Source organism: Tympanuchus pallidicinctus, unplaced genomic scaffold (genome assembly GCF_026119805.1).
Source record: "Tympanuchus pallidicinctus isolate F22 unplaced genomic scaffold, pur_lepc_1.0 scaffold31, whole genome shotgun sequence".
Lineage (NCBI taxonomy): Eukaryota > Metazoa > Chordata > Aves > Galliformes > Phasianidae > Tympanuchus > Tympanuchus pallidicinctus.
This window is the reverse complement of record NW_026294749.1, coordinates 8,967,066-9,111,244: the sequence shown is the minus strand read 5'-3', so window position 1 is coordinate 9,111,244 and position 144,179 is coordinate 8,967,066. Positions and strand designations below refer to the sequence as shown.

At 41.8% G+C, this 144,179-nt stretch overlaps 3 protein-coding genes across 5 annotated transcripts in view; 1 reads left to right on the top strand and 2 right to left on the bottom strand.

Moving 5' to 3' along the window:
- The window catches only part of MCUR1 (mitochondrial calcium uniporter regulator 1), a 14,825-nt gene extending 8,655 nt beyond the window's left edge, over positions 1-6,170 (bottom strand). Inside the window, exons 1-4 of the mRNA XM_052697836.1 lie at positions 5,979-6,170; positions 5,541-5,654; positions 4,146-4,249; positions 1,139-1,240 (exon numbers count right to left, since the gene is read on the bottom strand). Of these exons, the coding sequence (XP_052553796.1) occupies positions 1,139-1,240; positions 4,146-4,249; positions 5,541-5,654; positions 5,979-6,129 (471 nt within the window). The 5' untranslated portion in view covers positions 6,130-6,170. The remainder of the gene's footprint in view (positions 1-1,138; positions 1,241-4,145; positions 4,250-5,540; positions 5,655-5,978) is intronic.
- Positions 6,171-31,484: 25,314 nt separating this feature from the next.
- Positions 31,485-59,804, bottom strand: RNF182 (ring finger protein 182). Of its 3 annotated transcripts, none has more exons than XM_052697840.1 (3): positions 58,856-59,804; positions 38,101-38,181; positions 31,485-35,603 (listed from the first exon to the last, which is right to left on the bottom strand). In XM_052697840.1, exon 3 carries the CDS (start codon positions 35,404-35,406, stop codon positions 34,669-34,671), a length of 738 nt encoding a protein of 245 aa, XP_052553800.1. In that variant the 5' UTR covers positions 35,407-35,603; positions 38,101-38,181; positions 58,856-59,804; the 3' UTR covers positions 31,485-34,668. The 3 variants fall into 3 exon arrangements, 2 of the variants coding, with proteins under 2 accessions (XP_052553800.1, XP_052553801.1); XR_008210034.1 differs by lacking the exons at positions 38,101-38,181; positions 58,856-59,804 and adding exons at positions 36,551-36,674; positions 37,661-38,094 and having other exon boundaries at positions 35,574-35,603; XM_052697841.1 differs by lacking the exons at positions 38,101-38,181; positions 58,856-59,804 and adding an exon at positions 37,661-38,088.
- Positions 59,805-83,296: 23,492 nt separating this feature from the next.
- CD83 (CD83 molecule) lies at positions 83,297-94,973 on the top strand. The gene is made up of 5 exons (XM_052697851.1): positions 83,297-83,437; positions 83,622-83,752; positions 91,396-91,609; positions 91,702-91,805; positions 93,328-94,973. Exons 1-5 carry the CDS (start codon positions 83,395-83,397, stop codon positions 93,481-93,483), a joined length of 648 nt encoding a protein of 215 aa, XP_052553811.1. The 5' UTR covers positions 83,297-83,394; the 3' UTR covers positions 93,484-94,973.
- Positions 94,974-144,179: the final 49,206 nt, after the last annotated feature.

Genomic DNA, 144,179 nt, shown 5'->3' with positions numbered 1-144,179 from the left:
TAGCTGGTCATCAGTCAGGGGGTGGTGAGCAATTCCTTGTGCATCACTTGTTATATCTGTTATACAGACATAACTATTTTCCTTTTCCCTATTTTGGTAAATAGTTTTATCTCAACCCATAGGTTCTATTTTATTATCATTTTTTAATTCTCTCCCACATCCCACTGGGAAGGGATGGTGGAATGAGTGGATGACAGTGCAATGCTCAGCCACCTGCAGGTTAAACCACAACAGAAGGCAGAATGAATGTGGTTTAACTTCATTTATATCCTGAGTATGTTTGTAGACAGACCCACCTGTACATGTGTGTACTCAATCAGTACTGCATATTTCCAAACAACAGCACAAGACAGAAGCTAGCACTGTCCCACAGCACTACAGGTGGCCAAATGCACAGGATGGTATTAGCAAGAGTAAACACAGCCAAAAGTAACTGATTACTCCCTCATGCTTAGCATTTGTGAGCTTACATCAGAACAGTTGTGTCCAGCTTTAGGCTCCTTGGTACAAGACAAATGTTGGCATACTGGAACAAGCTCAATGGAGAGCCACCAAGATGATGGGAGACTGCAGCAAGTGGCATAGGAGTGGAGAGTGAAAAGAGAAAGAACGTGCGAGACAGCAAGCAATGTGCTTGTGTAGCCTTAAAAAGAAATTGCTAAATGGTAATCAAAACACAGCCAGCAACTCCCTTAATGGTTTCTGGCAGTCCCTTCCAAGCTAAATGATTCTCTCACTATTTCTTTCAAAAGACGTATGAAATAAGAATAGCTGTAGCACTTTCTATTAATTCTAATGTATGAAAATTATCGGAACAAAGAAGAGCAACAGCTGCATCAACAATTTATGCCCTACAGCTCAGCAGTTTCTTCCCTCCTCATTGTCTTATTTTTTACCTCGTGTGTGATGAGGATGTTTTCAGTTTTTGCCAAACTTCACAAGATTCCTAACAGCCTATTTTCCCAGCTTCCATCTGGATGGAGGGACATCAACAGTCTTTGGATCAGCAACTCCTCCCAGCTTTGTATCATCTGCAAACTTGCTGAGGGTGCATTCTGCCCCTCTGTGAGATTATTAAGTTGGTGTTAACCCATATTAGCACCCAAGTCAACCCCTTGGATACAAAACACTTTTTTACCTCGTTTTCTGACCGAAGTGCTGAAAACTCACTTTTTTCCAATATAATCATGTCCTTTTTCAATCCACCAATATGGGACATAATTTGTTGAAGAGCAATCTCCTAGAAAAAATAGAAGACAAGCCTCAGAACATATAACCATAATGTTTTTTCTCATCTGTGCATACAGATACAACAGGCTAAACCCTTAAATCTTTAATCTGGCAATTTAAGATTGACTACCTTAGTCTCAAAGAAGGTGAGATAAATTAAGAGAAAGTGACAAAACAAGCAAGTTGTGCTGAAGTGTTAGTAATGTTTGGGGGAAAAAAAATCAGCAATGCTAACACAGATCAGAATAATTCAAGTAATAGCCCAGGATCTGGTTTCTTCTAAGTCTTCAAATTCTTAACCCAGCAAAGGCACTGGGGAGAAAAGATGCCCCTGTGCTAAATGAGGAAAGCCAGCTTTCACACCAAGACTCCCCAGTGCTACCCTACTCTTGTAATTTCTTCCTTTTCCACCTTCCTGTGGAAGAGAGCTCACTCTGCTTTTCTATAAGCAGAAGAGTGCACTACACTTACACTTTTAACCACTACTCTCAGTCTGACAGAAGTGAGCTACCAGAAGACAGACAAGCACCCCCCTCCATTTTGGAGGATGGAAAGGTCTGTACATGCTGCTTCAGATGCTACTCTATCCACATGCAAACAGGGATTCCCCTCTTTCTCCTAAACGCCTCCCACTAATAAGCAGATCCTTGCTTTTGATTCTGGCTTAACACCATTACAAATCTGACACTGCAACTTGGCTTTTGTCAAGTAATGATATTCTAATTTACAGCACTACGTGGCATCTGGAAATGCCATGTTAGGCTACCTGACTGTAAAAAAAAAAAAAAGCAATGGGTCAATGTGCTGGAAATATCACAGAAGATCTACAAAAAGATTCTGCCATGGATATCTCCTTTCTTATTCCCTATGTGTTCAGCTTATTTTTATTCTCTCTCCACTGAACTCATCAAAACAATTTCTTCCATTTTCCATCTCTTTCTCATTTCCATACATATACAACACGTACATGCATTTTTCAAGGCTTTTATTTATCTCTTACCTATCCAATTATGGCCTAATGGCAATAACTACGTTTACAGTTTTCCAAATTCTCTTTCAGTTCTTCGTTCTCTTTTAGTACTCTTTTAGCCCTTGACCACACAAAGACTATAACAAAGCACACATTTACCATGTCACCCAGAGTTCAGGTCAATACACACCTCCTGAGCATGCCATATAAACTTGTACAGACAGAAAAATCACCTGAGGGTCATATTTAGCACAGTCACAGAAAAAGGGGAAAAAAATGTATCTACTTTCATTTCAAAAATCTGGGAATACGAGGAGGTACAGATGCCAACAACTGCTTATTGTTACACACATTGGGGAGAAAGGGCTCTTAAACAATGCATTCTCTGATATAGTGCAGAATAAATTCAGCACAGGAGGAGTGCTCTTGCATCTGCCTTTCCTGGAATCTAAGAGTTAGAAAAGATGGACTGAAGCTTCCCCATAAAGAAGGTGGTGCAAAATCCACTACTTAACGAGCAGCCCCACTGTTCTTTACACAGACAGTGGTGAGGTGCTGGAACAGCTGCCCAGAGAGGCTGTGGATGCCCCGACCCTGGAGGTGTTCAAGGCCAGGTTGGATGGGGCCCTGGGCAGCCTGGGCTGGTATTAAATGGGGAGGTTGGTGGCCCTGCATGAGGCAGGGAGGGGTGGAGATTCATGATGCTTGAGGTCCTTTCCAACCCTGGCCATTCTGTGATTCTGTCAAGACTATCATAAGCCAGCAGCTACAGCTCTCTCACATTAAGATGACAGATTCTCACATTAAGATGGCAACTTAGCTACCACAAAATTATTTGAATCCTTTGTTTGGAAAATGTCTTGGGGCTTGTGAATCCCAGCCTCACAAAGCAGTCTAAAGTACTTCATTTACTGCTTCCCACTAGGATGGCCTATTTGACACACTTATGTGTCTGGCAATTCCAACATACTAGATATTGTGAATCACATTCAAAAGATGCTTAAGTTTCATATAGAGCAAGTTGTGTCTCACTCTGAATTTCAATTTCATTTCTGGAGTCAGATGTGCCTAAAATATTCAATACTTTCACGTCCACTTGCTTAGATAGATCTGCCTGTGTACAACCTGACAAAGGGCTCCTTCCCAAAAACAAAACAGCCATTCTCTCACAAATTCAGTTCAAGTCCACCTAATTTTCTGGTAACCAGGATGGATCTCCAGCTGTTCAGAATTATCAGCCCATTTTCAAGCAAGTTTTCTTCAGTTCCTCTCACTGATTTACATATATTTTACATATATGTGTGCGTGTGTGCGAGTGGACTTAAGAGTATACCTTGAACAACATACGCATCAAAGGAAACAGACAACTCACTATATCAGTATCCAAAACATACCATTCCTGTGCATTATCAGTATATACAACTACACTAACCACACACTAAAAGCAATGCAAAGAAGTGTTGCTCAATTCTAATACAGTATGAATGTCACTATGACAGAAAGATAAATTTAGAAACAGTCTACATAACAGAATGGTAAATTACAGGAGGAAATCTTCTACGTTGTTGCTGTAAAACTAGAGAAGAGAGTAATATAGGGGCTGTTACTAGTTAATCCCATGCCTAGAGTATCTCCTATGACTGGTAAGAGCCTTTTCAGGAATTCTATTCAGGTTACAATAAAGCTAGGAAGAAACAAAGAAACAAACAATTACCTATTAATGAACACTGTACCAGATCATAGTTCCTAAGTGTCAAGATCCATCTCAATGCTTTGGTAAGTGACATTCAAGACAAAACTCAATAGCCAGTAGATACACATGGATAGCTATTCATTTTCAAATTTTTAAACATTGTCTACCAGTAAATAATACAGCAATGTGCACTTCATTAGCAGGCACACTAGATCTCTTTTGTCTTTAACCTTTCCACCTTTTTGAGCTAACCTGCTGCACTTTGGTCACCATGTCCTTGTAAATCATATCCAGGTTGGTGTTCACGATTTTCACGAATGCAGACACAATCACCTCCGACTGCTGAGTAGTGAATCCTAAGCACAACAAAATACAACAATATTCAATGAATCACAGAATCGCTCAGGTTGGAAAAGACCTTCAAGCTCATCCAGTCCAACCACAACCTAACCATCCCACCCTACTGTAACAACCCTCTGCTAAATCAGGTCCCCAAACACCGCATCCAAATGGTTTTTAAACACATCCAGGGATGGTGACTAAACAACCTCCCTGGGCAGCCTATCGCAGTGCTTAACAACCCTTGCTGTAAAGTTTTTCTTGATATCTAACCTAAATTTACCCTAGTGCAACTTGAGGCCATTTCCCATTCAAAGACTTACTGCAGGACAGCTGATGAACAATTTCTAATATTAATAACAAAGCTTTTTTAAAAAGCAGTCAGTAACGAAAGGTAATAAAACATACTCCTTTCTATCTAGCACTAGCAGAGCACAACAGGCTATACAACCAAATTCCTCCAATCCAAAATCATGCCTGTAATATACATAGCTGTGTCTGCAGTACAGCACTATTACAACATCAGCAAGATAAATGTTGAAAGTTTTTTCTAAAAGCACTACGGAATGCCATCTCTCATGTGGTTATTTTTATGAGTAAGAACCCTAACATTCAAGAACAGATATCTACTTTTAGTACACTGCAAGTAGTACCACAGGAGACAGGCAAATCTCAGCAATTCCCAACAGAGAAGAGCTCTGATTTTAGGCCTATAAGCACCTGAGTCCCTATAAAAATACACTTTGAACTCTGTACGTGGTGAACTATCATAAAACATAGTTTCAAATACGTAGCAGGTTAGTGTTAAAAAGCAGATTTAGGGCCTGAGAGTGAGTCACTTTCAACAGCAGAGCTGATTGAACCATTTGCCATCACCAAAAGGTACCCTTCCTCCTGCTGCTATGTATGTCCTAGTGCTCACACAACTGCTCTGTGAGCTCATTAAACTAATGTCTCAGAATGCTAATCAAGCCAAAGGAACTGTAGGTTCCTAAGAATTAGGTTGGCACACACACGAAGTCTGAAACTACACAGGAGGAGAAAGTGACTGGGATCTCTGCTTTCCAGTAGCAATTTGGCTGCATGTTCCTTCCTCTTAGTGTTACTGAGGTAGCGAAGGCACATCATGAACCCAGAAGGATCTCTTCCCTGATGTTTTAGGGTAAGAGATGGAATATTTTAGACTGCATTCTACGCTCCATCCCAAGAGCTGCATTTTACATAGCAGCCCGCGTTCAATCGCATTACAAAACAAACAAGCTAAGAACCCACCCACGATCCAACCCAAGGGACTGCGTAGCAAATTACCATGTCCTTCCAGGAGGCACACCAGGGCGTGAGTGTCAAAAAAAAGCTTCCTACTTCCCAGCAAGGAAACGCTGTCCTTGCTTCGTAAAAATGAAGGCACGGCGTTGCTCACACCTGAGAAAGACAAGCAGAAGTTTGGACATATTTTTACGAAATAACAAGAAATCGACACGCGAGCTCTCCAGGAGCTTCCGACTGGCCGCCATAACGAAGCAACGCGCACCTTCACCGCAGCAGCCTGCAGCAACGTGCACCGACTGCCTCGAAAACCCCAAGGGATCTGACTGCTAACTTCTACGAGCACGAAAACCGACGGCAGCGCCGCCGCAGCTCCGAAACACCTCCCAGGTCCCCCACATCCCAGAAGGACCCCACCGAGGTGCACAAGCGTCCCGCTTATCAACGCTCCAAAGCACGCTTTCCGCTCCCCGCTCTCACCGCTCTCCCCGCAGCGCCGCACCCACCCCGCGCCGCCGCTAATGGCGGCCACCGCGCGCGGACGGGCGGGCGTGAGGCGGTGACGTGAGGCGGAAGCGGGCGGGAGGGCGCCGTGGGACCGCAGCGCTAACAGCGCCCGCCTCGCGGCCATGCCGCCCGCTCCCAGCGGCAAGCGAAGAGAGAGAATCCACCGGCGCTACCGGAAAGCCATGGCTGGGCACCTCCCTTCCGCCGCGGCCCTCGATCTGCTTCCGTCTCCGGAGTGGAGCTTGGCGTTGCGGATGGAGCCGTGCTGCTCGTCCGGCGTCACGCCTCCCGGAGTGCTTGGGGCCGGACGCGGGCACAGTGTTTACTATCACAGAATCACAGAGTGCCAAGGGTTGGAAAGGACCTCAAGCATCATGAATCTCAACCCCCCCCCCCGCCACATGCAGGGCCACCAACCTCCCCATTTAATACCAGCCCAGGCTGCCCAGGGCCCCATCCAACCTGGCCTTGAACACCTCCAGGGTCAGGGCATCCACAACCTCTCTGGGCAGCTGTTCCAGCACCTCACCGCTCTCATAGTAAAGAACTTCCCCTGACATCCCATTCAGAAACATGTGCAGCACGTGGCGGAAGAGATGTGGCTACATGTGGGTCAAGTGCTACCAGGAGGGATTTCAGGGTCTTGGGATGACAGCTAAAGGAATTGAATGCACGGCTCATCTTTTCTTCTTTGCCTCCTATATTGGGTAACTGCACAGAAACAAGGCAAAGGATCACTTCTTTAAATACCTGGCTTTGGGGCTGATGCCATTGCCACAACTTTGGGTTTTTTGACAGACAACTCACCCCCATGGTTCTGGGTTTGTGAGCACCAGATGGGGTTTGCCTTTCTCAAAGAGGGAGAAGGGTCCTTGGATAAAGCTAGCTGGACTCACTGGGAGGGCTTTAAACTAGGTGTGATGAGGGAGCAGGGGGATAGCAAGCCTGATAGGGTGTGCAAAGGCATAACTAGTCTAGAGGGACAGGGTGCTGGAAGGGGCCTTGAAGGACCCACTGCTTTGAGAGGTGCCAAAAACACTGCAGTGCATACAAAACTCTGTGATGATGAAACAGAGACTGCCTGGGCAACGGGAGGAGGCAGTGGGGAAATTCAAGGGAGATACCTAGACAGAACTAGGGAGTTATCCTTTCAGGGAGTGACAAGACCAGCTGCCCAGCTGAAGTGCCTCTACACCAATGCACACTGCTTGGGAAACAAACAGGAAGAGCTGGAAGCTACTGTGTTGCTTGAAAACCACTGTGTTGCTTGTTACAGTTGTTGAGAAGTGGGCCCACGTGAACCCAATGAGGTTCAACAAGGCCAAGTGCAAGGTGTTGCACTTGGGACAGGACAGTCCCACATGTTTATACAGTCTGGGTGAAGAACCACTTGAGAGCAGCCCTCTGGGGAAGGACTTGGGGGTCCTGGTAGACGAGAAGCTGGCCATGAGCCAGCAGTGTGTGCTTGCAGCCCGGAAGGCCAACTGTGTTCTGGGCTGCATTAAAGGAGGAATGGCCAGCAGGGAGAGGGAGGTGATCGTCCCCCTCTGCTCGGCTCTTGTGAGGCCCCATCTGCAGTGCTGCATCCAGGCCTGGGGCCCCCAGCACAGAAAAGATGTGGAGCTGTTGGAGCGGGTCCAGAGGAGGGCCACTAAAGATAGGAATGGAATAGTTGGCAGAGAAAAATAACGCTTCACTTAGAAGTACTTCTCTGGTAAAGGAATATTTGGTATAATGTGGCCATGAATAAGTGTGGATTTCTAATTAATAGGTTTTTACTCAACAGAACAGTCCTTGTAACAAGATGCCTAACAGGAATCAGGAGAGAACAAAAACCAAAGTCAATTTTCAGATGGATTGGTTGGCTTATGAAAGGGAGCTTACAGCATACTTACCTGCAACAGGAAGAGGCTGATTCCCATTGCCTTGCATTAATTTTCTGCTGTGGAGGTTTTTCTCTTTTCCCATAGGCATCTGGAACAAGCCATTGTCACAGAAAGACTAATGAACTGAAAGGAGGACAGGTGCAGTCCAAAATAGAAACAAATAGTCCTGTTACTTTCTCCAAATATTTTAGCACAGTGACTGTGCAGACATGAGGGGCATTAGCAGCTGTCAGGGGTGATGAATGCTCCGGAAATCTCTTAATTCTAAATGGGAAAAGCTAAAAACTCCCAGGCTGAAAAAGGAAGAGAATCACTGATGCTTTCCCATTTTGAAGCGATTGAAAAAAAAAAAAAAAAAAGGCTGTAATGGTATTCAAATTAATATGCAAATGACAAGGAGCGTTTGGAGTAATTTCAGTCTTGTATCAGGGATGCATTTGTCCCAGTGGTTTTAAATCAAATGAAGCACCCAACATACTGAGAAAGGAAAATAAATTGATGACATTGTTGTCCCAGTCTGTGGCAGATAATCCTTTTAAATGTTAACACCTTTTCCCGTCCTTTCCAGGTGGATGTACAGGTGAAGTCCTTGATCACTATTTTGTTTTCTTTTTTTTCGTGGAGAAATCAGTGATGACAGTGTGATTTCTCATGTTACATTTGTTTAGATATGTGAATAGCTGTATTATTTATTACGAAGAATCAGAATCACTTCCTGAGAGGAATGAAGCTAAAACGATCTTACCCATAGATGGCAGTAACTGCTAATAGTGCTGACTGCCAGTACGCAGCAATCCCAGCTCTTTGGACCTGGCGAAGGTTTGAAGCAATTGACCTGAACTCGTATGTTGCTAAACAGCACTTTGGGGGTTTTAGATCAGAGTTGTGCTCTGAGCTCCTTGTGGAAACCCCATGGTGTCACTCCATGGAAGCTCTGGCAATAGTCAGAAGTAGCCCCACCGTGATTTCTCTTTCTTGAAAGACACTGATATAATATTTGTTCAAGTACTATAGTTGCTAGCAGCAAGAAATAGCATTTACATTAGAATATTGAATCTTGCTGTGTTCTCATCAGGCATGCTTTACCTGTAGAATGAACAGATACATGTGATGTGTGTTGAAAGCTAGCACCTTTAGTCAGAGGTCAGTCTGGGCCAGTATCCCCTCTTCCCAATCTCAAATGACTTCATGTACCACATATTGATGCACTGCCCCACCTTTCACTAAGTCAAGACAGAGCAGATGCTCACAAGGCACAGAAAGGGGTTCCAGTTGCAATACACAGGAAGATGGAAGTCTGGGAGGAGGTTCTCCATAAGAGCTGCTGATTTTCCCTTTCTCTTTATGTGCAGGGAGCGACAGAAGTTGCTCATAAGAACTTCATTTCCCCACAAGCCTGATCTCACTTCATACAGGAGTCCTGCAGCAGGACATGTTAAGCAAGACTTTCCTCATGGGTTCTTCATTGCTTGTGGGAGGTCTGGCTTATAATCATGGACCATTTGGAAAATGATAAATTCCAAGGAGCTTGAAAGGGGAGGAGTGGACTAGTGAAAGGGGGACAGAAAGGATGAGTATGAAGGTTTAGAACTGGAGTGGGAGCTGGGGGAGGAAAGGGAGGGATGCTGAAGGGGACTGGAGGCTTAAGAACAAGGTGTGGTGATAGCAGAATCACAGAACAGTGGGCATAGGAAGGAACCTCTGGGAATCATTGAGCCCAACCCCACGACTAAAGCAGGTTCCCTACAGCAGGTCACACAGGAAAGCATCTAGGTGAGCCTTGAGTAATTCCAGAGAAGGAGACTCCACTACCTCTCTGGGCAGCCTGTTATAGTGCTCTGGAGCAAGACTGGGGATAGCAGTGGGCTGAGAGGGTAAAACAGTTATCAAGGCAGCTTTGGGTAATTGCAGGGAATAGAAATGGAGGTTAAAAGTGGATGGCTATTAGTTGCTGTTCATTATCCTGTGAGACAGTTGAGCAGTGAATCAATTATAATATCTAGCAATTGTGCAGATAATGAGTTAAGCAATGAAGCAGTTATAGTGAATCATTTCTGGTATTAAATAAAAATGGTGGGAATCAACAGCAATACGAATCAATTATGCAGAGGACTATTACAGAAGTGAATCAGTTAAGTAGAGAAACAGTTATATAGCAAGTGAATGAATAAATTAATTATGGAGTGGGACTATTATGTAGAGAATTAATTATGCAGAGCCTTCCTTTGTGATAAGGGGCATGTCTGAGGGAGCTTCATGTGCAGGACGAAAAAATCCAAACACAATTATTAAAATAGAGGCCCTGTGTCAGTTCTCAGTCACTTTTGCTATGATCTTCATTTCTCTGGACAAGGCTCAGTTAAATCGTGATGGTGAAAGAAGCAGAGGAGCTCTGCCTTCCTTCAGTGTGTACACACATACAGAAGAGGTGAAGGAATTCAGAGATGGTTTTGAGGCTCTGTCAAGAGGGTTGTGGATGGAAACCGTGGTCTTTGGAGCAATTTAACCTGTGCACGGGTACTCAGGCCCCAGGATTATTTAGGATGGAACATTTTGCCATGCTTTATACCTTAAAGTCCAACAGCGTGATTCACCTCTGCTTTGTATGTCTCTGCAAAATAAGTGTCAGATAAAAAGAAATGTGTGTTTTGTCATCTCTCTCTACTGCTATAGTTGGAGAAAACACAACCAGCCTTTTGGACACTTTCTGGTAGAGTCAAATGTGAGCATCTGATTCAAGAGCCAGCTGCCTTCATTTAAACAGATAGAAATGCAATACAGACCACAAGGTGGTGGAGAACAAATTTCCAAATCTTCACTCTCGCAGTAACAAAATATACTGATATATATAGTGAACACAGTAACCTGTAGCACTTGTTTTGTTTTGTTTTGTGTTTTTCGTGCTGAAAACCAAACCAACGACCACCACCAACAACAAAAAAACAAACAACAACCAAACCCCAGAAGAGGGAAAGGAATATGTAACATCCTTGAGATAATAAGTTTAGGCAGCTAATTTCTCAAACCTTGTGCCAAGACAATGCTTCCATCTAGTTCTGTGATAGATGTGTTTGACTACAGGATTCAATCCACAATCAATGCTGACCTAGATGTCTTTTAAGTATTATCTGTTCTGGACTCTTGTTGGATTCTTGAAATGGCTTGCAAAATCTCCCTCCTAATGCTCCCATTCCCTCACACTTCCAGAAAAGATAAGGTTGCTATTTTCCAGAGCAGTTTTGAAGACCTTACCCAAGGGAAAATATGCAGCCTCCCCTTCGGCTAATGCTGCAGTGCAAGAACAGATTATGTAAGTCTAAAACATTTGTTCCACACAAACGAGTGGAGCTGTAAATTCAGATGTAGAAATTATTGTCTTATCCAACAAGATTTTCATGTTCTTATGTATTAGTTGAAGAGAAAAACATCAATATGGTACAGCATGTTCCAAGATTGGAGTGTTTGGGCTACTTGGAATGAAGTGCAAAGTTAAGATGTAACAACACCATAAACATGGTAATCACTGCTCATCTGTTTTTAGCAAAAGTATTTGTGAAACTAGTAACAGCAATTATTTAGAATGGTACACAATGTTGTTAAAATGCTTAGGACAGGAATATGGAATAGAAAAATGTGAGATAAGAGCAATTTTAAGGGAAGAGGGGATCTTCTGAAGCAAAAGCAGGTTAACGTGGTTGGATACCGTGCCAGTTTATTTCTGCTCAGCTAAATAAAAAGCATTATAAACTTTAATTCTGACATTAGAGAACTTTACCTCCAGTTCTGACTTCTGCTTGTATGCATGGCTTTCTGTCATCATTACAGCGCAGCATGTCAGAATCAAACCTAGCACATGCAATCAGTGTTATCTGCGCCCAATCAATCCATGTCATCACTAAGATGATAGCAAGGGATCTAATAAGGTCCTTGCACTGAAATCAGGGCTGCTGAGTTTAGCATTGCCTCTGTGAGAATCTACACTCATTATGCAGATGAATGATGGAATCATGAAGATAAAGAATGCATATAAGAGTGTAAACATTTCTATATGATAAACATCCAGAAATAGGAGGTCCAACTGCACTAGTCTACAGTTTGAACCATTTTTATCATTCTGGAGAGCTGTGTTGGGGCAAACTACCAATCGTAACTAAACATTCCTGCTTTTTAGTCCCCCAAAGATATGAGATTGAAAACAATATTAGCCAGACATTCACATGAGAATGTCATGCTGATTGTTGCACCTGCATGTATAATTTCCAATATGTTCATCAAGCCTCTAGGCTTTCTTAAAAGTTCCCGCAGCCATTTCAGTCCTGTATCTTTCTTTTCTCATCTAGGTGTCTTCCTGCTAAGGAAGCTGCTGAGCTGGACAAGGCAGGCTTTGAGAAGAGATCTTGGTTGCCCTGTGGCACATTAGTGCCTCAGCCTGCCTAGATGGCCACGCTGAGTATTGGCCTGGGTGAGTCCTGCAGAGGACATAGGCTGGAATCGTCAGGTCTTCTGACCTCCGACCCTGCAGGTCTCCAGGGTCTCCTTCTCCCTGGTCTCCTTCTATCTGAACTCACAGAGTGCGAATTAGGATCACAGATACTCCCTTTTCTATCCTAATAACTAACAAAACTCTAGGCTTTGACACCTGTGTTTTCTTCCTGAGACAGGGAGAAAGATATTTCAGTGCATGCTGATTCCATTGTTATGCACAGCATTTGCATCTCAGTCTCAACCAGAAACTCAGCTCTGGGGAGCAGGGTAAAACTGTGCCATGCTTACAGTAATGTAAACCTTACTGGCATTGTTTATTTGCTTCCTAGCATGGATTTATTGTGAAAATAGCCCAGACTGTTTTACCTTTGCAGTCTTATTTTGTCGGATTTGATCTCATGTTGTTGGTTTAATGCAATATTAATGACAACTCCAGTTTGTTTCTTATCCACACACACCGCCCCCCAGGATTGAAAAAGCTAAAAACTGAAAGTAACACTTCAAGAAAACCTGAAAATACACTTCAGGACAAAGATGCTGGAGCCCCAAATGGCTGCCAGCAGAATCTGAATTGTGGAGAAATCTGACACTGTGGATAGCACTGTTGTTCTCTGGCAATAATCAGTGATAATCAGAGTTCATAGATTTATAAGGTTGTAGTGAGAGGAGGGAACTCCAAGATGAATGAGAAGAAAAACTCAAGTTACAGACTTGTTTACAAAAGTGGACATGAGGGAATACAATTCAATCATATTTCCTCTCTTTTTCCTCCTAGCAGCAACCAATATGTTTGTTAGTAGTTTCAGTTTAGGAAATGGCTTACCTTAACATAGCTCTGAGCAGTCTACTTGCATGCTTTACCAGCTGCAGATGCTTCAGGACATCTAGGCTAGAGGCTGGCTCTGGACCAAAGCTCTGTGTTTGATGGTTAAAGGATTCTTTCAGGATATTATTAAATGTAGCCTCTTGTCTTAACTGAACAATCCATTTTTCTTTTGTGGAATAATGCAAACTCTGTAACCTGAGAGTTAAAGGTTTATAATAACAATCCATAGGTACTGTAAGTTAGCTAAGCTACTTCTGGAGATATTTTCAGCACAACTGCATTGTTTCAATTCAGAAATCTTCAACTTATGTGTAGCTGACTAACACTAAGAGCCATAAAGGCACGGCCAGTTCAATGGCCTTGAGGACATGCAGTCTAACTTCAGATCCTGAAGGCATTATTTGTCTGGGAATAACCAAGGTTCCTCAAACTCTGACAATCCCTCATGAAGTCTGTGGTGTACTCTCTAGAAGCAGTAATTACCTGTGAAGAGATCACACAGACCTAGCAAGGGCTCAGGGAAGACAGTCCTTCAAAGCGGTGTTGCTAAGGCAAAGAGACACAAGCAGAAGCTACTTAAAAAAAAAATGTTATCAGTGTTTTGTTTCTTCTAATAATTCCTTAAATAAAAGACCTGATCATATACTCCCAAGGATGATGATGCAAATGCCAGACATTGACTGAACATGTGGTCTGAGCATGGTTGCTCTACTGAGCACTGTAGCCTGATCTGAAAATAGGGAACTTCCGCTTCTGCAGGGGACATAAAGACTTTTTTTCCTGCTGGATTGCACTGAGAGGAACATGCAGGAGGACAGAGGTGCAGTTAACTTCATAGGCATAAAACCAAAATGCAAACAATGCCCATTTATTTGGAAAATCATTAACGTAAATCACTGGCTCACTGAATCATAGAATCCGTAAGATGATTTGATTGGAAGAGACTTCAAAGATGATCCAATTCCAACCCCTCTTCCATGGGCAGGGGCACCTTTCAGTAGGGCTTGTTGCTCAAAGCCCCGTCGAGTACGTCAACTTCACCTACAGCTTTCCAGAAATAAATGAAGAGAAGCCAAAAGACCTGGAAGAAAGCACCTGTAAATTGTAACAGATAACTTCTGCACTATTTAGAAAGAAAGTGGAAATTCCCAACTGACAGCTAACTTGCATTTCTTTCAATTTCACCAGACAACAATTCGCTTTTCAATAAAATGTACCTTTTCCATCGAACACAACTTTTCTCCCCAGCTCCCAAATTATTAATGAATACTCTGGCTGGAAGAAGAAAGTAACAGGTTTTCTTTTATAAAACATCAGTGGTCTACCTTTAAGCATTCCCTACAATTTCCAGATGGAAGAAAGCAGTCCAATAAAAGTTTTTTGCATCACTGAAGATGTCGTTATCTGCGAATGACACCTCACTTTTGGCAATACATAAAAAAACATTAGAGTTGTTGGTGTCTAGGTGGTTTTTTTTCAAGTACTTCATGCTTGTGTAGAAACCATTCTCTCTCACGCTGTTCTTTAGGTGTCAATTTTTGTTGCATTGAAGAAAACATTATAACAAATGGCAGAAATGCCATTACATGATTTTAGCAGAAAGCTAATTGCTTATGAACAGATAATTCCTTGTCTGGAACCAGCAGTAACCACACACAATATCCATGTTGGTTCTGAAAGGCTCAAGCTCATCGATTGTTACAAATCTGGCAGCAGTCTGTACAGTCACATTAATGTATTTGTTGAAGGTGCTGAAATGAGCACCTCATCAGTGCGAAATGCTGCCAGTGTGCCCAGCTGAAATCACATACAGAATTAGAGAAAATGAAATTGTTTCAGTTGTTACTTGACCGTAAGAGGAAGAAAAATGCCCTGGCTTCTGTAAAAGAGATTTTTATTAGTTTATACACATTGAAGACTTCCGATTTAAGTCTTCCCATAGAAAGTATTGTGTACTCTACATGAGCTGCTAGACATTAGTGAAAGCTATTTGTGGCACCACAGTGAGAAAGGGTAATATTATCATTATTATCCCCATATTACAGAGGTAGTGCTCCTAAATAAGAGTCACTCAGTGAGTGCTTTTTTGATGTATTTTTGTCAATAAGGATGCATCCCTGGGGGTCAGTAAGCCAAGCAGAAGCTCACTATCTGTTGACTTAAGGTGATTGTGTGTGGCTAAAAAAGTTTGAAATTCATTTTCATATACGTGCTTTCCTCCTGAAGGAAATGCAAACCCAGGCTACAAATCTTGTAGGCATCAGTTGATTTTCTTCAATTCTAGGCTACCCTTCTTATCATTTAAATGGGACTTAATGCCACTTCTGAGCGCTGATTTGGTTCCAGAGCAGGTTCTGAATGATGGAATTGTGGGCCTGTGAATTTCTTCCATCTGCTGTTGCAGTACCTCCCATAGCATTGCTGCTGATATCCTCACCTGCTCACTGTGACCTGGAGGGGTTGCAGTGGAATCTCCAGCATCAGCGATGGCTCTGCCTGGGTTGTCGTTCTGAGCATCTCCTCCAAATCCAGGCTGAATTTGTATGTAGCTTATGTAGCTCACAATGTCTGGTGAATCATACCACTAAGAAAGACAGATGTGGATGGTTTAAAAACAAAACAAAACAAAATCATGAGGAAAAACAAGGTCAAAAGGCACTTTAAACTAAAATAAACTTTATTAAGCGCTGCTCCTAAGGAACATCGCTCAGTTTGCAATGCCTGGCAGAATAAGTCATCTCAAATGCCTGAGCCATCACATCTTTTCAGAGCACAATGTTCACAAATAAACATCACCCGAGAAGATGATTTTGAGACTTTCAGCACAACTAGTTCCACAGCATATTTAGATTTTTCTTATAAATAAAATAAATAACAAAACACTTTGAGGTGCAATAGTATCATTTCTCTCCTAGGAGAGACCCTACGCTAGTAATAACCAATAATTTTTCTGCACCTTTACTTTCATCCAGAGCTGTTGATGGGAAAATGGTCTACATATTTTGTATCCAGTTTGAGCGTGGTCCTTTTAGTTTGATATAATTTCAGAGACAGAAATAGCTGAAAGAAAAGATGCAATTTATTGATTGATGGGAACCCAAGTTAGCAGGATACCAAGTCTCACAGACACATCTCTTTGCTATGCCAAGGAAGTCACCTGACATTCCAAATTCTTGCATAGTTTATCATTGGCCTTCAGGTTCTGAAATTTATCAGCTTCTTGCAGTCTAAAAGCATCAATCTCTGTGGTCTTCATGGGTTCTGTGCAAAGCCCCTCGTTTTTCCCTAGGCAGGACTGTGATGGAGCAGAGTCCCACTGGTATAGTAATGTGATTCCAGCTTTTCATTTGCCAAATGTATTTTTAACTACTTATTTTGAGTGGCTGCTCTGCACTTGGGTGGGATGTTATTTTTATAATTTGTAGCTGTGTAAAAGGTGCTGAGATTGCACTTCCCAAACCCTTTTGTACATATGCATAAATAATGAATAAATAACTAAATGCTTCTTTCACATGACCTCATTAAGAGCGAAGCCAAATGCCAGCAAGAGAAAGCCAGCTGAGCAGAATTTTCCAAGTGCCTTTATTACAATGTTATTTCTATTCCCATTCCACCTCAGGGTCCCAGTCACAGACCAGGCCATTACAATGCTAAGTACTACACAAAAATAAAAAGAAAGTCTTCCTTCCAAGGGGCTTTTATAACAGCGGTGCTTAATTGGAGCAATGTATGGCAGTAGGACTCAGGAGCATTCTTCAGAGCACAGCAGTGTGTATCAGCACTTTCTTTTTACACAGGCTCAAGGACAGATGGGATCTATACTTCCTTTTCAGCTACTGTGTGTACATCCATAAATGCTTAAGAACCAAGCTGTACACTTACTGTACTTTGAAGAGGTGAGTTGAAAACCAAATGCCAATCAGCCGACTATGCAGAGATGAAGCAGGGACACTCAGCTTAGGTTCTTCAGTCAGCATTGCTAAGGGATTTTGCTTATGTAAACATTTATAAGCATGTTTTGTATGTCTACAAGCATCTGAAATTTTGCATAGCTGCAAACTGAACATCTGCATAAATCTGCATGAAGGACTTAGAAAACAAGATTATGTAGCAAAACTGAATCTTTGTTGCGGCGTTTTAGAGCACACACACACAAAAGTCAGATATATGATAGTAACAGTTCAAAATTGTGTTTTCAATATAGATATCACCCATCTGGACATAGTCTTATCAGCTGTTGTTACCTGTATCAGCAGGCCTGGGCTGAAGGTGACACACTGATGAGAGCAAGGAAATAATTATCAATTGCTAGGCCAGTACTGAAGGCACTGCATAGTTCCAGTAAAAGACCTATGTGGACACTTATTTGTGAGGGTGAAGAAGGATGTTTCTCTAAAATCTCATCTTGGCAGTGATGCACATCAGCTGTATTGTTGGAGCCCCAAGGTTTCACTAATCCCAGAATGACAGCTCTGCTTTCATTAAGAGGAAAGGATTTAATTCATGGGTGCCTCCCTGTTCCAAGTGCCTCCTTTCAAGGAGGCAGTGCAGGACATTTCAGGGTCCCATAAGCCAAACCTCTGCTGAGGAATCCACACCCTAGACTGAACTTAAAAGTTTTTGCTGTACCCTTCCAGGCTGCAAATGTGCCCTGCCAATCAGTATGCAGGAGGAACATGTAGGACTTGGGTCTGCAAAGGAAAAAAAAAAAACAAGCTCATCAAGCCCATCTCTTCCGTTTTGAGAAGAAAAAAATACATACCACAAGGTGATTTTATGCATTAATTATTCCTGGGCAAAGCACAAATGATGAGATGCTCACACCTACTGTCGGCTCTTACAGATGCACATTCCTGTTGGAAATAACACTCTGTCCTCCCTGCGTCCTGCTTTCCTGACCTCCCTGAGCCTGTGGAAACAAGTTTAACAGGAGAACATTGATGCAGACCCGGTAGCTGGGAGCCTGGGGAGCAGGGATTGAGAAACCTGTTGTTTCTATACTACCAGCAGCTCAAGTCCTGTGTGGTACTGGATTCAGTTTCTAGAAAAGAAAATGGAAATGCTTGTGAACAGACCAGAATCATACCCTTCTTTTGTTATACTGAATCAAAGGATTTCATCCAGCTCAGAAAATATCAGAGTTGTTGATTCTGAAGTTCTGCAACAGCATCTCAGAGGTTTGCGCTTGAGAAGAGCAGAGAAGCTGGTGAAGTAACTGCTGAAAGACAGGACATGTGAGAAGCAGCTGAGGGTACAGGAATTGTTTAGCTTTGAGGAAAGGAGGCTGAGTGAAGATCTCATCACTCTCTACAGCTACTTGAAAAGAAGTTGTAACAAGGCGTGTGTTTATCTCTTCTCAGGTGATAAGTGACAAGACATGGAGCAACAGGCACAGGTTGCACTGTTTAGTTTGGACATCGTGAAGAATTTCTTCATGAAAAAGGTGGTAAGGCATTGGCACAGGGCTGCCCAGGAAAGTGGTGGAGTTCCCATTCCTGGAAGTATTTAAGAGACATGTGGATGTGGCACTTAGGGACACGGTTTAGTGACGGCTGTTGGTAGTGTTAGAAGGTGGCTGGACTTGGCAGTCTTAAGGCTCTTTTCTGACCAAAATGATTCTGTGATTCTACTGACTCTGGGTCAGACTAGATTAAATCCCTGCATTTTACCACTATTTGCCTGTAGATTGCACCAGCCCAGACAATTTCCTCAGCTGGAACATAAGTGGAGAAGGTGAGTTCAGGGGAATGAGGCTCCGAGGCAGAATGGCATTTTGGGTGAACACAGCTTTGTTTGGAGAGTGTTAAATTTTTTAATGAAATGATTAATTGAATCAACTATTAATTAATTATAATATTAAATAGTATAATGGAATCAATCGTTTCATTAATGAAATAATGAAACTGATTGTTTTTAATAGAAGAGATGCAGCTTGGAAGGGTTAAATCTGCAGGGAGAAGCCATGGATGTTTGCAACAATCAAGCAGAGAGTGGGCAAAAAAAAAAACCAACCCATATTCTAAATCCAGGGAAAACAGTAGGCAAATAAATATATTCCAGCTAAAACTAGTGCTGGTGCCCTGCGTATGTGTTCTCCAAGGACATTTGTTTAAAAAGAGATTGCATTTAAAAATATGATCAAAACGAATGAGTCGGGAGGAAATATCAGTAGGCCCCTATTTCAGGGTGTCAGTTAAAGGGTTTCTTTTGTGCTGTCTGGGTGGCTGCCAGTATGCGGTTGGAATCACTGCTGGCCTCGTTGCTTCTTCCTCCATTAGCTTCTATTGTCTTTAACATAAGCCTCAGTAATTCTTCCACTGATTCAAATAAATAATAATTATAGTTAAGTAATCCTTGTTACAGGATAGCCTAATTAGTCTCTCTAGCTGACTGAGGCTTTTTAATCAGGAAGACAGAAATGAATTAAATATAGGATAAACAACAAAAAAAAAATCAACACAAAAAACAGCCACCCATTAAACAGCTTTCCCTCCAACACCACAAAATGTTTCATAGCAAACTATGGGAAAAAATTACTACTAAAATATGTGCTTGACATCTTTTCCCTGAGTGATTGCCAATTCTTAACTTATTGACATTATTCCTCTCTTGGGCCTCGACTGGAAGATGGACCATGTCTTGAAACACAGATAACGTTTTTATCCACAAGTAATTCTTCTCCTAGGAATGATGCTGCATGCATAAAATGTCTGTAATGCAATTGACCAAACTAAGCTCTTGTACAAGTCTGTTAAAATCAGCGGAGTTACACTAAGAATGAATTTGGCCCAATGAAGTGTTTGGGAGAATAATGCAAAGCCTAGCAGATTACATACAGGAAAATAGAATGCCAGTGTTGCACGGCTGGACAGTTTAATCCTATTTCAATTCCAGATCAAATGCTTATAGGTTGCTTGTTTCCATTCTGCATAGGTTTTTGTACTACAGTTGTCTACCACGGTATCTAAGTACCTAGCAATAATGCATCAGATGATGCATGAACATCTGGTACCCACTTGTTTTCTCTTCTTCTCAGATGCTCTGGGAAGCTCTGATAATGAAAAGCTATTTGTCCATTATGACTACTAGAAAATGAAGCAGCAATTTTTACAGAGAGCCAATTACTTAAGGGGAAAGCACTACTCCTTTTCCACAGTTGATATTTAAGTTAAAAACCTTAAAAAGTCCTTTCTGCAGATGTCTCAGAAGAAGCACTTTGCAACATGGATGTAGTCATAAGGCTCTTTTGTACGTAGTATTGCTCTGAGGCAAAATCTTTTGACAAGAAGTGGAGTTCTCAAGCTAGCAGGACTGTAAGTGGCTTTCTGCTCGTGAACAATGTGTGGTCGAGCCAGAGCTGGGCAAGCTGTGAGCAGAAAAGAAGGGGAGGGCTGAAGGCTTGGCCCTGGGCTTCTCAAATGCCATTGGAACAGCCAACGAGAACATGAACGCTGCCACATCTCATCCCAAATAGAACAGAGCTGAGTGCATAAGCTGTTTACATAAAGACTTCTGTATTTAAGAAACATTTGGATGTACTAAGGGACATGGTTTAGTTGGGAAGTATGGTGGTAGGTGGACAGTTGGACTAGATGATCTTAGGCTGGTGATACTATGATTCTGTGAAATCAAGGGGGATGTGGAATTTGAACAATCCCTCTAAAGAATGAATGTGTATTGCTCAAGACCAAAAAAAAGTTTCAGAAGAAAATAAAGAAGAAATGATCAGAAAGAACAGAATGATCACGTTGCGTTAGGTGGCTTAAAGCAGCGTGCGTGTTCAAGCCTCAGACTGAGCTCTTTTGATACATCTACAAGATAAATCATGCAGAACTTTGATTATCTACATTTGGAGATAATGCTTGAAATGTGAAGATTATACTTCCAGTGTAGATGAATCCTAGCAGACACAGGAGTTTTAACTCCCTAATTTGAATTGAGTAACATCTGTGCCATGAAGATAATTGCACAGATTTCTCCTATGGTATTTATAAGAAACATTTCCTCATCTCATGTTGAGAACCATGATTTCCTTAGCTCTGTAGACAACCTGTGTTCAAACTCATGCCCATCCGTAGCATCATTCAGCTTTGGAAGGGTGTTTATGTGAGCATGTGCCACCTTCTTGAGCAGGGCTGTGAGATCCACCAGTGGTTTCTCCAGCGCTCCTTGAGCAAGGGCACTTCTCCTCATGTGAGGAAGGTTCCTTCACCAGGCACCACCACATTCTGTAGTGCTCTGTGCTCCTGGTAGTCACACCACAGTTACTGCAGAAGTTTCTGCTGGTTTGGGTTTCTTGGCCAGATGCTTTATTTCTGTAAGGTTCTTTTTAATAATCCATAGCTTTAACACAAATGAAGGCAGAGATGTGAATGTGAACTACAAGATTAAATTGCCTCCAAGTGAATCCATCCCGTGATAGATCAGTATCTGGGAAACATTCAGACCATGATGGTGAGTTCTCTTCCTGGAAGGTGCAGAGAAACTGACATAACAGCTCCTTTATAGCATCCACGTAGAAATCTTGCAGTTGGTAATTCCCAGTGATGCATGCATGTACTTCAGACAGATCGTGCTTTATCTCAGTACTACCTGTACCTTTGAATCCTGCATTTTGTCATTCAACAAACATCATTTCCCAGAAACATCTGTGGGAACTGCGACAAGCACTGCACTGAGATGGGCTCAGGATCTGCTGCTGTAACATCAGTGTGCTCCTCCTCACTCCGGAGGAGCCACAGATAAGCAGAGAAATGCAGTGGAAACTGCCTTTCTTCTTCACTCCTAGCTTGAGGAGCTCTGTCTGCCTATTTATTATACTCTCGTCCATGTTAGGATGGAAAGTACACTCTTGCTGGAAGAACGATGTTACGTATTTTAGATAGAGTCACTACTGCATCTTGCACTGTTCCTCTTAGTCTGCTTTCGAAAGAACTGAAAAAGAATCTGAAAAAATGCATTGAATTCAGAAGTATTAAGGCAGAGGCAGGAGCATTTCAGGAAATGACTAGAACCCATTTTGAAAAAGCAGAGACTTAGAAATAAAGTGACAGAGGCAGACTAACCTGGCTTTTAGCTCCTGCACAACATTACCTGCTTTTTGATCCGTAGCTCCTTAGAGAGGTAAAAGAATGGTTTATCAAAAATATCCCTATCATTGAAGCACTGTAATAATCTGCAATCCGCAGGCTTTCAGGAGCAGGACAGCTGAGGTGGCTGCCTATTGTTCAGCTCCTGATTCTCTGTCATTTTCATTCTAAAGTGCTTACAGCAGAAATGTTCACAGAAATTTCAGTCACAGGGTTGATTTCTATCTGAGCTGAATTAGGCAACTCTAAGTGCTGTGGGAGTGTCTGCTGCTACCTTAAAATGTCTTCATTCTGAGCAGCAGTGTATCAACCACTTACCCCCATTTCTGTTACCTTCGTCTGCATTAACAAAGGGCTTCAAGATCATCTCCATCTCTTGCCAAAAACATTTTGCTTTTACACGTTTCATACAACATTTGATGATGAATTGTAAAAAGCAAATGAACTGTGGTCAGGTGAATTGATCTGTCTTGCCATACACAATGTTAGGACAGCTTGCTTAAATGCTTTACTCCTTGGATGGTGAAGATTGCATTGTGCTGCTGCAGAAACACAGCAGAAAGCTCCACAGTTGCATGGTGGCAGTGAATACCTGCAGAAGGAAGCAGCATACCTGACTATGCGTTCACATCTGGATTGTTTTTACCAGAAAGAATTGCAGTAAGAATTGAATTTAGAATTCTGTTTACCTAAAGAATGTTGTTGTTGTTGTTTTTAACTCACACAACAATTGGTTTTAATGCTTCAAATGACAATATTAGGCTGCCCAGGCAGGCGGTGGAGTCATCATCCCTGGAGGTTTTCATGAAATGTGCAGATGTGAGGGATGCCGTTTAGTGGGCATGGGAGATGGGTTGGACTAGATGAGCTCAGAGATCTTTTCCAACTTGAACAATTCTGTGATACTATGATTTGAAGGTGAAGATGCTTCATCTTGTTGCTGCAGCATTAAGAGGAAAAAGAGCATGATTTAAAAACACCCATTTAAAAACCCCCAAAGACTCATTAAGAAGCATTCTGTTTGGACATCAGTGTATCATGCTAAATTTATTTGCTAATTTCAGTGTCAGCACTGACTAATACTAATGAGAAGCGTATGCAACTTCAGAGTTTAGAAAATAAAAAAGAAAAAAACCAGTTAGAAGAGCTAGATTATACCAAAACATTTGCTCAGGATTACATGTGACTATAATTAATAGCTCAATGTCACAATCACTGTCAGAGGAAACGTTCACATCGTGTACAAACATCACTGCTAGCAAGGTTTCATTGCTGTGTTTTTGGCCCCCTTGCTGTTTCAATGGCTTAGAAGCATCTGGTGCCAGTGGGAATCTGATCAGGTTACTCACCATGTCCAGAACCAAAAGGGTCAGTCATAACCCACTGCTGAAATTCACCTCTCCATCAGGAGAAGTTTCCCGACTATCTAGTGAACAGGAATGTTATCATGTAAAACATTCTCCAGGATGGATACAATATACAAAAGACAACTCTTGCTCACAGGTAGTCAAGTATCCTATATGGAGATATGAAGCTTCAGGGCTGATTTGGGGTCTATGAGATTGTGAATTTCCTGCCTTTTATGGGCCATTTCATTAATTGTGTTAAAAAAGATGGCCTTCCACACCCGAGGCAATTGTGCTCCCCAGAGCTGGTCCAGGGAGCGTTCCTGCATTCTGGAACCCTGCGGCAACAGGCACCAAAGATTTTTGGCACCCATACCTGCATTTGTGGTACACTGGCTCTGGGTTTTGCTCTCTATGTGCTACTTTGTGGCATTGCCCGAGAGAGTTTGTGCTGTAGGATGGCATTGCTTCTGCATGTGTCTCTGCTGGCTGATCTGGCTTGCAGGCACTGCAGCAGGGCTGACAGCAGGAGCTTCTGGCATGTGGAGCTACTGAAGCTTTTGTCAGCCAGAGGAATTGAAAGGCAGAGACTTGCAGGGAAAGCAGTGGAAGAAAAAATAGTCCTGAAAGTCTCTTAACAAACACACGTACTTATGTTGAAAAGACTGTGTAAAGTTGAAAGAAAAAATGATATGCCTGAAGTATTTCCATTTTACTACTTGCTACATACAGAAGATAAAATGTGAACTCGAGAGGAGTTTGACTCTACTAACAATATTGCTTTGATGAGCTGTTATCTCCATTTTATTTTATTTAATTCCTTCTAGAATTTAATGGTGGAAATAGAGGAGTACTGTGACTTTCTTACAGCTAATGTATCTCTGAATGTTTTTTGCACAATCATTCTGTCTTGCTGCTTGGGATGTCCATGCTGGGGTCAGGAGGAAACAGCAATCTTCCACTGTGAAGACTGAGCTATATTCCCTTTGCAAGAAAATTCATAGACCCACAGATCCAGAAGAGCTTCATTCACGTTAGAAGCTTAAAAGAAGCAAATATATTGACTTACTTATGAAAGTATTTTTTTCAAACTAGACAAACCTGCCCTCAATATGTCCTAAATGTTTGAGACTCAGGAGTGTTGCTTCAAATAACTCTTAAAAGGTACTTTTTACGTTCTTGTTTTGACTGATTTCTTAATACAATAGAAAGCAATAGACAATCCTTCTCTTTCAGATAAAGGCACTAAAGTAAACTAGGTACTAAAGTAAATCCCATGATTTATGCTTGGCAGCAGTTGAAAAAAAACCCTTGTGGATACAATTTCTTTTTTTTTTTTTACTGTTGAAACAATTAGATATTAAATAAATCTTTGATGATTTTTCAGAAGTGTGCAACCCCTGCAGTGTCGTTTTTCTAGTAGATTTTTCCATTTATGCTTTTTCCTTCAACTTGGTGTCCTTCCATGTTCCATACAGAACACTGACGTTTTGAACAATTCAGAGACAAAATGATGTGGGGAGCAGTATGTTCACATTCAGAACAAATTCTGGGGAACCATAGCCTGCCAGTCTGACGGAGTGACAGCATCGGTTGATGGGGGAAAGGTGATGGATATCATCTTCCTGGACTTCTGCAGGGCCTTTGATGCGGTCCCCCACTATATCTTTCCCTCTAAATTGGAGAGGTGTGGATTTGAAGGATGGACTGTTCCATGGGTTAAGAAGTGGCTGGCTGCTCACAGCCAAAGGGTTGTGATCAATGGTTCTGTGTCAGGTGGAGGCTGGTCACAAGCAGTGTCCCTCAAGGGTCGGCCCTGGGACCGGTGCTCTTCAGCATCTTCATCAGTGACAGAGATGATGGCATCGAGTGCACCCTCAGCAAGTTTGCAGGTGACACCAAGCTGAGCGGTGCAGTCGATACACTGGGAGGAAGGGAAGCCATCCAGAGGGACCTGGACAGGCTGGAGAAGTGGGCCCACGTAAACCTAATGAGGTTCAACAAAGCCAAGTACAAGGTACTGCACTTGGGTAGGGGAAATAGCAGTTATTTATACAAAGAGGGAGAAGAACCCCAGGAGAGCAGCCCTTCAGAGAAGGACTTGGGGTCCTGGTGGGTGAGAAGCTGAACATGAGCCAGCAGTGTGTGCTTGCAGCCTGGAAGGCCAACTGTGTTCTGGGCTGCATTAAAGAAGGAATGGCCAGCAGGGAGAGGGAGGTGATCGTCCCCCTCTACTCAGCTCTTGTGAGGCCCCATCTGCAGTGCTGCATCCAAGCCTGGGGCCCCCAGCACAGAAAGGATGTGGAGCTGTTGGAGCGGGTCCAGAAGAGGGCACTGAGATGAGCAGAGGGCTGGAGCACCTCTCCTATGAAGGAAGGCTGAGGGAACTGGGCTTGGTTAGCTTGGAGAAGAAAGGCTTCGGGGAGACCTCATTGTGGCCTTCCAGTGCTTGAAGGGAGCGTATAAACAGTAAGTGAAATGGCTATTTGCAAGGGTGGATTGTGATAGGACAAGGGGGAATGGTTTTAAATTTAGATGGGAGATTTGGGTTAGTCTCTATTTCAGCACTAGAAAGAGAAGACATTATGCCTGCATCTTTGCCCAAGGATGGTTTGTTCTCAGCTAAGAGCTGCCTTAGCCCACAGCTAGAAGGGATAAGAGTAAAGAAAAAGGAAGAAAAGCACAGCAGTTCTTCTTCAAAAAACAAGAAAGTCCCTGCATGAGCACAGTACCGAGCCATCATTGTACTGAAGTCTCATCCATTCAAAATGAAAATTACACCAGGGGCCGTGTTCTGGCTAATACCAATAAATCTCCTTATTGTACACGCCACTAGGACTGCATATCACAGCTGTGTGATACCCTTAATCTATTTTTTAAACTGATCCAGTGAATAGCAGGAATTAAATCTGAAGGATGTCCAAATCAAGGCGTTGAGAAATATGCTTGTCATGACAAATCTTTTCTGAAAAATTATTTTTTTATTGAGTGAAACAATTGCTTTTACATTAGCGCTTCATTATTTTAGATGGCAAGTTATAGCTTTGTCATTTACTACCAAGTTATCCTTTCTGTGTCTGAAAGATTACATTGTAGTTCATTGTTTTACTCCTGAAAATGAACAAAAAGACATCCCTACACTGGCTTCTCTTCATAAAACTAAAAAACACAAGTGCAGAAGGCAGCTTTACAGCAGTCAAAGTCTGCCCATAAAATGCATGTTATGCACTACATTTGATAATCCTCAAGCTGATCAGTGATTTACAACAGTGGGTTTTAGGAGCCAAAGTACATGGTAAAGCAAAGTACTTTAAAATCTTTCCTTTTCTTAGTTTTCGGGAGTTGGATCACAAGTTACACATTGCAGTGTGTTGATCATAGAATGGCCTGGGTTGAAAGGGACCACAGTGCTCATCCAGTTCCAACCTCCTGCTATGTGCAGGTCGCCAACCAGCAGACCAGGCTGCCCAGAGCCACATCCAGCCTGGCCTTGAATGCCTCCAGGGATGGGGCATCCACAGCCTCCTTGGGCAACCTGTTCCAGTGCCTCACCACCCTCTGGGTGAAAAACTTCCTCTGGTGATATTTCACTGGAGTCTGCTAAGTCAGTCCTTTGCAGCCCTTGGAACTGAAGGCACTAACTTTGGCCCTAACTGGCAATAGAAAGGACAGACACTAAGGGCTTACTCTCTAATCAGTATTTTCTTTATTGTTTCCACCTGTCAACATCTCCTCTGAACATAGGAGAACAGGCCAAAAGCCTTTTGGACATAAAGATTAAAAAAAAAAAAGAAGAAGAGGCATTTTTGCAATGGAAAGCTCTAGAAGTTAGCTTGGGATGGCAGCAGCAAAGGAGTGAGGTGGGTGTACATCATAGCAGAGAGGAAAAGGCATCTCACAGTGCTCATCCATCAGCAACCACTCAGTCCAGCAGTATCAAGCCACATGTTTAATTGAGTCAATCTGTACAGTCTATGTCAAGTTTAAATGAAGTGCTATCCTGGAGCCTACCAGCTCCTGCATTCACTGGTGCAAACAGACTGACTAGAACGTGGTACACACGTCTCACACTTTTTCTTGACTTGCTAACAAATGACATTAACTGCCTTTAGAACTTATTTCTGAGGGCTTCTCTCCACCTTGAAACAAAAAAGAAAGCAGTAGAAAAGGTTCAGGCCAATGCAATGGCTGTATCAAGTATGGAAAGACTTTTGTAGGAGAAGAGGTCAAACTGGGTAGCACCTCCAGTTTGGACAAGAGGCAGCGAAGGAGAAGCATAATGGATAAAATCATAACATTCATATTTATAGAGATCAGGTAGTGCAGAGGAAGTGACCAATACAAACACAAGGAAGAACTTCTTTACTCTCATGGTGACGGAGCACTGGAACAGGCTGCACAGAGAAGCTGTGGAGTCTCCTTCTCTGGAGATATTCAAGACCCATCTGGACACCTACCAACCTGCGTGATCTGCTGCAGGGAACCTGCTTTGGCAGAGGGATTGGACTCTATGGTCTCTGGAGGTCCCTTCCAGTCCCTACAGTTCTGTGATTCTGACCAAGATTCACACCTTGGAACTGCTATTCACAACAAGAAAAGTTGAGGATACATCACTGTTATCTTAGAAACATTTGAGACAAAGTAGACCTTTTTGATAAAGTGTGTAATTAAATTATGGAACTTAGTGCTGTAGGATTTTGTGAATGTCAAAATGGAAATCCAAAGGCAAGAATCAAAACCACAGACAGATATAAGCCCCGTCTCAACAGGTCTCCAGGTTGAAGGCTGCCATAAGTGAGGAAATACACTGTAAGCTCACTGTCCGTGTGAGCTGCCCATTTGTTTTTTTGCTTGCATTCACCACCAGTCACTGTCAGAGACCTTTCTTGGATCAGCAGCCCGTCCACCTGATCCAGGATCAGAGCAGCTTTCAAAGCTCAGTACCACTTCTTTTACATCTGCCCACCTTGAGTTTCCTTTGGCCACACTACTCCTTATCATTTCAGATGGGCTGAGGATTATCTAGGATGTTGTAATTCAATTGGCAATGCAATGTTTCTGTTGTCAAGATATGAGTCACATTTTCATGCACAGATCTGATTCCAGAGACACAGTTGCAAAAGCATCTTTTCAAACTGTTCTCCTTAACACCCAATTCAATTTTTCATCTGAGCTAAGCTGTCAGCAAAAACTGCTCTGCAGTGAGTGGCAATCAATACGGTCTTGTCTCTCAATAAGATAAGAGTTTTGACATAGCAGGGCTCTCACACAGAGGTTTCCTTTTGAAAAAAGCTTCTAAGATGCTTTTTAAAAGCAACTGTTTTCATTAAAATCATCTGCTTTTGTACAGAAAATCTCAATCTAAGGAAGCAGGCTGCTTGCCTCAACACCTGAGGAAATGTCAGTAATATTGCCATGGATGCCCCTGGGAAGATGCATTTCTTCAGTTTTGCTTGACATTTTTCACTCCCTATTCTAGAAAGAAGTGTCAGCCAGGAGTTGCCAGGAAATGTGTTTTCTGATACATGGCATGCTGTCCCAGCAAAGCGTCACTGTTCAGCAACTGGTTGCTTGTCTAGAACAACAAGGAATATGAATTGTTCAACTATGGTATGGAAGAGCTTATCACAGAATCAAACATAGAATCATAGAACAGTTTGGGCTGGAAGGGACCTTTAAGATCATCCAGTTCCAACTCCCTGCTTTGTGCATGGACACCTCCCTCTAGACCAGGTTGCTCAAAGCTCCATCCAGCCTGGCCTTCAATGCTTCCAGGGAGGGGGCATCTATACCTTGCCAGGCAACTTGTTCCAAGGTCTCACCACCCTCACAGTAAAGAATTACTTCCTAATATCTAGTCTAAATCTACCCTCTTCCAGTTTAAAACCATTTCCCTTTATCCTGTTGCTACCCACCCTTATAACAAGTCCCTTCCCAGCCCTCCTGCAGGCCCCTTCAGGTACTGGAATGCTGCTCTAGGGTCCGCTCAGAGCCTTCTCTCCTGCAGGCTCAAGAGCCCCAGCTCTCAGTCTGTCTTCATAATGTGATACGATACATTCACAGATTTCATGAAAGCTGAAAACAGTGGGAGCAGAATAAAGGAACTGCATTATGCAGAAGGAAAAAAAAAATCAAGCTCAATACAAAGAAAACATTTCCTAACAAAGATGTCTATTAAATGGCTGAAAAGTCTGAAGAGAAGAGGTGGAGGCCTCATCACCTGAGGCATTTAAACCCAGGGCAGACAAAGCATTCATCTCTACAGGGACAGAGGAAACAGACAGAATGCTTTCTTTGGATTTTTTCCAACCATCTCTGGTTTTTATGATTTAATACATTTTTTTAAATGCAAACCACATTCACGTAACACAAGCAGGAGGCAGAAACACAATAAAATGATTTTAGCTGTAGCATTGCCAAACACAATGAAATTTGATTTAAACTGAAATTTATGCTACCAATTCAAACTGTGAGATGACTTCTCTTTGTTTAAGGTCTAGCACTGAAAGCTTTGTAACTGCCACACACGTCTCTGGAAAGGTAATTTAGCATCCCCACATGGGGGATCTATTTTCTCAACCAGAGCTTCTGAAACTGTGAGGCTCCAACTAGGAGAGCTGATGCAGGAGGCAGAATGATGTACAGAAAACCATTGGAAGGAGGTTTCGTGCCAACGTATAAACTCCCTGAGGACTCTCCTGCACTGAATGTTTACTGGTGTCACTTAAAGGATAACATCTAATCTGCCAGCACGAAAGAAAACGTTGACACTCAGAACAGTCTCTTCCCATCACTTTGTAGGTCTTAAAATGGTTCCATGATTTTCAGTTCTTCTTCTTCCCCCATTTTTTTCCGCTTGAAGGCACTGCTCCATTTAAATAAATTGCACAGTCTTGGTTTTGTTAAAAAAAAAAAAAACCACAAAGAAGTGATACAACAAAATCTGAGGAAACTTAAGGTAGTTACAATGAATTTGTTTGAGAGTGGAATGCTGTGCATCTTCCCTACAGGAAGATGAAATGATGACCCACACCTGCTTTACCAGAAAGCAAGATCCATAGCTGGAGTGAGCAGCCACAGAGGTGACACAGGGCAGTCAGGTCTCGGTGCTCCTCAGGATTGAGGCAGCCCCTCACAGGTTTGGGATGAGCCAGGACAAAGCAGGACGTAGCCATGTGTTTGGCCTGCTTTGACATTAGAACAGTGTTAACAAGATTTCACCTACTTAATTGCATTCCATATTGCCATATGCAGGTTTGCAGGCATACAGTCAATATAGCAGGCATATATAGACAAAGCTCACTGTGCAGCTAAAGCAAATCCAAATGGGACTTAGTCAATCTCATTTACCAGACCAAAGCTTTAAATAGTTTATGTCATAGAGGAACTGTGTCCAAATCTAAGGATCTCTTTTTTTTTTTAAACTATGAAGGCGAATAACTTGGCGTGTAGAAAGTGAGAATACTCAGCTGTAGTAGAATTGCCAGGTGACTTTTAATTACCAAACAAACTTGAAAAATCAGAAGGATCAGTCTGAAAAACTTTACTGGCAGCTCTGCTCCCATCTCTCTTGAACACCACAGCTTTGCTCCAGGAACAGCTCACTTTCTGCTTTGCATGGCTCTGCCTGAAGGTCCAACATTCTGCTCAGTGCCCCTCAATCTCCACAGCTGTCCCTGAGCTCCACAGCTGGCCCCACAGCTCACTGCCCAATACATCATAGCCCTGAAGGCCCATTGCCTCCCTTGGAGCCTGCTCCTCGTGTAACCCATGGGCTCTGGGCTCGGGCCATGCTTGCAGAAATGCTCCATTCTGCATGAGATCCTGCTCAGAGGAAGGTCCAGCTCAGCATCCTTCCAACATCGTGTCCCAAGCTACTGCATGATTCAGCCCTCAGGGAACAGCCCCACGTTGTACTGCAAACTAGCAGCACTGATGAGGATACGCTCTGTACTCACAAGATAAGCAGGAATTAAAAAACAAAAACCATCATTTGGGGTACAATAATCCTGTGGTAATGAATTTATAACACTTTGTACCTTGTTGACTCACACGTTTGGGCAAAGCAGGAACAAAATCTTACCCATAGAATTCTCTTGGTATGAATGTAGTATTTTATGACCACAGGAGATAAAGAAAGAAGCCATAGAAAGGGAGGGAAAAACTGGCAGGAGGGTGTGCAGGACTTGATTCCAGACCCATTTACACAGGCCAGCAGAATTATTCCACTGCAGAGGATGTGAGAGCCATGAGTTTTCAGTTCTCAATCTTAAAGGTTGTGAAGAATAAAAATAATGGCAGAATACTACCTGAAATTCTTCCAGCCTCAGTCACACAGTAAATATCTTCTCCTGTTTCTTCTACAAAAACTGAGATTCAGAACCCCTGGCAATCCTCAGTTGCCACATTTTAAGTCATACAGGAATTTTATGAGAACAAAGCTGTAATGATGTGCTCTGGGTAAGCAGCCTAGCAGCTATACAATCAGTGTTTTTCTGCACTCGTATTTTTGAGTGGATCAGTATTGCAGAGTCTAAAATAACAGTGTGAATTTAACTGTGTGGCACTCTTAAAAAATAGTGAAGTGTAACACAACAAGTGTATTTGTTTGTGCTGTGATATGTAACTGGTACCTTGCAATCCTGCCAAGATGAGGCTCTGTTGTAAAACAGAGTACAAAATACCTGATGCTGGAGCTAAAATGATCATAATGAACTGGGAAATAATAAAATGGAAGAGACAACAGTAGCACTGCAGGCATGTTGTGCAGAAGGAACACAGATATATCACACATTTGCAAAACCTACATCCTGTATTAGCCAGCCCTTTATTAAAGATATCATATTCAGACAAATTGAACATACCCTAAATCACATAAATCCCTAACACACAAATACATCTTCTCCCAAAGTTATGAAGTACCATTAAACCACATAGATTTCTATCTTTCTTGCTTTTTTGACATGATTATTGTTGGAGATTGAAAATTTATGAATTCATAGATGAGTCAAACCTTGCAGTATACGGGGATTGGGGAACACAGCTCTTCTAACTCTATATGCTTTACCACAAACATCAAAACAATTACTTAGGAATAGTCATTTCTAGGAATTCTGAAAATGTTTTAGTTCTAATCGTTATCCAGTGATGACAGAGAAGTTGGAAACATTTCCTTTAATCATTCAATACAAAGCTCTGCAACTCCACACACTTGAAAACTATAATTTTGCTATAGGTTTTCTTCTTACATATGTGTCCATATATACATACACACACATATATGCACTATTATAAACTTGAGTGTCAAGAAAAGCGAGACCTTCACATTTCACATTTCTCCTACGATTTCAAATAGCAATGAAACCATAGGTGTTATCTGTGCCAGCTACAAAAATTGGACTGATTTGACTTCAGACCCTCTTGATAGACACAGCCACCACTTAAGCTCTCCTTTTCCCCCTCAACGTCTTCTACTCTTACCAAAGTCATTTTGTTAAGAACATATTGTTAGGCCATCTAGTCAGCCTTCCTGCAACCAACCCATCTTCCCCTTACTGCGCCTTGAGGTCGCTCCATTTCGTGCCTGATCCGAAAGCTGTGCTTCCACTGATCATCTGCTGCTTCTCATTTTTCACTCTGCTGTGCACAGGAAAACCAGGCTGCAGCTGCGGCGTGGACCAGACTTGGTCATAAACACAAATATTAAACATTTCCTATTTTTGTGCTCTTCCAGTAGTTGAAAATTTAGCCTCAACCACACAGCGTAGAAGCAAACCTCGTAGGGCCTGATTGTATTTATGGAATAGTAAATCGCCACTAATTCCTCTGAATTCAACAGTCAAGTTGCACTAATTGCCACAGCTGGGGTGCCATCAACTCACAACGGTGACAGAGGGAGTTCAGAGTGTTAAATATTTTGAAGGACTATGCACAAAACAGAATCCTTCCCAGAGTAATAGTAACTTATCACAGTGCTTATCCTGTGGAATCGGAAAACAAACAAACAAACAAAAAAGCAAAAAACCACCCAAAAAAGCAGAACCCTCCCCTCACATATTAATCATTCCAGAATTTTTCTGAAACGTGTGTTAGGCAGTGAAAGTCCACGTCCTCACGATCAGGCAAAAAGATCTATGATTACAGCTAAAGTCACATAGGCAAGATTTTCCAGTGTAGCTGCCTAAATGTAGGCGTGCTTTTGTTGCAGGAACTAAAAGGTTGGAAATGCGGTGTGGTGGTGGAAATGCTTGGAGTGAAGGTAAACATTATGGGACACAACCAGAGTAGTTTGCAGATCTCTGAACTCTCAAAGGAAGCTAAGAGTTACACATACTTATTTAGCGCACCTAGATGAGAACAAACGTGGCTAATGGAAGTAATCCATTGCACGAGATGAAGCTGCAACTATTGGACAAGCAAAGTGCATGGGGAAAGTGTTTTGGAGATGTGTTGTTAGCATGAGGAAAAGGTTCATCATGCTGTAGAACACCAAAAATCTGTGACCACTGGGCACCCCACAAATATTTTTGCTGTAACAAGAACTGGAAAGAGCAAACGTTAACTTGTCTTATTCTTATTAACTAAATGATTTCATTTGCTACCAGAAATAACAGATATCCCAGAGCACGAGATTCTCTGCATTAAGAGATGCTACACATTGAACTGGAAGGTGCCTGTTATACTAACTTCTCCTAAGGCAGATCCTGCACCCTCATATTGCACGATCTAGCCAACAAAAAGCAAGGGGCTACTTATTTGAACAGCAGCAGCAGACACCAAGTTTGGCAATTTTCCATTACCCCTTTCTACAACCCAGCCCTTTAAAACATGGAAATTTTATGTCATTACTTAGCTAAAAGGAAAATAAAGAGAAAACAATAAATAATCAAATTGTAAAAAGAACTGCATAACATGGGTCACTGCTTTCACTCAGTGGGATGGTCAATGATAAAAATAAATAAGAATATAAAGACGGGCTAAATCAACTATGCTACACATGTGGCAGTGTACCTTATTTCACTGCATTTGTTGTCAAGAAGACACACAGTCTAGAAATTCATGGCAAACACACTGGCAAAAGCCATAAACCATGAGAATAACAAGGCTCGAGGGAACAAGGCTTACGAAGACAACCCCAAGGGTGACTTTCTTAGATACCAGTAAGTAAATCCCTAAAGGCAAGGAACTGAAGTACAGCAACCCCAGCAACCAAACTAGCACCCGAATTGAGGTCTGGAAGAGCAAAGATGTGCAGTTCCACACTGTCCAGTTGTGGGACACAGTTGCAACAGAGTCAAAACTCGTAGGCCTGTAAAATTCCACCACGGGTGTCGAGTTCAGAGTCTGGGGACTCTCTCTTTGTACTTCCATGATTGTTATAACCAAGCAATTCGAAGAGGTGTGAGAAGGGCTAACCAGAGACGCCAACCTTTTGGGAGTCAGCAGCAGTTCCGTTGGGTTGTCTGGTAGGCACTTCTTTCCCTTTCCCCCACAAGCTAAATTCAGAAGGATGTTATTGTCATCGGGAAGACTACTAACCTCATCGTCTGGCAGGCATGTTTCAAACCTGCAAAATGGGCAAACTATGACTCCTTGAGGAGAATCGCCAAAGTCTATGATCTTGCAGAGGCATTTGGCACATACTCGGTGACAACACTCCAGCACTTTTGGTTTTCTCTGTCGCAGGTTGTAGCGATTGTAGCAGATCTTGCACTCAAGCTCATCTGAGCTCTGGGGCTCTGCAGACTCCTCTTGTAGTGGACTGCTCATTTTGTCTGATGGTTTGCAGATTTGTGAAAAGAGGAGTTAGGGGAAAGAGACGTCGTCACTCAGGCTTAGTTTAGAAATTTTTCCTGATGATCGTATCAGCCATCTCAAACAGGAAAAGAGGAGATGAAATTGTCAAGAAGCATCAGTAGAAGTCATCCATTTTGAGCTACTGCATCTCCTCCAAGCCAGGTGCCCATCTGAAAAAGATAATGTGGAATTTCAGTGGAAAACAAAGAAGGGGAAAAGCTGTTGCAGGTGAAACAAGGAAGTCCGACTTTTTACAGCCTTAGCTTCCTTTGCAAATATGCCTCCATAGTATTTTCTTTTTTCATGTGGCATATGAGACCTCTACAACAGTTATGCTGATAAAACTACTTTGTGAGTCACTGCAATTCCCCCCCACCTATGAAATTCTCAGTAGAAGATGCAAGCTAAGCAGTGACTGACTGATTAACCTGTGAATCCTTGTTTAAAGCTTAGTTTCCTAAGGCAATGAGACCTAACCTGTGGTCCTTCTGTCTTTCTTGGTAACTTCTGAACCTGCTTTCCAATTTCAAACAAATTGAAAGAGGTGCAGCAGTAGTGAAGATAATTGAGTTTCTAAAAAAAGTGTGAAGACTGGCTGTTGGGACAGAGGAGGGGGAGAGAGATTTATAATAACTATCACTCTTGCTGCAGGGCAATGGTCAATCAGCAGGCAGCCAGATCTGCTCTGAACAAGCCACGTGCTGCCTGATGTTCAACCAGAGAGAGCATTACAGGAGGAAGGTGGTGGTACTCTTAGGAAACGAAGAGGAGGGAGGAGGGGACACTGAAGAGGAGTGGGGTTACTGAAAAATGGCAAGTGGGGACATGCAACAAATTTGGAAAATATCAGGATTTCTTAATTGTGCCTGTGGAATTACTCATTTTCCTGTTCCTTCATATAGCTGCTGAGCACAGTGCTGATCAGAGCTTGTGGAAAAGCGGGTTCTTCAGCTTCAACCCTATGTGGGTCACATAGGAAATCAGGTTAATTAAGTAGGATCTGCCTTTCCTGAAGCCATGCTGACTTGACTGGTCACTTGGTTATCCTGTATGTGCTGTGCGATGTGCTCGTGATGGCCTGCTCCATGACTTTCCCTGGCATCGATGTCAGACTAACTTGACCTGCCATTCCACAAGTCCCCCTTCCTGTGCTTCCTGTAGATGAGTGTCACATTTGCCATCCTCCAGTCAACGGAGACCTTCTCAGATAGCCAGAACAGCTGGTAAATCATTGGAAGTAGCTTGGAGAATGGGGAGAAAGTGCCTCACAACTCAGACTGCCACGTATCATCCCATGATTTAAAAGTAGATTTCTGATCAACCAAAAAACTTCCGGAACATTTGCCTGCTTCCCATAGAAAACTATAAATGTCCTCTGAAAACCACCAACTAGAAAACTCTTCAGATTTTAATGTTTATTTTTCTAGTGAATATTCCTTGTTTTCACAAAAAACAACCCACTTCTCAACCAATTACATCCATACACGTATCACTTCAGCCTGAATCAGTTTTCAAACTGAAAGTCTCCTGATTCTAGCGTTTTTAGGTAGCCAAATTCAGCTTTAATAAAAGAACTAACAATTCCATTGCAAGTCCCAGATAGTAAACTGGGAACATTAACTTCATTTCCAGAACATACCCACCATGCTCGATCCTCTTTGCAGTTTAATTCATGAGCTGTTCTACAAACTATATATTTACTATGCTTCTTTTACTGCTTGCACCGTGCAAGATAGAGCTACTTTCAGCATGTTCTTCTCATGGCCTCTTCAAAATATATTAATGTTTTCAAACGTTATTGCTTGGTATCTTTTTTCTTTGGCTAAGTTCAGATGCTGCATTTCTCCTATTTCTCCTTATGTGTTCTGGTGTGATTAGTGCTCACTTCTGCTTTACAGTTAGAAATTCTTTCCTTTGAAAACAAAAAATGTAGTTTCTAATGGAAAATTCAAATTTTTAAATAAAACTTGATTTCAATGAGGAATTCCAATTAGGTATATTAGGTCAAATAATAGTAATTAGAAAACTCATACTTGATACACCAATTACTGAGGGAGGTGAGAATGAAGTCTTCAGCCTTGCAGATAGGGAGGCATGACTGGATACAACCCTCTACAGGCTGCTCTCTCTTGGAACTTGACCCTTCTTTCAGTGAGGGGATTAAGCCTCTGAGATGGCTTCCAATCCAAATTATTCCAGGATTTTGTGTTTGGTATCCATAACTCACCTCATGTGGTCTGTATGAGAAGCTCTGTTTATCAAACACTCCACAGGCAAAGCGTGCTTCCAAGGCTCCAGAAACAATTGGATGTAGACTGAGAGCTCAACGTCAGAGCTCAGTATGCAGGGCAAAGTAGATGGGAAACTTTTCCTTCTCTTCTCCAATGAAAGCTGATCCTCGTCCAGATTATGAAGCCAACATTTATTACTTATCTCTAACGCTTGTTCAGTGAGTGGAATTTTGGGTTGTATGTGAAATACTGGCACATGAATACAGGAGGTCAGTAATTAACTTATTTAAGATATCATCACCCAGTGACCTACCCAGCATGATATTTTCAAAGGCTTTCAAAGAGTTTCTTCTAAATGCAACCCAAGTGCATTTATGGAATAGGAGAAGGAAAAAGAGAAAAGTACAGAGAGAGAAATTAATGCAGAGAAACTTACTTTCCAAGAAAAAGAAGTTCTTGCAAAGATTCACTTGTAGGGAGCACAGGAAATGCCTATTCTCCTCCACACAGGAAACAACTGGTGGAAGGGAGAGAAACAAAATCAGTAGAGCAGCAATTCAGCCAGGAGACCTTACAGCCAATTCTGTTGAAAGAGAAAAAGGAGTCCAACTCCTCTGGTTTGGATGGAAATATTCACATGCTAAGATTTCTGGTTAGAGAAATATATTGGGTAAATCCCATTTATTGAAATAACTTCTGTTAGGTAATGCAGAGATATCTTAACAGATCTGTTGGTGATTTGAAGCCTCTTCCAATGTTACATGCTAAAATGCTCTGAAGCATTATCTCATCTAGCATCCACATATTCACAAATGTTAGCAATTCACTCAGGAAAAAAAAATACAGCAAAGTAGCTAGGGAAAAAAAACGTGCTTTGAAAGTAGGGTTTTAAAAACATATCAAAATACTTTCCTTCCAACTTCTCTTAGAAGTTCTTTGTGGTCATTCTAGCTTTCCCAAACTGCAGCCACTTCTTCAGCATAGACCAGAAAACAACCATTTCCCATGACCACTGCACTGCATTCACATTCCAACAGCTTTGCTGCATTCTGACTCAGCAGGAAATGACCACTGCACTAGATTTGTAGAGCCTGTGCTAAGCACAATGCAAAACAAAACAAACCTCAACCCAAAAACCCATCAAATCGCTTTATTATACTAATCTGACATTTGAATAGAGTGCGTTCAAAGTGCCACCAGCTATCACGCATTCAACCTGCTTCGTGCCACATTTCTGCTAACACTGGATGGCTTTTAACAATGAGCATCTCCCTGTCAACTCTCGTGGATGTGTAACATTGCAAAGAGCTACAGAATGTGGCATATTGAGCCATGCTTGGTTTATGGTCATCTGTATAAAATGCCTTTTCATAAAAACACAGTTTTTGAAGGGATAAGTAATGAGCTAATTTCTAAAGGATCTCCCCTTGAATGCTGTGAATAGAATACACAACATCCACAACAGCTAGCTCTGCATTACTGGCAGCTTCACAAGTAACTAATACTATATATATATATATATTTTTTTTTTTTTTTAATGAGAAGTTATTGTTATAACATTCACAATCCTTGCCCAAGCTCTCTCAATCCACTACCATATTATAATAACACAAAAATACTAAAAAGAAAACAATTCATGGCATCAGAGAGTTCATGGATCTCTGACACATACGCGTCATCTTAAATAATACTGATAATAATAAAATCAACAGTTAAGTTTTGTTTTCCTTCCTCTACCCCCTCTGCCCCCCACTTCTGATAAGTAAGAGAGATTTGCAGCTAACAGAGTTTCCTTTACTCAACAGTGATATTTGCTCCTAGGGCACTTTCTACATCCTTTTCATGTGCACACTCTATGTCACCAGACCCAATTTCCTCTTAACAATGTAAGACACAATACTTTTTTGTTCTTCTAATAACTTGCATTATGTGCCAGATAGTAGTGGAAAATGCTGTGAATAAACAGTGAATGCCCTCCTGAAACCACATTATCCTGAATGACTTTCAGTCTAGCTAGAGACTACTATGGCAATAATATGAATCTTAAAACTGGATATGATGTAGGAAAAAAAATGTTTCATTAGTTAGGCTTGTAGACACAAGACCTCTTCTAATATTTCTTGAGAATGATTTTTTTCTCATATATAATTCACAAGCAATTTATACAGCAATACATCGAATGACTTAACGTGACATACAGCTGCGGGTTGCTTTATGGTTGTTTCAAGAATAAAACTAATAAAGGACAAAGGATCTGCTCTTTTAATAGCTGTCTTAATTAAACAGGCTGCTAATTACACTATATCAATAAGCAGAAAGAACTGTATCTAAAATGGTAACAAGTTTAACTCCTGAAACACACTTGTTGAACAGAGCAACTTCCTTTTAACTGGCTCCCAACCTGCTGGCTTAGGCTGCTCCAGCATTTCTTCTTGTACTGTTTTCTTACTGCCAGTGGTTTTTTCCTTTATGACTCTGAAACCAAGAAACCAACTACTCCAGTAAGAATATATTTCATGACAGGACTCCTGACCTTAAAATCATTAATTTACAGAAGTGTTGGACATTCTCTCATTTGGTAGCAGGAGGCATTTGGAGCAGCCTTCTCAAACAAGGTGAAGTACTGTTTCTTTGCCTTGGCTTTTGTGTTCCTTAGGAGCTCCTCTGAGAATTGAAAAGACTGTAGGACACTGATTCTAGAATACAACTGGAAAAGGTACAAAATGATGAACAAATAAGAAGCTTGCCAGTATTTCTTATTATAAGCATGAATGTTTAATTCTGTGATTGACAGACATGTCTCTAATTTATCTTTAAATTAGGCACTATTAAAAGCCAGTATAATTTTGTATTAGGTTTCAGACTTTCTGAAAGTTTAGCTCCCTGTTTTGCTTGCTAAGATACAGCTGAATGTCAGATACATGCAAAAGACATTTTTTCTCCTTTTTTAAACAAAAAATTACTGTTGTCCCAGAGGATGCTAAGTGAGATGCACAAAACAACAGATCCTCAAAATATGATAGAACTATTTTTCTTTAGACGTATTTTCTATGGTGTGTAATTTGAGAGGGACCAGGTGAGAAAAAATCTCAGAAAATTGCTCTTGATTACATCATTCTGTGAGAAATTCCTCTTCACAAAGCGAAAGCATTTTAACACACCCCGAAAGTTCAAATTAATCTTCAAAATGAGTTTTAAATAGAAAGTGTTGTTGGCTTTGTCCTCATGGAGCTGAAAGTAACTGCAGAGCGGAATAAAGCTGTATTTCCTTCTTTTCCTGTTGCTATTGAGAACAACCTGTTCAGCACGGAGGTGTGTTTATCCAGGTTCATTCTGCTTCAGCCATTTCTGAGGATGACTATAAATAAGCATTTTACAATGCTGTGTATTTTACCTAGATGGGTTATTACCAAGAGAAAATGAAAATGGTGTGGGACTGATGATACAGGACGACACAGACAGAAGTTTACAGATCAGTTGCATATAATTGGTAATATATTCTTCTGCTTCAGTTACTGCTCAGAAATTGAGCACTATACTGTGATGAAAGGAAAACAGTAAGAAACAGTTAAAACAACCACAGTCACAATCAATCACAGAATGTTGGAGAAACACACGTCAAAATAACCCATACCAGTGGAGATTTCCACCTCTCAACAACTTCCCCAGGCTTGGTTTTCCACCAGCATAGCCTTTTTGAAAAGCTGGCAATCAAAATCTAATCTAGCTGACGCTGCAGAGTCCCACTGTGTTGAAAAGAAAAGGGAGAAGTCTCGGGAAACAATATTTTAACTTGCATATACTGAAGTGTAATTTTAGTATTTAACTTAATACAGCAACAGTTGGCACGTACTCCCTTTTCACTTGATGTTATTATAGATACAATCATAGAATGGCTTGGGTTGGAACAGACCCCAAGAATCATCACGTTCCAACTCCCCTGCCACAGGCAAGGCCACCAATCTCCAGATCTGGTACTAGACCAGGGTCCCATCCAACCTGGTCTTGAACATCTCCAGAGACAGAGCATCTACAGCCTCTCTGGGCAGCCTGTTCCAGCATCTCACCACTCTCTCTGTGAAGAACTTCCCACTGACATTCAATCTTCCCTCCTTGAGCTTAAAACAATGCCTCCTTGTCCTATCACTGTCTACCCTTGTAAAAAGTTGATCCCCCTCCTTTTTATAATCCTCTTTTGAATGCTGAAAGGCTGCAATGAAGTCTCTGAGCAGCCTTCTTTTCTCCATGCTGAACAAGCCCAGCTCCCTCATCCTGTCTTTGCAGGGGAGGTGCTCCAGCCCTCTCATCATCTTTATGGCTCTACTATGGACCCTCTCCAACAGCTCCACAATATGACTTGAATCACAGTGATACAACTAAGAAAAAGGCTGTTTTAAAATCTTATTAAGATATTTTTGAGACCAACTACACAAAAAAAGTAATATGCTATTTATGAAAAATAGCATATTAGTAGATCTGATGGACGCATGGTAAAGCTAAGTTGTACGTCTTCATCTACATTTACACGAATGGAATGAACCCAACTGGATGATGTGTCTATTAATGACTTTGACTACAATATGTAAAACCCTCTTACAAAATATCAGCAGGAAAGGGGCCATTTGGTCTGTACAAGGAAAGCAGTATTTTAAGCGTACTAGATTCCTTTTAATCTGCACTGCTTTTTCAAACACTTCATATTATTAACCTGCACCAACCAGCCTTTTTTCCATCTAGTTTTAAGAAATATTTCTCTTTAGTAATGAAAATTCCCTCAAACAATAAAGAGGAAAAATGCTGTTAGACTTTTATACTCACAGTAAGCAAATTACAATCTATGATCCCCATGGTCCTAAGAAACTGCAGAAGAAAATTTACTGTTAGCAGGTTTTGGTGATTGTTTGATGTTGTTATTGTTTATATTGCTGTTGGATTTACATGAGAAAAATAAATCCATGTATTAAAAAAGTTGAATTAATTTGTATCAAATGATAGGCACGTCTTTCACTTTTTTGCTAATAAGAAAATTCCTCCTAAAGAAAGGCAGCTTTAAGAATTAGTCTGAAAACATCTTTGTAATTACTATGGATGATCTGAGACCAACAGAGATCCATAAGTGCAACATGACCAGTTTCAGGATCACTGTGGAGTATTCTGCTGCCAAGATTTGCTTAGCTCAGATTCATGCCATACAAGATTTAAACTTCAGGGAGATTTATGTGCATTGCTCTGCTTTTAACATGTTATTTAGCAGTTAAATATTTTTTATCTTTTTTTTTTTTTTTTTTTTTTAAACCTGTCCTACACCATCAGTGGAAGAGTTTTGGTGTGACAGGATAGAATATTACAAGCAAAAAGCAGAGTCCTCATGGGCTGCAACTCCACATGCTGTAATAAAACACAGACTGAACTCTGTAAGGAACAAGTTTGGCATAACTGCTTTCTCAAGAAGAATCCTCCCATTCGTAGTCTCGATGTCTCCTTGAGCGTTAGCTATGCAGAAGTAGCCTTCTCCAGAACTAAGACTTTGGATCAAGTATTTTCAAATGGGAAAAATTAAAAATGGCCCTACTTACTACCCATACATCAGCCCATCCTACACTGATCTGAAAGTATGAAGGAATTTGCTGAGCATAAGCTGAAATACAGAATCACAGAGTAATAGAATCACGAGGTTGGAAAGGACCTACGAGATCACTTAGTCCAACCATCCCTCCATCAAATACATGATACCCTCTGCATATTTCTGAAGGCACCATGGTTACCAGCAGTTGAGCTGGCTAGCTCAGTGGCAGATATGAAGTTACCTTTGCTTTGAGCAGAATTACAACACTTAGGTATCATTCGTAACCATAACAGATGAAAAGTTCAGCTGTCATTTAATCAAAATGTTTCAACAGTGCCCATTAAGCACTGTTCAAATACAAAATCCAGGAATGAAAAATATTGCTTCAGAAATTTTGGAAGTAATCAAGACATATTCAGAAAGATACCCTGTCTACTAAACCAAATAGAAAGGAAATAAAAGGAGTTCTAAAGGTTTAAAAAGCAAAAATAAGAAAGTCCACAGTCGCTGCATTTGGCTCTTAACCTGGTTTAGGGTAAATTAATGACTAAGACCAGATCTTGGTATTTTCTTAACTGGACACGATGAATGGGATTTTTAGTTTAAGGTAAAACTAGAAAATAGGAGACAAACTCTGGATTTCACTTAACATAATAAAAATCCCATCATCTCATCTGCATCACCAAAGCAACTTTTTAGTCAGCGTTCCCAAGGATGTTGGTTTATGTAGTACTACAGCACAAATGAGCAGCTTGGCTGAAGCTTACGGAATAAAGCAGGATATGAAAAACATTTCTCAGTAGATGGCAAGAAATTTTGGTAGAACAGAAACAGTACCAAGAGCATCTTAAAGCACCAGTTGTCTTAAATTACAATCTTTTGCTAAAGCAATTGTAATAATGAAGCTCTTCTGTTCCTTTTTTTTACATAACCCAGTGAACAAGAGGCTTCCAGATGCTCCATTACAGAAGTCTATTTTCCAAGAAAGGATAACAGAAAGATGAATTAGTAAGTGATCTTATTTACTAGACATTACAGGAAAGAACTAGACATTCTTGCAAAGAACTGAATATTTATTTTAAAAAAAACAAAACAATAACAAAGTATAGTGTCTATTTAGAAGGTAAGAAGCATTGTTTTTTATTTATGCTATTATTTTTTCTATGGAAAGCTTCATATTCAAAGCACCAACATAGCATACTGCTGTTGGTTTTACCTCTAGACCATGGTTCACTAAGGTTGCAAGCTCTGCACTAATAATCACTGTAGGAAGCTGTACAACACTCACTGGGACCCTATGACTTTCTCAAATCTCTGCAAACACGGACCACAATCTGCAGTAAGTTAAAATACCTTTTTCTTTCACCTAGGCTTCTTGACAAAGCACAGTGAAATTGAGTGAAATCCACTTCTAGTCTCTTCCCCAGAGTCAAATGATTACTCCAAAAGAACTTCTGAGCTCCTATTTGTTCTTTGTTTCTGGAGAGCAGAAACAAAGCGTACACTCAGAAAGCATACTCTCAAAGATGCTTCTCATTAACCCTGGTGGATGTATTTTGCAGCAGCATGTACACCAACACTTCAAAAAGCAGCACAGCGTTGACATAACTGAGCCAGATCTGGTACCAGAAGCAACCGAGGTGTAACAACACAATTCTGGACAAACCAAGTTAACTTGGTGCGTTAACATAGGTACCATTACCCAGGTCACTGGCAGATGTTAATATGCAAATGCCTGTGTATCTTGCTTATCTACAATCACTGGGAGATTAAGAAATCTGTAAACCTCTGAAGGTTAGGGAGCTGGGTCTGAAAAGTCATCTGTCATTGCCCATCACAAACAACAAAGATGACGTAGCATCTTCAACAAATACATATTAGTGCCCAGACTGAACTACCCCCAGTTTGCAGGCTTTATCTCATGCTTTCTTGTTGTGAGGAGCTGACTATGAGGCTGGGGCTCCTGTTGATCTCTGCAGTAATGCTGCTGTCTGCAGAGTAAAGGCATAAAGGTTACCCTGAATCATGGGTGTTTCTGTCAGCACAGTTGCAGACCAGGTGTTGTGCTTGTTAGTTTGCATGTTGGCTGAGAAAATACAGTTTCACTACCAGCACTAAAAGACCTGCTGTGAAACCCATCATCCCCTCCTTGCCCTGTCTTTATCCTTAATAGAATTTCCTGAAGGGAAGCAAGCCGTTTGTCATGTTGGTCTGACAACTCAGGGAGTAGATGCTGTAAGTGCACCTCTTCCCTGCATCACTACTCCCCTGGACATTAAGGGACTGAAGACTGAAGTGTTTTGAAAAGTAAGAGGCAACGTCCTAAAAAAACAGTTTTACTTTCCATTCTCCAAACGTCCAAACTTGGACATGTCTCAGTCTGAACTGGGCAACTCACAGGATCCATAACCACAGAAAACAGAAACTTTCATCTGCAATTTCTCAAAACTTTATACAAATGCTGCTGCTCACATTGTGTCGGGGTGTGTTCCTTTATTCAAAGGCCTTCTAAAGCTTTGTCACGATAATTAATGTCTTGAAAATTTGAAGCAACAAGGCTTGCAGTTGGAGGTTTGAGAAATTTTAACTATCATGGTGTTTTTTTTCTCCAAATAGGCACCTATTTCTTCTCAGAATGCTGTTATACAGATGGATGAAAACACTAAAGAGGACTGAAGGAAAAGCAGTTGCTCAGAGAGGGAACGTTATGCTGAGTGGATTCACCAGACCAAAAGTCTGCTGTAAGAAGTCAGTCACACATCACACAGCAATGAGCACAGCTTTATAGATCAGATCAAGACAAATAACCAATCTGTTGTAGTCAGAGCTTCACAGGACTAACTTTCCTTTGACAAGGTTACCTCTAGAGGAGCTCTCCACTGGAAGGGTGGACTGGGCTCCGAGCAGCCTGATCTAGCTGTAGGTGTACCTGCTTATTGCAGGGGAGCTGGAACTAAAAGAGCTTTAAAGGGTCCCTTCCAATTCAAACAGAAGTTTCTAGATCATATGTTAGTTGAGAATGCAAACACAGTTCCATCTCTAAACAACAAAAATCTTCCACATACGCATCTTAACAGATTGATTGCTGAGGAGAGAGCTGCTTTCTTGCTCTAAATGAGGCTCATGTATTCTGAGAGTTCTCTGCATGCAAATATATCTTTTTTAAATTGTTGCATTATTAAATCTTGTAATCAACTGTGGTTTGTCATATCTAAATCCCGGCAGGGAACATCATCAGTAAAGAACTGTGATGTCATCTAGTAATTCATAAAAACCACGGGCCACTGTTCCCTAGATAAACCTCATTTAATACACTGGGGTGTGCAAAAAAAAGAGCAGACAAGATCTCAGTGCTGGTGTTTATGAATACACAAATTGTGGCTGCCCACTGGCAGGATATCAAGTCTGAAGGACTTACTGATCAAACATTATGTAAGTATTTGATATGCTCACAGCAGACATGGTATCATGTCCAAATGAAACATTGCAGTCTCAGATGTATTTGGTATTCTAGCTAGAGGCTACTACAGTAACAGGAACACTGGAACATTACACTGTTGAGAGATCCTACTCACAGCAACAGCAGTCCTCAGCCATTTCCCCTTGTTAAGTTTTAACTCATAAAAGAAAACTCATTTCCATTGAATTACTGACATGGTGCTAGTGTAACACTGCACAAAACAGTTTGCAAGATCAGTATCTCAGATTCTCAGACTCTTTAGAGAAGGGAATGTTAAATCAGAGAAAGGAGACAGTAGTGGCATGATGAATCTGAAAGTTTTATGCATAGAGTGGACAGAGGGAGGTAATGTAATTGAAAATGTACCACAAGAAGTTTCTAAATTGACACACTGAGGAGAAGGAAGCCCACACATAGAAAGGAGGCTTGAACGTAATAAAGTTTGAGTTGATGCACAAGGTGAATTTGTGGGGAGTTTTAAAGATGCAGAATGACAGGGGTTAGTAGGAAGATGGCCAAACAAGATAGAAAGACTGGTTTAGATATGTGGAAGCAGCAAATGTGCCAAGCCAGCTAGTAAAGAGAAGGTTATAGGTTCTGTGCCACCAGTTAAAGAACTGTAAGAAAGAAGATATGAAGTTATAGGCAGCAGAGGTGGGAGATGATGAAAATGTTGTGTTAAACAAACATATAAAAGTAAATGTGTTATATAGAAATAAGTAATAGAAAAATTTGGTACTAACCTGAACGTGAAAACAAATGGAGAAATGATGTGGTTTCCGTTGCCTGCCATGCTGATGAGAATGAATGTCATTAAACATCAACAGAATGAAAGAGCAGGAAAGGATGTAGGAATAAAACTTAGCACTCATGGTAATACAGGAAATATCTCTTAAAAAAAAAAAAAAAAAAAAAAAGCTAATGACATATTACAAAAGCAACCAGAATAAAATTTAGGAGAAAGCTGTTTATACTTTGTTGTGAACCAAATTCTCTCACTACCAAGATCAATCACATAATGGTAGCTATAAAAAATAAAAAAGAACAAACCAAGAGAGATAGAGGAGGAAAGGGAGTAGTGATGCAGGGGAGAGATGCACTTACAGCATCTACTCCCTGAGTTGTCAGACCAACATGACAAACGGCTTGCTTCCCTTCAGGAAATTCTATTAAGGATAAAGACAGGGCAAGGAGGGGATGATGGGTTTCACAGCAGGTCTTTTAGTGCTGGTAGTGAAACTGTATTTTCTCAGCCAACATGCAAACTAACAAGCGCAACACCTGGTCTGCAACTGTGCTGACAGAAACACCCATGATTCAGGGTAACCTTTATGCCTTTACTCTGCAGACAGCAGCATTACTGCAGAGATCAACAGGAGCCCTGGCCTCATAGTCAGCTCCTCACAACAAGAAAGCACGATGAGATAAAGCCTGCAAACTGGGGGTAGTTCAGTCTGGGCACTAATATGTATTTGTTGAAGATGCTACGTCATCTTTGTTGTTTGTGATGGGCAATGACAGATGACTTTTCAGACCCAGCTCCCTAACCTTCAGAGGTTTACAGATCTCTGATCAAAAAGACCCACCAAAGAGAATTTTTTCAAGTCTCCGATTATTATCATAGAATTATAGAATGTCCCAAGTTGGTCTGGATCCATAAGGGTCATCTAGTCCAACTCCTGGCTTCACATAGAACCACCCAACAATCAGACCATGACTGAGAGCACTGCCTTGAACTTTGGCAAGCCCTGTGCTGTGACTGCTTCCCTGGGAAACCTGTACATTTAACAGGTAGTTAAAGCAAACCCTTGTGGGGATATGAAAATGTACACGCTATGCTCTGAAAATGCTTCTGGAATTTTCTTACATCTGGATGACACAAATCCATATTTAAAAAAGAAAACCAAAAACGTTTAAGAGTTACCAGGGGATGCAGGTAGTAGAAAAGAAATTTTAAAAAGGGCCATAAAGCTACACTAATGTTACCTCTTGTGCAGTGAAGGCCATGCAACACACTCCACTAATTCCTGCAGTTTAGTCACAAAATAACAGAACGAGTTATGCTGGAATAAAGCTCTGGAGGTCATCTCTCCTTGGAAAACCTATCTTCCTGGAAAATCTAGAAAACAGGATTGCAACACTGTGTAGGGACATTTTAGCAGAGCTCCATGGGAGATGGTACACAACAGGAAAATGCTCATCTGCCTCACTCCAGCCCACTTATCCACAAGCACCAAGACGTTCGTAACTATAGACAGTCTGCCCAACTTTCAGCAATGGAGATGCAATCCTTGCAATTACATGTCAAAGCAGGCATGCCAGCTATCCAGGCCTCCTTCTGACTCCTTGCAACCACGTGCAGACACATCTCCGCATTCATCAGGATTCACCCACTGACCTCCCTTTGATGTGGGTAACCGCACCCACTCGATGTGTATCCTGATGACCTGCTAATCTGGGAGCCATCAACAGCTATTCTCACAGCTTCTGCTGTTCCTCCAGTACTTCCACACTCCATTCATAACAATCAAGGTTCCCAGGGCAGTTCTTTACAGGAATCAGTTCTGAAGGTGTACCTGCCCACTTTAATTTGGAAAGACTCTGGTGATAAAGTCCACATCCTCATCCACAACCCCGCTGGACGCATTTCAAAGCCTGACTCACAGAGAAGAACTCCTATCCCCCTTGGCTCTTTCAGTGATCTCAGGGCAGATACAAGGCAACCACTCACACCTACACGGCTGGTCTTCCTCACACAAAGCAAACAAGATGATGAGAAAAGTCTTAACAGCCAGGCAAGCTGCAAGACAGTATGGTGAACAGAGCATACGAGAAGTTAGGCATTGAGATCCTACGGCTGGTACCGATCACAGCACTGCTCTGCAGAAATAAAGCTGTTTTATTACTCCTTCATCTTCCAAATCCCTAACCAAGTGTACCTGCTTGAAACCATTGGCTACTGCTATTAGATTTGTCAAACACACGCTGAGTCCATTCAGCAGATGACATTTTATCCCATGCCTCTATGGAGTTGCCAGCTGGGTCACTGCTTGGAGTCTCATCATCCCTGAGTAGGGATGTCTCCTTTCTACCTCTAAGATGAGTCTGGTCATTAAGGGAGCATCCTCACTTTTAGCAAAGGCACCTCAATGAAATTTTCGTATGCCTGTCTTCATCTGTTGGCTTTATTTGTTCACAGCACTATGAGAGAATATTAGAAGAAGCATACAAACAGGACTGACCATTGATTACTGTTGTTTGAATCATGTATGAACTGCACTATCAAATGAAGATAAGTGTATTTCTTACATGAATGTTCACATTTTCAGAGCATTTTCTTTGTAATATGTGGCGCCTGTGATGATTCTGATATTCCAAAAGCAGGTCTAACATACAGTGCATTTCCCAGGAAGGGTTATGGAGGGAACACGCTGTCTCACAAACTACACTTCCATGCTTCTGAATACATTATTGTATATTGAGGAAAACAGAGGTATATAAAACTTCAGGATAAAAGCTGAGATGGCAGTTTTCTCATTAAAAATGAGCACCATCCCCTCCTAAAGAAAAATCACATCCGGTAGAACACTGTTGCTAATGACTGTTGTTCAAGTGGTATAGTACACAGCATTTTTGAAAATGCCAAAGAAAAGCAGCTCAATATATTTCTTTAAACATTACCTTGACAAATAAGTGCTTCCATCTTCAAGAAGTATACACACACAATAATATTTAGCTAGAGGATTTGATCTGACATTTTGTGGAAAATACTCAATCATAGCTGTGCGCTACAACCCGTGCTTTAAAGGAGCACTGACTGAAAGCTCAACACACACACAAACACAGACACCCCCCCCACACGCACACTTCAGGCAGAGGACATTTAAACAGATGCCTCTACTTAAATGCTGATTCAAGACTGAAGGAAAGAAAAGTTTTAACTGAATTATCAGGGAATTACTTAAAAGAGAAGCTTGGTGTAAACAATTTAAAGCTGGAACACAACGCCATTATCACAATGTCTCATGTTAATTATGATGTTTGCTCTTTCTGGCTTGTCAGAGTGATGAAAAACGTGAACAATAAAGATTGCACAAGGAGACAGCCACCACTAAGCTAACTCACACGGTCTAGGCAGGGGATCAAAGATGCCTCTGTGCTCTATCCCTCAGCAATTGCCCTTTTAGGCTGAAAGATTAACTAAAAGAAACTCTAATGCTGGCCTGAGTGGCTCAAATCTGCCAGTCATATCCCAGAGCCTAAACACCAGCCGCAGGAATGCAACGGTCACAACTTTCAACCCAGTCTTCCTAGGGCACCTGGCACTGCAGAGCAGCACTATGTCACTGCAGTTCCCTTCCCCTCAAACTTCCAGCACCCTACAGACCATCTCTGGTACTATTCCTCATCCCTGTGAAAGAAAAGCTGGGCCAAAACAGGCAGCTCTGCAGAAATCTGGGGCAGCAGGCAGGAAGCGAGCTCTGCCAGTGCAGAAACCAAAGAGTTCAGTTGAACAGGCCCCAAGTTCCCGCCCATTTCCTACCAACACAGTTCCCTACGGAGTCCCTAGATGGGTGAATAACCATTCACATGTCTGACTGGAGCCTTTCTTTTGCAAGAGACACCACTGGGTTTGTGCAGGGCAGCTGCTTGGTATTTGCAGACCTGTCTCAGTGGCCTTGTATGTCACTGTGGGCAAATGATGTCATTTCTGGAGCAGGCTTTACAGGAACAGTGCCACCACTCAGTGCTATGAATGCTGATGACATTGCTCTCCTAAGACATGTTTCTTCTCTCAGAACAGTATGATCTTGCAATCTGTGGATTCACTTTGAATTTTTCCTTCAGCCTTCCAGGCTTCGCCTATTATGTGAGAGCTCCACACTCCTTCAGTGTATTTTCTACTAAATTTGTTACAAAGATTGCAGTGTGTAGTCCAAAGCCAGATATTTTAATAGACACAGGAGGGCAATTCATTCTCATTCATGCACAGGTCCAGCAATCCCTTTCCTCACAGACCCATTTCTTCCATCTTTCCTACAAAACAAACAACCACAAACAAGCAAGCAAACAAAACAAAAACACCATCAAGAACATCAAGAACACAAAATAGAGAAAACCATTCAAATCATTTTCAACCAAACAGTGATGCCCAATGTAATGTTATTCTCTGGAATTTTTGACCTATTTGTTCTGTTTTAGACTAAATTCTGCACAGCAAGGGCTGTACACACATTCCTTTTTTAATTTTATGCATATACAAACATCAAAGCAATGGTTCATTGAAGCTTTCCTCCCAGCTCTAATCCTCCAGGTCCCCTGGGCAAACTGTTCAAAGGCAATCAAAAGAGCTCTGGGGCACAAGCAATGGGGTGATGTTCACCTTACTTAACAATACAGGCAATCACAGAATGATCACTATATCCTTTTTTGTTTCTGGGGAGTTACTATTTGTCCTAGCATTCTTTGGTGTCTTTTTGCTTTTTGTCAGTGTTTTGGTTAGTATTTGGATAACCATAAATGAAAGGAGGTGTGATAAAAAATAAGCTTAAATACGCGAAACTACCACTGAAAGACAGGTTCAGCAAAGCAGTGAAGGAGGAGGTGGGAAATACACAGCATGATTGGATTACTGCCTGTTACAAGGCACTATTTTACGGTAAGCAGGTAGACTGTTCTGTTTCAAAGCTCTGCACAGCACCATGTCCAAAGCTGCTCATCACTGATCATATTGCATAAGGTTGTTTGCCTGTTGCTAAAGGCAGAGAAACAACAGATGACAGGGATGAGCCATTTGTACAGAAATTTATAGCACTGTACATATGCAACTTCAACAAGTCTGTCTGTGATCTCAACTGACACCATTGCTCTATCTGACAAATATAAACGTATGTGTACTTGAACAATTTAAAATACTAAAGCTCTCTTAAGAGGGTAGCATGTATAAAGGTATGTACATGTTTAGACTAGCACTACAGACAGGTTACACTGCCCTCTCAAGAGCCCTACAGAATTTCACATACACACACAGTGAGTCAAGCATAATCATATTAACATTATTAAAGCTGAAGAACAAATTTCCAGGCTTGCACTGCTGACAATTCTTTTTATGAATACTTTCACATTATTGAAATGCTTTAACTTGCCTGTCAGGGTGGCAGAGACACGCAAAGCAGTCACACAAGAGCTTCATTTATTTTTAAAAGACAGATGACAAAAAGATTCATTGCAAACCTGTTCATCTGGGAATTTTGTGGGATCCATCGATAACCAATATCACTGTTTTGCTTTTACATCACCTCTATGCCTTTAATTTCCCACCTTGTTTCATTTTTTCTAAGTCTTGGAAGAGCTCCTTCCCTGTCTCCTCACCCAGGAAAACATTCTTCTTCAGATTCTTGAGCACACGTACAAATACGCACGTGCTCAAGTTTCACTGAAATGATGGAATTACGTATGCTTAAGTAGGATCTTACTGTCTGAAGAACGTGCTCTGTATTCTAGGATAGAAATGTATTGGCAAAATATAGCGTATTAGATAGAGATTCTTGAGGACACGTTTTAGTGAGCTTCCCAGGACTTACCTGCCAGCTGCTGGCTCACAGACCTGGCCTCTATCTGTTTATCCATCCATCACCACGTTGCCTGAATGACTGATAATGAAAACAGATGATTCATATTCTCTGTTCTCTCTGTCCTTTGGGAGACATGGTAGCTCATGATGAAGGTGTTAATATTTCAGGCTAAGAGAAACCCACGGGAGCAGTTTTTGTCTTACTGGATTGACGTTTGTTCCTCATTTTTAAAAGGCAGAGATGGCCAAAAATCAAATTTTTCATCATTAGCTGATCTTTAAGTGAGCAGGCACCTTTGCTTATCTTCTCAAGTGTGAAATAGTGTCTGATGGCCAATGAAGAACTTAAGCTGTGCAGCTGGAAGGTGCTATTTATGTCTTTTTAGATATGTTCTTACTAGTCAGACCTATTTCCTTTCCATTTACTTAAAAATACTGTTCAAGACACCACCATTAACAGCACAAATGTCAAGGACTTAGACACCCACAGGAAGGATGGGACAACTTCGTGTCTGCCATGAAAGGAACTGGAAAGAGTGTTACATCGGAATATTGAGCAACACAGAGAGTTTCCATCTAACTTTATAATAACTTTGCTCACTGCTGCACCCGAGTACAACCAGATACAAAGTCTGGAATTATCAAATAATCCGCAAGCATACAGAAATCACAGAGGACAAACGACTGGATATGAGAGCTTAGCAACATGGACTTAGCAACGTGGGATGAGCGAGGAGGGAAAAAATTGCTATTTTCCCCTAGATACAGTACCATTCGTACTTCTGTGAGGGTCACCCTACGGTATTTTGTGCAGTTCTGATGTTCACACACTTAAAAGGACGCAGAATGATTTGGACAGAAACAGTGAGATCGCTCAAAATTATTCAGGAGATGAAAAGAATTCCTTCCCGTGGAGGTGTTAAAGAGCTCAATCTGTTTAGCTTATGAGCCAATGAGAGAAACTTGATTAAAGGAATATAGCATCAGGTACAAAAGCATTCTTTGATTTAGAGGACACAGTAAAATAGCTGTAATGTACTGAAAGCAAGTCCTAGTGAGTTACAAAACATCAGCTTTCTATTGAGTACACGCAGTACATTACAGTCATACAATCATGAAGTACTTTCTTCTACAAGAAGCCTCACTGAGTGTGCAGGATACCTGGTGGTTATTTGGCGAATGTTTTTATTCCTAGCTTAATCCACGGCCTCATGACTCATTGTACGCCATTTAGACGTAGCACCAAACACAGCTTTGCTTCTTTCAGCATTGACTTTCATTTGGCTGTCACTTTAACAGCGTATGAATGTAATTCAATGAACTGAAAGAGATACAGGAAGATAAAAGCCCTCATAACGTGTGTTACACAACATTTCACCTGGACAAAGGGTGTTTCAAACATTACCCAAAATTTCTTAAGTTGTTCATAAACTTCTAATTAACCAAGCTAAGTATTTTCACCACTGGTAGAAGCACTGACAAGCCTTTTCCTGCCGTTTTCAGAGTTACTTTAGAAACTGCTGTAAGAATGAATGGCCAGAATCAGCTCTAGGTTTGAGTGGGTTTATCTCTGCTACAGAAAAACCTTGTGCAGATATTCCAGATCTGCCATAACATGTCAGAAACCAAATGGCTTCTGCAGGTTCCTGGTAAACCTTTCCTTTATCCTGCAATGTATATATAAATATACATATTGTACATATAAATATACATATTGTATATATAAATACCTGCAATGTAGTTGCTGCAGCATTTATCCATACTTCTACGTGCAACTGTTCTACACAACAGAAGCTCCAAGGTCAGATGCTTTTTCAAGCAGACTCTGATCAGGTCACTGCTTGTGAGTCACCAAGGATGGAATGTTTCCTTTCTGTTCACAGTAGCACATCTGCTGCTGTGATTTACAGATTGGCTATCCATTTATCATCTGCAATGGGACTTTTGTCTCTGCTGTGAACTGCCTGCCAAGATGAGTTCCTCTGCCTGGAGCATCACTGTCCTTGTGCTAACATAGAATGTTTGGGGTTTCCTGACCAACATTTTGCTACAGATGTTCCTTGAAGCCTTACAAATAGTGACATAAATAAAACAGACAGAAACCATAAGCTTTTACCCCCTAATTTGGCCATGTACTGGGAGGAACTGGAGCACACATCCTCATACCCATGGATTTTCCTAGCCAGAGCTCCACTAGCATGTCCTAGATCCAGTTCCATCTCAGCCCTACTCAGAGCAGTCCCAGTGAACTTTCTCCCACCGTATTCCTCGAGTCCACAGCTATGCCTTCATCGCCAGCTGCACATCAAACCTTACCTTGCTCCTCAAACAGCCTTTGTTTCACATCTCCCCACAGCTGTCCTTAAGCCCAGATTGCCTCACCCCTTTCTTTCTGCCATTTCTCCTAACAACCCAAGGAGCTGCCAATAGAGACAGGAAGCTGGGAGATCCAAGCGTTCCCCTTCCAGTTCCTGCTTCTGAACATAGCAGCACCGGCGACAGCAATCTTTATAGACCCTGTGATCTTAACAACACATACCTACAGTACAGTTATGAACCTGAGACTTTCAGAGAGCCATGACTTTGCCACGCTCCAGCTTAATTTCCCAGAAATCGCAAAAGACATTAGAAAAACCTATAATGCTCTGCTCAGCATTTTGCAGTTGTTGGAATATCACAGGTTTCACGCTACCTGGACAAGACTTACACTGCTGCTGTTCAATTGAAACTTTCACTGAGCACTGACGTGGGTCTTGGCCAGGGAGTTAATCAAGATTTACTTCCCTCTGGTAATTCACCAAAGTTAAACCCTGAAATGAAAATCTACTCATTCATAGCAAATTAATCCAGCTTTAAGCCCCACCCAACCTGAAAAATTGGCTTCATCTGTCCGTAGTGAAAAAAGATCAAATAGAAAAAGGAAAGTTAAGCTTAATTGCAGCATTTATTGTGCTGAGACTGCTGTGATGTGTCATATCTGCAAGAAAACCAAGCTGAGTGAAACCACAAAAAATTGGGGTGTAAAAAATTGCAGAGTTGTAGTAGGTTAAAAGCTGCAGATCTTTGACCAGGAAAAAAAATCTTGTACTTCTTTGTTTCTTTCAAATGAATTTGAAACCTCGGGTACATTTCCAGGAGGCCTGATCTCTTTGTAGCTTACTACAGCACTACAAAACTTGCAAGTGTTTTCTTTCTACTGGAAAGTCACAACTATCATACGTTACACTATCCTAAAGTACACATCTGCCTGTATTACATTACTGTCAGAACAGTAGTTTATATTGGATATAAGCGTTTCAGCACACGATGCTTGCAAAGGCCACAGGAGAATTTCCTGAGCTTTGCTCTCTGAGGATGTCTGGAACTCCTTAGCAACCTTGCTAACGGACTGAAACTGCAGCCTCGAGGTAGCAGGTGGTGTCTCTGTATACCTGAAATAGCTGCTGGCTGCAGCAAGCACACAGACATCTCCAGCAAATCATTCAGCACAGAGACATCAAACCTAGCATATAGACAAAGACACGTTCAGCTGGGACTGATGGAGGCAGGAGAAATAGTCATGAGTGCTGACTCCTGCAGTTGCCTTGTATCACTGCAGAGAGCACACAGCTTTAGAGGATGTTTTCATGACAGTTTGATAATAGGCTTCATGTAAGCCTGCTTTGGATGTAGGGGCATCAGGAAGGTGTGAAATAACAGAGTGTGAGAGACAGTGATCTAAGTACTTGAATTGCTCGGCCCACTAGAAGCCCTTATACATGTCAGTTTATGCTACAAGACATATTATCCACAGCGAGCTGCCTTGTACCTGCCTGGCATTGCCTCAGCTCCAACTATTTTTTTCCTTCCACTGATAAACTTCATCAAGTACAGCTTGCAGTTGTTCTACATGAAACAATTTCAGGACTGAAATGTCACCAGCTGCATAACCATAAACATTTTGCCTATTCCTTTAGCTTTCAAGGCAGAATTGTATTGAGTTCCGGTGTTTCTCTCATTCTCTGCCATGCAGCTAAGGGAATATAGGTCCCTAGGTTCACACACACAGCTGACCTTTTATTTTCTGCTACGTGCATTCAATTTCAGATGGCCATAGGTAAGGTCTTGAGATGTTGTTTTCCATCATGCTAAACTAATAGGAGGTCTCCATTTTTACACATTTAATAAGCTTGAGTGCTAGCTTTTCAGTGTTGCATGAAAAACAGAGGTCGTTCAGAAGGTTATAACTTTTTTGGAACAAAATAACTGTTGTGACACTTCTCTGCAAGGAACAAAGGACAAAAACCAATGCACACTAGGCAAATCATTGCAACCCATGTAAATAAGAAATTCTAAATAAGTAATTTTCCTTTTCCAAAGAGATCTGAATTCTCAATATGAAATGTAATCAGGAGATCCCACAGCAAACAGATGGAGTTGAAACATCTAACCTTGATTAACCCTCATTTAAAACTTAAATTCGGTGACACATTTCTTGCAAGAAGAAAACACCTCAATTTTACATGCTACCTGCGCTCACAATTGCTTAAGAGCTGCACGTCTCCCCTTTCCAGCCAATGACATATTTGCACCTCGTTCACTGAAACGCTATGGGTAACTCTCATGGAACACCCGCTTTCTTCAGACTTCTCTCCAACCTCCTCAGGTCAATACTTAGCTCTGGGGTTCCAATAGCCCGATATCACTCTATGTACCGCGTTTTAAATCCCAGCGTCTCTGCCATTTAAGTTACACGCTACTAATCATCTCCGCTCCTGTCCGCCCGCCAGTAACCCAACAGCCACGCTCACACACCGCTCCTCATTTTCGCTCGTTCACACCTCACAGCATCCCCGCTGCAGGGCTCTGCACGCTATTCCCTTGGCACACCCAGAACCTCATCTCCTCGTTCACTCCGCCACGACCAAGGACTGCTCCTCAGGACCTTCCCACGCAAGGTCAGCCATGCTGGTATCACTGGAAGTTGCTCTGGACTTGCAACTTTGCTGAGGTGTCCGTGGCCACGGCACCCATCTGGGCACCGCCAGCACTGCTGGCAGAGGGCCTCGCGTTAAGGCGAGGAACTCTCTGCTACCCCTGCTTTCCCAAGGGAAGGCGTTTTATCACCCCTAGCATCTCGCCTCAGTCTGGATCCGGATCTGAAAGCAACGAACCCATCTCACCTACAGCCCTTCGGCACACTTACTCCTAAAAACAAGCAGCAATTTCCCGATTATTCCTCAGTACCAATGCTTTAGCATCGACTCCCCTTCAAACAACAACGCATTTAAAAACTATCACCCCGCTCAGCGTTACTTTACCGAGCTGAGCGAATTAAACTTTGTAACCCCACGACTCCCAGACGGGGCACGGCGTATTTCAATAGGAGCGTACAGCAGCGCCGGGCGGCCCCGGCAGGCGGGCGGGCGGGTAGCGGTAGCCCACCGGTTGCAGAGCCCGGTCCGCCATACCGCTTCCCTACGAGCCCGCACAGCGAGCCGGCAAGCAGGAGCGGCACCTCGCTCGGCTCTGCCAGCCTCGCGCTCCCCGGATCCCTTCTCCCCGCCGCCCAGCCCAGCCCCGCCGCGCGGCGGCTCCCGGCCGCCCCGTACCTGACAGGGCGCAACCGGCCGGTGCCCTGGGGAGAGGGAGCAGCTTCTCCCGCCGGCCCGGCGCGGCAGCGGGCAGCCGGCTTTGTTACTACTCGGAGGATCGGTGCCGTCGCTATAGAAACTGGCTGCGCCTCGGAGCGGCGGCGGCGAGTGGCGGGCGGGGGTGCGGGGCGAGGCGAGACTAGGCGAGGCGGGGAAGGAGCCGTTCATTCAGGAGGATCCCGGCCTCCCCCGCCGCGCTGCAGCCGGCCCCCGGCGCCGCCCTCACCTCAGCGTGCTCCGCTCCCCTGCCGCCCGAAAGCTGGATGCTTTCCACAGCCTTTCGGCCGCCCCAGGGCGGCGAGGACACCGGGTGGCGGGTGCCCGCTCCGCGAAATGGCGGCGGTTAACCTGGGCTCCTGCCCCGTTCGGTTTGGAGCCTCTCGAACTTCTTTACGTTTCATCTTGTAAATGTGAATTAGCTTCGAGGCCGTCGGTGAGGAGCTGTTCTCGGGCTGGAGCTTGCTGCTGGGACCCTTAAAAGAGCTCTCTGAAGTGCAGAGGGGGTTTTGTTCACTCGTTTCATCTGATGGCATTGGGGCCTGAGGGGCAAGGAGTCATAAAACCGTTTGAGTTGGAAGGGACATTTAAAGGCCGTCTAGTTCAACTCCTCCGCGATGAACAGGGGCGCCTACAGTTAGATCAGGTTGCTCAGAGCCTGCTCCAGCCTGACCTTGAATGTCTCCGGGGACTGAGCATCCATCGCATCTCTGGGCAACCTATTCCAGTGCCTCACCACCTTTACTGCAAAAACTTTTTCCTATATCAGGTCCATATCTCCCCTCTTTTGGTTTGAAACCATTTCCCCCTGTTCAGCAACAAAGGAAGAACAGAGTCTGTTATTCTGAGTGCTGTGCAGGCAGCTGGCAGGAAGGGATATGCAGGTGGTAAAAAGGATGATGATAGATGAAAGAATGGAGGGAGAGGACAACAGTGAAACAGGTTAAAGTGGATAATGTTCACCTACCTGGCCATCCGTGCTTGGAAAAGACAAGCTTGGCAGAATCTGTGGCTGCCCTTCTGGCAGAGATCTTACGTTTCTCCCACAGCCAAGTGGATGGAAAGTGCCATCAGGCCATGACGCTTTGAGTAGCAGAGTCTCCCTTGAGTTACCCTGAGGATGGCATGCTTTCCCACAGCAACGGCCAACTGCATGTCACAGACACTCACCTGCTCGTCCTTTTTCCTGCTTTGCATGGCAGGCAAAAGCTGAGTCAGTTCCTCTTCCAGTCTTCTTTCTTTCTTCATCCACTAAGGGCTCAGTGGTATCAGTTTGTTGAAACTCCCTTAAACATTCTTATTCCCTCAACAATAGTAGATACAACACCACTCAAAGTGCAAGACAAGTGTCTTCTTTTCCCTGGTTTATATAAAATTGGTCTTTAGAGTTTGCCAAACAGAAGAAACCCAACAAGCAAGATGCAGCTTAGATGCTGTGTTATCCATCTCAGCTCCTGCTTCTGCTAAGCTACAGGGGATGACTATTAAGTATCAGCACTGCAAGTCACTGTGAGCTGATGAATCTGTGCCAAGAGCTGCTGGCACTCTGCAGAAAATACTCTTTAGGAAGAGTTTGCCAAAGACAAGAAAGGCTGCCCCCCAGGAACTCATCACAAAGCAGTGCAGCTCACAGCAGAACTGCTGGCAGATCCTATCACAGCCAAACACAATGATGGCACAAGGGAGGGAGATGGAAGGTTGGATATGAAAGAGGGTCGCGCCTATTTATCTGTCTTATTTGCATGCTAAGTAGTAATTGCAGAGTTAAAAAAGTGTGCATCCAGCCAGAGCCTAGCACAGTTAAATGGAATATTTTACCTTAGCAAATTCACTTGTTCTGAAGTGGAAGGAGTAGTATTAGAGAAGTGAATGATCTGCCATGTGCCAGCTTCTGTAGCAGCAGAGACATTCTTCTCCTATTTCCTATATATAAAATCATATTTTCATCTTTTCAATCACATGGAGGAACAGTGTTGTTATTTAATTTTGTTCTTCAAAAAGTCTGGAAGCTGGAAAGCAAATGGAGTTCTAAAACCTTTTGGAAAAGTAAGCATGTTAGTTAACGTGTTTTGAGAAGTGTTTAGAGACACTAATGTTGTTGCAGGAAATGATCACTGTTTCAACAGCAAGAAACAATGTCATTCGTAGGACGCCTCATTTTTCTTACAAAAGATTTTCATAGCACTTTCTCCCAGGTGTAAGCCCTGAAGAATTATCAATAGACTTATTTGATCTCTAGTCTCACTGAAATAAAGCACTTGAGTATTGTTATTATTTTGCATGCTGATATGACCATTGCCAGCTTCTGAGTCAGCAGTGACATGCGCCTCTTTCTCACTGAGGAGGATTTTTTCCAGTAACACAGTGTACCGAGGGAGTTCATCATGGAGCACTGAACAAGTATTAACATTCACATGGGGCAGAACAGCTTTTGATGGTGTCCCTTCTCTCTTGCCACTTGTCCTTACTCAGAACGCCACTCGTCCCACCAAACACTTATTCCATGGCACTGTTTGTTCCCTGTAAGCAGAGCGGAGTATCCTTAGCACACCTCTAGACCATTAAAGAAAGGATTCTTCAGTCAAAATGAAATACACACTTAGGACACTCTCAAAAAAGAACAAATAAATAAATAGAAGGGGAGAGGTAAGATGTGATAAAATTGGAATAACAGCATTTGATACTAATATTAATTATCATTACCAGTATTATTATTAGCACTGTGGTGCAGCCTGGAGGGTCCACCAGAGCCAGGCACTGCATTCCCACAGAACAAAAATGAAGATAATTTCTGCCCCAAGGAGTTTACATTAGAATTAAATATTTTTCCTGAGGGCCTGAAATTTGTTACGCGTTTGTGTGGTGGCTAGCAGAGTGGGGCCTAGTTTAATTGCAGCCTTTTAGTTGTGTATAATATACATTCTAATCAATATAATAATTGCAATAGTATTTCTGTCAGGAGGCAGTGTAAATCCTGTATCTTGTGTCTAGGGGCTAGCTGTCCTTCTGGAAACTAGGGACTTTTGTACCTGGAAAATGAGTTGGGGTGGTAACTGAAGGAAGTAATAAAATGTGAGTATGCTAAGATAGGAGATGAGCCCCTGGGCTTCAGCTTGTTAAGGAAAAATTTCCCTTTCATGGGGCTACCTTATGGTTTTTGATTGTATTGAGGAAACTCTGCCTTGAGGAAACAGTATGTGTAAATGTGTTCACACTTGCAGCTGATTCCTTAACACAATAATTATCAGATGTTTATAAAGTCGACTTGTGGTGGGAGAGAAGGTACTGCTGAGCATTCAAAACTGCTGGGAAGCAAATATTGCTACTATCTGGTTGACTTTCAACGTGACTGGGCTCATGTCTGCCCTTCACTGTGTATTGCCATGCTGAGAGCCCCCAGCTACTGTAAACAAGGCAGCCAAGTCACCTGCTGAGAGAGAGGCAATAGATGAGTCGAAATGCAGCGCTGTAAGTTACAGACATGCTTGGCAGTGTTTGCACTCGCTGTGGGGGACAGCACAGATATATCCCAAGGGTATGCACACGCAGGCCTCCTGTGACAGCCTGGCATCTCTAGGAAACATGTGAGTTAGCAGAGTATGTTAAAAATCTCACTGATCTGGAAAGGGGTAAAAGGATGTGACAGTATACAGAACGCACACCGTTATTTGTTTTTGCTTGCTGTAAAAGAGCCTCAGAGATAGCAATTAGAGACCTATCCTAAGGAGATCAATAAACACAACAGAGATTCATGCTAGGAAAACTTAAATCTGGATGGAATATTCTCACAACCTACTGGGATCTGAATTGAGTGCAACTGCTCGGAAAATCCTGGTGTTACTGTGGAAAGCTCAATGGAAGCAGTGTTTAGAAAGTGAGCAAAATGTAAAGAAAGATCAGACTGGAAATGTTGTAATTCCCACAGTTCAGACAACTGCTTCAAGTTGTCTCGAGTACTTTGTTCAGTTCTGGGAACTGGATTTCAAAACAGATACAGCAAACTGAAACTATCTGAGAGAGGAATAATTAGAGGCTGAGAATTTTCTATATGGAGAAACTGAAAAGATCAAACCTGTTTATGGATGGCATGAATAAAAGAAGACATGATAGAGCTTTATAAAAAATAATGAATGGCAGGGAGAAGATAAAACCTGCATTACTAGTCGCTCTTTTAAAATATATATATAATTTAAGAACAAGTATTCACCCACCGTATCATTAAAATGATACAAACTTTAAAGTGGTGAAAGGAAATATTAGCCATTGAAGTGGAAGTATTTACTTACTTGAGATAGAATTTAAAGAAAAAATTTGATTACATAAAATGTGTAAAGTGATAAAAACCTTCCCATTTCAACGCAGACGCCTGGAGTTAAGCAGGCAGTGAAGGAGGGTCGGGGAAAAGAACATTAAGAGAAACTCCTCTTGGGCAAATTACTGAATTTCTTGAGAATTCTTCTGATTTGTGATCTTTAGTGGGAGGATATGCAGCAATATAAGATATTGGCTTTCAGATGATATGTAGATTCACTTTCTCATCCAGGAAGGATTAGCATTGCCCTCAGCCACAGGCACACATCTGTATCTATGTGTGTATCCTCCCTCTCCAGTTGAAACAGCACTGGAAGTTTATCTTCCCACAGATCACCAAAGGGCTGCCCTACTGGGAAAAGGCAAAGCCTGCATTTTGAACTCATTTGCACATCTGGCTTCTGGGAACTCAGATATCTAAAGACCCATCCAGCTGACAGATATGGCCCTGTATTTGGTCCAGGCTCTAAGCAGTGCTGCCAAGCACCAGCTGATTCCAGTCTGAGAATCATTCAAATATGGTAGTGTGCCAGAACTTGTGACCAGTTCATACTTAACTCCACCAGAGCTGGAGCGGATTGAATATCTGATCATTAATGTTTCCTCAAATAGATGCAAACTTAATAGCTGAAAACCAACAGAAGCTAAGTTGAAAACAGAGTATTTTCCTATTATTTTACTTTGTTACTATCCCCAGCCAATGAGTCACCTTCAAAAATTTTCATCTTAGATTTTGCAGTCACTAATCCAACCGAACCCCTAAGCCTTACTGGAGGCTAGGTTAGGAGATTCTTTTTACCAGAATAAATTAGATGAACCCATGTTAGACAGACATTTTTCATACGAGAGTTCAGTATAAAAACACACCAACTTTCTAGCAAAACAAAGCAGGGAAAGATGATGGTGTGAGAAATCCACACATATCCCAAGAGTTTCAGACAGCTGAAAACTACTTACACTTCATGCAGACATAGATTAACTTGAATGATGCTTAAATTTGATGGTGAATTGATGATGTCAGTGCTGCAGAGCATTACTATTGCCCTTGTATTTATAAGCTACATCACCCAAATAAGTCCTCACACTGAGCCCACCTTCTCAGTACACAGGAGTTACATTTTTTTCCATGCTGTTTGTGTAATAAACCAGTCTGAAATTGTTCAAGTACATTGACCAACCTATACTGCACTATAGGTTCAAAATATGCCCATCTTTTCTTGACTCACATTTAAACAAACAAACAAACAAACAAAGCCCTAAAAAACAACAAAACAACAGACTGAAAACCAATTAGTGGCTCACAGCTGGAGCCTGTGTGGTAATTTGGTACCAGCAATGGCTGTTTCCCTTTGCATTTCCCATCCACATCATGAAAGATGATGTCTTACTAAAACAACTGCAGAAAACTCTGGCAATTACATTTCAGTAGTCATTTGCCATCAACTCTAAGGAAAGTTTTGTTCAGATTTTTACTCAACTAGAATGAGTTTCCATAAAAATGTTCATTATGAGACATTATGCCCTCCCACACCCCAATAAAAGAGTGGAAAAAATACCTGTCTAATGGGAGCTCAGTTTTCCCTGGGTTGTGATTCCATACCAGTGGCAGGAAATTTGCAGATTTCACATTATGAGCTAGCATCTCAGTTTTTTTTAGTTATAGTAGCTAGGACAGGAAGAACATATTTTGTTATACAGAGGAGTTGGCAGGGTAGTGTTAACGGCATTATGAAAGAGTAACAAGAACCACAGTGCCTACAACCTGCCTTAAGCCTGGTTTGCAGCATTTTAAGGTTTGAAAAAGAAAAATGAAGAAAACCAAACACTGCACCTTTTGGGTTTAAAAGATTAAATTCAAGAAACCAAACAAAGGCATTTTCGCTTTTCCTGTCGACTTCTGTTTTAGTTTGAACTCATTCTTTTCTTGTTCATTTGTTGACTGCAGATCAAGGAGGTAGTGATGTATACCTACAGTAAGAAAGCTGCTGCAGGCAGAATAATCTTGAGTAAATATTCCTGCATAACTAAGATCTCTAAGCCTCAGTGATTTGTCATTAATTACTACTTTTCTTTAACTGGTTTTGCAATATAATACATTTAACTCATGTTAAATATTGCTTGCCTTGTGAAAAAGAATCCTTCTGGTAATTGGAGAGAAAAAGTGGAAAGTGAAGACAAAATTTTTGAAGACAGCTGCAATTCCATTATTTGAAGTGAATTTTAGGACAGTGGAAGAGCTTCAGAAAGTTAGGTTTTGGTTAGGAAAGCATACATTTTTGCAACACTATGAAAGAGCACTCTGAATTTATTTTGGAGCCTTCTTTTGCTTCACTTTTTCATTTCAAGACTTACTTGATAAGCAAAACCAGTGATGTTATTTTCCCCCTTTTTTTTTTTTAATTGCATAATCAATATACGTCTACTAAAGGTTTTTTTGGTATTTACTCTCCTGTTCTTCCTTTTCTACAGCTTGTGAAGACAATATCCTATAGATTCACTACTAGGCTGAAAGAGGATTTCTTCTTCTACTGATAACTAGGGTGGTATTTGGAGTTGTAAATCACACTGGAAACTTGTAAAGTCAAAAGAAATATTGAGTACCTATTTGAAAGCAAGTGCTGTACAAACAGACCAACATTTCTTTCTGGAGCTTGTGCCATTCCTCCCAAGGGCTACTGTTTTCCATGACAGAGGTGCTCTACCAAATAAAATTCCGGTAACTCTGGTAGAAGAACAAGGGCTCGTGGAAAAGTGAAAATTACTTTGCTGAACAAAACACCTTTTGAAAGGGATACAGCTCTTGAATATAAATTGAGAATGGAGTAGCTTCCTTTTGGTGTGTTAAAAAACTAAACTCTACATTTGAGGGACACATAGTTATTTGGTTTTGTTTTGAATGTCGTATTGTTTCACTTGTTGATTATCAGGAGCTCCTGGAACTGTAGAGAAGGACATTTCATACTGTACCAAAACAGAGGCAAACTGTTCTGTGGCAAACAGGAGTCAGCTTCATCTAGAAAATAATGTGCCTTAATCTGTACTGAGTGATTTCCGACTATTTGAGAATAAAAAAATACTGATAACAATGTGGTAAAAACTATGTTTATAACACGATTTCTCATCTTAGAACATAACTTGGCATTCAACGTATCACTTATGGTCTCCATGTTTCAATGTCTGGTTCAAAAACAAGGTTATTTTTTACAACTTTATGGCACCTTTGGCTTAGGTGTGATGAGGTGGCTTTCGCTTACTTGACCTATTCAAAAGCTTCAAGGGAATGTTGTAATTATCAGTAGGAAAAGCTCATTGATATAGATGAAAGCTAGGATGAAGGGATTTCTGGAGGGTAAATGGTGGTGATACAGACCCCACGGAGTTTTATATTGAAGAGTTAAAGAATACATGATTTAGCAGCTATCAGTCCCCGGGACTTCAATTCTCACTGCATGAAATCGCATTGATTTTGCCTGTGTCAGTACTTGATAGAATCATGGTAAGCTGCTAGCACACATCTTACCCAGCAGTATCTGGAAACCTTTTGGCTCTCAGCAGACAACACATTTCCCCATATTTGCAGCAGGGACAGCTAGCACTTTCAATACTTTTGTTAAATCCTTGTGGATCAGAGGACAAGTTGATGGCAAAAAAACACATAAGTCTCAATACTTGAAAGAGAATTAAGAGATAAGAGTAATATTTAGGAAGAGGGACAGCATTAGAAGGGGTCATACAAAGCTTCTGTCATGGAAGTAACATTTACATCTAGTATGAAGTTCTGCAGTGCCACATTTTGCATTTAGTGCAGATTAGTGCGAGATGGGTGCTGTGATAGCTGTACCTAATGATAACTCATCAGGAGCCTTCTAAAGCAAGATGAGATGCATCTCAGGGTCTGTCCAAAATGACTCTTCAGTGCTGTTGGACTCAATGCTTCAGCACTTAACAAGTCTCAGCTCTTGGGGCGGTATCTGTACCTTCAAATAATTGTCCCATGTCGTTATTACAAGGTATGGATTCCTCAGATCACAGCTGAAAATACCCATGATAATTTGCAGGGTTGTTTTTACACAAATAGATATTTTTAACACAAGAAAACTCATAAAAAAATAACCAACCACAAACCTCTGTATTGTGATATGCATTTGGACTGTGTGCCCAGATATGAGCAGATTTTCCCTGTGTTTTCATCACATTTGCCATCACATTCCCACTTTCTGAAAAAGTATAATAAAATTACTGCCTGATTGAAAGAAAGAAAAGCTAATACCAATAAGCATTACACAAAGCAGGTCAGCATTTAAAGAGTCAGGGAATTCTATTTCTCCTTTTTAAAGCACTCTCATTTCAGATAGGTTTAAATATTCCTAGCTATTGCTCTCATACTAAGTACTAAGAGATTAGCAGTGTGATATTTGCCCAAATGACAAAAAAGAAAAAAAAAAGGAAATAGAAGATTCTATTACATCTCTATTATTGCTTATTACAGGGAAGTCAGCATTTATCATAGGATCATAGAACCACAGAACAGCCTGGGTTGTGAAGGACCATAATGATCATCTAGTTTCAACCCCCCTGCTATGTGTTTATTTGTTATAAATGCAAAATGTATTACACCTGCTAAGTATTTATGCAGATGATTGATTTTCCAAAGACTATGAAGTCACTGGATGGATTTAACAAAACGAATCTCCATTAAAGTGAAGATTTTTAAACGAAGTAGGAGTGAATCCCAACTCATTTATACGTATTTATTTTAAATATCGGCCTACCACGTTTATTGAGAGTAATAACATACTGCCTTTGAATCCTGTAAATCTGGAAAGCTGATTCGTCCTCATTTAAAGGGAAATTCCATGCTTTGGTAAGAAAGGAAGAAAATGCCTCCAGGTGATGTGTTTTTGCATTTAAAGTTGCTCTTCTGAAAGCAGCTTAGAGGTATGAAATACTGGGAATAGCCCCAGAGGAGATTAGTTGACAACATGCCGGTGAATGGGTCAATTATACAAAGCTCTTCTAATCACAGCTTTGTCACTGTGACAAAGAAGTTTATCATATCCTGTAGATCCCACCAGACGTTTTGGCCTTACTACAAACATGATATTATCATGCTTGCAAGATTTCCTATGGTCATTATCAGCATACAGTGTGATTACGTTCACAACTCTTTGCTTTGAAGTGTAATCAAAATGAATATTTCTCTTCTCTGCTTTCTCCCTGTGCCCATGAGCGCACCAGTAACAGATTTAAATATTTTAAGCGTTCGTGGAGTTAAGAATTAAGCTGACTTTTGAAGAAAATAACAAAACACTGCAGTTTATCATGCTTACACATTTAGTGTGTGTTTGCTTATCTACTGGAAAGCCCAGGAAGATGGGCATGAAGCGAGGAGGGGATGAAATGGGGCATTGTGAATCTCTTGGCAGATAATGCAGTGCTTTACACAGAGGATGTGGCAAGAATTTCTGTAGGTATGTGTGTGGCTGTTTTGACAAGGTGATGAAGTGGCATTTCAAGAGCATGGCTGGTGAGTGCTACAGAAGTGCGGTTGCGTGTACCCATCTGTGCACTTTCACAGACATCATTACAAATCAGGATTATCCGTGCACTGCCTGAGACTGCCCATCCAAGCAGGATAACCAAAAGAGAGAGTAGTTTGCTCAATTTCTTCTGTACACCTGCAGTATTATGCCTGCAAAGGGAAACATGCAGTGTGATTTTCATAACGTGCTTTGAAAACCAGGTCCTCTATTACAATGAAAACTGACAGAATCTGGAAATGTTTCTAGCAATGAGCAGATGATGCAATCAGCTGGAAAATCTTCTAGAAGCATTACTGAGAATGCTGTCCTTTCTGTCTCTACGTAAGCAGCACGAACGGTCTTTGACTAACCTCTGGGAAGGGTACGCAGAGTGTTGTTGCCATCTAGAGTCCGTTCACTCAAATAGAAATTCTGCAGGGCTTCTTTTTCTTCCTCCACTTAAAAGAAAAATGAATGTTCCACGTAATCCGAACAGTTCTCATCCTGTCCCTTAGCATCAGTTTTTCCATTAGAAAAAACAGAGATGGGTTTCTAAAAGGGTAATTATCTGCAAGTGAATTCCTGGAGTGAGAAGGGCAGCCCAAAACCTTGGTTTCTTCAGGTCTGCAGGTGGACCACTTGTCCCTATCGGTGGTTTTGACCATTTTTTGTTGGTGGAAGCAAAACCTCTGTCCTTCTCAAGGTAACCAACTCACTAGGAGTGGCACACACTATGTGTGTGCAGCGTAGTGCCAAGGCTGGCTTGTGACAGCTGAGTGTTTTTGCTGGTAGGTAAAGCTGAACCTAGAGCCATGCCAAAAGTGGGCAAATGCAGCTGAAACATGAACATGTCTGGCATTGCCCTGTTCTGTAATGGTCTGCTGGGAGCTCTGACCCTGTGTGCTCCTGCCAGAATTCCACCCCTTCAGCCCACCACCCCATCTCCCTTTTCCTTCTTTGAAATACATGCTCCACATATTGCTGTATGCTGTGTAGTGCACCCACAGAGATTGTGGTGCACTACACACAGACATTGTGATGCTCTCTGCAACTACCTGAAAGAAGGTTATAGAGAGGAGAGGGTCAGTCTTTTCTCCTGTGTAACTAGCAACAGGACATGAGGGAATGGTCTCAAGTTGTGCCAGTGGAGGTTCAAACTATTAGGAAGTTTCTTCTCTGAAAAGAGAGGTCAGATACTGAAATGTGCTGTCCAGGGAGGTGGTGGGGTCACCATCCTTGGAGGTATTCAAGAAACATTTAGATGTTGTACTGAGGGACGTGGTTTAGTTGGGAAATATTGGTGGTATGTGGATGGCTGCATTGGACGATCTTGGAGGTCTTTTCCAACCTTGGTGATTCTGTGATACAGACAGCACCAGGAAGGCTGGCCACTGGGTTGACTCATGTGAAAATGAAAGCTGGTGGAAGACAAAATGCCAGTGAAGTCTCAAAAAACAGTGCAAATTCACAACTTCTCTTTTCTGTAGGTGCTACACTTCCACACTGGGCAATAAATTGAAACAAAATCAGTTTGGCCGCTTCTATATTTTTTCACATTTTCTACCCAGAGTAATTGGAAAACAATAACTGAACAAAATTTAGACTGATATCCCAGCACTGTTCTCACTGTTCTTTCACATCATTTGTTTGCTAATAAAAACTGAGAAAAACTCAAAAATCATCCTGGGGAATTCCATAACTGCTGAGATCTTCAGAAAAGAAAGTCAGAAATGAAAAATAAAAAAGTCTCAGTTACATTAATTTTAAAGTGCAGAAAGGCAGAAAATAAGAGAATAAAGGGAGATTAGAGACACTTGGGCCCTTTTCACTGGCTGCCTGGTCCTTCTCTCTCACCTTGTTCTATCAGATAAAGAGCCCCAAACATGAACTTTTGAAATCTGCAACTGCTCAACCAGACATTTTGCAGAGATAACTTACTTGATTAGTGAGAAGAAAGGCAATAGAAAGGCAATATATCTGGACAAGTAGGTAGAGAGGTGAAGTGGTGGTTGAAGAAGTTAGGAAGTCATCTCAGGAGAAAAATGAATCTTCCAAATGCATCAGAAATATATTACAGGTCTGTGTTTAGAAACTGCACATGAAAGAAGAAAACCAAAGGCATCTGAAAAATACCAGTTTCTTCAGGCTGAATATGCTTTTCAGAGTGGGTTTAGAATTCTGGTAGAACAGATTTCCCTTCAGGACCTCTTGTTTTTGGCATTCATCATTCAGAGCCACCAAATCAAGAAGAATTTATAATCCAAACATCCTGCTTTGACTGTAAGTAGGAAATATCTCAGTCTGCATGACACATGTAGCTTGGTACTGAAATTATTGTGATATTTTAAAACTCATTTAACTCTTTTTCTTTTTTTTCTTTTTTGCCTAGGGAAGCTGCCATTTTTTGTGGCCACTTCAGATAACTAGGAGACAAATGCAATGCCCTCTCCTGAGAACGTGGGCAGCCAGGATTCTCATGAATTGTTGTGCCCCAACCTTCTTTAAAAAAAAAAATCACTGGTATTGACCAGGTAACAGTTGCTCTGTCTTTGGATGAAAGGCAATGAAAAGCTCTTCCAGAAAAAAATGTACTATCTTATCTTCTTTCATCCCTAAGAAAAACTGCCCAGGCCATTCCTGAAGATGAGCAAATCAGATTTTTAGCTTAAGATACAGTTCAATAATCTCTAAGTAAAAATCATCAACAAACGACACATCCTATGCTTGTCTGGGTGGCTCTGACATTTTAAGCACTCATGCAACATCGATTCCTCTTCTGCTTTTGAAATACGCAGACTAAATTGTGATAGATGGATTCAGAGGCTGAGGAAGGAACGCAGTGAGCTTTTCATTAATTACTCCAAGACATACGTGGTGACAGATCACTGTTTTTATTTCACCAACCTGTTTTTACTACATTGCTTTGGGTGCACATGGAACATTTTGAAGAGATGATTTACCCCAACGTAACTGGCACAACTCTCTGGATTAACACAGCCTTCCATGGAATGAATGGAGTGCTTGTCCCAGGCACAAACACCATCATTTTAAAATCCAATGGCAATGAGACTAATCAAATGAGGTGTTTCTCAATAAGAGTACGGTGACCCAAAGACATGGCAAAGCCATTTCAGACTTTAATTGGACAGAAGCTCAAGTCTTGAGGGAAATAGGATTCTCAGAAGGGCGGAACTGCAGGCATGACTGGTACTAGAAACCACTGAACTTGTAAACCTGCAGTGAAAGCTGCCAGATCAATTTATTAGAAGACTTGGAATTTTCCAAATTAAATAGTAGCGTAGGTAGAAAAACAAATGTTCTCCTTTGCAGGCCACCAAAGAGAAAAAGAAAAAAAAAATCCAAACATATATTTCAGTACTTTATAAAACTTTACGTAGAAATAAATAAAATGTCATTTTTTTTTTTTACAATTCTCTTTATAAGCCTTCATTACCAAAATTGAAAACCACAGAGCAGCTTGTAGCTGGCTGGCGTGCTGAGAAAGCTTAACCTTTGGCTCAGGTGTGTGCTCTCTAGAGTGTGTTTAATCTGCCTCATGAAAAGCACACACACAAGCAGCATCTGTTCCTTTTCAAAAACAAGTAAAATTTTGAATCAGTATCAAATGTAGTTGTGACTGTATTTTAAGCAATCCTAAGGAGCAATTATTCACAAAACTTTGTATCTAAAACTTGAACTTCTCTGAGAGTCAGATACCACATAGAAGCACTACTACTTTTTAGCTAATGAAAAGTTCAGCATCAGTAAAAGCTGCAACCTCTGTTCCTTCAGGTCTCGAGGTACAAGAAGGGAAAGGCTGATAAGGAAAGTGGGGAGGCTGAGTGGGGGTTAATTTAAAAACATTGAGGGGAAGGAAGATGATTGCTGCTGCTTTGAAATATCTGCATGCAAATGTGTGAAGCCAAAACTGTTTTTTTTTCCCTGAAAAATATTTATGGAAGTTCTCATGCTGAGCCCTGGCCCTGCAATCACTCCTTCCCAAAGAAGCCATCAAAGCATGAAGTCTAAGCAATGGAGCAAGGCCACTTCTTTCTCAGCTCCTTTGTCTCTCAAGCTGTTAGAGGCAAACTTGTGTAGAAATGCAGTATAATCCTCAAACTAGTAATTACATGTTGGTTGTTTACGTTTAAAAAACTATGTTGCTATGAGTGCTTTCCTAATACATTAATGCTTTTTATCTCTCTCTGTCAACATCTGTACAACCATTTAACTGTTCCTAATTACTTTTTAATCCATTGGGCAATTCCAGGTAGCATTATGAAAGGAAGAAAAGTTTTAAAAACATTAAATTTCTATCAGTTTTGTAGAAATAAGTGGCTAAGGAGAGGAAAAGTAATGCAATAATGCTCCCCATGGAAGGAAAGGTGTAGAAGCTCACCCTTTATTAAATGGTTGATTATCTAGCTAAGCAGGAGCCATTAGTCATGACTCTCATGGGAGCACTTGCCATTTAGTAGCAGCTCGTCCTACCACATGCTGAGGTAGATGTAGTCAGAGCTAAAGCAAATCTCCAGATGCAAAGCTGGCATCATGCTGAGTTGGCATCTTTTTGTCTTCTTAGTGGGAATTTGTACTCAACAAGGAAGCAATCACGAGTTTTGCTGAGAATGGATTCAGCTTTGTTTTGCTACTCACCTGTTTGCTGGAGCAGGTTTTTCTCTATAATTCCTTAATGCGAGCAGAGATGATGAAAAATGCCAACCTTGATCAATGCCACAGAACCATAGAACCATAGAATATCCTTAGTTGGAAGGGACGCGCAAGGATTGTCGTGTTCCTGAGAGCATCATCATCCACAATGTCTCTGCATAATTCCATGCCCCCCGGCAAACCTGCCAATGGCCCTGGGCCCAGTTTTAGCCCCTGAATCTGGCAGCCCCTGCGCCAGCAATATCACAGCAGGGCCAACCTCTGACTCCTGGCAGCTCTGCCCTTCTTGGCCACTAGCTTCTTCTCCAGTACCTTCTGCCAGCTAGAGTGACAGATAAGCTTGTGACAAGTAAAGAAAAGGAGGCCTAAATGCAAGTAAACTGGCTAAAATAGTGTTCAGACTCTTCTAATGCTCTCTTGGCAACCCTTGGCACTTGTTTGCTTAGGGTATGATGTCTCAAGAGATTCAGGACCTCAGCTATTGATCAACTGCACTAAATCTGAGGGGGATAAAAACAAGAGTCCTTGGTCACACAAGTCCTCTTTCTAGTGAACTGAATGAGCTGCAGCCACCAGCTTATGTCAATATATCAATCTTGTGCCTACAGTGTGGGCACATCTCCATTTCTGATGAGACAGTGTTGGAGCAGTAATCTGTGGCACTGGGCAGGCAGCTTGGACCAGTAGCATCATAAAATGCCCTCAGCATAACCCCCAGAGCATAAACCCCCACAGCTTTAGATCTGGGGCTGTCAGGACGTAGGTTATTTTACTATCTTCACATATTTGTCACTACTTCCTCTGCCAGAAGACCACAAAATTGTCTCTACCCACTCTGCTGTCTTGTTCCATTACACTTAGCTGTGCCCATATTTGTCACAGCTCTAACAAAAACTTTCTATTTTTCATTTCTCCATTTCTCACTGCTCATCCTCCTACCACACGTCACCTTTTTCCTTAGCCTCCCCCTCACAAAACAGTGCTTCCCCTTTCCATCTCTTATACGCATCAGCACAGTTACTTATAATTTTGCTGACAACAAAATTATAAAATCTGCTCTTGTGCAGAGACTTAGGCTGAAGGAATGAGAGAGGCTATGTGACTCAAGGTCTGAGAGAGCCCTGTATCCTTGTCTTGGGCTAAGGGGTTTCCAGAAACTTCATGGTAATGCAGATGAGCATGCTCCCTTGCTTCATTTTCCTGGTCCCTCAGTCCCAAGTAGGCTGGTACATCCTAGCATACCTTCAATTAAATTGCTGTTCCAATGACAACTGCATGTCTGGTGGCTCACCATCCTTGTGGGATGTTGCTGTTCTGCTGTTGTCTTCTCCATCTTCTTGTCTGCCCTGAGTGTGGAGCTCTCAGGCCTCAGGGAGCAGATTATTGATGTAAAAACTAAAGGGGAATAAAAGATCAACTATTAGCATGGAGAAAAATTGTAATAAAAAGACTAAACATATTTTAATCCCTTATGTTCCTACAGCACAAGGTCTTGTGTTTTCAAGTACTAATTTCTGTCTCCTGTGGAATGTCTCTGTTGAAAGCAATTAAACTGAGGCATCAGTAAAATGTCCTTCCGATCTATGAAAAGGAAGATCCAAAGCATACCGGAGTGCAAAGCAATGTAGCACTATGTATTTACGAATGGCCCTTTATTTCAACATCTCTTATACTGTGGTTTTGGTTCTGACCTTTTCCTCTTTGGCTGTGAGTGAAAAGATGTAAGAAATAATCCAAGAAATCAATCACTGTACGTCACAGCTGGTCCAAACAAGTGGCGCTGGGAAGTGGCCAGAACTGGGTGATGTGAATGCTGTTCTGCTGGAGAAGAGGTAGACTGTGATTAGGGACAGTCTCATGTGCACTATCCATAGCTCCAGGCACAGACGATCAAAAAAGTGTGATATCAATACCTAAAATGAGGAGATAGATGGGCAAACTAAGGCACCAGATGGGTATTTAAGTAGTGAGCAGAAAATGAGTTCTCAGTTTGCTCCACTGAGCACCATAAATTATTATTTATGCAGTACATAGGTAATGAATATGCATATCCAGTGCTATAAGCCCAAATTTCTAGTCTTTGGGGCCATGACATCTGGACTAAAACCTTTATGGGTAACAGACGTATGTACAGACAATCCCTTTAGGAGCACCACTGAGCAGTCCTACCTACAGACTTATAGCCCTCTTGCTGCTGAGGTGGAGGAAGGCTTTGTGGATAGAATTCTTGCCCAATGGAGGGCACAAATGATCCCACAGTTTGATACTGCATGTGCTTTTGCACTGAGATTCCTCTTCAGATCCCAATTTTCTGAAAAATACAGTAACAGAACACATGCTGTATATATAGGCATATATCCATGTGGGTTTGTGATACCAGAAAAGGCTGCATAGTGGTTTAGACCCCTGGATGCACTATCTGCTTGCTGGATGGTATGGAATGTCTGGGCAGTCTCTTGGGGAAGGCTTGAGGGAACTTTGGACAGAGAAACAACATAGGGAAGAGAAGAAAGAGTTTCTGGAGGCAAAATGCATGCATCCAGATAGTCAGCTGGAGGCTTACACAGGCTCCACAGTAGCTTCAGCTGCAATGCCACCAGTATGATGAGCAGAGCAATTGAAGGAGACACATTCTCAATGATTGATTAGGATATGGTTGAAGACAAGGGAGTTGAACTTGTTAGAAAATGGGAAAACATATGTAGTTGGATTCAGGCAAACTAAAATGAGACCAGAAATGACACTTAAAAAGGTGTTAGGAAAACTTTTAAATTGAAGGTAGGGAGAATCTGGCAAGTGCTAAAATATGATTCAGGATTGCAGATACTCAGTGCAGGAAGTCAGGAAAGCTTTAACCTGCAGCGAATAACAACAGTTTTGTGAAACATAGCAGACAACAGCAGTAGAGAAAGAGTACCACATATTAGAGAAAGCGTTGTGTCAAAGTAGCTAACTAGTTGTGTTTGCAGGCAGCACAGAATCTGTATAGCCTGACATTCCAGCCCTCATAAATGTGTTTTATGGAAGTTAGATCAAATGTCTGCACCAATTACATGCTGAGGGAGATCAGAGTTCCTGGAAGGGCAAGAAATGTAACAGTACCATTCCTCCAAGCGAGTATGAGGTAAACATCACATCAGGGATTGATGCAGCTGAAAGAGAGAACAAAACAACAACAAAAAAAGAAAAATTGAAAACCAGTGTTGCTGCGTGAAGATAAAGCATTTGTATCAGCCCTGAACAACATACAGAAACTGGTTCCAAATGACTCTGCTCAAGAGACTCCTTGTAACAGTGACCATACTTCGATTGCCTAAGGAAAACAAGCAAAAACAAACAAACATACAAACAAACAACTGCAACAGAATTACATAGTAACAGGCAAGCCTGTTAAAAAGAAGCTAAAATGGATACCTGAAGACTAGAATGTTTGCATGGTGACTAAAAATAAATAAACATTTACTCTAAGCCTTTGTCTGAGGAAGAAGATTTGGGAAAGACCAAAAGCAAAGCTAACATGACTAACTGCAAGATAAAGGATTTTATTAGAATCAAGAGACTTTCTGCAGAAAATACGAGTATCCAAGAATGGAAAATAGAAAGGATCACGTGCACAACATGGTCAGCCACATACAATTGCAGCAACAAAAGGTCCATCACAGGCAGCACTGAAAGAAATTAAGACACCATGGGATAAGAGGAAAAGTTTTCATGTGTATAATCTATTAAAAGAGAGGATAAGTGGGCAGTGGTCATGTCTGAGGGAGGTCTCCAATGATGTTCCACAGAGTTTTGTTCCTGGGCTCCTGCTGTTAAACTTATTCATAAATGAGCTGGAAAAGGGGCCATACAATTGGAAGGCAACTTGATGGAGGCATTACACATAGCAGGGGTGAGATGCCTTATATGTGTTCAGTCTAGGCCAGCATTCTGCTGAAATGTCAGTATTTGCTTGCACTGATCTTTCACTGATCTCTGTGAAAGACCTGGGGAAAGCCAAACAGGGACAACAGAGGGAAAAGATGGGAAGATCAAGGTCAAATGGTCAGAAACGTATGCATAAGGAACCAGAGTGGGATGTGGGGCATGACTCTGTGGGGGTATCTGAGAGGTCGGTGAACCTGCTCAGTGATGTCGTATTGGGAGACTTGAAGGGAAAAGGAAATGGATAGAGAACTACTGTCACCAGGATCTCCAACACCAGGCTTCCTCTTTCTGCTACTGGGGATGGTGGGGGAAGTTTATCAGGAAATCCCATGACATACTGAGACCTCAGATGGGGAAGGCATTACAAAAAACAAACTCATGCAAATTTCTGGAGGCACCAGGAGAAGGCCTGCAGCCTGACACAAACTGTGTGCATGATCAGGTTCCTGGCTGCTGCCCAATGGTCAAAGCACCCTGTGGTTCACTCATACTGCTGATCTGAGAAGCATTTCCTGACCTACATACCTGCTGGAGCATCATTTCCTGGCCTGTATACCTGCTGGGCTGTGAGATTGGCTAGGGGTACATAGTGACTCACAAAGATCCTTCATTCTCCTCCAGTAGCATGGGTGACAAGTGGGGCCGTACATGTAAAGGAAACAAGATGGGAGAACAAGTAGGAATAAATGTTTCTGTAACATGATTTGGGGGCAAACTAGATGAATAATAGAATTCTGCTAAAATAATCATGGCCAAGAGAAGCAGAGCCCAAGAAAGAGCTCTGCAAGGCTGGGACTTTGTGGGGACTACTCTTGTGTCATCGACTGATTTTTACACAGCTGTAGTTTTAGCAGCAATTTAGTGTTTATTAAAATTTTTATGATAAATCACAAGGTTAGATGGTATGACTCTTAGTAGCACTTAATCAGCACCTAATCAGCACTTAATCATTAGCCAATTTAACACATAGATTCAATGATATTTACTGAAATTAAATATAGTGACTTAGTTAAATTTTTGAGAACAGCAAGGTTTGCTTGAAAACCTATACACAGAAATTGGAAGGAAGGCTTATAAACTCAATCTTACACTTGAGGACCTTCTCTCCCAGTGAATTACTCACCATCCCTTTAGTAAGCTCTCATCAGAGGATGGGTTTGCCCCAGAAGGGCTCCTATTCTTTGACATCTATCAGCAATGAATCTCAAGAAATCTAAGAGGTATCAGAGATCAGGGAGAGATTAAGGATCACAGCCCGCTGTGGTCATTGGGAGCTCAAGGAGCTCTTCAATTAGAACCCTTGTTTATAGGACATCAAGATAATTGGTGTTAAGCAGAAAACTTTGAATTCTAGCCACAGTTCAGGTGAGGCAATCCTGGAATTTTCTCCCTACAACAATTCTGGTACCACTCAGATCAGGCTATGATTCATGGAGGAGTTTTAGGTAAGTCCCTAGTCATCCCAACTCACTGCATTTGAACAAAGGCAAAAGTGCAACAGTGGCTTTGGTTGAAATCACAGAGGGCCTGGAGGGACTGCACCACAACATCTTGTGAGGTTCACTAGAGACAGAAGGTGATAATCTGCTCCTTACCTCCTGGAGCAGACAGCAAGGATGACCCCATGTGAAAGCTGAGCAGTGGAAGGTCCACCAAAATTTGTAAACTGGTGACAGAGACTATCTGGCAAACTGATGATAAAAGAGAGCCAGGAATCTGTCAAAGAAGAAATCTCAGTGTACACGTCCAGTGGACACTGCAGTCTGAATGCAGCACCTTGGCCTGCTTGACCATGCAGTAGCTCTCTGCTGGCTGTTGGAGATGAGATGCTGTACCAGGTGAAGCTTCAGTACAGCCTTGTTCCATATACAGACACAGATAAGTTCTTGCTTTCACTTTGTTAAAGGCAATTCCTAAGCTTTCAGGCTAATAGCTTCTGAAGAGGCTTCTGATTTTGAATATTTCAGTTTTGTGTCTGCATTATGTAGCACATTTCAATTTCTACCTGAGTATGCATAATCACTTCTTTGATGAACAAGGCTGACACAGCTCAAACTGTGCATTCCAAAGCCTGGACATTTCAGAAGACAGACCATTTGTTTATAACTAATTTGGGCTTATTTATTCAACTGGCAGCAGAGGACAGCCTGCAGTGCAAAGCCCTGAGACACACAGCAGGTCACAGGTTCAATGTTTAGTTTCTCAGTATTGTTGGACTGCTAATTTTAAACAGCAAAGCGAAGCCTGGATCAACACCTGCCATGAACGGCCAGAGAAGAGAACTTTGTCCTTAAACCTTTCTGACTCCAGTTTATGAGTAATTTATGTACCTCTCATTAACTTCAATCTGGAAACCCTCAGTTGCTTTTAATTGTTGGCATGGCGAGCATCAAGACCCCAGGATGACAGAAAAGTAAACGCTGTGACTGCAGCTCTGTTGAGAGAGTTCATTGCTGTTCTTTATTTGTTGCTCTGGATTCTTCTGTCATTGTTCCTGTGACTGACAGTGCCTAGGATCTCACATTACATGCACTGCATTATTAAAACAAACAGTTGTCTGCTGAAACATAAAATCAAAGCCTTCCTGTTTTTGTCTGTTGAACTGATACCGACATTTTTTTTTTTTTATTTCTGCCCTGTAGATCAATAATAAAATAAATTCCCCCCCTCCTTCAGTAGCTACACAGAGGTGAGGCACATGGCTGAAAAGTATTCAAAATGGGAACCTAAATGGAGAGGAACAACGGGTTTTTGATTATCAAATCTTATGCAGATCAATCTGTGCCTTGCCAGAAATGATAAATGCTGTTTTGACATCTGGATCTCAACCTCTGGAGCTTCACTCTGGGAAGCTTGAGGAGACTTAAACTGTTTCTTTAAGGAGGAAGGGAATACCCAGCATATTTAACTGTCACTCTTTACTTCCTGGTAAACACCAGCACTGAGGGATAAATGCATGAAATATGAAAGAATCTGAGACATCCTTTGTAGCCACACACTGGAATAAAAAATAACATCAACCCATTACCAATTATCCGAGGGTGCCAGTACCTATTTGGTTTGAGGAAAAGGGATCTGATTCTGCAAACAGCACTCCCAAGACTCCATCAAAACTGAAAACAATATTGAATCTTAACTTTTCAACCTTATTCCACAAATCCATCCCACATCCTTGAGCTTCTAGCCTCATTTCCCTCAGAGAATGAAATTTCTGTGATCATGCCATCTGGCTGTCTGTCAGCCAGTATGTTCTGAACCTGCTTTCTATCAAACTGACAGAGGGATCAGGGCTCAAAGAGAATTAAGTGCCTATGAAATTCATGAAAATCGGCAGCTGGGTCAGAGATCCAGAGGAATGCCCCTGCTGAAGGAAAAGTAGGCAGGATGCAGCCTCTTTACATGCTGACATTGCTAATGTCAGTCATCACATGCATGGCTCTGGGCTCACCAGGGCGAATGGTGCTTCTTGCTCGGTGAGGCTGAGGGTTTACTGTTGGTGTAGCGGGTGATACTGCATGGGAAGGAGAGAAAGAGGCAATAGGGCACCTCTGTAGGAATGCAGATCTCATTAGTTCCCCAGGAGAACATGTTTTATGGTAAACTTCCACTTACACACCCATCCTGCTCCTGGGGCCCTGCAAAGGTGTGCATTTGTCATCACAGAAACAGCCCAACAGACAAACACTGCTCCTCACTCCTGCACCCAGACCAGTCCTGCTGAGCTCCTATCACTTCCACTGAGCACGAGCAGAGAGAAACTCAGAGCTCTTCCAGGGCTCTGGAGAGCATGGTCTTGCTCTTTGAAAGCATGTGAGTTATTAAAAGAACGGAAAGTACAGCCCAGTTCAAAATTTCCCTAAAGAAAAATCCCAGTCAGGGAAAGTTTAGAATCTAAATGATTTCTCTTCCTCCCTGCAAAGGGAGTTTCAGTTTCTGTTTTCCATGTGTCGCTCTCAAGCTTCACATACTTTTCTGTGGAATGGCAGCTTAGCATGCGAATACTTTTGGAGGAAAAGGGCTGTTTCACTTGAAGCTGTGCCTGTTCTGGAGCGAAAAACAGTGTTTTAAGAGATCTTACTCCTATATTGTAAACAACGGGAAGAATGTAATTTAACTTCTCCTTGGCAAATGTGTGTGCCGTGTACATTTCCCAGACCAAACTCAAGCTTGTCCTTTTATGCTTACCTGTTACTGCACTTCTGTGTGGGCAAACCCGTGACCTCAGACTTTAAGCATGCCACAGCCCCTCTAGACTGCATCTGGTCGGGTCATTTTGGTGAGGCTTACTGTGGGCTGATCTACAGCAGAGGTGGCAGCTTGCTCTAGTTTACTCAGAATGGGTTTTCCTGTGATGGGAGGAAAGGTAGAGAAAGTTTTTGCCTTTTGACTGATTTATGCAAGGTGAATATGTAGCTCTGAAGGACTCATGGAATGAAGCACTTGGGTGAAAACTAAGTGCCCGGCTTGGAGGTAGGGTTGATGTGAATGGCTCATGAGGAGAGGAGAGTCATCATTTTCATGAAGAACAGATATATTAACTGGAACTCATTTCTCCCTAAGATTTCCTTCAGCAAAACCACCCCAACCCTCACTTCTCAAGTACTCCATTAGTTCAAGAAGGAGAAAGCAGTGGCAGGTCAGGATTTTCTCTCCCTCTACAGAGACCCACTGGAATTTACATTTCACTTGCATCTGTCTTCTAAGAAATGGATTGAAGTCCTTCAAACAGGAAGACACTCACAGAATAAAGCTCAGAGCCTGTTACATTGATCATGTCGGTCAATGAAGACAGAAGCTTTAAAAATAAGTAGGCTATTTCAACAATGAGGCCCCTGTGAAACTGCTGTCTAACTTCAGTCTTAGATCATGTTGGAGTTTCTGAAAGCATTAGTCACCCACAGAGCTTACTGGTGTAAGATGGACTTTCACAGGCTGAGGACTTTTCAAACAGACTTGTCCTCACAATGCTTTCTACAGGTGATTTGGCTTTAGGGTTCCCTGGAACCTGGTTTCAAAATGGGTTGACCATACTCTCTCCATCCAAGAAATTTAATCAAAAGCCTCCTAAATGACTTCTCACCACCTGGGTCTCAGTAGCCTAAAGAGAGCAGCCAGAACTTGTTTCCAAAAATAATGTGTCATCAGCTTTCAGAGTTTCATCATTTGTAAGTGCTTCTGTGATCAACCTCAGACTTCCTCAAAAATTCTCCAAGGGGAAAGAGCTCTTGCAGATCATGAGCAGAGGACTTCTTTGGTTTTTTCTTTCTTTTTTTTTTTTTTCCAGCTATCTAAAGGGGATGTCTAAACAGTTCCTCTGCTAGGAGCTGACTTGATTTGTTTTCATAAGGAAATTTTCCAGCACGTAATTTGGTAGAATTATGTCACTTGAGCTGCCCCTGCTTGTTTTGAGGATGACAGAACGCACTGGAAGTGATGCTTCTTCTTCTAAAACATGAATGCCTATGCTGGGAGGAGATACATGCGTATTGTTTGTAAGACTCAGCTGTTTTGTAAGCTCCTGGTTAGCTGAGCCGAGGCACAGAGCTCTACAAGTGCTGTGACTTGAAATTTCAGATGTGGTTTTGGAAATGCCATCGCATGAGGTCAGCTTTTACACAGCCACTGCTCTTTTAAATTTGCAGAAAAATTGTTGAGAGGGGATTTCAGGAGGCTGGAAAACCCTTTCCCCCCTCCTTTCATCAGTCACAAAAGAGGTTCTTCTAATGCCAATTCTTGATGCCCTTCTTGCCGACCCCAGCACCTCACAGTTAACCTTATTTCTATTCAGATCAATGCAGAGGGGGAAAAGAATAAAGGAGAAGAGACTCTACCAGCGCAGGCAGTTGAGAAATGGGAGTGACCTAACTATCTGATGGGAGGAGCACAGGCTCCTACACGTAGGAATTTTCGCTGTGACGTGGGGCACCACAAGGTAAGACCTCTGGGGGATTCCCCAGTCTGTGTCCAGAAATATCACTCTCAAAGCAGAAGCAGTTTCACTCTGCTCTCACAGTCCATCCAGCAAAGAGGCGCTGTGTTGCTGCTCTGCGATTTGAAGCAGCAATACCCATGGCTTCAGCAGCCTATAGTCTGCTCATCACCCTGTGCAATGGTATGTAGAGAGCCTCACAGTTTTCGTTATTTTGTTTTGTTTTATTTTATTTTATTTTATTTTATTTTATTTTATTTTATTTTATTTTATTTTAATGCTTATTTTATGGGGATGTGTTTTGGGAAGACAGAAAGGATTACGTTGGTGATCACTTATAAAAACAATTTATATCTGTGCTTGGCAGTTTGGAGCTTGATCAGTGGAGCTGCTGTGGCTGCCCCAGATGTTGCTGTGACATGCTCTGAAGAAGCTCTGCTGCCCTGTAAAGTTCTTCAGGATTCCTCGATCACCTACCAGGCAGTGTCTTGGTACAAAGTAAGAAAAAAAGCCAAAGTAACTTGAGTAGTCTGCTTTGCCTTCTTACTTGATACTGGCTTCTCTTGTACAGAATGGGCTTTTTTGTGAAAAGGCAGCAGAGGTAAGGCAGCATTTGAGCTGATCGTGGGGAACAGATGGTTTCTGTGTCATTGTAGGCAGACTGTTTGAACATGACCCTTGCATTGCTCTTGGCCTGCTTTTCTATATAACTATTCCTAGCCTGCAGGGACCAGAATTTAGGGATTATTCCATGTGCAGCCTGCCAAACATCACTTCAAAGAGACTTTCCAGGATTTTCTTTAGAAAACCTTATAACACCAATAATGCTGTCTCTTGGTTGATCTTCCTCAGAAAGGAACTGATTTTTAGTTTGCAATAGAAGAGCTAAACAAAAAGACACAATTACTTTGAAAGGCTTGTCTAGTTAAGGTGAACATAAGGGAAGGATATGCAGAATACAGACAGAGAGCAAGAAATCCTGAGTCATCTGTTTGTAGAAGTAAACTAAGTCACATCTTGGCTGCCTTGACTTACCTGCCATCTCCAAATCAGGAGTACCCTGCTTGTTGCCTGTCTGTGGGAGAGCTACAAGGATCCATTGGCTAATGAGCAGAAGGTGCCATTTACCACTTTCAGTATGAAATTTCTCATAGAAAAAGAGACAGAGTTGTCCACTGGTTGAAGAAGTGTCCATTGACTTGCTCTGTAGGGACTGTGTATTCGCATATCAGCACACAGACTGAGTTAATAGTGTGTGCTGCTTAACAGGCAAAAGGAGGGTTTTGTCATGCTGTGCCCCTGTTTTTGATGGGCAAGAACTGTTTATTTATCTCTGCCACAACATAAAGCCACAGCCTTGGCTTCCCCAGCAGTTTGGTCAGATATAGTTTTAAAATTATTCCCCCACAGCAAAATGAATAAATCGTGCAATCAGACTTCTGCAGCTGAACCTGCCAACACGTCTGAATTGCACTGCAACACTGAGCACATCCTTCAGGGCCCAGTGGCAGCTAGAAGGCACAGACAGCAAACTGAAGCTAAAAGCCAAAAGCACTGTGAAACCCTGTAAGCCCAATTCTGTGTTGTCACATAGCTCTTTTAGCTCCACCTGAGCACAAACAGATTGCACGTGCAAGAAGGGTGATATTTGATGATGCCTGCTGTGTATATTCCCTCCTTGGCAGCCCTCATCTGTGCTCCTCCTCTTTGAAGCACTCTGGCACTGGCACTGCCCTGTCCCGCCAATCTCCTCTCCCTTATGATCTCCTCATCTTGTTTCATCTGTTTTGCTCAGGAAGTGCAGTCCTTTCAGTGTCAGACCTCACTCCTTTTTGCTCTGCTGGCACTGGCATAAGAACAGGTGTTAAAATCAAATCAGCAGCAATGGCTGCCACCCACAGGGGTTGATACAACCAACTTATTATGTCCTTCTGGTTATTTGTCCCAGGAGTGAGATGGAAAGTAGGAATGGGAAGTTAATGCCACTCCTGGAGATGCTAACTCAAGCCACAGCCCTAGCCGTACTAGGAAAGCACAGCATCAAATCTAAAAAAGCCTCTCAACGGGAGAAAGTGATTCGCTCTCCATTTTGTGCTGGGGAAATGATGCTTATTCCACTTTTGGGGCTAGCAGAGTGGGTTTCATCTTGAAGAGAAGGACAGTTAGCAGGTGGCTAAACCTAGCCTTGGAATGTGCCTCCCGGGCCCCTCTGCTCTGCAGTCCTCCCTGCTTGTTGTCCCCTCGTGGTCTATGTACAGCAGTCCCCATCCTGAACTTCAGGATCTCAGGGGAACGGTGGGGTGTAACTAGGCTGCCCAACGCAGAATTGAGCTGTTATTTAAAAAACAACTGCTAAAGGATTAATCAATAAACACCACATATACCCTCAAAGGGCTAATTAAAAGATAATTCCGACCAACGGTATGAAATTTCAGACTGTAAAGTTTAAACAGCTGTTAGGCTAGATCTTTTGTGCGAGGTCACTTTGAACTGTGCAATAAATGCAAGCAATTAACCTTTGCTTCTGCTGCCTTAAAAAATTACAGCGACGGTGTTACAGTGCTGCACGTGCAGCTCCTTGCACAGGGTGAACTCATGGTAAAAAACCCCTCTTCCCACTGGCACCTCTGCATGCTTCAACCAAGTAAGGGATACTTTTATGTAGTTTTCTATGACCTGCTTAAAAAAGAAGTGCTATGCTATTTAAAAGTACCCGCTTTTACAGTTCTGTGTGAAGAACTAATAGTTTGAAGGAGTTAATATTCTGGTGTCAAAGTGCAACTGAAAGTAAAAACAAAGCACGGCAGTCATCAGTTTCTTCGCTTTTGCTAATGTCTCAGATTGCAAATAGGCATGTGTGTTTCATCTGTCCAACACCCAGAAGTATCCTTAACTCCTTCTGGACTGTTTGTAGGCATGGGATCGAGTGTGGGAATAATTCTGTACATTCATAACAGTGCTAGCCATTAAGGGTGGTCCACTCCTAGGGACACAGGGCAACTCATGTGCTATAAAACCACGAGCAACACAGATGCTTTGCAAGTGAGGACTGATAGCCAGGGCATAAGCACACAGGCACTGGCAATTGCCCATGGAAAGGCTGGTTTGAATTTCTGTGGCCCATCTATGAAATAAGAATCTGGGTAATGAAACTTCACTTACCATTCTGCCTCACACTGCTACTGAATACTGAACAGTTTGTCTTTGTATGGTACACTGAAAATGAGAACCACTTCATAAAAACATGTAACTATCACTTTATATCCAGCCTGACAATCAAGTTGAAACATACCCAGATGAAGTCCCAGTGGTTATTTAGTTATGTTGTTCATGTGATAGCCAGAACAGTCTTAATTTAAAACAGATTTTGAGGAAGAAGAGGGAAGGCTGCACCTCAGTGGAGAAATAACACTTCATAACACTTCCCCGAAAAATATAAAACTGTGGCAAATTTAGAGAAGGAAGTTGTATTGTAAAATAAAAGTAGATCTTGTAGATACATCACATTAATTTCACCTTCTTTCAAAGGAATAAATTCTGCTAAATGTGCATAGTTATTATCTATTGGCATAGGTAAATATTTTCTATATTATTCCAGTCTGATTGGTAACATACCCAAAGAAATACAGTCAAGCTCAGACGTCTATCTAGCTCCAAGTGGCTCCAATGCATTCATGACTGAGATGGAAAGGGAGTTGTGATCATGACCAAAACAATTATTTTGCTTGACATGCAAAGAGCCACTGCTTTGTGCCCTTAGCTTAACAAATAGAAAGGCTCTGTGGCCGAGTCAGGGAATTTTCTGACCAGGCCCAGATAATGTGTCATGTGTGATTCCTTTGCTGTTGCTTTGGGTTCTTGGTGTTTTGGTTTGTTTTTTTGTTTTGGTTTGTTTTTGTGTGTGTGTGTGTGTGTGTGCTTGTTTTTCTTCTAAAGCACACTCAGAGCACACTCACACTTGCTCACAATTTATGTAGAGTTTTAGGGGGCTTTGTGTGTGTGTGTGTGTGTTATTCCTCAAATTTAACAGCAGTATCTCTATTATAATACCATATAGGAACCATATGAATGCATCTTCAGCACTAATCAAATGTGAAAGTGCTTTAGTGCTGCAAAATGCACCTATTAAGTGGTTTCAGCTCAGTTGTGATTCATTATATGCTGGCTGTCAGGCATTGCCAGGATTCTAGATATTTTATTTCAGAAAATAAATCCCTTCTGGCTGGATATAGAGTATTTAGATTTCTTTAGCAGTCAAATGTTTAAGCTTGGTCTTTAGCTAAGCTTGGTTTAAAGCTAAGCGTGGTAAAATTTTACACAAAACTATTTTTACAATCATCCCACCCTCAGAAAAAGAAAATAGATTTATGTTAATGCATTCCACCTTTAAGCTGGCATCAGTTTTGGACCTGAACCATTTTGTTTCAAATAAAAATTTGCTTTTATGGGAAAAGTGGATTGTATTGGCAGTTTGATTTACCTAGGAGCCAAAGTATCGCCTTAGTCTGGGAAGGGTGTGATGAGAAGAGGTATTTAATGAGAGCAGTGAATATGAGTTGACTTGAAACCAGTTTGCTTTCACATGTACATGATAAAACCAAGCTTTAATTGGTTAGTTAGGTGCAAGCACTACAGCATGGGTGAATTGCCTCTGTTTAGTGACACAACTGTGTAAGGCTATAGCAGTTTTCAAAACTACAGCTAAGGGACAGCCTGCTCAGAACAAGAGAAGGGCTCCTCCTCCTTCTACCACCTTATTTTTAAGTTCCATGAAGAAGAAATATTTGCTGAAGAGCTCTGAAATCTTTGAGGCATTATTCTACCTATTTGTCATAGTTCATCCAGTCAGAAACCAGAAATGTGTCAGCTCAGTATTGCTTTCAATCAAATCTGAAAATATTTATATCCTATAATATCTACACTTTTACTACTCCTGATGTGCAATCAGTCAGCTGACCAGAGAATCATAGATTCATAGAATCCTTACATTTGGATAGGACCTTTGAAGCCCATCTAGTCCAACTCCTCTGCAATTTATGGGGACAGTTAGATCAGGGTGCCCAGCCTCACCTTGAAAGTCTCCAGGGACGGGGCATCAAACTCATCACAGAATAAATGTGAGGAAATCATATCTTCTTTGGATCAAATGTTTCCAAGCTTTTGAGAACCGGTGTAACTTTCATGGAAACTCACCATGGTAAGGTGACTACAGAAAGTTGCTCAGGACTGTGTCCAGTTAGGGTTTAAACATCTCAAAGGATGAAGGCTTCACACCCACTCTATTTCTTCTCATTGCTTTGGAGGTGATGAGGAACAACGGATTTAACTTCCCTAGCTGACTTCTGAAAACAAGGGCACTGCCTATGGTGTACATCACAGAACAAATAAGCAGGCTTACATTTCTTTTGCTGCTTAATTTTCTTGATGGAGGGTTTTATGCAGCAGAATGATGCTGCCTGCCTGCAGGTTCTCACTTCCCAGCAAAACTTGCACTTCAGTACTCTCTAGCAGCCAACTCTACACAAGTGGTTTGCTGACACTTACAGCGTTTGCTTCGATCCCTCCATGCTTGTGTGGGATTAATTAGGTGGCAGCCCTGGCATTTACCTTGTGGTGTGCTGCCACCTGAAAGAGAGCCAGCATGGGTTATTGCTGGGTGATTGTAGGTGCCTGAGCTACGCACTGATCTTTCTGGTGAGAGGCTGAACAACACTTCTTGGGCTTCCTTTCAAACGATGGGGCATAGGGCCTTCCCGTGGTAACTTGCTCAAGTGTTTCTTCGCTGCTCAGGGAGGGCTTGGTGTGTTTTGATGAGATGGCAGGAGCCGAGATTGCGTTGGTTCAGGCATCGGAGGGGGTGCAGTGACCCCTGAGCAGGGATGGCCGCGCTGCCTGTAGGGGCTGGGGAAATGCCACCAGGTGTCTCTGTAGCCTCAGAAATGTAGGGAGGCTGCGAGAGCTGAGCAGCGCCAGTCTAGCCTGCCTCTGCTCCAAGGGAAGGGGAGATTTGATGGAGAAGGAGCGGCACGCAATCTTAGAATTGCAGCCGCACGCATGAACCGTTCTCCTCCCTAAAGGCAAAGGGTCTCGACCCCGCATCTAGGGCTATCCTGATTTCTGCCCTGGCCAGGGAGCCCACGGGTAATTGGTGAGGCCGTCACGTAACTGTCTTTTATTCTGCAGCAAAGGCATAGTTCATACGGCTCTGCAGGCTTTGCTCTACTTGGCCTTACATAGGAGTCCCTCTGGCCAGCCTGTCCCCAGGATGCTGTCACAGTATTTGTCCTTAAATGTGCACCTCAAGAAGCTCTGGAGGCAGTAACAAAGCTCAGTGACCCCTCTAAAATAAGAAGGTGGAATCATAGGGTACATGGACTTCGTTGAGTTCTCCCTTACACCAGCAGTGATTACAATTGCATACAGCCACAAGTATCAGTGTACCATTTACCACCCTGGGCAACAATTAGTCATGCTATTATTGATAATTATTCTTTTTTTTTAAACAAAAAAAACAAAAACAAAAACCCAAAAAACCAAAAAATGAACAAACAAACAAAAAAACCCAGCCAACAAACAGATGAAATAGGGCACACAGGCTTGTTCTCTTTATTGCCTTATGGGTAGTTTTGCATTTCACTGAGGAAGGGGGTGGCAAAGGAAGGGAAAGTGGTGAAAATAAATGAGATCTGAGGGAGGTCAACTTTATCCACTTAACTGTTATTGACCCATGTGTAACCAGAGCTGAACCCAGTACTCAGATTGCTCTGGCTGCAGTCTTGGCAGCATGCAGGGCCTGAAGATATCACCATCCCTGTAATACAGTGAGTCTCAACAGCCTAAAAGCCATCATAGGCACTGCTTGTCCCTGCTGCTTGGGATCAAGCATAATAAGGAAGAGGAGCCGGGGTAAATTTACGGGGGGATTAAGAGGAAGAAGGTATTTTGTTCTCTCTTACTGGGTAAGGTGTGGAAAGTCCCAGGGAATTACTGCTCTGTGTTTCAGCTACGTGCTTAGAGAACATCTCCCCCCCCCAAATAATAATAAAAAAAAACCACTTTCAGAGAAAGGATATTAACAATAATGAAAATGTTGTGCTTCTGTCTGATTCCCCAGTTCCTAAAAAGTTCCCCGACTTGCAGCTTGTTTTACACCATTTTGCACAGAAGTACAGCAAAGCGTCAGGCCTGTATTTCTCCCCAGATCCTTGAGTATGCTTTCCTCATGCAAACACAGGAAAGAGAAACCAGATTCTCCTATCCTCAGCTGTGTTAATTTTAATAAGTTCCAGCATAACCACTGCACCCTGATGCAGTAGCTATACCAATAGAATGTAAGAACTGTCGTGCAGCCCAAAAATATGTCTATTAGAATAAAATAAGAAATAACACTAAAAAAGCTTTGGCTTATATTAGTGATAGATTTGGCTGAAAAATTAAGCCTTGGACTGTGTGAGCGAGCTCTGGCTCTGCTGGTCCACAGAAAGCCCAAATTCATTGATTGCTCAGGAAATCTTCACAGAGGGCACACTGCCTGGAATCCCAGAAAGACACGGACGAATAGGAATGGACATGTACTAATTCAAACCCTTCTCCCATCTTTCAAATCAGGTTAGGGATTCCTCTGTTCTTTGTGGTTCCTAGCCAATTGTCATTTTCAGTGCATCTTATCGCTCCACCATACAAGCTGTTCTGGGAATACGCTTTATTCCTCCCGTAGCCTCTCAGCAATGCCAAGGAATGTAGCTCTTCTGGTTACAATTAAGAAATTCAACGTACAAATGCTCCCAAAGCACACCAAAAACCTGCTTGTGACCTTCACGCAAGTGAATCCAAATGAGTCGAAGCAATTTGTGTTCTTTGTTTTCAACAGAGAGTTGAGGGGAGGGGGGTCTGCTGCTCCTCCAGAGAGGCACTGTGCTTTCTGGGGGCAGGCTATACTTTCTTCAATATTGTACCTATTTAGACAAACAGTCAAAACCGTTTTGATTGTGAGCATGAATGTACTATTCACCCTTGGGCTTTTTTTCTCCTCGTCTCTCTTCAGCTTCTATTTTCAGCCATAAGCCAGCTTTCAAACTCTCTCCTCTAGAATTTAGGATGACGCTGTTGCCCAAGACAAGAAACGCATTTGTGTTTTCCAGATGGCCGGAGTTGGTGACAGAATAGCATGGAAATTCCTTGACGTGGAATCTCATTATCCAAAAGGACTTGGAGGTTCACTGGAGCTCTCCAACAACACATTTCAACTGAGGATCAGAAATGCCACCAGCCAAGATAGTGGCACCTACAAGTGCACTCTGGGGGAACAGAGGGGAGACCACAACCTGAGTGGCACCATCACACTAAGAGTAACAGGTATCATGTTCTGTTAGCATTTCATGAAGGTAACAGTTTAAAAAATATTTTACGGACACCAGAAAAGCATAACACCTTATTTTACATTTTAGGTTGCCCTGGAATAGAAGATGAAAAACTGAAAAAATACAAAACCGAGCTTTTCATGCTGACTTGCCTTGGGATTTTTTACTTGTTGCTCATCTTCTTTACTTGTGTGAGTAATTCCCTTTGTTTTTCAAAGACAGGCAGAAACTCAGGTGCACAAGGAACACAGGATGGAGCCCCAAAGAGATAAAACATTTCACTCCACCCTGAGCTAACTCAAAGCAGACGGTTGTTTTCCTGCACCCTGCTGCTCATTTCTGCTTCCAGTTACTCCAAGTGCAAATGCTCTTTGGTTTAAGAGTTAAGAGTGCAACAGTCCTTCTTGTCTGGTAGTCGGAAGCAGGATGTGTTCAGACAGAGAGGCACAGGCTTCTGGGTTCCAGATCCCACCTATGGCATTGCTTTGCAGGACAGAACAACAGACGAATTCAAGTCTACCTATTTTTTGCTTCATTTTTCAGACCTGTAAAGTGAAACATAGAATATAAAATCATAGAATGGTGAACCAAGCACAAAACCCAGGCGACTCACAGTTCTTGACTTAGAGTCATCGTGAGCCTCAACCAACAGCATCTCTAAACAATGGGCTTGTTCCTCCCTCCCCCTTCCTGTGGGAATGCTTTGAGATAGAGTTACAGATAACATTGTTAAAAACAAAGAGAAAACAACCCCAACATTTTGGGAGGACAAATTGAACTTTTTCCTGTCTATTTCCATATCTGCCTTATTGTTTTGTTCATCAGCAGATGAATCGTAACTGTTGATTGGAGAATATCTAATTAGCTGCAGCTAAATGCAGCTTTTCATGTACCTTCAGGGAGCAATTAAATTTATGCCTGTCTCTTTCTTAGATTGACAATCTTGCCAGTAATTTGTGCTGTTCAGACTAAAGTTTGACAAGATAAATCTTGTAGGAATTTGTTAGGATGAAAGTATGAAAGCAAGGATATCACTCAGAAAAGGCAGATGCCTCTGTTCTGCTCAGTGTCCTGAAAGAATTTCAGGTCTCTAAAGAAATTTCCCATTCCCAGAGATAAAAAAAAAATCCAGTTTTATTGGTGCTGTTAAAAAACGCAGAACAACATCAGAAGATAACCATTCTGATGGGATGACCCATATCTTACTCCTGGGTGAGAGTCCAGTTTCAGGTATCAACCTAGTTTTCATCAGCATTTAATATTGCCCCGTTTTCACAAAGGAGCTTTGTTTTTTAAACGTCTGTTAAGTTCTTACAGGTTGCCTTGTCCTCTTTGTGCCTAATCTCCACTAAATTCAAAAGTGATATTAGGTTTAAGATTGGTGGCAGTTCTGGGGCTTCACCTTGACAACATGATGAAAATATTTTGTAGACTGGCCTGTGTTGAGAATAGGTACAAATGCATTTGATGCAAAACATCTTTGCATGAAAATGTGAACCAAATAGAGATTTCTCTTTGTGACTTTTTGACCTACAAAGCTCACTGACTGGGCAAGAAACAATACCTTTCTTTTATACTGGATGGTTCTGTTGACAAATAAATGCAAAAGATTTAACGAGCTAAGGTGAAAAAGCAAAACTTTTGAACTTCAAAAATGTTCTGTACACAAAAACTCTCAATTTTAAGTCTTCTTTTTTTTTTCTTCTATTCTAGACATGTCTAAGGAAAGAGAGTATGTCTGCCAGTGATAAAAACAGAAGAGAATCAAAACACAATCTCACTCTCATCAGCACACGTGAAATGACAACATTCCGGGTTTTAAACAGTGGCAGCACGTGCAAAAATGGCCTCACTTCAAGTTCTATTTAATTGGCCCTATTGATGGCACCTATTGATTGTAGGTTCATCAGTGAACAAATGCCATGAGATAGATAGCAGAGTGATATGAAGAGGGCTGAAATGGTGACATATGTCTGCTTCAGGACTGCCTGACAGTATGGGCGACCTGTCAGTGATGTGCTTGTTCTGGACAAGCCTTCAAAAAGCACCATTATGCACTACAGTAACTTCTTGGTGCTAGGTTGCTAACAAGTGCCATTGCAGCTACACAACTGTGTTACAATGCTGTTAAGAAGCTGGTATCAACATTTTTCACTCTGCCATGCAGCCCTCTTGTTCAGACAGACTACTCTTGTGATGTGAAGATTGTGTAATAGGGGCACCATGGCAGTGCAAAGGCTGGAGGTTAGGCTTGTCAGTGGACTAACTGGTATGATGAAGAGCCAGCTTCCTGCTGTTGTCCTGGATGAATCACATGAACATTCATTTTTAAATATTGGACTGACAGATAAGGAAGGAAGAAAATAGTTTGAAAGTCTTTCTGGACTGAGAAGAACCCTATCTCTGCAAGAGAAGTAGGTATGTACTTGCATAGTGTGTCCATCAGACATTTTCTAGAGGCATCTCTAGATAGGTTCATCCATAAGAAGCTTCTATACAACTGTTAACTTTAAAGAAGCAAAAATAAAAGGGAAGCAACATGCAATTTTAAGGACATGCAAAGATGACTGTTAGTGATTTATAATACACAACTTCAACTATATGAAATGAAGCCTCTATCGATCAAATGATAGCAGTAATGACCAAGGGAGAAACAGACCATCTAAATCTTTGAGATGCATTGATTCAGTTGGGGAGAAACAGGAACAGAAGATGGGGCAAATAAACACCAGCTTTCGATGTTAACAGCATGCAGTTTATGTGAAACAAGGCTATGAGAGAAGCCAAATTCAGGCTCATGATGCAAGGGTGAGAAGACTTGTCATTTTGGGCTGAAGAGGGCAAGAATTACTTTGGAGGTTGAAATTAAGTGACCACCTTTACAGTGCTGCTGGTGAAGCAAGTAGAGTCTAGAGTGACTGCGGATATTTATGCCACCATGGGAAGATTCGTGCCATAAAATGAGAATTTGCAAACACGTGAGAACACAATCAATACCTCCTACAAAACAAGCCAGTCAAGCACACAAAAACTCTTTGAAAGCTAAACTGCAGCACTAGGATTATTCAGTGCAGTTTGGAATTTCAGGCTGTGACAAGGAGGCTCTTTCTATAATCCTTTGACTAATTTTGAAGTGATGATGGGAGGAAAGCACCGTGCATCACTCAGCAGCGTCTCTGTGAGTGGGGTAGATGTCTACATTGATGGAATCTGAGGGGCTTCTGACCAGAAGAATGGTTGCAAGGGGTATGGAATTTACTTGGGGCATGGTAAATTAACATCACATTTGCTTTCTTATAATCAATTTTTACATGTAAATGTGTGTAACATACTTGAAATAAAAATTCAGAGATAACGTACTGTTTGTTTTTCTGCATGCCACATATGGCAAATAATCCCAGAGATACTCCGTATCAATTGCAATTTCTTTTACAATCAACTTAATTACATCAAATAATGTAGATGTCTGATCCAGCCTCTTCGGTGGGAGAAGGCATGTGTGTGTGAATAATTGATTAAGAAATGGATAATTTCATGCATTTCTAAAGAATTAAGATTATTTGAATTTTCCTCGAAATTCCCCTTTCTGTCCAAAGAATGTCCCCAAACACCTGTCCCCTACTGTCAGACAAGTAATTAAGTGAAACACAAGGATGCTTCAGTCTACCTGTGTTGCTTCTAAACATGGGGCACCGTCATGGCTGACCTGCCTGTTTAGATGGCAGTAATATGAGCTGAACTGTGAATGTGTAACAGCCCCCTAAGTGACCCAGGTATTTCAAGCTTCTCCATGTGGTCAGGAATATGTAATATCTGATTGTTTCTTTTATTTATTTGTTCATTTATTTTTGCTTTTTGATTTTTTTCTCAGTTTATTTACTGATTTCTTTTAGAGGAGGATACAAGAGGCAAGAAGGGAAAACTCAGGTGGCAGGGATTGATACAAAATCAGCAGCCAAGGCTGAGACACTTTTTAAAAACTGTTCCTTCAGATGCATACATAGGATCAGATCAGGATTGAATGAAAAATGGAGACCCTGTATAAACAACAGTGCCCATTTTTTTTTTGTCCTGAGCCAAACTGTCTGCAAGGTGGAAGACTGGGCTGGGGGCTACAACACTGGGAGTCAAATTTCAGGATCAGAAGTTTCAGGCTGGCAGATTCTGGAGATTTGCTGCAGGCCCTGCCGTGCTTTCGAGGCGATTATTTCAAGGCCACTTAAATGTGTGAAAGGAGTTTAGGAGGAGTAAGCAGTGATGAAGTCTTATGCCAAGATGCTTGACTGAATCGAAGAGCTGGAAAGAAGCACACAGCTTCGTAAAGTGATGAAGGTGCTTGCAAGTCTGGTGTGTAAAAGATGTAAAGAAACTGTCGCCGTATTGTAGGACAAAAGCTAACATTAGCTGGAAATAATATGAATGAGAACCAGACCATTGAAAGATAAAAAAAAGCTAATATATTACAGAGCCTTCAGCACTAACAAGAAGAGAAATCATGTCTTGGCTGACAGTCTTACAGAGTGAGCCACACAGTTCTCAGCATAGCATCCCAGAAGGGCCAGTCCTTTTCTTGCAACATGGATCTGAGCATCTAAACAGCCCATTTCGAAATGACTGCCCAGCCATCCCACTGGGATGAGCTCATGCACACGTTCTTCAGATTCCAGAACTGAAGGGAGCACATCTGTCTATTGCACAATCTAAACACTGTTTTGATTATACAGAATAATTGCTTTCTTGGACAGAAACATTTGTTCCCTTCTCTTATGACTCTTCTCATCAATGTCTTTAATTTTCTAAGATATTAGCATATGTGCATGCTAACACAGTTCTTTATATTACTTTCTTACAACACTTCTTAGAATCAGGAATTCAAATGATCTCAAAAAACCCAGGAGGGAGGAAATGCCATTATCTTTATTTTTATAAACTAAAGTTGATGACACCTGGAAATTGGAGCACTTCTGAAGCAGCCTGGGTCAGAATCCAAAAATGAGCTGAGATTTCCCAACTATGCTGAGTGCCTTAACGCAGAAATTTTCTTCTTAATATTTTTTGCTTGTTTTATATTTTTTGTCATTGTTCCCTTCCCTTGACCAACACCCTAACATGTATTTTTGTATTGCTTTGTCCAAAGGTGAGCCATCTGCATTCAAAGATACCAATAAGCACCGTATGTGAAATTACACATAAAAAGCTACTTTGTATGCCTGTGACTAAGGAATATGCAGACAAACAGTGTACCACACAGGGAAATTACCCCCAAAGAGAAATTGCAACTGAAGCTAAATGAATATACAAAATAGCAATGAGGGAAAGCTAAAGGACATAATCCACAAAACGCTGAGCGTATGAGTTATAGCCCTGAGCTAAGCCTGATTTGTGCAGCTGGCACTTACACAGCAGATAACCCAGGCTGACAGTGACCTTGACAGCACTGCTGCAGTAATATTTGCTGGGAAGGCTGAACAGGTCTCCACCTATTTCTCCTGAGCAGGAGCTACCAGCACACTGGTATTCACCAACACGTGCCAAAGCAATCCCTGTGAATGGTGTGGAAGCACAGCTCTTTCTCTACCTGATTTTTTTCTGCCCTGGGTGGGATGCTTTGGAGGTACACGAAGGCAACAACTCCACCCATACTCCAGCTCTGGAATTAAAGGCGAAGTGAAGGTCCTTCCCCCCCTTCTCCTTTTTAAGTAATTACCAGCAAATCCTAACTCTAACTTATTTGGAGAGCAGGCTGCTGGGGAGATTAAAGAGTTACAAACAAAAGCAGTATCACTTTTTTTTTTTGGTCTGTTCCCTCTCATTTCCCTGCCAAGGCCGGTGTTTGCAGTGCTCTGCTTTTCGCTGACTACAGCTGATGCTGCTCCTGCGTAAAGCTGTGGGAAAAGCTCCACCAGGGCTCTGGGGCAATCACGTACATCCCAAAAAATCCACCAAGGGAATGGGCGGTGGCAGGACTGACACGGGTCTCTGCACGGGCTGGTGGGCCTTTGAAGGCTTCATCTTACGTCTGAGCCCTGCAAGCCTTCCCACCCTCTGATGGAAAAAGCTTGCCACATTCTCGCAGCTGAGCTACATGTGCATTTCTCATGCCATAAATGGACAGCCTGGGCTGAGTTTAAGCCTTTGCTTTGCTACAGTGATTCCACAGAGGCGTCACAGCCAGAGCAAAACAAAACAAGCAAACAAGATCGAAGGTGAGGGGCAAGAACGGGGAGGAGAGAAAACTCCAAAGGGAAATGCAGCCTACACAGACCCAGCACAAACCTGGGGCTGGCTCTCTGTGGAGCCTTTCAGATGCTTCTGTAAAGGGAGTAAAAGCATCCAGTAGTGGTTCTATTTTTTTTTATTTTTTAATTATTATTTTTACTTATTTGTTATTTTTAAACATTTAGACCGCGTGCCTCAGTTTCCTTAGCTATAAATGGGAGAGAATGTGTTGCAGTGTAAAAGAAGCAGGGACAATGGCAATATTTATACCTCATTGCCTCCTTGGAGCCAAAAGGAATTTTATGCCCACATTGTCCTTCAGATGAGAAGACACGAGGCCTGAAATGCTGGGCATCAACATTAAGGAAAAGAGGTCCTGCTGTTCAAAGAAACCAGAATACTAGAGACTGGTAAAAGTGCTGGAATGCCTGCAAATGCTGGGGTCTAGAGCAAGCACCTGTAACACAAATGTGTGACAGTTTCCACCCACTCCCTTTTGCTATTTTCATCCCATCTGAATTCCAGCTCTGCCAATTCACTCTCACATCTGTTCTCAGACTTGGTATCAACGCCGATTTAATCACATTCCTTCCATTTACTGAGCTGGAAGTGCAGGCTATGTATGAGCCAGAAGGAATTAACCCCTTCCCTCCGTTGGCCCTGCTAGTGCTCCTCCAACACCATGTGTCCTCTGGTGGACAGCCAGCTGATGAGGAGTGCTTGCCCTGTGAGTAGAGGCTTACATGCTGAGGCTTGTTCAGCCCAGATGAGAGGTAGCTTTGGGGACACTGAACAGCAGCCTCTTAGTAGCTCTGAAGAGATTATCAGGAAGATGGAGCCAACCTCTTCATAATGGCGTTTGGTGGAAATATTAAAGGCAACAGATATATGTTGAAATGAGGGTAGCTGGGACCACAATACCTTTTTGTCTATGAGGATATCCAAACACGTTTCTTACTGAGCCTGTGCAAAAAACATCCTTAAAGATTTTCAAGGCAGAAATGGCTAAAACTCTGAGCCGCCTGGTCAACTCCACAGCTCACCCTGCTTAGATCAGGAGGTTGACCTAGAGACTCCCGTGGTACTTTCCAACCTCAATTATCCCATATGCCTATTCTCTTCATGACCAGAGTGCTGTTGTTCATCACTACTCTTTGAGATTTCCATCACAGTGTGTATATACCACTCCAAGACATCTACTCTATGCAAAGGTACTCCAAAAACTTTGTGGACTGCAGTATGAAGAGCAGCTGCAAAACTGAAAAAAAGAATGAGTAATTTTGTGCCTCAAAAAAGGATGATGAATTGCTGTTAAAAACAGGACAATAAAAATTTGGGCTAAATAGTCAGCACTGTTTAGCACAAAGTTGATTCTTGTTGCCTTGTGAAGCAGTGCAGCGGGAGGGTTGCTGCTGATGGAGCTGTTTTCCTTGTCTCTGTACCACCTCACACAGCTCCTGCCCTTGGGCTCTCAACTATTCCCCTAACTTGGAAAAAAGTGCAGTCCCAAACCAGGTGCTTGGATCCTTTGATAGGCTGCAAGATGCTGCTCTGGGAGGTACATCCTTCAGCTGAGCTCTTGTAGACTTCAGGACTGAAATTACAGAGGAACTTCTTTTTCCTGTCTTGCTTTCTAGAGATAGCACCAGGATATTAGGACTTTGAAGTGCTCCTATACTACAGTGAGTGGGTTAATAGATAATCTATGTGGGTCTCTTTGGAGGCTGCTTGACTTGCAAGCAGAAATGAGAGATCTGCACACTATATTGGCACTTTTGCTAAGTGCACAGAGCAGTATCTACAAGCAAATCAGGCTGCCAGGCCCTTTGTCCTACTTACTATACGAACACATGGAAGTGGATTAAGACCCAGGCAGATGTGACAGGCTCACTATCCTCTGCTTAAATGATGGTTAAAGTACAGTTCAAAGTGCTCCTTCCCTTGGAAAACAACAACAACAACAAACAACAAAGACAAGAAGCACTCCTACAACATTTACCACTGCTCCAAACAACAGAATTTGTCCAGATTTGCAATGACCCTGAAAAGGACAGTCTCCTCTCAATTCATGCTTCCTGTCCCCTAGGCAGGTGCCAAATCTCCTGGGTTTTTCTTCTCACAGCTTCTTTCCATTTCACTCCGTCTTAACAGCTGTAAATGTCTCTGGTAAATTGTGCTAGTACATTTCCATTAACATTAGCAAAAGGAAAAAAAAAAAAAGCCAGCTCTGCTGACAAAAACTGTCGGTGTATGAAGATTAATCTTTATATAGCATGCAGAACACAAGTCTGTTCTACATCTTCCAGCACAGCCTGTACCTTGTTTCTTCTCCTTCTCAACAATCGCTTTCAAGAAGTCACCGTATTTTAGCATTAATATGTTCACACCTCTATTCTCTCAGGATTCACAATTCATGCTGTAGTTGGCAAACTATTTCTCCTCCTGCTAACAGCGCTGAAGACAAATGGAGTTACCCAAATTCCTACAAAGTAAAATACAGATTTGCTCTGTTTTGCAGAAATACTCACAGGTTCAGCTTATTTATAGCTGGGAGCATGGAAAGAGTTAAAGCTTTTGCCATATTAAATTGTGACCTCAAACCAAATGTGCAGGAGGCCTGTCCTGGCATGGACAGGATGGCAGGGCAAGCGTTAAAGCGCCAAGTATGGTAAATAAGAACTTTGAAGATCATCTCAGTTGGGAACAATTTTGGTAAATTTTTAAACACATGTTACCAACTCTCCTTCTCCTCCCCCTCCAAAACAGCCTCTTAGGATTGGTCACTTTGGAGAAAAAATAAAATAAAGGGTTGACACTTGACATATTCTATCCATCCATAAATGTAAACATGCCTGAACTGCAGTGGGATTTTTCTTTTACTGAAGAGCATGTGGAAGCAATTACCTGAATGTAAATGTGATAAAGAACGGATGAAATGCAAACCAAATGATGCCTTATTACTTAATATAAAGAGACTGTTCTGTGAGATCAAAGTTGCGCAGCACAAAATGTAATGGGCTTCATGGGAGAGAAAGGCTTCAGAGATTTGTTTAAAACATGGCTTCATTTTGATGAAATGCTAAGTAGGCAGAATAGGAGTAGGTTTAAGGAGTTTACCAGACCCTAACCTATGGTCCTTAGTAACTTCTCTCCTTTCACCTTCTCCCACTCCATGTAGTTCCCAAATGCTGTCATGATCGCAATGAGAAACTCTCCTGGCTTCATCACAGCAGGGGATGAGAGCCACTCCATCCCAAGGCATGTAAGAAGTGTCACCACCTCCAGCACCCCTGGGGACGTGGGAAGGCAGAGATCAAAATGCTCCGTGCGTTTCCACAGCTTCCCTTGTGCTCAGAGACCTGCAGCCCCCAGGAATCACTTCATGCACAGGTGCTGCCCCAGCACGTATTTGTCCTTTGAATCACTAAAAATGAGAAGAGGCAATGAGACAACTTCTCCCAGGAATAAAAGAACTGAAGGGAAGAAGACCTAGAGGGTAATTTCCAATTGTTTTCTTACCATATAGCATTTATAAATACAAATTTATAAATATATAAATAAAACAAATTTCCATCAAGAGCCCTTTTTACCCTCTACCGCCTTCTCCAGCTTTAGTTTTACTTCCTTTCTGTACAGTTATCTATCTTTTTCAAAAGCTACATGTAGCAGACAAGGAGAAGGAATGTTAGGAAAGTGACACAGTGTTTTTGCAAAACTCCACTACAACAAAGGATTTCATCCTCTTGGCCTATTCTACCCTTCCCTCCCGTGCCCCTCCCATTCTGGGAGTTGCTGTTTATTGCTTTTGCCCAGATATTGTTTCTGATCATGCAGATTAGGCCATCATCTCTGTCAGAAGGCTGTAGAGTATCTAGCACAGTGATTGATAACACTGGGTCCCACCAGAACGTAAATCAATGAGCAATGAAGTTATGCATCCAAGTCACGCTTAGGGAAAGTGACCTAACTTTGGACTGGAAGCATTAATTAAAAAGAAAAAAAAAAGGTATTAAGCTAGGAACATTGGGTTTTGATTTACTGAAAGGATTAAAAAATAATGCAAGTGAAAAGAGCATGCACAGGATTAAAGCTGCCTATCTCCCAAAGCACTATGTCCTTAAAAGAAATCGTAGATGTTAATCTCCTAAAGAGACTGTTTTCTTCTGCTTTTCAATTACATGCAATAATAATGATCATTTTGTGAATGAAAATCATGTTTACGCCTCCAATAAAACCCAGGATACTGTACCTCACTCATGCTAAGCTAACAAGCTTGTCAAAAAAACCAGCCATCATGATTGAATCAGACGTTTTCCCCTCTCATCGGTGACAAATTATTTAATATTGTTATTGAAACCTCCTTGTAATGCATTATTTTTGCAGTGGACACAGTGCTTAAAGTAGCTTAGGGAGCAAATATGAAATACTGTCTCCACCTCAAAGGATGTAGAGTTTAAGGTGGTTTTGATCCTGCCAACAATAATTCTTTCATTTTAGATGGATTGTACATGGGAATAAATATCAAAATGATACCAAGCATATGCACAGTCATAATTAGATGTGAGCATAACGTTGCAAGATCAGACAAAAAGGAGAAAATAAATAAAGGAAAAGGTAGCAATTGAGTACAGCTCTCCTGGGTGAGTTAAATGCTCATTCTGACACTGTGACAGCTTTCTGGTTTCTTTTCTCTTTCTTGCTTGAAGCCAGAAGCCAAAGGAGCAGTGAGAGCTGGGAACAATGGGACAGGGGGAATGAGGTCAGTGCTGATCCACAGCACCAACAGAACAGTTCAGAGGAACAGCCAGGTGGCAAAAATAGCTATCCACTCAGTACCAACAGGGACTCACCTTTCAAATATGGCCCTAAATTTGTAAGTGATTAATTATCCCATCTCAGTATTGCTCATAGTCCACCCAAAATTTAACTCGGACGCAGACTAATGCAGGGTTTGAGGTTGCTCTCACTCTAGCAGCTGAGTCATTCACTGCATCAGTAACAGGTTTGGGTCATCTCCCACTGGAAACTAAAAGTTGGTCAGTAGCTCCTCATTAGCTTATTATCTTCATTACGTGGGGGTAATAGTCAAGTCAGAATCACTTGCTAGTATGTGGGTCATATGCATAGGAGCTCATTTTGTACCCTCCAGAGCATCAGCACTCCATCATCTCACTGACTGCTCATTTTAAAAAATAAAATCTGTAACTGCAAGCTAACCGTGAGAGACATAGCTGGTCCAAAACATGCCTCCTCACCACTCTTGCTCCAGCACAGTTCTCACTATAATCCTTCTCACAATGCAGCTGCATAAAAGATGGATATATATATTTTTAAATGTTTGCATATTTGTGCTGTGAGGCCTTTGTTAATCTTCTAAGACTTCTCCAGAAGCAAGCTGGCAGTGATTTCAGTAAGAGGATGAGACACCAGGCACTGGGACAGCCTTCCGCATAGGATGTTGGCTGCATGCTTGGTGGATTTGTTCTGAAGCACATTCTAAGGCACGACAGACCCCCTGCTAAATAAGCCCATACAAACAGAGCCACTTTTGTTATGAAATTCCACTTAAATTTGCAATGTTAGGAATGTGTTGAATTAATTCACACCTTTGAATTCGTAAAGCCAGAGCCTGCTCCGTGCACACCACACTTCGTAACAGCTTGAATTCACACAGCTGTAACTGCAAGCAGAAGCCAGCCTCAGTCCTTGAGTTTTTGATGTACATTCTCAGGAAGACTCCTCCCTGTTCCCAGCATGGTAGTCAAGTGAACTGCTAGACCAGCATGCCAAACGAACTGCTCTATGCACCCTCCTTGGCTGTGGATGTCAAGTTGGATTGTAGAGAGACAGTCTTTGTCCACTTTAAATTTGCTATTTATTTCCTTTTAAAAGCATTTTCCAGATTATCTTTTTTCTTCTGGGTGGTGAAAGATTACTCTAAAATGGAATGAAACGGGTTGATCCTGAAGGAGATGTGGGAGGCAGTTTGGGGGAAAATTAACTGGACCGAATGGAGAGCTTCAACAACGGCAAGTGTACAGTCTTACAGCTGGGAAGGAATAGCCACATACATCGGCACATGTTAAGGGCTGACTTGCTGGAAAGGAACTCTGAGGAGAAGGATCTGGGTGTCCTGGTGGACAACAGGTTGGCCATGAGCCAGCAGTGTGCCTTGGTGGCGAAGGTGGCCAGGTGGTATCCTGGGGTGCATTAAAAAGAGTGCGGCCAGCAGGTTGAGGAGGTGATCCTCCCCATCTACTCTGCCTTAGTGAGGCCACATTTGGAATACTGTGTCCAGTTCTGGGCTCCCTAGTTCAGGAAAGACAGGGAATATCTAGGGAGAGTCCAGAGGAGGACCACAAATATGACTGGGGGCCTGAAACATCTCCCTTATGAGGAAAGGCTGAGAGACCTGGGTCTGTTCAGCCAGGGGAAGAGGCTGAGGGGGTTCTTATCAATGCTTATAAATATCTAACAGGTAGCAGCCAAGTGGATGGGGTAAAGCTCTTTTCAGTGGTGCCCAGTGACAGGACAAGGAGCAACAGGCACAAACTGGAACACAGGAAGTTTCATATGAACATGAGGAAAAATGGCTTTACTTTGAGGTTTGCAAAGCACTGGAGTGAGAAATTATGGAGTCTCCTTCACTGGAGATCTTAGAGACCCATCTGGATACTTTCCTGTACAACCTACTGTAGGGAACCTATTTTGGCAGGGAAGTTGGACTAAATGGTCTGCAGAGGCACCTTCCAACCCCTATTCTGAGATTCTGTGATTCAGTAATGTTGAAAAGGCATCTAAGCTACTAACAGGAATATATAACAAAAGGTGATGGTGTTGAAGTACGCTCAGGGCAGAAGTGTGTGGGGTGCCAGGGGCACACATTCAGCTCAAAGGCTGCTCCAGGTGTCCCTTCAGCAGTTCATGATCTCATCTGTTTTTATTTGTTTCAGAGAGTTGATCTGGTGCTCTCTCAAACTTGACCTGTGCTGCCTAATTGTGTGAGGACGTAACCCGGTGTCTGCAACATCACAGCCACATTCATGATGAATTGAATTTGTCAGCTGCTGGGCTGTGGTCTTATAATGTGCTATATTATTAAGTTTCTGTGCCCTAAGATGCCAGTTAATGGAATAACCTCTTTGTCTTTATTAGAAGGAGTCCACAGGTTTATTAAGTTGCATAATTTACAACCAATAACGTAATCAATAAAACATTAACAAACATGTAACCTTAGACAAACCTCCCATATTGATTTATTTAAACATTCTCATAAAGCCTGCCTTTGGCCAGCACACGCACACAGTCCCGGTGGCAACCCCAAAAAGCCCTTTATGCTTTAAGGTGTAGGCAGTGGAGGACAAAATGAATTCAATTGGAAATACACCTCATTTTCCTCTGCCCTTCACTTTGGAAAGGTCACTGTTCAGTGCTTGTACATAGAGATACAGCTGCATCTCTCCTGAAACCACACTGCGAACACAACCATTCATGCCATTTAGTCCAGGGATGCTGAATAGCCGGAGGGTGCTGGTGGATGTATCAGAGTCCCTCAAGGCTGTGCCCTGTGCTGCCCCTTTTGCAAGCCGTGTGCAGCATCTCTCTTGTGTCCTGTGCCTGTCCCTGGGCCAGAGATGGGCTTTTCACCTGAAATACCCAGGGCAGGTACAGAAATTTGTTCTTTGGATCTCTTGTTTTGGAAAGAAGGTCTGATTTGCTCTTTCATGCCTCATCTTTACAGGGAAAATACAACACATTGCAAAATATAGTGGTCACCACAGAGTTAAGAATAGTTGAAAGCATTCTCCTAACACAGACTTTGAAAGCTGCAGTATCTGGTCAGGCTTGACCGTGGTGTTTCTCAGGAAAGCTTTAACCATCTACAGTGTCAATGACCTTTATCTATCCCTGTGTCTGCATCAGGTAGCAAGTTGTCTTTGACCAGGAAAGCAACTCATTCCTCTACCACAATACCTCATGTAAATGTATTTTCCAATAAAAAAAGAAAAACAAAAGCTTCTGAGCTTCTGATGTCTCATGAGTGCATTTCAGTGCATGATACCACTATACCTGCAGTTATGGTTTTGATGTAATCAGGAGAGCTAGTATTTTATTATCCCTCCTCTCCATTTTCAAGACTGTGGAAAAAAAACCCACCAGGCACTATCTGCTGTTCCCTAGTTATGTGCATTATGGCACTACAGAATTGCATCAATGATAATTTAACAGGTAATTTAGAACTAGACTGGAGAAAGCAGCAGGTAAATCATCCCAGGGAACATTCCTGAACAGGAAAGAAAGAAGAGCCAACACACAGCTTCTCTGTCCACAGTTTCAGTGATTTTCTGAATGCATACACATAATTTCTGGAACATCTAAATATTTAGTCTTTTTGTAATCTTTATCCTCAAGTGATCCATTTATGTCAGAAAACATTATTTTCTTTATTATTTACTTTGGCAGGGGGGTTGGACTCGATGATCTCTGGAGGTCCCTTCCAACCCCTACAATTCTGTGATTATGGACAACACTTAAAAAAAAAAAAAAAAAAAGCAAAACAACATGAAATTATCTATTCATTTTGAAAGACTTTGGAAGGTTTCTCTTTCAAAAGAGATGCAGGTGAGACAGAGAAATAAAGCTTCCCAGCAAATGTTGGGTACTCGTGTGCAGAGTTCCCACATCCTCTTTGGAGACTTTATCATTTAACAGCCACAACTCCCCTTTATTAGATCACTATAAAACAAGTGCCCAGAGGGAGTCAGAAATGAATTGAATTTTGTAGATTTAAATGATTGTGTGGGACCTTTTTGGTTTAATATATACCCTGGAGAGGTTTGCTACTAGAACTTGGGAACTTTATAATAAGAATAATTCCTTAGCTGGAGATCTTTATCTTGTTACATTAATGATTCACTGGGGGATTATACTGGAAAATTAAGGGAAATTTTTAAGAAGGCTATTAGATCAAATGTTCTTATGGAGACATGTACAGAGATGGTCAACGAAGATTTATAAGGTGATGAGATAAGAAGTTTGCTGCCTTTGTGCTCTACGTACGGGGCAGCTGCTGCTTCAGCATTAGTTCCTGCCTGCAGTGTTACTCAGTGTTGCTACCAGTGTGCAGCAAGGTAAGGCTCTGCAGGCTGCGTCCCACTTGAGTGCTGCAAAGTCTGCATTCACCAGCAAGGGCGAAGTTCTGCTTTTGGACCCATTTTTTTTAATTTTTTTTTTATATCTTTCTCTTAATCCCAGACTTTTGGCAGTACTTGCACTCAGCCCTGCCACATCAGTCCCAGCATGTACTGTTTATAGTGCCTGCAGTTCCTGCTGGGTTTGGTTACTGTTCCAGGTCTCTAAATAGAAACTGTGAGGTCTCCCAAGATGTGCCATTTGGAGAATGCAGATTCTAATCGTACTTTACCCATCCAAAATATTTGCCACATTTCTGACATTTGTATTTACCACTGCAAAGAACTTCGAAGACCTATTTCCTGAGTCATGCATTTTACCTGTGATCACAGCCCGCTAGTTTAATGATAATATCAGGGAATTGGATGATCAACTGCAATCCCCACAGCTGAAGCTAAGCATCCAAAAATAACAAAATGATTAGGAACATGTGGAGTGGTATTTTAGGCCTGAGGAAGATGATATTTTCATCCAGCTAGGAAAAATCCCCATTGACATTCAAGAGAAATGAAGAACTGAACACCCTTGTACCCTTTGCAAGTCCAAGCTCTTGAAGCGAAACTGGAAAGAAATGTGGAACACAGGAGCATACACTGGCACTTTACAATCAGGTCTCCTTCAAGATCTGAGAACAAATTTATAGTAATGGATTTATCTATGGTCATAGCCAGCCACCAGAGAGGTGAAGGACAAAGAATGCTGGGTTTTGACTGACAGCAAACACAGAGAGAGCTGTAGCCACCAGAGCTGCCCAAGGAGCCCAGCTTGGCCCATTCACTAACAGCATCTGCTCATCTGCTCATACTTCTGGAGAAGCGTGGGTGCTGCCCTACAAGAAGTGTGGGCCCTTGGTGGGCCATACACCAAGCACTCCTCCCCTTCTTTCTGTTGTTACTGATTCCTCCATCCACAACAAGTGGAAGTTAATCCTCATAGCCACTTCGTCCCTCCTTTGAACAAATGTCCCACTGTAGCTGTGAAGTTGAATGTAAGAACCTGAGGAGGATGGAGGCGGAGAGGCCAAAGTTAAACTCCACTGCCACAGACACAAGGAGAAGAAAATCTGGAACGTTCTTCTGAAACTCATCAAGAGCTGTGGAAATCCCATGTCTCCTGGGATCGAGCCTCCTGAGAATGATTTTGGATGAAGAGCCCTCAATGGTCAACATTTATATGAAGAAAGAATGAGAGTACTGTGAAGACTATAATACGTGCTTTACTCAGTACAGATTTGGAAAAAAAATGTCAAAGAAAGTGAATTTAAATTCCTCTGAATGCAATTAGAGTTGACAAGATTTCTCACGGTGAGAGACTGCGTTAAAGCAAAAGCTAAAAGTTCCCATCCAGTTCATAAAGCCTTAGGTAGCTATTGGTAATATGAATTAAATTAATCAAAATGGGTAAAAGCTAATGATTCTCCTGGGAACAAAATTAGCTCCTTAATGAAAGAAATGGAGTTCAGAAATTATAATAGAATATTAGCAGATGTGCCCTTTGGAAATTATAAATTTGCAAAATCCCCTTATGTAGATATTAGTTTGAGTCAAATTATCTCTAAATCTGACCCTGGAGATATGACGTGAATATGCACACTATGATCTGTTCAGGAGGTCTTGAAACCCTCTGTCAGCAGTTCTGCTGAGCAAGGAGAGATGCCACAGAGCACTTTCCCAAATTAGCAACGGGACACAAAACCCAGACTTCTTATAATCTGCTAAACTCTTGCTAAGGAGTCATGCTGCCTTCTGTGGACTTGGGGTTGCTGAGAATAATTATCCAACAGAAGAAATTTTATGGAAGAGTCACATCTCTGTAGGACACATGTGGTTCCTGTCCTTGGGGCCATCCCAGGCAATGGAAGTTCTGCTCTGGATGTCACATAAAAGACAATTTATCTGCATGAATTGGTGTAGTGAGGAACAAGAGGCTCATCAGAGATCCAAGACACATCAGTCACAGCAAACATACGAAATCCCAGAAAATAAGCAAACAAAATTTGTATGATGAATTGCTAATGTTGAGACTACAAAGAATTTATTATGTTTTTATGGCTCTTTCCAGCCAAGAACTTTTCTCAGCCATTTATGGAAAACATAAAAGCCACTGGGAGTTAAACAGGATAAAAACTAGATTTAAATCATCCTTACACATGCTGCTCACATCAGCATACAGCTGTTTTTCAGCATTTGGAGTCCTTGAAACTTTTAAGCCATTTATAACAGCATGTGATTGGTATGAAAAATAGCACAGGCTTTCTTTTTATAAAAAGAAACCACACTCCAGGGTGCTGGATACAGGGACTCCAGACAAGAAAGATGTTATTGGCATTCCTGGACCCAAAAAACTCTTCCTGCCTCACGCTATCTTACAGCAATCTTGATGCCTCCATCCTGGGAAAAGAAGGAGGGAGAAATTCCCTCTGGTGAAGGGGGTTCATGTACAGCACAAAGCATGCCCGAGTCTCTCTTATGAGGATGTAACGTTCATAATTTAGGGAATGAGGTCTTCCCTTTGTTTTTGTATCAATGGCACAAGTGTCAGCACTGTAGGCTTTATCTGCTGTCCTGCCAAGGTTGATTCAGCTCTGCTTGGGCTGCCACAGGTTTGCATGCTCCATGCAGTAAAGCACCAACCATTCAGGCATCTTGGACAGGGGAAAGTTCAATGGTCCTTGGGAAAGTAACTCCCACCACAAAAAAAGGAATAATTCCAAGTTTGCACAAATAAAAAGGTTAAATGAAGACAGTAGAAAAATACAGACAGAAAAAGAGATAGTCCAAGAGGTGCCAAGGGCAACTCTCATGGAAGAAATACGACCTATGTTGTCCTTCTGAAGTCTATGAACAAATGACTATGGGAAAGAGAGGCCTGGCTGAAAGCAGTGAGATTGGCATACTGTCTGACACCACATAATGTCAGCACAAGACATAGAAATCTGTGATTTTTCTGTGCTCAATCTGAAGATGCTTTGCAGAGATGAATCAGTGACATTATTCCTATTTTCCTGACAGGCAAATTGAAATAAAAAGAAAATCGAATGACTTTGCCCAAGTTTTAAAGAACAGCAGTCCAGTCTTACAAAGGTTTTTAAGGTTTCAAAAGTTAACTTAGTTCTGAATTGCAATGAGACCCCCAAAGATTGTAATTCTCAGCAAAGGGGAATTTAAAAACTCAATGTATTTCAGGTTGATTGACAGGTTTTGTTGTAATAGAAACTGAAACATTCTGTTTTGACTTTGACTTTAAAAGTTAATATTATGTTTTAGCAAAATAATAATAAAAAAGCTAATACAAAGTTAAGAAAATCAAGGCAGAATGAGATGTTTCAACACTGCATTGTCGGTGCTTTTTCCACTGGTTTTCACAGAATCTTATCATACAATAATAAAATTACTTGGGCTGGAAAGGCCTTCAACAATCATCTATTTCCATCTCCGTGCCATGGAATATAATTGTTCTGTTTTTCTGACCAACTGTGCCAAGAACAAAACTCTGACAGCTCTTTGCTGTCTAAAGATGCATTTTAAGACTACTTTAATACAAGAAATACCATTTTGTATGATCAGCAAAAAGATTATCTTTTCTGCAGGGTTTTGAAACTGCCAAACTGAGTCTGACACAAAATTCATTCACGTCCACATGTCTTATTCATAGCCTTAATTTGCCTGATCTCTTTTTGAACTTGTTTTTAGCTGACGTCTGCAACGTTATGTAGCAACAAGTCCCACGGTCTTTAAGTTTATATTAATATATGAAAGAAAAAAAGAATACTTTGGTTTCAAGCTTGCTGCTTTGGTGTTCCACTGGGTTCTTGTGCTGGCAGAAAAAAATCAAGTCTTTCCTCATTCACCTGCCCAACAACACTGTCTTAATTATTTAAACTTCTCTGATATTCTCCCTCAAAACTTGTCTCAGATTTTGTTATTTTGAGTGATTTCATCTTACTATTCCAATTAACTGTATCTTGTTTGCAGAATTAATCATTTTGTAAGCCTCCAATTTTGTTGGATAACACACAGATTCATAGAGCAAGAGATTTGCTGCCTGGTAACCCCCGCTCCTCAAGTCCCTTGTAGATTCCACAAAAGTCTCTCCTTCCTTAAAAGCCTATGGTGAGAGACCTCGTCAAAAGCATTGTGAAACATAATGTGCTTGCTAGGTCTCTCGTATGCTTTAAAGGTAAGTATTCTGTGCAGTCCTGTACATTTATTGTTGTGTATAAGAACTCTGTTTATGATTGTTTCTACAAACCTGACTGGTTCTTAATGGAGGTTTACTGATCTGTAGTTCCCAAACATGCTCGCAGTCATTACTAAAGACTAGTGATGTGTTTGTACGTTTGTCATTCTGAAAAAAGAGAAGTGATAGGTTACATACCACAATTAGTTGCTCAATCTTTTCACATTTTAATTATGTTATAACTCATGGATGATCTTTGACTTGTTCCCATGATTCGCTCAGTAATCTCTAAAATATCCGTTCTGGTGTGAGACTGTCATAGGTAATGAATAGTGAAACCAGCATTTCATTTCCTCTTTCCACTATGGCCTTATGTCCCTTGACACTTCTTTTTTCTCCTCATCATCTACTGTTCTATTGAGCCTTTCCTGTTCCAAAGGTGGGTGCATTTGCTATTATTGATAATGCTACTTTTACTATCACTGGTACATTTTAAGTCCTTAGTAAAGCTCTCCTGAAAATCCGTTTTGTCCAAAGTTAATTAGTTTCACATTTAACATTTAACATGCAAGAATTTATCTTTTCCCTTTGTGTTACTTTAACACACTGTGGGAAGGGGAATATTTCTTTCCTTTCTAATAGTTTTCTCTTACTGCTAACCAGAGTGGTTTTCTGAAGTGTTGTTCTTATGTTTAACATGCTACCTACAGTCTTCCTGCAGTCTGCACATACTTCATCCTTTCACTTCCTATTTTTCTTTACATGAGTGTCTTCAGTACTGAATAATGCTTAGTGACAATTACTGGAACCTATTGTTGATATTTAGCACAAATATTAGTCAAGAGATATTTTGTGACTAGTACCACCTGAGGAGTATAAAATGATAACAACTACAGGATCAGTTTAATTCCTTTGTCAATTGTTGACATTTTTATTTCACAACCATAGGCTAAGAATGAGAAAATGCAATAAATCTCTGGTGAAAAACATTTCTGTCTCCTAGTCCAGTGATTTATCCTCTAGCCCATAACACTATTTAACCGTTTAGCTTGCATTTCCCAGACAGGCACTTGTAAGATCTAGATTATTTTCTACCTTTCTTATACATTTCCCACCTGCCCACTATCAAATGACCCATGTATAAAATGAGAATGACAGAACTTCCTCGCTTGAGAGACATGTGAGTTGCCTCTAATCATGAGCCATGGAGCTACCAACTCAGTGAGTGCTTTATGTGAGAAAGTTTTTATGCTCCTTGCCACATGATACTCATTTTCTCTGGAGATTTTCAGACCTCAGGCTCTTCGTCTGCTTATGTTGTGAAAATGAAGTCTCCTTGCTGAGATGTAAGACCTGATACCTGTAAAAAATGGATTTACACTTACTGTTAAGGATTACCCATGCTTTGCTTTATTTGGGGAAAGATATCATTTGCTGAAATGAACAAGATTTCCCTGAAGCATAGTAAGAAGGGATGAGCCTCCTTGAATCGAAGGCGTTATGACTCCTATGAACTGTCTTGGGGGAAGTTTCAACATTTGTGAGTCTGAAGTGAACCTCTGAAAGGCATCTTTCATTGTTTAAACATGATGACTGTAGCTGAGAAGAGCATGGCTTATTCCAGAACAGCTAGCAGGACAGAAGGCAGCTGCTTGAGCATAGCTTAACAGCAATCTATAGACAACTTTCATTTATGGACACCTCCCAGTATCTCAGGGGCTTTCTGGCAGCAAACAATCATTGGTTTCCCCTCACCTGGATGGAGAGATTTCCTGCCATGGCACTAAACAGTGTGCTCCCACATATACAGTGTGTTCCTGCTCTGGGCTGGCAGCAAGGTTTCCAGAGGATGATGACTATGCTGCATGAGTCTGCTTTGATTGCTGCTCAGGCCTTCAGCTGTATCTTAATACAATGAGATGAAAGGATGGCACTTCTGCCTGGGATTCAGGTACTACAGAGAACCTTACCCAAAATACTCATTACGGAGCACTTATCTTCATAAGGCTGAAACATTTAACAAGTCTGATGTACCACCCAGCTTAGCAGACATATCAAGGTACTGCCACAAAGGAGGTTCGTGCTCCTGTTGCAGGCTTGGAGCCCCCTAGAAGTTGTCTGCATCTGATATAGAGCTGAAAGGAACACCTAAAAATGAGTCATTTGCACTGGGAAAAGCTCCTTGTTTATTTCCATTAGAAACAACACTGTATTTTTATATTTATAATATAAACACTTTTTGAAATAACAAAAGCTGTTTTTAAAGGAGTCAGTAACTCACAAATGCAGAGGGAATAATTTACTAGAGTATTTTTTTTCTAGTGGCCCTCTGGGCAAACAACATCAAGGATAACAAGAAGGCTAAGTACTAATAGTTGGACTCATAAAAAATTACATACATGAATTAAAGTATCTGTTTGAAGGCACTCTTACATTTTCTAATAAGTCTCCTAATGAATATCAAAACACAATTTTCCATATGAAAAGGACAAGCAAAAAACAAATTGTTTAGCAGCTCAGCCTTATTTACAGTGACCTTGCAGGATTCCTAAAACCTCATCACCCCACCTGTTAAATGCATTGTACAGTGAGTTTGTATGTAAATTAGTCAGATAAAGATGTCAGATGTGAGACATATCAGCATCAGTTGATGGTGCCAGCACTGGAGAGAAAAAGTGAATAATGAAGAGCAGCATATCTGAATGCAGGAGGAAGAAGATCTTTCAGGTCACTGGGCTGGTAAACAGAAAGCAAAATTTAATTTAGACTAATGTTAGAAGTCCAGATGAGGTGAACCAAGATAGAGTGCATCTGAAGCAGGAGGGCAGTGCAGAGCAACTTAACCAGAAGAGAACTGTTCTCCAGGTTTGTTTCCATGGTGCCCTCCAAGCCGCTAGACCCAAGGCTGGCTCCAGCATGGGTGGGCCAGGTGGAGCAGCTCAGAGTCCTTCAGCCAGAAGAGGGGCTGACATTTCTGTACTGCCTCCTTTGGAGTGCTGTACTCAGTCATCCCTTCATGTGGAAAGGACTCTGTGTCCCATGTTTGGGTGCAGCTTTCAGCCAGGCCAAGGGAAGGCTTTATAAGATGCCTTATGGAGGCAAACTGGAGCAGAGGATGTGCCTGGAGGAGAAGCAAGTCTTCTTCAGTGACAACATGAGATCACAATGATGAAGAAAGAGCAGGGCTGTCCCAGCTGCCCTGTGAGTAACCATCCCAGTGATGAGGACTGTCAGCTCCAGACACTGTGCTGCTTGCTGCCAAGAGGCACAACACCAAGCCCTGGGAGTTACAGGTGGCTCAGAGGGCAATAATCTTGCTCTGAAATCCACAATAAATGGAGCCTTTTGCACTCATCAGTGTTTCAGTAGATGATCTTAGAAGCAAAAGTCTGAGGAGAAGAGGAGAAGACCAGAAATGTGGAACGCTGTCAGTCTTTGCTTTACTCTCAAGTCTGAGGCGGTGGCTTCAGAGAAAGTCTGGCTTTAACACTCAGACAGCAAATACAGGCACCACCATCCTCCCCCAGATTCACTATCAGACATTTTAACATGTGTGACTGCAGTAGAGCCTCACATCGGGACGTAATGGGACATATAAGCTCCTAGCTGCTACTTGCTAATTGCTCTTCCCCGTTAGCCCAAACAGTGGAGACCTCTGCCAGGCAGCCAGGGTGCATCCGAGCGTTATACTTTTAGCATATGGACCATTAAAACTCCTAGCAAAAAGAACAGTTTAAACTGCTTGATGCTCTGGTAGGATTTTTGCCATCTGGTACCCTGCCTCTTCTGCTGGCAGAAGCCAAGGTTGGATGCAGCTCTAGGATACTAACTGCAGTGTCATTTCCATACAAATTGTGAGCTTGGGGCAGGCCCATCAGAAAGCATTTGCCTTGCAAATGTTTTTCCTGCCTCTTTCGAGCTGTGTATCAGGAGGCCAAAGGAAATACAGGATCTTCTCAAGAATAATACTGGTGCTTCCACAGTGTGGACCAGGAAGAGATGAGCCAAAGTTGTTGATGCTTATTTTATTCACTCTTGTTGAAAATGGAAAAAGGGATGCTGCAATATCCCTCCTTTCTGGCAGGAGGGAGCATCCAGTGAGAGATGTGCTACTGTCTGGTCATGGTGGTGTTTAGAGTTTCAGCCAAAAGCAGACTCAGACTAATTTTGTGCCAACCACCAAGAAGGAGGTGAAATCACTGAGCAAACATTGTAACTAATATACTTCTTCAACAAGAAGAATGAAAACCCAGTTCATTATATTAGCTCCTACGGCTACATGCAGTCCAGATTCACCCCATAACAGATCATTGCTGGATGTGAATTTGAACACCAGCACATACATTCACTAGACACGTGTGTGATCTGGGGTCTCCCCTAAACAAAGATGCTTTATTCTTTGGGGCTACAGTGAAAAGATGGTCTTGCCCTCCTGAGGCTGCCTGTGTAATCTGGTCCTCAAGTAATTCACACAGATAAAACTGAGCTTATAATTTTTCCTCAATTAGAACTAAAAGGTACGCATGTTGTTCTTTCCTCTCCACTTCAAAAGGATCTCTGTACAAAACTGATGCTACTACTTACAGCAGTATTTCCCAGGAACTGTGCTGAGGACACTGGGTGGGTGAGAGAGATGTTCTCACACAGAATTAGGGCAGACTTGCTCTGCATTTCAGAAGGAGCCTGCAGATTCATCAAGGAGACAGGCCCTTAGGTGATGCCTAACTAAAAGCTACTGTCTGCAGATGGCTACAGGGGCAGTTCTAATATTTTATCACAGAATCCTCAGAGTGGGAAGAGACCTTTAAATGCCATCTAGTCCAACTCCCCTGCAGTGAACAGGGACATCCACAGCTCAATTTGGTTGCCCAGTGCCTGAACCAGCCTGGCCTTGAAAGTCTCCAGGGATAGGGCATCTACCACATCCCTGGGACAATCTGTTCCAGTGCCTCACCATCCTCACTGTAAAAGACTTCTTCCTTATATCCAACCTGAATATACCCCCTTTAAGTATGAAACCATTTCCCCTTGTCCTGATTCCTCACCAGCTATAGAGGTATTACCTACCATAAGGTACATTCACAAGTATGCCACACCTAAATGTAGCCTATTCTGAACGCAGATATTTTCAATATATTACTTAAAAAGTAACTTACGAGACCCCTTTGGCTGTAGAGGCAGGCTCTAGGAAAGCCAGTGCCTGAGCACATCTCTTGACAGCCTGAGGAACCCCAGCCTGCTCTGCTACCAAAGGCCATTTTGGAGTGGGCAGATAGAGGGACCTGCTGGGTAAGATTTATACACCACACTCCCAGCAAAAAGATTCATTGTGAAGGATCTCCTGCTAAAATCTTTCGCCTATTCTAATATCTATACAGTTATTAAAAGCTCCAGGGCTTTGTCAAGTATTTTTTATTAACAGATATGAAAAAAAATGGAGCCTTTGTTCAAGAGCTAAAACATCCAGACAAAACCTGAAGGACCTTATGCTGTGAATGCCTGTTCCACCAGAGATAGCTGAACAACAAAATTGACACAGCTAATATTGCTACAGGTAGAGAGGTAGGAAGGAAACAGAGCCCTGAAAATAAAGCCTTTCACAAGTCTTTAGTCCTGAACTCCATCCAAGTGGCAAAAACGTAGAAACCACTTTTTTCCACTTTTCCTTTGTGCCCCACATAATGCTAGGCGTAAAGCTGGCACCTGAACAACAACAGCTACATCTGCATAGCAAGCCATTATCACACGCGTTTTGCCTTCAGCATGCTATCAGCTCTGCAGTAAGAACGCAGGGATGGCTTAAGCTGGTATCAATCCTTCCACCAGGCTTTTCTGTTTACTTTTTCAACTTCTGCTGCCTTTTCACTGAGGTGCGGCAGTGTCACTTACAACTCCCCCAGGATATGTTAGATAAATACACAGCTTATTCAAGCAGCCCCGACATCCTCTCGGAGCAGATGAAAGCTCCCTCTCAGCTGGAAGATATTTGCGACAGCTCAATGCCCAGCTCCCTCCCTGCCTCTGTCCCTGCCTCCCTCTCTGCATCCCCGCGGTTCCAGGCCGGCACAGGGAGGTTTGGCATCTGGTGCCATCCGTGCGTGACAGGCTGTTGGAGGGATGGCCTGCACCTTGGGTGAAGGGTGTTGGGAGAGCAGCTGCAGCTCTGCGCTTCCCCTGTGGGTATTTTAAAACAACTGCTTATCTGCTTACTTCCAAGAAATTCTTGCTTTGTGACTTCTGCAGATTTAAAGTCACATTAACAGTCCCTGCGTGTTTTCTTTTCTTTCTTTCTTTTTTTATTTTCTGTAATAAATCTAAGCAAGGCAAACAAAATGATCCTCAGGCCTCTTCACCTTAAGTCCTTTCATCCCAATAACCTAAGGCATCTTCCCTCTTTTTCAAATATCTTGGAATAACGTGTTACTGTGACCTGAGCCTCACTGCTTTTGCTGTTTTTCCTTGCAGCTCAAGCTCCTGGAGAATCTCAGATTTCATTAAAAATATTTTTGAAGCAGATAAGTGCTCTCAGAGATCAGCCTGAAAGCAAAACTCGAGTGCAAGTAGGAGATCAACAGCCAGGACTCAGAGAGCAGACGCACACAGCTTTTAGCTGTTAAGACACGCTGTGCAACAGACTCTTCACTTTCTTCTTGCTTCTTCACTGTGGAGACTGAAAGAGGATGGTTTGCTTTGTGCTGAAGGTGCCAGGCTAATTCACTGCTGCTGGAGAAGTCTGTGAACGTTGTGTGGTGTAACCCAGGAATGATGATTGTGTTGCTAGTTATAAGATTTTTGGGGGAATGGGCAATGACGTGAGTCCATCACCTCCCGTACACCTGGGGCTATAAAAAAGAAGACAGTCTCTTTAGCAGGGTCTGTTGTGAGTGAACGAGGGGAAGTGGTTTCAAACTAAAAGAGGGGAGATTTAGATTGGATATAATGAAGATTTTTACAGTAAAGGTGGTGCAGCATTGGATCAAGTTGCCCAGAGTGTTGGTGGATGCCCCATCCTTGGAGACTTTCAAGGTCAGGCTGGTCCGGGACAAGGGGAAGTTTTGGTAAAATGGCTGTAATAATATCCATTGTGCAAGCAAGTCTTTAGGTATAAACAGAGGTGCTATCAAAGCCTTTCTTACAACTTCTTTCCCCTGTAAATTAATTTATTTAATTACTTTTATTCCCCCTGCATTTAATTGGAAAAAATTCCAGCCCCGTCCTTGATTCACTCTTGGTTAAATGGCTTGTCCTTGTTCCCATTAAGTCACACATTCAGATCCATTTCTGTGGAGCTCTGCTGTCACCATCCTTGCAGCCCTTTGGCACAGCCTTGATTTATTCTGCAGAAGCACATAGCTGGCTTGCTACCTTTGCACCAAAGCTCGTTCCCAAAAATTACTGCTGCTCAACCTGGGCTTGACATCAAGCTTATTGCTGGCTTGTGGTTCATTGTTGTTTTTTACCCCCCCATCTTCTCTCTCCCTGTCAGTCACTGTCATCATCTAAGGGACCTGGCACAAAGGCTGGAGCAACACGATGTGCCTGATGTGGGCAGGAAGCCAGCACGTTTTGTGTGGGTTAACTGTCCTCCTCGCAGAGCGCATCCCTCAGCTCAGGCATATGCCAGCAGTCAGCTATTCCTCTGCACCTCCTCCACTCCCCTGTTATTCCTCCCACTCAGGCTTTCATGCTCAACCCAAGTTGATTAAAACATTGCTGTCATTATAAAGAAAAAAAAGAAAAAGAAGACAGGGGATTGTGTATGGGGGGAGTAAAATTTCCTTGCAGCTGTTGCTTCTGTCAGCCGGCAGGTTGCCTTTAAACTCTTCCTGATAGAAAGCAGCAGACTGCTCTGGCTTTCCTTTCCCTGCTGCTGAAGGGCTCCTGCATGCAGACATTTCCACACCATAGCTACCTGAAGCAGCCTGCCATTGGCACGTGATAGCAAGTGGGATGCTCGCCAGCACCATTGTGGCTGCCCACGGCTAAGTGCATGGGGTCCTGCTCTCCTGGCAGAGCCCAACCCAGTCACACTGTGATGGGACATGTGGAGATGATGGTGTGACTCTGTGCAGGCTATCTGATAGGGAAAGACAAGGCAGTGGTGTTATTAGCATGGCAGAACCATGCCTGGAAGGCTGTGATCCCTCTTCTATGTCATGTCTGACCCACCGAGGAATGGACGCAATAGAAGCCTGTGGATGGGAACATCTCTGAGCTCTAGGAGGGGTTTTTGTGAGAAGCAGCTTGAATTCAGATGTAGAGAACAGCTGGCACATATCCTTGGGATAGGCCAAACCCCACCACATAAACATATTGTACCTTACTATTGCTGGGGTCTTCAGCACTCAATCCAAACCTCACAGCCTGAGATATCTGCTTGCAAGTTGTTATAATGAGCAGAATGATATACATATTATCTTTGCTTGGGAGCAAATGTCATTCCCCAACACAACCTGCAGGAACAGCTAGTGACTTCCAAATCATGCAAACAGGGGAAGCAGATAGCTAGGAGTGTACCTTTGCTTTGACAATAAATTATTGCACTTTACAAATAAGATCAAAACATGCTCAGCAAAATAAGGAATGCCACCACCCCAATTTTGGACATGCTTTCACTCTCCTTTTTTCTTTACTAGTTCTCAGAAAGTCCTTATTCCTTTGGGCCTGTCCCCATGGCACTGATTCCCTTCTCACAGAAGTGGACAGAAGTACATAAAATTTGGTTTCATAAGGCAGGAAAACCCTGGTGTGCAGCAAAATGCACTTATTGAATGGTCTTTCAGCCATCTAAAATGTAAAAGATTTAATAAAAAAAGACGAAAGCAGATCATAGTCTGAGAAACTCTTAAATCCTTGGTTTTGTTTGTACTTCTACAGCTCAAGGCACAGAAAAAAGCCACACTTCAGCTTGATGTCTTATGAGTGATGACGCACATTTTCAATGTGACAGCAATGAAAGAACAAGGGCTCTCCACTTCAGGCATCCTAAAAGGAACCCGAGTTTCAGAGACAGCACAGCCAACTGTCCTACAAAGAAGTGATTTCATTTTTTATGAGATAAGTGGCCATTTTAAAAAACATGACAGTTAGTTTTCCCATGATTAGTCAATGCAGACTTTAGCACCATCTGTTTTATAGGATACAGCAGATATGAAAAGGAATGAGCTATTTAATTGTTAGAACAGGACTACCAACCTTTTTCTGTTTCTTCATTGATGAAACTTGCATTCCAGTGAGTCTGTTGCATGACTTGCTATCTTAAAGCTGAACTCCTGAAATTTCCAAATCGTTTGGAAATATTGGAACTTCATATTGGTCCAATGCTAATTTCCATTCTCCATCACTGGCAATACATTCAATATTTCTCCCAAGAAAAAATTTCAGGGAAATGTTCAAATCAAATTACTTTATTTTTAAAATAAAAGTGTGTTTCATTTTACTTCCAACTTTGAAATCAGAATAAAAAGTATCTTCAAAAGGACAAGAAAATGGAGCCTAGGAGCATCGTGTTCTAAAACAGTTCTTGTAAATTGTTCTTATATCTGCAAGTCTATTCTTCAATTGTATTTCAAATATTGCCAACCTGTGCTGACAAATTCTCCCAGCATTGATTCAGCTCTTTCACCTTGCTTGGTGGGCTGAAATTGCACATCTACAGACAAGGATGAAAATGGACATCTGAACTAAAAGGCCACAGGCTAAACAAACTTCACCCACGTAGGGTCTGATAAAGATGTCCATCAGAAAAATGGTGAATGCAATTACCAGCTGACCAGTCCTAGCATGTTGATGCTAGAATTATACAAATCACGGCCTGATGAAAGGATGTACTTGTTCAAAGCACATTTGCCTAGCTCACTAATCTCTGTAGAAACCCTGTTGGGAAATCCTTTGAATCCAATACCTGATAAATGAATTTGGCAAGTGAATAAATGTTCCACAAGCCTGTTATTGAAATACACTACACCTGTTTAAAGAATGCTGCCTTACATTTATTTTCACTTTCATAAAGAGCTGCACATTTGCTCTTCAAAAATGTTTTTTGATGATGGAGAGAGAAAAGCTGATGCTGAAACAGAGCCAACATCTCTGCATTGCCTGAAGGAGCTGTGTGGATGCATCCTGAATAAAGAGTGTCTGGCTCACCACAGTTCCCTTTGCTCAGGGCAGGAGAAGTTCCCCAGAGGCAGAATTGCTGCCTTAAGCCTGGACAGACATCTCTGTGAGTCCTGATGTCTGTGTGAGTTTTGTCCACCCTAGCTGTGGAAGTTGGACACAAAGGGAAACGCTCTGAAAGGAAGGAGTGCAGATGTTTGTTGGTGGAAGAGCAGTGAAGGTGTGACTTCAAGCTTATCATAAAGTATTCTGTAATCTTTACAGTGAAAAATGGTAAGCATCACCAATGCATCTTAGTGAATAAACATCCACCTTGTCCACAAGGACTTCAGTCAGTGGCTATCAGCGTATATGCAATGAATTTTATGACTTTGACTTTAACATCCGCACTTCACGGCTGCTTTGATCAGACAATTGATATTCCAGAGAGGTTGCTTCAGTGTGGAAATGAGCTTCAGCAGAGGACTCTGCATAGGTCTGGTGAAGGAGAAATTGGAAATTCCCTGGGCATGCCAAAGAGAAAGGCTCACAAAGACATAGCACTTAGGGCTCAGGAGGGGAACTTCAGGGCAGACTTTTCGGACTATTGTTCTAGCAAATAGATTCCCAGGCAGAACAATTTCTGTGTCACAGCTAATAATATGTATGGAAGGTGACCTCTACATTTGTAAAAATGAACATCGTATTTTTTGAGGCACATACTAAAAACCAGTTATTTAATCAATGAGGAACACCAACTTTATTCTCTTGAAAAGCTGGAAACCAGGGTTTGCACTTCAAACTGTGTGGGGGTCAACTACAAGCAGAGAAATCATTCACTGTCTAGCAGATGAATGCAATAAAACTGTAAACTTTCATAATTTGCCAAAGAAAAAGAGGCTAATTTAATTGAATAAATTATTTCCCATGAATCATTCACTTTGCTGTAATTAACAGGAGCTTGTGTACTCTGCTCCTTCTGCAGTACCTCCATGGCTGCCCCTAAGGGTCAGAGTCTCTGAGAAATCCATCATTTTACTTTCAAATGTGTTTTCATTAAGTTATAAATAGGAATAACAACAAAAGAGGAAGTCTGAGGAAGAAAGGAAGAGAAATTATCAAGGGGACTTAGTAGCAGTTGATCTTCAATTAGGGATGGCATTCCAGTTCTTCACGGAAATATTTGAACTCTTGCCCACACCACTTGGATGAAGAACTTTCCACACAAAACTCCTCTCTTCCTAAGTGCCACAGTTCCCCTAATAATCCTCTCCTGGACCCTATAACCCCCAAACTGGCCTGCCCACCCACATCTCCCAGGACTGCAGCAGACATTATTAGTTTGTTCCTAGAACAGTTTCCAAGGAATTAGAGGGCAAGCATAGATTAGCTGCAATGGAAGGATGGGAGAATAAGGAAACATCAGCTCCCTCATGGTCTCCAGTAGATAAGCGTGTATTTAGGCTGCACATGACAGTCGTTATGCAGAACCTTCCCTGGTCCCACTTCCAGTTATGTTAGAGAAGCATCTGTGTCAATATCATAACTGTAGAGGATTTACTGCATGGTCTTTTATTTGCTTTCTTAAACAATCACGCCCATTATGGGAATCATTGTCTACCAGCAAAGCAAACTGGTAGCCAGTCCAAAGGATCACAGTGAAGAAGTAGGAAGCCTAGCTCTTCCTGGAGATGAGAAATTGCCACCTCAAACCAAAACCAGGTCTCCTGCAAAGGACTCATTGGTGGGTATGGAGAATGGGGAAGAGAGGAGGGTGAGTAGAGGGGCTGGCTGAAACCATCACTCTTCAGCCAGGAAAAGGAAGAAACCTCAAAGAGTTCAAACAAGGTCATGGATTTCAGGGAACATTTTTCTCCAACTTCAAGTCAGTAAACACTGGGGAATCTTTACTGCATGCTTTAACATTTCTTTTTCTGGACATATTAATGACTTCCAACACATTTAGCGCTCAAGGGTCCTAACCCACATCAGAGCCCCACAGCACAGAATGATTTCACCCTGAAGTACTTATACAGTAATTCAGCAAGCCAGAGTGCAGGCAGAAAGAAACGCTGTGACACAGAGGAGTGCAGTTCAATGGGTCAGAGCTGTGACCAGAAGTGAGAACCCATCTCCTGGCACTGCACGAGATGGCCTCCTCCACCAGCTGGTCAGTACTAAACATCACAGCATCCTGCCTGCTATCCACCCCAGGGAACAGCTGGGAGGTCGTGTGCTTCAATGACTGGCTGCAGCTACACAGTGAGATTTCAGGATCGTGGCTTTGTGCTGTTCACCAGCATGCCAGGATTTCTCTTCTGTTGGCCTGACAAGGAAGAAGTCTTAGGGGAGGTTTTTAAAAGTTCACACAGAAAGATCATTCCCTATTACAAAAGGACCCTGGGAAGAAGGCGAATATTACACTGACTGGAGAGAAGCAAAATTAAGGCAAAGTCATTTCTCTGGAAAAATAACAGGGAATACGTTCCTAGAAAAAGCCCCTCCTGCTCTTGAGAAGCAATAATCAAAGCGGTCAAAATAACTAATATTAAAGTACCTGTGTAAGAAGATGTGTAGAATCCAGTTATAAACACAGATTGCATAATAAAAACATTTTCTGACAAAAGGCAAGATTACGGTTACAGGATTCAGAACTGCTATCCAGAGGGTATGCACAATTACCTCTTGTCTAGGCAAGCTATTGGAGGAATACATTAGCAACAGAGCAATTATAGATAGGCTGATTTGTTTCCTGGCCTATTTTGTTTACTATGGTAAACACATCTTGTATTCATAGAGACATGAGAGGCGAGCTGGGCCATATGTTTTGTAATAAACGTGAAAGCATGCAGGCAAAGTAGGAGCAAGTTTGCTAATCAGCTCTCCCCTGGCTATGGTTTGCATTGCTCTGAGTTCATTTTAAATTGTAACCCCTCACATTCAGCGCTGCACAAACACGCAAGATGGCCTCCAGTTAAAATGTGTGTTTCTATTTTAAAATGTATTTTATTTAAACAAAGAATGCAGAGTGACTCAGTGGTGTACCCCAAATTTCCTCATTTCTAAAGGGTTCAAATCACTAAGGTGGGTGTGCACACTTGCAAAGTTAAAAAAAAATATAATATGGAGGAAACAAACAAACAAAGAAAGAAACAAACAGGAAAGCTTTGGCCAGATTCCCAAATTGAGGCCTCTGCATTCTAAATAAGTTAAAAATCCATTTCCTTTTGCTTAGACAGCTTCCTGTATTCTCAGGTCTTCAATTTCTTTCAGGCTGGTCATTACTGATGTTGAAATCCGTGTTGTGTAGGATACCATAGCAGGTATTGCTCTGCCTGACTCAAGGGACGCAGGAGAGCCTTGCATCATTTCTGTCAAAGGGCACTACTTTACATAAATGTTTTTCCTTGAAAGCTGAAGTGGAAGCTGCAAAGATCAAAATGAAGGAGTGTGTAGAAATGCCTCAACTCACATTACAAATAACACTCTATAGGCTGTTACTTAAGATGAAGTGTTCAAGAGGGAGGGGATGTGAGTTTCTGAAGAGCCAGGCTTAGTGGTCCTTGATTACTGTAAATCATACAGCTACGCTCCAACTATTTCTTCAAGCTGCATGAAGATGCACTGAAGATCAGATGGAAGCCTGATTGAAGACATTTTTCAAACAGCTAACTGGATAGCCAACTAAAACTCCCAAATACAAAGTTTTAAATAAGAACACATTTTTTTCATACTGCGTTTGCATTTCTTGGTGCAATGTATATCAGACTGACCTGTTCTCTATAATGCCCACAATCTCCTCTGCTCAAAAGATAATAATCTGCTATGGGGGATTGATTTTATTTCTTCACAGAAATTTTATTTCTTCTTTCTCTGTCGTAGAAGTAAATGAAAGTAATGAAAATATTTCCAGTTCACATTTGGATTTGGAGAGCACAAGCTGTTTGCACAGTAAAGTGGCTTGCCATACAATTTACTAGTAAGAACTGAGTTTGATACAGTAAATGCTCTAGAGACCCAAGATATTTTTAATACCTGCATAACATTATACCACGTGCATAAGTGCTTTCCTCATTGGGAACAACCTGAAGTTATTTAAGTACTTTCTTCAATGCTAATCTAAATGCATAATGCAAAAATCACAACATCCATTATGCTAATGCTCTTCCTAACTTACAAAAAAAATATTTTGGTGCCTGCTTCTTCTCAGCTACAGAACAACCACTTTCATCTAGAGTACTGTTTATCATCTTCCTTTTAGAGCCAAAATATCTTTGTGGGACTGGTAGTTAAAACCATGTTAAAAGGCTTTTGTGGTTGTCCACAACATTTCATGCTTTCTCTTAACACCCAGAGAGATGAAACTCGACTTGCTCAAAGCAGATGATTTAGAAGACATTCAAGTCGGAACTCCCATGACTGTACTAGCATGCTCCTTACTTTTTAATCTCATCAGCTTGTTGAAAGTGTGGCTTTCATTATCATGCCTTTAACTTGTGTGATTTTGCACTCAGGTATATAGTATTTCCAATGCCGGCCACATTTTAAGAAAAAAATCTTACCACATTATTAAGAAAGTCTGGAAGAGATTTTTTTCAAATTTAAATAATGGAATTTTTCATCTGAACTTCATAGACTGAGGCCAGGGGCAAATCCACCCCTCCCACCTGGAATGATGCAGAATGCTCAATGTTTTTTTGTCTCCTTCGTGATCCTGATCCTTGCTGCATCTAAATGTCTACTTGGCCTGTGGTGTCTTTGGCACCAGGAACTAGATGAGACATTACTTAACACACACACCAAAAAAATTGATTTGTAAGGAAAACGTATTTTGAGGCAGAACAATCTATCTTCATGAAAAAAACCAAACATGCTAAACTTACTATATTTGAGTTGTGGAAGATGTGGTCCACATTCCTTGCTGTGTATTTGCCAGTTCTAGACTGCATGTGATGGAGACCATCACATTTCTGTCAGCAAGAAGCTCATTTCACCAGTAATCATGCAGCTTGCATGGCTCAGGTTGGAAGGGATCTTAAAGATCAGCTGTTTCCAACGCCTGGGCCATGAGAAGGGCTGCCAGCCACAATCAGGTTGCCCAGGGCCCAACCTGTCCTTGAACACCTCCAGATATAAGGCATCCACAGTTTCTCTGATCCTTACTACTTTGTGAGTAAAGAATCTCTTCCAAGTATATATTTTAAATCTTTAAAACCATTCCCCCTTGTCCTTTCACTTATTACACTACATGAAAAGGCAGCCTCAATCCTGTTTATAGGTTCCCTTTCAGTACTGGAAGGCTGCAATGAAGTCTCCCTGGAGTCTTCTCCAACCCAGCTGCCTCAACCTTTTTTTCAGAGGAGAGGGTGCTCCAGCTCTCTGATCATCTTTGTGGCCTTCCTCTGGACCCATTCCAAGAGCTCTGCACCATCCAGGTCTGGATGCAGTACTCCAGATGGGGCTTATCAAGAGTAGAATAGGGAGGGACAACCTCCTCACAAGCCCTCCTGGCCACCCCTCTTTAATGCAGCCCAGAATATATTTGACCTTCCAGGCTACAAGCACACACTGCTGGCTCATGTGAAGCTTTCTGTTGACTAGAAACCCCAACTCCTTCTCCACAGAACTCCTCTCAATTAGTTGTTTTCCCAATCTGTACACATACCTGAGAATGCCCTTACTAAAGAGCAACACCTTGCACCTTACTGAACCTCCTTAGGTTCCTGTGAGCCCACTCCTCAAGCCTGTCCAGATACATCTAGATAGCATCCTTTCCTTCCGTTGTATCAAATACAGCACTCACCTTGGTATCATCAGCAAATTCACTGAGGGTACACTCAGCTGTCTGTGTCCTTGAGAAATATTCTGAAGTCCTGAGACCAGTCCCGAGACTGGCCCACTCATGGCTGGCTTCCACCTGGTCACAGAGCCACTGACCACAACCCTCTGTCTATGACCATCCAACCTTTTGTCCACTGAATAGCCCAGCCTTCAAACCTATATCTCTCCAATTCAGAGATAAATATGTGGTGTGGGACCATGCACAAGTCCAGGTGGACAACATCAGTTGCCCTTCCTTCATCCACTGATGCCATCGTTCCAATGTAGAAGGCCATCAGACTGATCACACAATCAGCTCTAAGTGAAGTCATGCTGGCTGTCTCACATTACCACCTCAACTCACCTTAACTCAACTCCCAGGAGGATCTGCTCCATGACCTTTCCAGGCACAGACATGAAGCTTACCATCCTGTTCCCCAGATCTTCCTTTCTCCCCTTCTGAAAATGAGAATGATGTTTCTCTTTATGCAGTCGCCAGGGACTTCACCTGACAGCCATGACTTTTCAAACATGATGGAGAACAGCTTGACAGCCACACCAGTCAACTCCTTCAGGGCTTCTTCTGACTAATGTGTCTGTAAAATTCCTTCTTGTTATTATTCACATCCCTTGCCAAGTTCAGTTCCATTTGAACCTTGGCTTTCCTGATATTCCTTTTTTCAGGTGTTTTTGTTTGCCCTCCCATATCTGGTGCCCCTGGGCACAATATGCTGATTCTATCACCTCCCTGCTAACAGCAGCCTCCCCCATCTCAATTCACTAATCCTACCAAACTGTTGCCTTAGTTGGAACCCGAATGAGAAACCGCTGGAAATACTGAAGAGCAATAACAGAAGTGTTGCCTTAAGACAGCTCCACTTGATGCAGTCAGCAAGCAGGAGGATTCTAAAGTACTACAAACTGCTGCAAACCAACGTTTCTCTGGCAGCACAAGCGGCAGACAGACAGCACTCAGAGCCACCCAGGGAGAGACAGGCCAAAAGATGCAGCTTTTTGCAGTGCCAGTTGTATCAAGTCAGCAGAGTTCAGTAACAGCCTTATTTTCCACGTCAGTGAAGATGCTTGGAGAAAATGCACTAAAACTAAATTCCCCTGTTTGACTTCTATACGCAATTGGGCACAATTGGAACAAAAAAGTTGCCAGATTTCAGTGAATAAGGAGTTATATGAAGTTTTGCACAGAAATTAGACTCCCCCTTGTCCATGTTTTTAGCCATGTTTTTGAATCACACCATCAGCCATTTCCAGCAAACAGTAGTTATACAGCATAAGCAATAAATCAAATGAAATCATCCGTTCATTCCTCAGGTTGCCTTCTTTTTTCCTCCTCCCCAGCTGAGCAACTAGAACAGTAGTAATACTGTATCTGCCAGTTTATGTCTTGACAAAATATTTGGAATAAAATGCCAAAATACAGAGCTGTGTCTTAAAGCATCAAGGGGCAATGGAAAGATCCTGAAAAGTTAATTCCCACCATTAGGAATGCAGTCAGTAGGTAGCTGGCATACAGTGCTCACAGCTGTCTTACTGCTTGGGAACAAAACAGTATACCAAATACAGGAGGCATTTGTAGTTGTAAAACTAAAACCAAACAGTGCTGCCCTTGATGCAGCATGCATTCCAATTAAGCAAAATAGCTGTATATATATATATGTATATATATATAGGTGACTTGATATGATATGAGGAAGTACTGCTCTTTATTTAAGACCCAAAGCATGTATTTAAACTGAATAAGGTGTGGAAACATAGATACAACAGAAACCACAGCTACCATTCCATGCCTTGAACAAAGCTGAACCAAAGGATCTTTTGGTCAAACCCATGGGGGGGGTAGGGTGGAATATTCTCACCCCACTGCATGCAGACCTTGAGGGGCAGCAACGGTGGGAGCACAGAACCAGCTACATACAGCAAAAAGCTTCTCCAAAGGGTGAAAGGACACTGGCAGCCCAGAACTTCTTAACACAAACCTTCTCTATGAGAGCAAAGCTCATTATTCCCTAACGAGTAAGGTCTTGAGTTATTCTTCTCTAATGAGTAAGCTGCTCTGCAGTCTTCTAACTGAGCCTTGATTCATCCTTCCTCCCCTTACCTGCAAACTGTAGGTGCATTTCTGCTGAATATTTGCATCCTGTTCTTAGCAGAGATAAAGCTCTTCACAGGTAACATGGAATATTTATTTTATTTATTTTAGTTATTATTCATTATTTTTAATGGAAATAAATCCAGTAATGGTCATCTTTCCCTGGTCACTCTTTTCCTTGCACAAAAGAGCAGAGGCGTTTCCACAAAGCTGTTCTGCTCTCACCATCCCTTCCTCACCTGTATTTCACATCTGCCCTGTTAACGTGATTGGATGAAATTTTGACAGGTAAGCTTTACTAAAACAAAAATGTTTGACAAATACTCCCAAGGCACCCCCTAGTGCCCCAGTGTGGAGAAGAGTAAACCACATAATAACACACTCAACAGATTGCACAGACAATGTCGTGAGCAGGCATGACATATTAAGAAGATTAAAATGAGAGATGGAAATAAATGAGGAGAGCAGAAAACTAAGTGGAGGGGGCCTGGATGTCTCAGAGGCATTTGGTAGGATGGAGAGTCCATCACGTCAAGGTCAGCTGCCTGCATCCAGTACAGGCTCAGGGCAACGCAGTTCAGACACTGTGTGTGATTGGCAATAACTGGGATGGAGTAATTTGTTAGCCCAGGGTTATCCTCAAATGAGCAATGGTCAGACCCCTCCATCCAGATATGCAGCATTCTGGATGTAGTGAAGTTGTGTATTTTGTGCTGAAAAAGCTGAGGTGATGTTTTTTGTGCTGACCTTTTCAACCTGACTTTTATGTACACTCAGGAAAGCAGGAGGAAGTTCAGGTGTTTCTGACAATAGCAGTGTGGCAAAGATCTCAGAAAAGTAGAACAATCTCACAGCAAAATGTAACAGAACGTCCATTCTGAGTTTTTCTTGAAGAACTATGTTGACAAATTAACACAGGCCCCAAAAGATTTGTATTTCCAGAAAATGCGCCTTTCTTCAAAAAAGACAAATGTTTCTGATAGAACCTATTCCTGAAACCAACGTTTAATGCTGTAACACACCTCAGCCTTTCTGTGTGATATATTGCATGGGGAATTTCATGTGACAACCCAGCACTGCCATGGTCAGGCCATCCGCAGGTTTGAGTGCTGCCAGATTCCTCTATAAAATCTGTGCTGTGAATAAGATGACCCTGCATGACCTGCATAGAGGTGACATGTACTTATGATCTGAATCTGACAAAAAATCATACTAATGTTAAGATATATGCATCTATACACATGCATATATCCTCAACTTTATGTGTACACACATGCACATGTGTTACAGCCTCATTTCAGTCTTCTTTTTCTCATTTGCTGAGCTACTGTGAATCAATTCAACACAAAGTTTGTGTGTTGGATTTTCCAAGATTTCCACTAACACTAGGAGTGATACTGAATCACCTGGATCTGGGCACGAGGCTCAGATCCCCTGCTGTAACTGAATGCTACTTATTGGAAAGGCAGCAGGAACCTGCAAGAGAAATAAAACACAACTTCTGTGATGGGCAAATCTGACCGAAATCAACTGATCTGGCAAACACCATCAGCTCTCACTGCTGTTACATCATAGGTCCCTCCTATGACAGAAAACTAGGCAAAGCATTGGTCGCTGAGACTTTTCACATGAAAGCCTCCAGTTTTGAAAAACCCTTCCCATCTAATGCAGCCAGAGTCCTTGCAAAATGATGTGGTTTTCTAATCTGGGGAAAATTCTGTAGCATTTTTTCAGGTTTTTATTCAAAGTGACATGGAAAAGGACTCAAGTCACTGATGTAGAACAAATCAAGTTTTCAGCAGGTAACAGAGTTTGATGACAGAGATGAGAAATTGAGTTGAAAACAGGTCCAGTTTGTATTGTTTGAGACAAACCCTTTAGTATAAACCTAGTTCAGCATTTATCTAAAGGTAAATCTATGCCATATTTAGTATCCACATAAGCCTTTCTGTGTCATGCACCATTTCAGCAAGATGACAAATTGAACTGCTTGCTCCATTAATTTACTTTTCTGGAGCTGGTTATAAGCAGTTTTAAACAAGATCCCATGCTCCCATGGCAAACACAGCTTTGCATGAGGAAGGAGGAGGATGGTATCAGTGGCGACATGCCCCTGTCTGTGTTCACAGATCATAATCTAAAGCTGGCTACAGATTGACAGCCTCATTTCCCTGTAGCTTTCAAGGCCTCAAAATTGGTTTAGGGAACAAAAATAAAAGAGATTTCAGTTTTATTTAATGGAAATATGGCAGAGTCAGAAGAGCCATTTGGTGGTCAAAAATGTTCATCATGTCTTTCGGAAAAGGAGGTCAGCACAAGGAGAAGGGTTGTGAGAAATTTCTTATTCAGAACAACTCTTCTCCCATCAAATGCAGAGAGGAACCTGGTTTCCACATCCACATAATTATTAAAGATTCAGGTTAGCAACAAAGTTGCTATCTTCGGTCTGATTCTTCTCCTCCAGCCACTAAATGAGCAATTTAATCAAATTCAACTAATTGAAGGAAAGTGGCAGTTGGCTGTGCGTGTTCTGAGCTGCTTTGCCATCAGCACAGCCCCAGGGAACAGGATTATTCATGCTTATTAACGCGAGTCCATTTAACTCTGCCACTACGTGATACTCTGAGGTGCAAAAATTTGTGCAGCAAAGCTTATTTCTGAGGGAAAAAAATGCTCAGGCTTTATAAAATCTTTTGCATGCTCTGAGTTTTACTCTCTCCTGTTCTTGTGCGCTTCAAGTGCAGACTTAATCCTTTGCAGGATTGGAGATAACGATGCACCAAAATCCTGTGCAATGCATTGAGGTTGCTGACACTCAGTGTGCTCTGGGCTTGTGCCAGCCCACAGATTCCCAGCTGCTGCCCTTCATATCCCCAAGTACCCTGCTGCTGAGGGCCCCTGGACTCAGTGGCTCAGTCTCCTGGGCCCCTGCCAGCTGGGAATTGTATCTCCAGATTGTCATCAGGCAAACATTTTTTTATTATTTGTGTGATAATATTAATCTGATTATTTTCTTTCCATTAGCTATCCAAAGAAGCCTAGAAAAATGAACTACTCCTGAAAAGGTAATAAGCTGGAAAACAAATGTAAGTTCCAAAAATACTCTAAATCTACAGCCTAGACTCACTTATATCTACTCCAGCTTGTGATGTCATCGTTACAGGCATCACTGCAAGGCTGTGCTAAGAGCGAACTAAATGCAGACAGGAGTGCTTCCTCCAAAGACACATATGCCCAAAGCATGGATATTTGTTGTGTGGTAGGAAAAGATGGCACTGGGCACAGGGCTGCTTTGTGCTGTTTACAGGGCAATATGGAAAGATCATCCCATTTCCCGTGGACCAGTGATCAGCTCATGGGCCTGGGTGGCCCCATTACTTCTCCTAATTCCCTAGAGAAGAACTGTGGGAGAATTTTTTCTCTTTCCTTTCTGTCTTGTACTATTGATCAAAGAAGTGGGCATGGTGCACGATTTGTTTGTCTCCAGTCATTTTATGACTGCTGAATCACAGCCTGATTGACCACCTAAACTGAGGAACAGAACAAGTGGGAATAGTACTGGTAGGACTTGTAGATTTAAGTAAAGAATTGCCCTAGCTAAAAAAGGAGTCATGAAGACATACCAATGCAACAGAGAGGAGAGAGTGTTAAGAAGCTGGATATCTAATATATACCTATGTCCTCTGCTCTTTGACCAGGAGGTCACATTTAATGCCTCAGTCTTCCTGTTTTTGTAATGGAGGTAGTATCACAGGTTCAAATTTGCTAAACCCTGAGGGTATAAAGAAAGGGTAGCAAATAAGGGTGAATTACTTTGTCTTAGAACTCTTCAAAAACCTTTTCAATAATATTCTAATGTATATATTCTGTCTCTACGTGTTTTCCAGAACACCTTCTAGAAATATGTCATAATCTTTATTTGTGATGTTATTGTGCTGTTGTCACTGTGAGGTAATTTTATTTGGATTGTAACTCCATCAGGAAGACAATATGTCAGTTCAAAGATGAACAAATTTTTTGATGGGCAGCATAAGAGAGGGAGATGATCTGGGAAGGAGACTTCAGAGCTGTGGTAAATTTCACTTAATTTGAGATAATGGTTGGAGCCAATTGACACATTCAACTTTCTGCGCTCATCAATAATCTACAATAGCCCATTTTTGCATGTTTTTTTGGCTTATCATTTGATATGGCTCAACCTCCAACTGCTTCATCCTCTCTCATCTCATTTTCAACACCACTATTTTCATTGTGCACCTTGTTTACTTCTTAGCTGAAAATATAACCTCTGTTAGACTTCCTTATTTAGCTCACCCTAAGTAAGTTAAGTAACCATTTTTGCCTGTCTTCAACAGAGAGTAAAAAAGATGCAGAAAGAGATATGGTCAGTCTACTGTTAGTCAATGAAACCAAGACTGGACAATGAAAATTAAAAATCTTATTCACCACAGCAGGATTCTCAATAAATATAGAATTCTGACATTTTTTTTTCATTCCACTGATAAGCACCTGAGAAACACTTCTGGAAGAAAAAAAAGAAATTAGAGTTCAAAGACACTGAATAGGTAAAAGTTTTAGTGGCATTACATAGTCTGATATAGCTATTTCCTCCCCTTACTGTGTCTGTGAATTGTATAAGGATTCAAACTTACAGAAAGGAGTTTGTCCTAAATATAGTTAAAATGCCCAATAAGTGCAAGGGAGCCCAGTCAGAGGAGTCTATACTTGATTTCTCCTTGAACACGTCACTCAAGTCAAAGTTTGGCAAAGGATACAGCTGTACATCGAACAGTTTTTTCCTAATCCCATCATTTATTTATTCCTCATTTATAAAATGCATTATTTACAGTATATCTGGAGGTACATAAAAAAATGTAAATCTACAAGTATTATAGTTCTCTTTAGACTCCTTCCTTATCAGAAATCTCTTTACGTTCCTTACAATCAGTAGATCAGAAAGAGAGGTTGCAGATAAGCTTCATATCATATGCTAATACTCATTTCAGATCCCTGGAGGAAGGAAAATTTCAACAACTGGGTTCTCTCCACTCCAGAAATGCTTCTTTTACAGCCCTGAATTTTAAGTCTAAGCTTTAATGCTTGTAGTTATAATGATTATTTTAAGGATTGACCATCATATTCTGGCCAGAGCAACTCAAAGTTGTCACCCTCAACCTGAACTGCTTTCATAAAGTCCAACGCACTTATTGGAAGACTGATTTAACAATCTCCTTATAATTAATAATGCTAAGTAAGTGGAATAATGTGCTTCAAGGCTTGTATTAGCTTGAGCGAGCTGTAGCCATAAGAAGTAGTAAATTGCAAAGGAAGGACAAAACAGGAGGATGCCAGCTATTGGATTGGATGTCAGTTCTGCATGGGGTGCCAGGTGCAGACACAAAACTGGTACGCTCACTTTTCGCCAGCTATAATATCCTAATACCACGGCCAGAGGCCACCTCAGTGAGGGCTCTAACTCTGGCTTAACAGCACTCTTGAGAGATAAACAAGCAAAGCTGTTGCAGTCATTTCTCTTGGCATGTATCTGTCGGAAAAGGAGATTGCTCTGGTCCTCAGGAGTTCTAACAATCTGATGAAACTTTGTAAATATACACCATCTTTAATATGAGCTTTATATTTGTTAATACTTTAGGAAGATGAAACAATAAGGAAATCTATCAGTATTAAATGGTACAGTATCTCAGAAAAGTACAGAGGACTATGCTGACTTCTTTAATAACACTGGCTTTAAACAATCTGTGGCATGTTACTTATGCTTGTAATGTCCTCATGTCTATTAATCATTTATTACATTTTGAAATGTTCCTCTCATTTAAATTTGAACTAAATAAGTCCATGGGTATTATAAGGAGTAGAGAAACAGAAAGTGAAGTAAAAATTCACTGATGTAAGAAAGGTCTTTGTAATGTCTACTGCAGTTTAGCACAGTCATGGAGGCCATATAAAGAGGGCCAAAACTGGGAGTTCATTGGCTGACTGAGGACAGCACCACTCACAAATAACAGAAAACACAGAGAAAAAAAAAGAAGTTTCAATTACTTTAATTGAGTATATTGTGATAAGCCAGGAGCAGATGTGCTGCTTAGTACTGGGAAGTTTGAGGATACGTGTGTTTTCTGCAAAGCACAAAGTTTTGACAGATATTTACAAGCTGTGTAACATCACTACTTAGTAAGACAAGGTGCTAGAAGATGGAACACAATCTGCTATCCTTGCAGAAAGCAGGAGGCGTCTTGCTGCTTCGAACTCCAACCTCTCACACTGTAGCACAAGAACATGAATAATAGGTCGGGTCAAAATATTTACATTTAAAAATATTAATTTGCTTCTTTCCAAGAGGTTTTCTAAGCCTTAATGTATTGCTGTTTTTATTTCTTTGATTCATATCCTAGTAACTCTAAACAAACATGTGCTTGCACATTCACAGCCAATCTAAACATCCATTAAAACCACATCTCGTGTAACTCCCTGCTTCCTTTTCTTATCCATGTTATCATTTGGATGCATCGGCTGGCAACACATCTGTCCTACTTGATGACAAACCTAATTCCAACTTTGGTGCATTCAAAACTGAGTAATAACATAGTATTTCTGTTCCACAGTAATCCTGCAAACAATTTATACCCCAAAAAGATGGTATATGGTTAGATCTGGAGGTACATATTGCTGTTTTCAAGTAGCTAATGGAGGAAAAGTTAACACAGAAAGTAGGAGACATGAGTTACTCTTAGAGGGTTATCCTTAGCCCTCTTGGATTTCTAGTACCCAGGATTAAGACAGATGAGGTTGTTTCCCCAAGGACAGCCTGCTGAGTTTACCAGCTTTTCAGTAGGTTGCCTGGACAGAGCTGCAAGCAAAATTTCAAGGCTGGTTGCTTCAAAGAGATACCAACTGCTGGTTAAATTGGGATTACTTCAATGAATTCATTCATTCTCCATCACCAATATCTGCTCTCTTTCTGCTGTGCTGCAGCTTTGTGTCTCTCCATGTCAAACCATCATTGTCCAACAGACGAGAACTGTCCTACCATTGATCCTTATAGTCTTTTGATAATCTCGCTCATCAGTACTCTTGGCAAAATTACCAAGACCAGAGAATAACAGTGTAAAATATATTTAAGACATTTTAAAATCCTCCTATCCAAATTAAAAGCAGATTAAATACTATCCTGGGTAGTTACTAAGCTGATGGATGTTAATTCTACTATAATTCATAGAATTGTGACAAAATAACTGCAATTTGATCATATAAAGTATTCCAATTTCAAGTCAAGTGGCATGCTAAAACCAAATCAAATAAAAAAACCTAGCTCTGGACATTTCTACAACAGAGGATCCTTTTATGGGAAGCATTAACCTGCTTTTGCATTAGGTCATGTTTTGCAGATGAGTCTCCCAGAAAATTTTCATCAAGAGGTCCTAGTGAAAAAGTTCTGGAAGCTCAGTAAAGTTTTCTGATACCATGTCTGTAGGGTCAAATCCACTGCATAAGTGACAGAGATCCACAATGTGTCCAAGCACACAACAAAATTGATTTATATGCCTGATCTGAGAGCTGGTTTGTTTCCACTGTGCACTTAACTTAGAGTGTGTTGATTCATTTCTTACGCAAATGGTAATCTGTCTGCTACCAAGGGAAGAAGTATTTTCATGCATTTAGTCGACTCTTCAGCTGCATCCTCAAATAGTCATTAAGATTTACAGGAGTCTTCTCAAGATGCATCTAGATGAAGAGCTGCGAGATATGGCTTAGTAGCTTAGTGGCAGTAATGGTGATAGGAGGATGGTTGGACTAGATGATCTTGTAGGTCCTTTCCAACCTTGTGATTCTATGAATTTATCATGCACACTTATTTTATATTCCATTTATGATAGCTGCTACTAATAGGATTACTTGGGAAAACAGCAGCCTCTTTCCATGGGCTTTGCTTTCCAGGGCAATGAGAATAGTCTCTCTGCACTGTCAGAGTTTTCTATCACGTTGGTGAGATCAAGATTCCTGGCCGGGTTTTGGGGCAGTGGTGCTGCAACAAAACTCATGGACATTGCTTGGAGAAACTCAGTGCTTTGAGTGTAAGCCAGTCTAGGAACACAGCAGAGGGGCAGTGAGGCTATGAGTTAGGAAAGAAATAAGTGGACGTGGGCCCATGAAAGGGATCTGAACACAGGGCTGTCATGAATTCGCAAAAAGCTTTAAAACTTAACTACCAAATGAGCTTAGCCAGATTTGTGTCCCCTTCTACATAAATCTTATTAATCTGACTGAGACATAAATAAAGGATATTAAACAGTAGGCACTGAAAAGCAGCTTTTGTTGCTTCATTTTCCATAGGGCAATCATACAAGAAGGAATGAGAGAATGAAGAAAGAGGCAAAAAATTTACGCTAACCAAATGCTGCTTTTTAAAGACATGACAAGTGTTAGCTATCAGTTGAAATCATGGTAAATTGGCCTGTCCAGAAGGCAGACACTTCATACCTCAGAAGGTGCATAATGGTGCCCGGGTTGCTGTGTAGCTCACTATGGCCATGTGAGAGGTGGAGTGGGGAGCTGGAGCCATCCTGCAATCAAAGCCTGGCCTTCAGGCTGGAGAAGTCCTGGGTGGTTCCCAGCTTTGCTGCTTGCTGTCTGTGTGGTAGCACTGGTCACTTAGCCTAGGAATAGGATAAAAGAGTGTAGCATCAGTAGTGATGTAGTGATCTCACAGACGTGGGATGGGGCATAAAAGCCAAGGTTTTTAAGCAGAAAAGATTCTGGAAATGTTGGTGTTAATTATCTACTTAGAATGAACAGTAGAAATTTGGCTGACTGTAAAAATACCTGAAGCTGTCTCTACCTTATGAAAATGTAGTTCTCATTTTTATGACAAAACACTTCCTCAGCTCTGAGTGTCAGCAATGCATTTCTCACTCCAAGTATTTATCTAGTATAATTAAGTGTGAAGTAGTGTATAACACTGCTGAAATGCAATATAAATTAATTCTACATTCATAATGTATAGTCACAAGATTGTATATTCATTACTCCTCAATTTTTAGGCTTTTTTTTTTTTTCTTTGGCACTTTTCTGCAACAATCTCCCATTTCACTGGTTCTTTGCCTGAAAAGTAACATCCAACCACCTATTTATAAATGTTGTCTATCCGTAGTGTCTTTATACCGCTATCTATCTTTTCCATTTGCATGATGCATTTTCCACTTGGTGGGAAAACAGATGAGCAACGCTTTGCTTCTGCAGCTGTTGATTATGCAGAGGGGAGACTGCTGCAATTTTCCCAAAGGGAGCTTAGCAAGGTTTCATTTCTTTTTGTGGTCTGCCTCTTCAGCCAGCAATTCACTCATCACCTTGACCATGAATCCCTTGTAAATTGGCATTTGTTCAGCCTGTTTTTAGGCACAGCACTTAACACTGGTCTTAGGACGTTTCTAATTACTGGATAAGGGGCAACATGTGACAGGTTTATAGTTTATTATACTAGGGTGTGCCAAGTTGTAACAACATTTTGGGTCAGGTCAGGGTCTCAAGAGATCATTAAAAGCTGAAGTAAGCCACTTGACAGTAAATACCAGGACAAAACTGAATTAGATTCCTGTAGTTCTAAAAGAAAAGAAAGCCAACTAATTAGCTAGCTGCATTGGTTGATTTCACTGTACTATTATTTTGCTCTTTTATCTGGCACAATGATGTGTTCTGATATTTTACTGGTTGTTAGAAAAGACCAAAGCAAATAAACCTTTACATGCTGATGAAAATCATGCTCTGGCCAGTGTTAGAGCCTCTATTTCTATTTCGCAATTTGAATAACAACGGCACACAAACACACACACACTCACACACACAAAATCCACCAAAAAAAAAAGAGATCTGCTACAGGAAAGGTAAGGATTGATCAGCTGGTCTCCATAAAAGCAGGTCTTCAATTCCTTGCCCATATCTTTTTCAGGATTGCTGAGGTTAGCATCTTGACTTCCCCTTTCCACACGTCTTCTCTGAACTGCGTGAGGAGACACTAGTAGGCATGACCTTACAGCATCTCCAAGGACATCAGTTATATGCATCTTGGGTCTCATCCCCATTGCTTCTCTTTTTCTTTAGTGTCTCTGGGTTGAAAACCAGGCCAGTTATAAACTATACTCATTCTGGGTACGAAGAGTCTCAGAGGTATCTGGAAAAATATCGCTTACTTTCTCTAGTGTGTTAATGTTTCATAAATTGTTTAAGTTTCTAAAGGAAAACAAGAGTACAAGTACGTGTTTGAAGGCTATCCTACAGGAAGACACCTAAAACAGGCCTAAGTTAACAAAACCCATGGCCCACATCTGAAAGCTATAAATTGGAAGGTAAGTAAATGGACAGTTGCAGGAAGGACTGGAGTGAGCCATGAGGTTTGCATCTAGATATGAATTCTCTCCAAGTTGCTGAAAGCAGATCAAGTATGTATATTTGAATTTAACGTAGAAAAATAAAGATGGGAGCTCTTTCCAGGGTCGTGTACTGGAAAACTATCTCAAAACACAAGTGTTCCTTCCAACCCAAGTTTGTTGGAACTAAGGTAATTAATTCATCCTTTTCTCCTGAATCTTCCCTTTTCTCATAGGCATTTCTGCATTTTCTTTTGATCTGTGACTTTAAATCCCAGCATGTTACACTGCTTTCTCTGGCAGCTGCTTCTCACACGGATGGTTTCTATCCGTCAGTGAGCCTGTGGCCACCTTTCACCTCCTGATGTCAGCTCACTGGGGCAAGGACCTTGTCCATCACTCTGTCCAACTTTACTCATGACTGGGCTCACTGAAGGCTAATGATTATTCAGTGCCAAGTCATTGATGCTGTAGGGGATGGCTCTGATGGGATGTCAACAGAATACCTCACTGGTGCCAAAGAGAAACCCACCCCACCTGCCATCTCTCCTTTCCATCTCTGCTTCTACCGCCAGATGAGTGATTCCAGCACCCATCAGACCCTCACCATGTCTTGCAAAATAGCAGGAAAGCAGCCAGCAGGCAAGCTGTGGGGCTTCCCTGTTGAGCCCATTATTTAGCTGAGTGGGGCAGGAGAAGGGGAACAGGAGCATGAGGCTGGAGGAAGGCAGGAGGAGAGGGCCACAGCACTGACTTGCAAGACTGGCGTAACAGTAACCATGCAGAGGAAAATAGACACTGGGAAATCAAAGAGCCTTTTTTTTTCTTTTTTTTTTTCTTTCTTTTTTTTTCTCAGAGGCCTAAAATTAAAGTACTCAGAAACACACAAAGAAATGCCTAAGTGAGAAACCAAGTCAGTGGAACAAAGCCAATTTAAACTAAGTAGGTTTGATCCCTAAAGCTCATGAGTTATCTACACAAAGCTTCGCACTCCAGCCACATACTTCCCAAAGTATCAGTTCAAATGCCCTATTCTGCACCACTGTTGCATCAGAGCACTGAAAAGACCCCCTTGTAGAATAAGACCTGGCAGACACTGGGGCTGAGATGTATGCTCTTTGCTCGCATGGTTTATCTTCCAAGAAAGGCAGCAGGCTTTCTCAGTGCAGGAAAGGGAATATCAAATTAATTCAGGTATGCACTGAAGCACTCAGCACATCTACCACAAACCTGAACTGAGCTCAGCCACAAAGCACAGTACTGCCTTTTTGTGTGCCTGCAAATATGATACAGTTATTTAGATGGATCTGAGGTCCTCACAGTGTATTTTCATGTTTCGGGTGATAAAGTGGCCAATGTCTCCTAAGCCTACAGAGAGTTAACCTTGGTTAATAACAAAAGGGGGGGGAGAAGGCAAAAAACACCTTACAGAGTCTTGTGCTATTAAAACTAGTATGGTCAATATTGCTGCTCATTGTGCTCATAATGAGACCTGTCTTTTCCAAGTATTCTCCACGACCTTGACTAATCCAAGTGAGGTTCTCCATTTGGTAGTTGGTCATACTTGCAGAGAAAGGGAATCTGAGTAAAAGGGAGAGGGAGAGGGAGGCATGGGAGCAAACAGGAGTAGGAGGTTCACTCTGCACAGGATTACAGCACGTGCAGTTTTATTTCATAGTCTGCCAAATACCCCTCGCTGTGACTCTGAATGGAAAATGGGATAGAAAAGTGAACTAGAATTTACAGAGCCTTTGAAAAGCATGTGCTCCAAATATGCCAAGTACTTCTTTCGGTAGAGAGAAAGCCTCTTTGGGCTTTTGTGGGGCATGTGACAGTGGGCAGAAGACAACAAACAGTATTTTTGAGCAGCAGAGAGAGAAATCTTCCCACACCTCCCCACCTATGAGTCAAGCAGGAGGAAGCATGATGACAGATATTTTTGTCGTGTGTGCCAACATTTGCTAAAAACAGCTTAAAAAACCTCACCTCTTTTGGATGAGACAGAGATGTGATGTGCAGCCTGCTGGGTTCTTGCTGGGTACGTGGCTCCTTTGGGACAGTACATCTCAGTTGTGTCTTGGACTTTTCTCCACAATACGAAAAGCTAGAATTTGTTTTGCTTCTCAGGGCGAAATGTGATTTTGTCTCATAACCTACTGCCCCTTGGAGTTGGGTTTTCAGTATCAAACTCAGTGACAGCTGGCAGCAGCAACGCATCCATTGGATGGACACCTTCCACAGCAGGGCCATGGCTTGAGCTGCACCACAAGGGAAAGACACTGCACAGTAGTTTTGAAAGAAAAGCCTCATGAAGCATTGCACAAGGTAACACGTAAGAACATATGTAAGCACAGGATCCCTACCGGAGCACAAAGACAAAACAAAAAGAAGTGCTGAGAGCAGAGAAAGGAAGCCAAAGGAGGTGAGCTCTGGGGTGGCTGCTAGACAGGAGTGGAATTTGGGTGGAATTATACTCATGTGTTTATAGAGAGGTTGTATGTTATTATTCCCTCTCCCCACAAGCTCTGTTTATTGTTCTTGGAATGGGATAAAGAGAAGAAAAATTGGATTTAAAAATAACTTGCATGGTCTGATGTACAAAGATAATATACAGGACAGCCTCAGACACAGATTACGGGAAAGCACAAATATATATTTAATTATGTATTATTTTTAGACATGAAAAGTATGGAGAGTCTGCTCCTCCAAGCACAGAAGTAACTATGCTCAGCAGTGTTTTACCCCAATAACATTGAAGGGACATGAGAACTCTTAGCACAAGCCTATGAGCAGTGCCTGAGATCCTTCTAACCCGAAGCAGAACCAAGTGTGTGCTTCAGCATTTGGCTGAATTGTAGCTGAACTCATCTTTAGGTCTAGCCCTGAGCAAAGGGCGCATTTCTTCTTACAGGACTAACAGACACACTCAGTGCCTCTCCCACCTGTAGCTGAGCCTGGTTTCTATGGCAGTTGTTGTGCTGTCAGCATCTTTACAGAGTGTCAATTCAGATGATTCACTTTCAGTCACAGCAGGCCTGACTGTGAAGTTAAAAGGCATGTGTGCATGTCTGTGTGTGTGAGATCCATGGCACCCTTGATTAATGCATTGTTTTGCAGAACAGAAAGTTTGGATGCTCCCTCTCTAAGTAGCTATGTGAAATGCAACAGCACAAGTGGTGTTCCTAAAATTAAATATGTTCCAGGAAATGAAAAGGCTGAGATTCTCCTAGCAGTTTCAGCTTCCTCACACTATTCATAGTGTAGCTGTGAAGGCACATATATTAGTGCACAAAATAAGTTCCTGACAAAAAAAAAAAAAAAAAAGAAGGGGAAGATGAATGAAAGAAACAAATAATCTGAAGACGAAAAATTCCACTTGGATTTGCAAACTTTTTCTCATCCTTTCCTACAGAAAATAGAACCTCATGATCCAACACAAAACAGTTTCAATCAAATGGAAAATGTTTACAGAAAGCTTCAGGTGACTGAAAGCAATGTCCTGTAATGCAAACTACAAGGCTGCTGTCACTATGGCACGCGCAGGTCTGTGTCAGCAAAACTCCCTCACAAGAAACCCCATGCTGCAGTCACCCCACAAGCAAGTATAATGTCACAGGATATAATGTCACATTGCTGGAGCTTAGGATTCCAAGTTGATACTCAGAAAAGGGGAAAAGAAAAATTTGATCTACTCTGGATAGTATATCAATACAGTAGTGATGTCATTATAATTACAAAGAAAACACACTGATGAAAACGAATCTAAGAGACTTTGAGTTTCATTTGGTTAAATTTTGACTTCAGCAATGCGACTTCACAGTACTTTGCAACAAGCAGGACTGGAGTTAGAGTGTGGAAGTATAGGATGAAGGGTACCTGAGGGCAACCTTCAAATATTACCTGCTAATATTGACCTCATCTGTCTCCTTCTTTATTGAAAATATGATTTTGGCTATATATCAAAACACGTTCAAGACAAAACGCTCTCACTATGCTCGTGCTCCTTGTTTGAAATATCAAGCACAAAAGGACAAAATCCAAATGACGATGATAATAAGCAGACTCAGCCACTAAAAGTGCAACAGCGTTCTACAGGGACGCTGCTGTCTCATCTTCTGGACACAAATGCAGTCAGCATACTCCAAATGTTAAGTTTCCCCACATAGTGCATGGTTGCTATGAGCAGGATATAGGAAACAGCTCCCTGTGCCATCTGCTTTGGCAACACATTCTGCAGCGTATGCCTTGCATTCAACTCTGCTCTGCATGGGCACGGACACTGCATAGATATAATACTGCACGCATGCCTCTGCTAATATAGATGTGGATCGCATTAATTGCATATCTGTTTTTCCCAATCTGCTACAAGGACACAGATAGAACATCAATCTGTTTTTCTTATAGATACACTCTTGCTCTTCACCTTATTTCAGCCTCAAAACTCTTGTTTCTGAAGGAGAACAAGGAAATCTGGTGCATTTTGTTATCTAGCTGCCAGCAGCCCAAGCATGCCAGGGTTATGATCTCCCCAGAGTCAGCTGCATGGCAGCTCTCTGGTTATTTAGGGCCCT

Bases quoted from the DNA above. Each gene is read 5' to 3' on its own strand.
- RNF182 (XM_052697840.1), bottom strand. From the start codon at position 35,406: ATGAGCAGTCCACTACAAGAGGAGTCTGCAGAGCCCCAGAGCTCAGAT.
- CD83 (XM_052697851.1), top strand. From the start codon at position 83,395: ATGGCTTCAGCAGCCTATAGTCTGCTCATCACCCTGTGCAATG. The intron at 91,610-91,701 runs GTATCATGTTCT...TTTACATTTTAG, and splicing joins CATCACACTAAGAGTAACAG to GTTGCCCTGGAATAGAAGAT. The intron at 91,806-93,327 runs GTGAGTAATTCC...CTTCTATTCTAG, and splicing joins TGCTCATCTTCTTTACTTGT to ACATGTCTAAGGAAAGAGAG.